The following is a 144179-nucleotide window of genomic DNA, read 5'->3' as shown; positions in this document are numbered from 1 at the left end:
CCTCTTATTTTATCTCGTGGTACCTGTGCTCTTTAATGCCATGAGATAAATTTTAAGTGAATGACTTTGTCTTATCATATTGGGTATCATAATAATTTTTACATTTTCGAAAAGGAATTTAAGGAGAAAAGGTAGAAAATTAAGATCACCCACATTCACCTCACAGGGGTCTTCATCTTTCTTTCTAGATACCCAGACTCCAGCATCCAGTCCTGAGGACTGAACCCAAGGCCTTTGCACTGAGCTACAACCCCAGCTTTTTAAATTTTTTTTTAATTTCAAACAAAGGCCTCACTAAGTTCTAAATTGTCTTCGCTGGTCCTAAACTTCAGATCCTACTACCTCAGCTTTCTAGAATCCTGGGATTACATTCCACTAGATAAGCACCTGGATAAGATACTTATTTTTCTAAGATTTTTATATGTAAAGATATTTTGGTAACTCTATGAAAATTATTTTATTTAACTCATGGGATAAATTTGGTTGATCTCATTAAAAATTTCATCACCATATGACTCAGCAATGCTATTTCTGTACATATATTCAAAGGAGATAAAATCACTACCTCATAAAGGTATCTGCATTCCTCAGTTCACTGCAACGTTATTCACAATAGATAAGATACGGCAACAACTTCAACATCCATTGAGGGATTAGTGGATCAACTGTGCTATATACATCTATAATAGAATATTATTCATTTCTAGAAAAGAACGAGATCTTCAACTTGCCACAGTATGCCTGAGCTAAATGAAATAAGTCAGACACAGAAAGAAAAGTATCACATGGTATAGATATGAAGGAGCTTTTTTAAAAAAGGAAAGACATAAAGAGATAGAAAACACAACAATGGTTTCCAAGATCAGGGGCTGGTAGGAAGGAAATGAGGAGCTATCTATCGATCAAAAGATGCAAAGCAGCGGATATGTAGGATAAACAAGCATTGGAGAATAATTACAACATGAGTGTTACACATAATAAAATTGTACTGAGAGTCATGCTAAATGTGTGGGTGTTAGCTCTTATGGTCACACACACACAAAATAATTATGTAAGGTAGTGAATGCGTTAATTTGCTTAACTACAGTAATGGTTTTATTATCTATATTATCCTTTATAAAATTTATTTTTAATAAAAAATTACTTGATTTGGCTTGCTTAAACCACAGTGTGAAATGTCAACACCCATAATTATTCTCACACATTTTAAAAATGTGTTCTTTGCACAATGTTTCAATTTGCTATTATTGCTTTATGTATATAAGTAGATACTGATCCAATCACTAGTATGCTCATAGTAAATATAATGTGATTAATTCACTGACACCAGATGGGAAGTCAGGAGATGAGAATTCTTGTCCCAGCTCTTTATTTAGTCGTGATTGGAGAATTCACCTCTCACATCATCATTATTATCATTATGCTGAACTTGTTGTTTCATCTGTGATGTAAAAGAGTTAAATTAAATTTCCCCACAGGGTCATTTATCAAGGTCAATTACCACAAGGCTAAGAGACAGAGTGAAGAAAGTCTACTTCCACAGAAAAAATGGCAGAGTTATATTTATCACCAAGAGCTACCTCTTCTAGAAGCAAAGAAGGAAAAATAGTCCTTTTATGTCATATTGTTCTAGCCAAAAGTAAAAACAAACAAGAAGTAAGCAATTAAACAGACATAGTAAAATGTAAAATGAAAAAGCATTATCAAATATAATTTCAGAGAATGAAAAATACTATAAATATAATCAATTAGGATAAAGGAATAAAAAGTGATGGTGTGCTAATTAACACAAATAGAAATGAAAAAGATGAAATCATAATAGATACTGCTAAAATCCAGAAAATTATTAATAACCATTTCATAAACATATATGCCAAACAATTGGAATACACATGAGATGCCAAAACTGAACCAAGAAGAGTTAAAATAGTCCTAAAATTTATATGGTATCAGAAGATACTCAAACTAGCAAAAGCAATCCTGGGTAACAAAAGCAAAGCCAGTAGTATCACAATCTCAGACTTGAAGTTATTGAATGAATCAATGATAATTAAAACAGCATTGTATTGGCATAAAAAAAAACAGGGATGTGGGTCAGTGGAACAAAATAAAAGTAGCAGAAATAACCCTAGGCACATGCAGCTGTTTGATATTTGACAAAAGGGCCAACAACATACACTAGAGGAAAGATAGCCTCTTGAATAAATGATGCTGGGAAAATTGGATTCTATAGTCAGAAGATTGAGTCTAGACTCCTGTGTCTCACCTTGTACTAAATTAAAATTGAAACAGATCAAAGAGTTAACATTTCAATAGAAATACTTAATCTTCTGGAAGATAAATATAACTCTGGAAGATAATATAACTCTATAATCTTCTGGAAGATAAATATAATCCATAGGCATAGGAAAAGACATTCTGAACAAAATGCTAATGACAGAAGAAGCAATACCAACAATCAACAAATGAGATCATGTCAAATTAAAAATCTTCACATAAAAGGAGACAATCAATAGTGAAGAAACAACCTACAGGATGGGAAAAAAAGTTCTTGCCAGCTATTCCACACACAGAGGACTAATATCAAGAAAATATAAAGAATTCAAAAAATTAGGTCACCAAAATAAAAGGCCTAAGTCAAAAAACAGGTAACCAAAAGGAACAGACATGTGTAAGAAGAAATACAAAATGGCCAATAAATACATAAAAATATTATCCCTCATCACTGGCCATTAGAGAAATGAAAATTAAAACTATATTGAGCATAAATTAAAAAATTTTAAATTAAATTAAATTAAAAATAAATAGAAGAGCATAAAAAAATGATGGAGCCCTCTACGCAGCACCCCCAAATACTATGGGACCTCTGAGTCATCACTCTAGTCCTCACTGGGCCCCATCCAGAAACTTCCAGATACTAGGGAACCATCGCTTGTGAACTCAAACCTGCCACAAAGATCCCTACTGACTTGTGCAACTGTGGGACTCTGCCTAGAACCTGGTAGGCTCCTGCCCAGCATCCCAGAGCACTGCAGGACCACTGGGTCATCACTCCAGCCCTAGCTTCTAGGTAGCAGGGAGCCACCACATGTGAGCTGAAGCCTGCTACAGCAATCCCTACCTAGCTGTGCAGCTGTGGGACTCTCCTTGGAATCTGGTAGGCCCCTGCCCAGCATCCGTGAACACTGTGGGAACTTTAGGTCATCACTTGCGTCCTGGTTGGGCCCCACCAAATGTCCCCCAGGGAGCCAAGAGCAATGAGCTGGAGCCTACCACAACGATCCCTACCTAGCTGTGCAGCTGTAGGTCTTTGCTTAGAACCTGGTGGAGCCAGATCTATAGACCTCAAGAAATGGAGGAGCTTTGGTGTGCCATGTGACATGAGCTGAAAGCCTGCTCAGTATACTCCACATACCATTCAGCCTTACGACACTACTCAGAACCTGGTAGGGCCCTGCCCAGTAACCTCAAGCAGCTGAGGTACTTCGGGTACCATGTGGGGAGTGCCAAAGGTCCACCTAGTGTGCACCCCCCATCTGAGGAGTCTCTAAGTGCCACTAGGGAACCAGGGAATACAGGAAAATAACAAAACAAAAGAGAAAAATGCAACCTTAAGCCTCCTGCCCATCCCAAACATGCCTAGGAGACATGGGCACAGAAGAAAATGTAAGCCATACACCTGACACTTCTGAAATGATAGCAACTGAAGTAAAGAAGCAACTCCATAAAGCTATAAAGGAACTCAGACCAGAAATAATCTCCTAGGTAAAAGGATAAATGATAAATATAATAAAAGAAATGCTGAACACATCTAAAGAAGACCTAGTTAAAAACAAATAGAGGAGCACTGCAAAGAGATGGAAGCCTTGCATGAACAACATAAGAAAACAACACAGAATACGTGAAACAGATTCATGGAAACAGCCAGGAAATCAAAAATTCCATTGAAAGCTGGCAAAACCACATGAATGAATGTGAAGATAGACTTTCAGACCTAGAAGGCAAGATTGCAGCTAGTGAACAAGGAAGGAAAGATCTGTTAAGAATAACAAGGAATCAGGAAATAACAAGTCAACAGTTGCAAAATGATGCAAAGAAAAATAATATAATATTAGAGGTATAAATGAAAAATTAGGTGACAACACAAATGATATCAAGAGGCTATTTACAGAAGTAATATACAGATAAGTGAAACATACAGAACTCCAATTAGCCATAACCAAAATAAATCTACATACAGACATATAGTAATCAACATCCTGAAATTCAACATAAGAACAGAATATTAAAAGCTGTTAAGAGAAAAGATCATCTATAAAGGAAAGCCCATCAGAATTACAGCAGATATCTCATCACAAACAATGAAGTCAAGAAGAGCATGGGGTAAAGTATTTCAAATTCTAAAGGAAAATCACTTCTAATCCAGATCAATATACCTTGCAAAACTGTTGTTTAAAATCGATGGAGAAATAAGATACTTCCACAACAAAGAACAGCTGAACAATTTCATGACCACCAAACCAACCTTGCAAAGAATACTGAAAGATACTCTAGATAGACATGAAAACAGTTACATCCCCAAGAACACCAATAGAAAAAAGCCAATAAGCAGGGAAGACAATTAAAGAGAAGGGACAGGTAAAGAACCAACAGCAGACAAAGACTATGACAAAAATGAGCCAGTATATGACAGTTATAACCATTAATGTAAATGGCCTCAATTCACCAATTAAAAGAGACAAACTGGCAGAATGGATCAAAAAACCACTTCCAACCATATGCTGCATACAAGAAACCCATATAACCCAAAAAGGAATTCATAGACTGAAAGTCAAAGGATGGAAAACAATACTTCATGCAACAGGAACCTCCAAAATATCAAAGGTAGCTGTACTATTTGCAGACAATATGACCTTCAAACCAAGAATGATCAGCAAGGATACAGAAGGTCACTACATACTAGTTAGGGGAAAATGTCAAGAGGAAGAGATAACAATCTTAAATATATATGCACCAAATTTGGGAGCACCAAGCTATGTAACACAAATAAGAATAGAAATGTGAAATCAAATAAACAATAACACAATTGTAATGGGAGACTTTAACACCACTTTGACACAGAGACAGATCACCTAGACAGCAAAGAAAGTCAGCAAAGAAAAAATAGAATTGAATCAAACTTGTGAACAAATGGACTCAGTAGACATGTACAGAGTGCTCCACCCAACAACATCAGAATATACATTCTTCCAAGCAGCACATGGGACACTCTCTAAAATAGAACATATATTAGCCCATAGAACATGCTTACATAAATGCAAAAGAACTGAAATTATTCCATGCATATTATCTGATCATAGGGCTATAAAACTGGAAATTAAAAACTGATAAAAGAAACTTCACAAACTCCATAAATACATGCAAATTAAATAATACACTTCTGAACAACCAATGGGTCACAGATGAAATTAAACAATAAAAATACAAATATATCTTACCGGAACCTGTGGGATGCAATAAAAAGAGTAATAGTAAAAATAAAAATATAGTACAAAATAACATAAAACAATGAAAGAAGACATGGGTCATTCATAAATGGTAAGAGAGTTTGATATCCAGCAGCATGTCACTTCAAAACAAATATCCAAATAAATTTCATATTTATTAAAATGGATTGAAATACTTCTAATATAGAATATGTAAATATCAAGCACATAAATGAGAAATTACTTTCCAAATATAAATTCAAATGAATCACAAAAGAAACTATCAACAGACCTACGGACCACAACATTTAAGCTTCTATTTTAAAAACAAATACTTTAAAATTTAAAGGATGAAAAGTTCATTACTAGTCAAGATAAGATAACAAGGACTAGACCGAGCCTTTGATTATAAACTAGAACATGAAGCAAAAGTTTGCAGGTGTTGAACAGTGGGCAGCAGCAGAGTGACCTCTGAGATGACCATATGAAATCTGAAACTACAAGCTTAGTACAACTTCTAAGCTAAAGCATACAAAAAGGGATTCAAACACAGCTGGGCAGTCTTCGTTCAGATGCAGGTCAGATTTCAGGCAAGACAAGGTGGCTAGAAGTTGTTAATTAGAGAAGAATGCGATACACAGAGAGAAACACTGTACCAGACATCAACATAAAAAATCCCTTCAGTCTTTAGCTGAGATTTCTTCAAGCAATAGAAGAAATCACTTGAGCTCATGAATATAACCATCATAAAAATAAGAAAAACACTTCCATAAAACTTCACAGGCTACAGAATAGAGTATATTTCTGCTAATTACACTGGAAAGAGCTTGTAACATAAAAACAACAGACAGAACCCTCTGAAGAGTATAACCTTAATGGTAAAGGTTAATAATCCCTATATTAAAGCTTGTTATAAATCTGTACTAGTGAAACTTAAATCTAATGGATTCAACTGATTACAAGTAATGAAGCTGAAATCCAACACTAATTTAAAATATATCAAAACTCCATTCATCAACAATGTAAAATTCACAATATCTAATGACCAATTAAAAATTATTAGGCATGATATTGAATCAGTCTAGATAGCATTGATGTATAAATGGATAAAGAATTGAAAATTAACCATAGAAACAAGTGAAATTCTGCCATTCACAGCAATGTGGCTAGAAGCAGAAGATATTAAGTCAAACTATTACAACAAATATCTCATGTTCCCATTTGTATATGAAATCCTGAAAGTTAATCTCAAAAAAATGTTGAATAGCACTGTCGTCAATGAAGCCTGGGTAGGGTGTGGGGAAGGTATGGAAGGACAGACACTGGTTAATGAGTACAGATGTGTAGGTGAAAGGAAGAATAATTCCTAATGCTCCATAGCACAGCAAGGCATGAAAAAAACTTTTTGATATTTTAAAATAGCCCCTAGAGAAGATTGTGAGTGTTCCCAACACAAAGAAATCATATATATCAGCTGGGTGTGGTGGTGCATGCCTGTAATTCTAGTGCTTTAGAAGGCTGAGGCAAGAGGATTGCAAGTTACAGCAACGTAATGAGACCCTGTCTCAAAAAACAGAAAAGGCTGGGGATATGGATTAGTGTGCTGTCCTGAACTCAATCTAGTACCACAAAAAAGAAATAGTGAATGTCTGAGATGATAGATATACACACTGTCTATACACAATGCATATAATCATTATGTGTACACATTGTATGCAAGTATTGAAAGTCACACTGCACCCTGTAAATATGTATAATTACTATGTATTAATTAAAAATATAAATAAATTGTCATGGTACACAAAGAAACATCTGAATTATTATGAAAGGAAAACTCAAACACGCAGTAATGACAGAGACGACAAAACTGAGAAACAAGGATGATAATACTATGGTAAATGTTGTCTGTAAGTTTAAAAAGGGAGAAGAAATGTGAGCATGATGAATATACAATGGAAAAAGTAAAAAAAGGTTTAAAATGAACTTCTAAAGAAACAATACATCTGAAACGAATAATGAACCAGACTTGATTAACTGAAAATTAGATGGAGTAGAAGAAAAGATCAGATGAACTTAACAACAAATAGAAAGGGGTTGGGGATTTAGCTCAGCGGCATAAGTGCCTGCCTTGCAAGCAGGCATTCATGAGTTCGATCCCTGGTACCGATAAAAGCAAAAAAGACAAAAAAAAAAAAAAAAAAACCAAAAACCAAATAGAAAGGCTATTCAAACTACAGAACAGATAGACATCACCAAAGTACTGGAAAAAATATCAACCTCAGATTATTTAGTAGATGAATGTATCTTTTAAAAATGAACACCAAATAAAGATTATTTAGAGAAACTACTCTTGAGAGGACATATAACCAATCGCCTTGCACAAAAGGAAACGTAAGATTTGTTGATATTTGAAACTCAGTCAACATCATTCATCATATTAGTAATGAAAGAAAAGTGATAAGATGCAGAAAAACAAAATTCAACACTAATTCAGGATATTAAACAAACAAACTAGTAATTCACCAAGCTTTTCGAAGCACCACTTACCTTAAAAAAAAAAACTGTACGATTATCTTAATGATTTTGTCTACATTGTTTTTCTAATTTATATTTCATTAGTTTTTTCTTTTCTCTTAATTTTTTATTCAGCTTACTTAGAATTTAAATTGATGTCCTCTTTCTAATTTCTTTAGCTGGTAAATGAGTAAAAGCTTGTGTTCCTTTCTAACAAAAATAATGCTACACATTTCCTTCCAAGTATTGCTCTTTGAGTCAGAGGTTATAATACACACAGGACACAGAATTTATATTATTTATGATGGGAACCCATAGTTAAATACAAAAAAGTAGAGGAAATCTGTCCACAAAACTAAAGACCTAGAAAAGTCCAGCTGAGGGCCTGGATCCCACACCAATGTCCCGCATGACATATCCAGCTAAAAATGTAGAGACCATGACAATGCCTTCCACAAGTCCAGCTGGAGGCCTAGAGCCCATGACAATGACTCATGCAAGTCTGTTTTACAGATCTGCGCTGGGAAGACCCAAAGTCAGTGGTAGAAGCTGGAAAGTCTATGCCAGCAGGGTGAAGGGTCTGTGCCAGTAGGTTGAGGGTTCTACATTGGAGCCAAGAAGTAAAGCTCAAAATAAGAATGAGGGCTCCCCTGAACAGTACCACAGCCATCCTCAGTGACAATTTGCCTATGGTTAATTCTTTAATTTTCCAATTATTTTCCTTGTGTGGAGCATTCTATAAATGTTAATCAAGTCAAGATGTTGGAGAACGTTGTTCAAACTTCTTTATTTTTGTTTCTACCAAATATTAAGAGGAAAGTATTTAAATCTCCAATTGTAACTGTGCACCATTGCTCTTTGAAGTCCTAATACTGTTTATTTTCTGTATTTTGAAGATGTTACTAGGTGCACACCCAGCGAGGGTTTTCATTTCCTCTCCTGAACTGACCCCTTGATCATTATGAAGTTACCTTTTCCATCCCTGTTTTTCTGTTTGACTGATAGTAACATAGCTACCTCCGGTTGTTCTTATGTGTTATGATAGTATATATTTTTATCTTCTTCACTTTTAAGTTACAAGCAACATTAAGTTTAAATTAGATTTCTTAAAAATATCATATAATTAAGTCTTATGTTTATCTAATTTGAAAATCTCTGCCTTTTGAGAAATTTCCATCATTCACATTTGCTATTTGTTGGTAACAGTGTACTAGCTATTCTTTGCTTTCTTCTCCAGCATTCATGGATCCCTACTTTCCATTGTCTTGTGCCCATTATTTTGAAAAATAATTCTTTGGCATGTCTATCTAATTTGTCATTGCTTCAGGTAGAAGAAAAAATCCAAATTGTCCAGCAGTAGAAATTTCTGGCATCCCCAATAGCAGCTTTATTATTAGCAAACAAAACATTTTTAACCATTTAAATGTCTATCAACTGATGTCCCATGGTCATATAAAAAAATACTACTCTTCAAACAAGGGATAAACTTCAGAAAAACACAAAAACATGTGTGATTAAATTGTACCATGATAATTCAAAGAAGCCAGGCAAAAGAACTACTTAATACAGGATTCTACTTATGTAAAATTCTAGAAAAGGTAAAACAGAAGTGACTCGAGCCCTGCGGTGATTGTGAGGTTCCAGGGGTAGTGGGAGTAGAATGACTGCAATGAGAAATTAGGATCCCTGAAAATGTTCTGTGTGTTGAGGGCAGTGGTGGCCAGTGACTCAGTTCATTACTCAGAATACATTATCATGCACTTAAAATTAATAAGTATTAAGTTAGGTAAGCCATACATTAATAAAACCAATGTTAAAAAATAACACACTGTGTATATGTATCAAGTCTCAAGCTGAATATAATCACTATATATTGCAAACATTCACTAACACAAATAAATATAAAAAAACAATGGCAGCAGAAATATTTTTCCATAAATATATAAAAACACTAAATCTTTAGTATTTAAAACATCACACAAATTCTTAATAAAAATATTAATCTTCCAAAGAAAGGAAGCCAAAAGGAATAAACAGAAAGTTTATGGGAGAGCAAAAATACAAAATAGTGCTGTTGAAGTGGGAATGAACTCAGCGTAGTCAACTCCTCCTGGTGAAAATAAATATGCATGTGATTTCCTAGAAAGTAATCTGAGTGTGCGGACAAGAGTTGTAAGTTATTTCTACTCTTGGACCAAGTAAGTTCCTACACAGGACCCTAAGGAAATATGCACAGATCTAAGCAGATTCTTAGACATACAAAAGTCCACAAAACGATTAGTTATTAGAGCCAAAAATAACACTAGTTTTAGGAAAGTAGCTTAATACCTTATAATTCATCTTCTAATTCTATATTTTGCAAGCATAAATTATATTTTCAAAGAATCACAATGATGCAGTGTTGGGGACCACAAATTCACAGTGTCTAAATCCTCACACTTCCCGAAGGGATAAAATGGAGGCTTGGGATCATTGGTACCACCCACTGGAGATTTCTCATTGACTCTTTAGGGATGAGCCATCCCCTCCCACCCACTAAGACCAAAATTTAAACCACTAAGTTTAGAAAAAACACTCCAGGGCATAGCATAAGATCATCTCTGCCCTCTTGAGTCACCACAGGATTATATTTTCCCATTGAGTATAATCACAGACCTCTGGGTCTTTCGCCAAATTCAAATCTTTCACTAGCCCTGCCTATCACTGTATCCACTAAATAAATAGTGGCTGCCTGGGAATGTTGCTCTTTTGGCCCATCTGGAGACAGCAGCTTCCCAGTCACTCATTATGTATTACTAAATTTGTCTCCATTTTTTATTTTATTCTCGTACTGTACCCTTAACACAGGCAATCAGGGCTCTTGGCCAAGTCCTCAATATGTGACAATGATTTTTATATAATAGTGAATCAGCAAATTGGATAAAGGTATGAGCTGTTATCAATTGTAAGGAATTTAACTGTATGTGTGTATGCTGGAGAATCTATAAGGAAAGCTTTCACAAGGTTAGCAGTTTTCTTTCTAGATTGTGTAAGGACCACTTCTGAGATCCCTTTCTGAGTTTTTATATCATCTGCAACAAGGCTCCATTTCTCATAAAAGCAAAATGAGTATACACATAAGCGCTATATATCATTAACCTAAAATAAGAAATAGAAAATCAATCTGAGTTTCATTGTAAAAAGTAAGGAAGTGAGAACATGGTCCCTTCCAACTCCCATGAGAATATAATATATTATGTATTTCTAAGTACATTTATTTCTTGGCAAATGATTTTCATCAAATATATGTAAGATCACCGTCACGAAGAAGGCCCCAAGGATCCAGTTGTCATGAAAAATCAAGGGTTTTTATCTGACTGCACTCCGGTGGGAGAGGGGAGCGGGAGAGAGAGTCCTGAGTAGGTAAGTGCAAACTATATAAAGCCGAAAGCCGCGAAGCAAGCGTTGGTTACAGAAGCAGATGGCATTGGTGAATAGGGGTTGTATCGTTTGCTTACTGGTGGGTGAGCTATCTGCTACAGGTGGCTTGATGTTTTTGAAAACTCATATCCTGTCTGGCAGGGTCGATAGTTCATGGTGCTCTTATTTTTGGGGACATCGGATCACAACTTCCCTATCAGGTCAGAACATCTGGTTGTTCTGACTGAGTGATAAGGTAAGAGGGGTTTCCTGAATGTTTTAACTCTTCATATAAACACACATTACAAGGTCCATGCATATTTGGAATTTTCTTTCACATCTTTCATTAGCATTAGCTGATTCACATCAAAGAGAAAGGACAATGTTAATTGTCAGAGTTAAATTTTGAGCTCAAATCATTGCTTTGAAGGAACCCACAGCTTTTGCGTGAGGTCAGTCTACTGAGATCCAACTGCAAGTTTGCAGAAGATATTGATAGCTACTTTTTATGATTACATACCAGGAAAGACTGAATATACCCACTTATTTATTTACTTACTCATTGAACAAATATTTCTTAAGCACCCACTAGATTCAAGCAATGTATAATATTCTTATTATACAGTAATTGATAAAATACACATAGTACCAACCCTGTTGTGACCTACATGATTAGACAGGCAGAGAAGTAAATGTACAACTATGATATATGCTATGGGGCAAACAAATTAATATAAGAATTACTATTCAATAGGGGGGAGAGTATAAGAGGAGAGAACATGGATGAAGATATGGGGAAGGCCTGTTGTGACTATCAGTCTCCATAGTAACTTGATTGGTTTGAGAGCTCCACAGGGAACTAATAAAGCACATTTCTGGGTATATCTGGATGGGTCACGTGAGTGTGACTTTGGGTCTAAATGTGGTCTCTGGTCCTCCTACTGCGCACTTCCCCTGCTTTCGCTTCCTAGCTGCCACAAAGGAAGCAGCTTGGCTCCAAAATGCTCTTCTGCCATGAAGTCCTACCTCATCTCAGACTTACAGCAAAGGAACCATGGACTAGAACGCCTGAAACCATAACCCAAAAATAAACCCATCCTCCTTTTAACTGTAAGTATCAGGTATTTGTCCTCCTTTTAACTGTAAGTATCAGGTATTTGTCCAGGAAGTTGAAAGGTGACCAGTGTGGCCTTTCTGAGCAGCTGGCATTGGCGATAAGGCTGAAGGATGCAAAGGCACCAGCCAGGCAAAAACAGGAAGACCACCAGCTAGACTGAGCTTAAGCTGTTCTTGGGTTGGAAGACTCTTGCCTTGTATATTTTAACTCTCAGACTGAAATCTGAGTCCCATATTCATATTTTTGACATTTTTAGAAAGTTATTTAAGCAAACATAATTTTAACAAAGACTCTTGGAAATAAAAGTACTTAGGTAAAGAGATCCCCAAGATGCTATGGTGAACTTGAACCAATTAAGACACTTAATTTTTCCCTCCATGTTAAACAAGAGTAATACATAATCACAAGACTGCTGCAAAGGAAAGGGAAGGTGAATTATGCCATGTGCATAGCAACAATTAACGTTCTGCAAAAAGTAACAATCAATTGAGACAGTGGAGGGGTTCTTTTCCATTAGAAATATAAATTTATTAGCTCTAGTTGAACGTTATTGAATGCTATCAAAAATAGCTCTTCAGCATTGATTCAGAACTGTAGGGTGCACTATCAGCATAATTAAAATGAAAGAATCTAAGCCATTTCCTCATCTTGCTTCCTTATTATTGTCTAATTGTTCAGAATGTCTGTCTGTGACGAAGACAAAGCAATTAAGCCCAGCAAGTCGCAACAATGAGGATCATAAAGTGGGGGCCTGTTTCATTAGCAACTTGGATATCAGCACAGAAGACATTAAAGAAAGAAACACAATTGTAGTTGGAAATAATTGGATGGCACAGTTCCCCTAGCTGGGGAAGATACACTATCTGCATTTGGAGCTTCCCCCACCCCCCACTTTGTGTGTCTTTTCTACCTGGGCTCTTCAGCTGAGTTCTGTAAACATCTTGGCATCATAGTTGAGATACTAAAGGATCACAGTGGGAGGCAGGGTGTTCTTCAGATCACTGTCACCTGCCCCTTGGGAAACCAAAAGAATTTTGTTTCATGTTAACTGTCAACTACCTTAAAAAGAAGACAAGAAAGATTCCGCTTCACTTAAACACAAGTCAACAGCATCAAACTCCTATATCCTGCCCATTTCTCATGAACACAGAGCTACCTTTCAAAAACCCAGGTCTACTCTTAGAATATGTATTTTTTTCTAAGTAGTGATGATCTTTAACACACTTGGAATTCAAGGAGTAACATTACAAGCAGAAAAATAATCACAGACATTTTTAGATCTGAGATTGGCCATCATTTTAAAAGTCACTACATTTTAAAACAGGCTTAGAGAGGAGAATGACCTCCCTGGGATAAAGGGGGGGGTGGTGGTCAGAAATACAAAATACAGTCGCTCTAATCACAATAATAACATAATAGTAAAAACTATTGTTTACTGTATGAATGCTGGTGGTAGATACATACTATGTTGAACACTTCATGTATATTGTATCAGTGAGTCCTGTGAGTCACAGAATTGAAAATTTTATGGGCAAGGAAACTGGCATTAGCAAGGTTCAAGGATGGAAGTAAAACCAGGATTTGAATCTCGTATCCCATTCCAAAGCTCAGGTCCATAATTACTAAGTGATCCTACCTCCCTGGCCAAGTTCAAAACCCAAAGTAACAATGTGTCTCACTACTTCCTGCCACCGAATCAGAAGAAAGAAAAAACAGGGGAAACCAGTCAAGTGTTTAATCAGCAAACTACAGCTCATCAGCTGCTTTTTTTCCTATAAGCTCATGAGCTGAAAATAGTCCTAATTTTTTAAGTTTAAAATCAATATAGTAGGGGTTGGGGATTTAGCTCAGCGGCATAAGCGCCAGCCTTGCAAGCAGGCAGTCGTGAGTTCGATTCCAGGTACCGATAAAAAGGAAGAAGACAAAAAAAATCAATATAGCATCTTATGACACATAAAAATTATATGAAACTAAGTTGCAGTACCTGTTGATTCTCTTGGAACTTGGGCATGCTTGTTCATTTATGCATTGTCTGTGGTTGGTTTTGCACTTCCTGGAAAGTAGCGCTTCGGAGTTTACAGAGAGTGTATGGTCCACAAAGCCAAAAAATATTAACTATATGCACCTTTTCAGAAAATATTTGCCAACCCTCATCTTCAAACACACATACAACATGACTGACAGAAATAAAAATATGAAGGAAGAGTTATATGATCCACGTTTTATGGTTCTGGAGTAGAAGAATAAGAACTATCTGCAAAGAGGAAAAAAGGGGCAAAAATAATTTCCTTTACCCCAGTAGCTGAAAATCATTTTGCCTTCTTGAGGTGCGCTGTGTACCTTTAAAAGGACAGCACTATGAGGAGAACCACGCAATGAGCCTACTGAACTGCTTAACTCTCCATCTTGTTGAAAGGGACCCTGTCAGTGAAAACACCATCCAAAACCTTCCTGACTTTCAGGAAGTCATTTTCACCTCCTGGGGGCCACCAGTCACCAACAAAGTGAGTTGGGTAGGGTAGCAAAGGCCCCCTTTGTCTTTGCCAAAGTATTTTCTCTAATAACCTTAGTACAGTTTGGTTTCACGCTGTATATTTTTGAATCATCTTTGGAAATTTTAACTTGGTTTCTCTAGGAAAATAATGGTGATCAGCCAACACTATCATTCCAGGGTGTTCCACAGCTGTGTTCCTCTATGTGAAATGACATTTTGGTTCATATGCTTATCAGCATCTACTGACAAGTTTCCTCAATGTTGTTAAAATTCTGAAATCATTATCATTTTAAGGAGGAGAATCAAATTCACAATAACCATTGTCTAATGAATCCCTCAAATGTTTCTGGTCTTTCCTTGGTTAAAAAAAAATCTTCTGTAAAATTGTGAGCAAAACAGGGAGGCATTATAACATAACCTTTTTTAATATATGTGAATTCAAGAATATTTGTTGAGAGAGAAACAACAATTTAAGTAGTGTGGATAATACTATCGGCCGTCTCACTCATCATAGCTCTGGATAGGAAACATGAAAATACTGTCCCCTCGGTCAGTCTTAGTTCCCACCATATCCGGAAGAGTGGCATCTCATCTTCTCAAGTATAATTCTAGTATGTAAAGATACATAACCCTCAAAGTACAGTTCAACCAAGTATTGACCTGGTACTCACCAACAGACACTGACAAGTGCCAGTGATAGAGGTAACACAAACTACACTGGACTTCTTCCATGGTGGCAGGTCAGCATAGAAACACAGAAATATCCTTTAAAAGTTTTTTTTTACATACAAGTTTTTACTCATCTATAATTTGTGTTTTGTGTGCTAACTTTAGCCTCCTATTATCATGTGAGATATAACTATTCCACAGGTGTTCTAACTCTTGGGAAATCTGCATATTCAAAATTCAAGCAGCTAAATTCAATCTCATATGGAAATTGGATTGGAGGACTTTATTCCACTTGTTCCTTCCAGAACCACAATTCCACAGAGATGGGTACTTTCTATACTGGGTTGGGCAAATTTTTCATTGTTAGTAGGGTTTTCCTCAAAACTAGGTTCCATGATTTGAGACGTGTGAATAGTGTCTTAAAAGTCACACTGTGCATTAGCATACTGAGAAAATTCTGCAGAATAAGATAGCAATGTAATTGTATTATAACTAGAAACTTCCACATGCAATGAGCAAAGGGTCTCAGCTGTTTCTGTTTTCCCTCCTCCTCAAAACCTGAGAAGATGACTCTTATCTTTCAAGTTTTGGGCAAAGAATAGTCCCTAATCAGTAGAAGGCAGGACTTCTCTGTGTTAAGGTCACAGTGAAGATACAATCATGAGCAAGTGTGTTGGCTCAGGCCTGTACCCTAGGATGATCCTTCTCAAACATGAGCATGCATACAAATCACAGAGAGATCTTGTTGAAAATCCAGATTCTGACTCAGTCACATTGGAGTGAAGCTCTAGAGTTTGCATTTCTAATAATGTCAGGTGATATGATACTGCTGATATACAGACTGCTATGGTTATATCTAAAACATCCCCCAAATTCTCATGTGTGTGAAAAACAAAACTACACTCACTGGTGGACTCCTCCACTGGTGAGTTCAGTAGAGTTAAATGTGTTGTTGGCAGGAGAGTTACTAGGGCAAGACCTGGGAGGAGGTAACTCCCTCCCCAGTTCTCTGATTCCTGGACGTCATGGCATGAGGAGATATCTCTTCTGCCAGACCCTTTCACCATGCCCCTTCTGTCTTACAGTCATCTGGGACTTGACTATAGACTGAATCCTCTAAGACATGAGCCAAAATAAGCCTCTCCTCTCAGTTGCATGTGTTGGGTATTGTGTCTCAGTGATGGAAAAGTAACAAATACATGAAGCACATTATACAGGACAATATGGTAGAACCAAACCTAATGATTTTGCTCTTTCTTCTATTTTATTCCACACACAGATATGTAAGAAATTTCTGTCTCTACTAGCTATGAGTAAGGTTGGAAATTGTAAGGAAAACCTCCAGCCTGAGTTGACTACTCCAACTCAGTTTGTAGAAGTCAGCATCCTGAGGATTGCCCTCCACCGGCTCACAGCATGGCACTTTTAATTACCATTTTTTTCCTCTAGTGTATAAGGACCCTTAATAATCCCATAGTGAAACTTGTGATAGACAAAGCAAGATTCATGCATCCTTGTATCCCTAAGACATTGTGCATTCTAACGAAACCAAAATATCACCTGCACCTATCATACCGTGTGTGCTAGGTAATGTATAGTGTATAAAGATTTGCATGGGCCATTTTACCCCTAGTGGGTATGATGTAAGAAACAGAGCTTCCAGTCTTTGAAAGTCTGTTTCTATACAAGCATGACATGAATAAGTTGGTTACTTTCCAGCTGACTCGGGATCAGAGGACGGAAACTTCCTCTCTGGTTTCCTCAGCTCCTTCTCTATATATGGCAGCTCTGATCCCATAATACCAAGAAATATACTTTAGAATTTTGGCTCTTGCTTTTTCTCACTGGAAAATAGAACACATGCCAGATCTGCATATTAACAAAAGGTAGCCAAGACCTTCCGTCTAACAGGCTGGCATTGGAAGACATGGAGATCCGGGTGGGATGCTCTACCACTAATGAAAGGAAGAAAGTGACCTCATGGGACGTGTTTACTCAGCTGGAAGAATGGGGCTTTGTTCAGTACCCAAATGCTGAAGCACAACTGTGTATATTTGAGGAATCAATTATCAAAGCAAACAAACAGAAGAGTCTTCCCAACTCAGGCTTAGCAGATTTTAAAAAATGGTCTTTCTTTGTGTCATTTTTTCTTTCACATTATCTTAACTATTAGATGATGAAGAAGCTAATTTCCATGAGGAAGAACACAGGAATATGGACCAGATAACCGTTCACAGTGCCTCGTAATCCCTGAAACAACTGTGTAAAATAATGAGTAGTGGGCATTTCTAATTTGTCATTCAAGAGGTAAACTGTTAAGATCCCAGACTGCTAACTATAAAGGCTCAGCATATCCCCCTAAAAAAAGATGTAACTAATCCTGCATTATTATTTCCATACTAAAATGAAAAATGAAAAATGTGGTTTAGTTTTGTTTTTGAAAAAATTTTAATGTGCCTTATATTATCTGGGCTGTATGAATTCTTGAACTACATAGCAGAAAGAAATTTCAGATGGATGAGGGAGTAGGAGAAATCTGGAATTCTATCATCACCCAGGAGCTCCACTTAACATAAAAGCTAATCCTTGATTCAGTTATCCTCCACTCAAGGATTGTCAACACTCTGGGCTTCCAGAAGGGGAAACTGAAGGGTGTCGATGAAGTTCTTACTCAGCAGGAGTTATAAAAGCCAAAGGCAGAACCCAGAAGTATGCTTTACACTTGGAACTCTCTCTAAGTGGCAGAGCAATTTAAGACAGATTTACTGCACTAATAGGCTTCTCGGTCAAAAAGGTGAGGTGCTTGTTTACAGAGCTTAAAGACATGGGAAGAATTTTTGCATTGCCAATTTGGTAGTTTAAAAAAGTAGATACACTATCATCCCTTTCATATTTACAAGTAGCTTGCAGGAGAATCACAGAACCATACAGGAAATGGGAAGTCTCAATAAAATCAACTCTACAGTTTCTTTTCATTCATATAGAAATAATCATTGGCATTTTTCTACAGTTATACTTTAACACCTATGACATATTCACCTACAAAGCAAGGTATAAGGTAGGCAGGGTAGGTAATAAAATGACTAGTTTTAGAAGCTATGAATAACAATATTTTAAACAAATAAGAAGTTACATTTTATTTCTTCTAGTTATAAAGATAACAGTTTGCTCATTTAAAAATTTCAGGAGCTAACTTTCTCTCCAAAGATAAGAAATTCAAATTGCAGTCCATATCCCTTTTCTGTGATCTTGTATATGTTTAGTGGTGTGTTCCCAATCCTATGTGTGTATGCACATTTGCATAAATTTTTCCACCAAATTAAAATTTTATATGTATTGAGAGAGTTGTTATTTTCTTGCTTTTCTTCCATACAAAAATTTGGGCAGGATTTTTGGGAGGTGGGAAAGAAACATTTTTCTCTATTCCGTCAGAAGTATGACTAAAAACTCACACTGTGTATAAAACATGTTGAAAAGGGGTCTCAAAGGTAGAGAGAAGACTATGTACCAGCTTCTGACCTCAGGAGTCAAGGACCAGCATGATGGTGTCAGTTCCCTGGGGTTTTATTGACGTTACTTAGAACTGAAAAGTCAGCATTCCAGAAACACCAATGGGCATACGCCAGACAAAGCTGGAACAAAATCTGCTTTCTCCAGCCAAAGGCTAGGGAAAGGGCATCCTAGTAAGATGGAAAACTTCCTGACAATAACTGCTCTACTCCAGCCAAACAATATGGGAAAGTCTCTGGCCCTATTTCTGCTCACTTGAGCAAAGAGCAGATACCTCCTCTACCTTTGCCTGGCTGGAAGGACGGTTCCCAACAAGGCCCTCTCTGAATAGTGTCAGAAGAGGCTGTAAGCAAAGCTGAAATGTGTAGCCTGGAAGGGCAGTCCCAAGCACACCATCCTTTCAAAGGTGTCAGTGGAGACCACATGAAGAGCCTGGGCTTCTATTCCCATCCAGCAGTAACAAGATCCTCCTGTCCCCCACTCTGGGGCGGGGAGTGGTATCAGGGGAAAGATGCCACCTCACGGTATCAGTAGGGATCAGTATATGAAGCACACTCCCCACCACCAGACAAAAAGATGTCAGTGGAGATCTATTGGGGAGCCAGAAATAGCATCCCTGCCTACAAGTAATGAGGAACGACTCCTTCAGGTGTCAACACAGGTCCTGTGGGGGATCTGAATTTGTACCCCACCTGACAGTAACTAGGTAGAGTTCCCCCTTCCCTAGAGCAATGTCAGGGAAAATGTCAGGGAAAAGCTGGTTAAAACAGAAAGTTTAAATAATACCCAGAGTCTCACTGTACAATACCAAAGATTCTAGGTTACAGCATAGAAAAGAAAACATACTCATTATATAAAGAACAAAGAAAATGTCAAAATGGCTAAAAATGACAATCAACAGATGCTAACATAAGATAAATGTTGAAATTTTCTCATAGACTTTTTTCAGTTTTTTTAAGAGAATAAACCCCCCCCCCAAAAAAAAAAAAAACAAAGCAGTGAAAGTGGTGCAGAAGTTCAAAGCAGGATAATAGGAAATCAACAATGCCTACCATAATATATCTTGTTATCTTCACAATAATTGTCCAGTGTATTAGACAAAGTAAAATCAAATAAAACAAAACAGAATAAAACCAATCAAAACAGAACATTCAATAAAACAAAACAATAAATCACAACAAAACAAAACAGTGAGAACAATATTGGATTTCAAAAGTAAGACAGAAGGAAATCCCCATATTTGCTATACTGCACACTGTTATCCTCTCAATACATGCCCAGACTACCAGCCTCAGGCCTGCAAAGTCAATCAAACAATGCAAGCACTCAGTTGTTTTTGTACCTCAGTTGCTATCAACTCAGCCTGTCCTGGGAATCAGCTGGTTGCTTGGGGGTGGGGCTTCTTGATTCTCAGTCCACGCCCCAGTCGGTTCACAGGAGGGGCAATCTTGGCTTCTCTCTTCCTGGGCCCCAAGTCTCTCACAAATTTAAAGGCAAGCATCATAAAGATGTTTCAGTAAGCAAAGACAGACAAGCTGAAACAAATGAAAAAACAAAGTTTCAGCAGAGAAATGGGAAACAGCAAAGGAACAGATCAAGAGATGGAAGGAGGGAAAAGGAAGAGGAAGGGGACATGAAAACGATTAGGATGCATTAGGTACACGTGTGAACTCCCCAGGATGAACATAGTCATGATCTACTGCAAAGAAGTAAAAATGAAAATAAAACTTCAAAAAATAGAAGATATCCAGAAAAACCAAATGGAAATTTTACATTTTAAATAGAATTTTTGTGATACAGTTCAGTTACCACGGAACTCACTCATTAAAAGTATACACTTCAACAGTGTTTTGATATATTTACAAATAAGTGAAGTACAACTACTACCAATTTAAGCATATTTTCATCACCTCAAAAGAATCCCAGTTCCCTTCAGCTATCTCCTACCTGCCTCCGTTCTGCATCGACAACCACAAACCTACTCTGTTCATAGGCATTTTCACCTCTCTGGGCAAGGCACAGAAATGTGCAATAGAGGCCACGTGTTGTCAGCAGCAGGAGGCCCAGGGTGGAGCTTCCACCTCGGCTCCATCTCTCAACAAGGTGCTCTGGGAACATAATCCCAGAAACAGGAAACTGAGACAGGAGAAGAAGGGACACTATCTTGCCACATTCAGGACATTATCTCACCAACTGGCAGGTGACAGTAAATGGAATCCTGTGTTCCTTGCTATCCCCATTGGGACTGGAGTTTCTATCTCACTGGGTTGAGAAAGGGGAAAGTGAGCAGATCTGAATTCCTTTACTGCTGAGTCTTCATGTTCTGCTTAAACCTTAATAGATTTCCTTCAATAAGTCAAATGAAAATTTCTGAACTGGAAAAAATTCAGCCTCCGAAATAAAAAACTCAAGGAATGGAGCACAGGTAAGAATTATGGAACTGAGAAATAGGACAACAAAAATGTTTTAAGCCACAAAAAGAAAATAGAACCCTAAAACAAAGTTCCAATGAACAATGGGACTATAACAAAAGAACGTAACATTCACATTACTGTTCCCAATCAAGTGAGGGTTCTTTTGCCTGATTCATGCAGAAATCATAAATTGACAAAGTGCAGCTCTGCTAGTGGCTCAGCACTCACATTGTCAATGGTCTTCAGCCCTTAGTGTCACAGTTCTGGACCCTATGTCACATATTGTTGCTGCCAGAAGTTGCTATTCATCAATGCCCCACCAGTTATCACCACTGCCAATAGCCACCAGCCAATGTCACTTTCATTGCTGCCACTGTAAGATGATGCCACCAACACCACTTAATTTTGAACACTGTTAGTAGCTTGTTTCTGTCACTGACTTTTGTCAGGTTCCAGTCTCCAGGTCTCGTCATGGCTAATAACCTCAAGTGTTCACAGATCCTCTTAAAGTAGGTACTCTAAAGTCTATCTTCCTGTTTCCCACCATCTACCTTTTATTTTGCTCTTTCATTTATTTATACGTTGGATAAATAATGGGTTGATGACAGGGTAGGAAGTAGAAAGGGAAGTAAAAAGGATCAAGATGCAATACGTATGTGTTCCAATTTTTCACAATGAATATATTTATTATAAATCACATATACTAATAAAAATAAATACAATGTTTTAAATAATTAAAGTGACCACTCTTTCCACACTCCTTGGAACACTACCTGAGAAATAAAGAAGATTTACAGGATCACCAACTGGAGGCTTTGTTTGAACAGGGCCTGTGCTGCAGCAGGAGGAAATCAGTAACAACAGAAAGCCCTCCTAGAATAACCCCACAGTATAGTGGCAGCAGTCCTATGATTGGTCCAAATTCAAGCCTGCTGATTACTCTAAACTGGTGTAAAAACAAGTTTTTTATTCCAGCCTACTGATTGGTCTAAATTTAATTCTGTTGTAGTTCAAATTCAAGTCCACTGCAACTAGGGTAAAATACCTAGAGTGGACACAGGGGTTCCAGGAGAGCCTCAGCCATAGCGCACCATCCACAATGTCTCCTTCTGGGAAAAGGGAGCTAGACCATTTCCATGCTGTCTCATTTTCAGAGGCCTAGAAGGAGAGGAAAAAGGCAGCAAGGCTCAAATGTACTCTAAGAATTAATGACTAAAAACTTTCCTATGTGACAAAAGACATAAACCTACATTTAACAATCTGAGAAAACCTCAAAGTTTCAGAACAAAAAAGAAATCCACACCAAAATAAATTCATAGGCAAACTTCTGAAAACTGAAGACAAAAAATTTTGAAAGCAGCAAAAGAGCAATGACACATAACCTACAGGAGAAAACAATGCAAGGAATAACAGATACCGAGTCAGAAACCTCCAGAGGCAGCATCTATGTAAAGTGCTAAAACTCTGTTTCAAAGTTCAATCCTTTGTTCCATAAAAATATTTCTCAGAAATAAAAGAAAAATCAAGATATTTTCAGATGAAGCAAATGTAAGAGAATTCATTGTCAGGAAAGCTACTCTAAAAATCTATAAAGTAGGTTCTCTAGACAAAAAGGAAATTAGAAAGTTCAAGAAGAAAAAAGACAGCAAAAATATGACTCAAACAATAGACTCATTATCTCCTAGAGTTTTCTTATGATGTATTTATATCCATGTCATGTAATACCTAGAGCATCCACTAAAACAGGTATACAAAAACTTACCCTCAAAATCACTGTGCAGAATCAAAATGCAATAATGAAGTACTCAAGTAACAGTGAGAAAGTGGAAAAAAGAGAGTAAACAGAAGTTTTTTAAATGTCAAGCTTAAATCTTAATATATCAATATTTATAGTTAAATTAAATGATCCACACCAATTAAAAGACAGAGATTGATAGAGTAGGCTTCAGAGCATGACCCAATCCTATGATGCCCACAGCAATTTATTTGAAATCTAACAACACAGCAGGCTGAAAGTAAACAGGAAAAGATATAGAATGCAAACAATAATAAAAGAGAATGGGAAACTATACTAACATAAGATAAAGTATACTTCAAAGCAAAGAAAATTACTAGAAAAAGTAATGAAAATTACATAATAATGAAAAGGTCATTGTATCCAAAAAAAAAAAGGGCTTGGTAATCCAGACAGAGGAGCTAATAAACAGAAACCTTTGGAAATTAAAAAAAAAAAAACACATAGCAATTCTAAATCACCAAAAATCAAACTATGTGCAGCAAAAACAGAGGTAATTAAAAGAAAAAAATTTACAACTGTAGGTAGACCTCAAACTCTTCCCTCGATTTGTAGAAAATTAAATAATCAGCACAATAACTCAACAGCACCACCATTCAACAGGATCTAATCAGTGTTTATAAAACTTTCCACTTAACAGTAAAACACTTGAGAACTCAGGGAACAGATACTATTTCTCTCTGACTCTGTCTAATCTGCTATCAAATCTTTCTGTGTACTTCCTTCAATAGCTTATGTGCTGAAGTACGGTATAAATACAGAAAAGTGCACAAATCTTAAATATGTAGACTAACAACTCATGCAATCACCACCCATGTCAAGACATGTATAAATACATATACATTATTGGCACCCCAGAAGTTCCCTATATGCCCCCTCTATCACCACCTCTCATTTCTACTGTCATAAATGACTCTCTGGATTTCAATATTATAGATGAATCCATTTTAAACATGTACTATCAAAAGATATATTCTCTGGGTTCTGATTCTTTATTTTGTATTTGTGAGATTCATTGATGTTGCTGCATTTATTAATAATTCATTTACTTCTCTTATTAAATATTTAATAACATGTTATTAATGTCTTATTACTTTGTTATTGATTTATTAATGTATTTACATGATGTCTGTTACTGTTGAGTGCTTCATTCTATGATACAGCTCCAAGTGTTTATTCACTCACAGATTTGTGCCATTGTATCATATATCATTTATCTTGTATCTTTTATCATTACAAAATGACCTTGGTTGTCTCTTTTTACTCTGACTCATTTACTCTAAGGATAGCTACAGTTGTCTAATTTCTATTTTTAAGGAGTATCTTTTTGTAGTCCATTCATTTTGAGTCTATATGTGTTTTTTTAAGTAAAGTAAGCATCTTTTAGGCAACATGCAGTGGGATTTTATATTTTCTATACATTCAACCATTGCATCTTTCACTTAAGAGAATCATATTCTTATAGTCAAAGTAATTCTCGATAGCTATGGACTTATTACTATTTTATTAATGATTTCCCAGTTGTGCAAGCGCTTGGTTCTTACATTCTTCTTTTATTGTCTTCTTTTGTGATTATGTGATTTTTCTCTAGATGAATGTTTTAATTCCCTGCACTTTTTTTGTATACACAGTATAGGCTTTTGCTTTATGTTTACTGTATTATCCCAAAATATAATAGATTACCTTAAAATTGATAATATCTTCCTTGGAACACGGAAAAGACTATGCTTTCACATGATTTCTTTACCATACATTTCATATTTTTGATGTCACCATCTGCAACTCTTTGTATCTTTTTCATTTTAAAGAGATTAAGACAAAAGAGGACAAAACAAAGCAGATCAGAACAGAACAATGTAGGCACACAGTACTTCACCACAAGACAACCTGATATTAACAGTAGCTACCATAATGTCTTTCTTTGAAATAGCTGAGCATACCTTCACATACAATAGTATCAAACATAACAAAATAGTATAAACCATTCAAGAAAATGAAAGTATCACAAGGCATTCAGAACAAAATAACAAAAAAATGAACAATGGCTACTATTTTATCTCATTTTCCATAAAAATTTGTTTATACTCTCACACATATTAAAATCCAGTAAGACACAACATGATAGAACCAGTGGAAACAGAAGAACAAAAGCATGGTAGGACTTCAAATCAAGATGATATTAAATCAGCAATGGCTGCCATGATGTTTTGTTTTCTTCAAAATAGCTGTTCATACTATCACACATAATAAAATCAAACAAAACAGAATAAAATCATTTCAACTAATGAATGAAAACATTTTCTTCAAAATAGCTGTTCATACTATCAAACATAATAAAATCAAACAAAACGGAATAAAACCATTCCAACTAATGAATGAAAACATTATAAGGCTTCAAAGCGTGGGGAATCATGATTACCATAATGCATCTCTTTGCATCACATCATCATTTAACAGATTGTAGTTATAATAGTTATAATAGTTTTTGTCTTGTAACCTTCATACTAAAGACTTAAGTTATTTACACACCAATAAAAAGTATGAATATTCTGAATACTACTGTGTACTTATTTTTATGAGTGGGTGCTATGTTTTCAGATTTTGTGTGTTGCTCATTAACGCCCTTTAATTCATAAGAAGTACATAAGACAGCTCTGAAGGTGATGAGCTCTCCTTTTGTTTGAGAAAATCAATCTTATCTTCATTTCTGAAGGACAGCTTTCTGGGTATAGTATTTTTGGTAGGTAATAGTGGGAATTTTTATAGTTATTACTGGTTTGCTTGTTTTTTTCCACTGTGCCGTGTATTTTCCTTATAAACCTGATTTATAAAGTTTCTGCTGAGAAAGCTGCTACTATTCATATTCAAACTCTCTTAGATATTATTTGCTTCTTTTCTCTTGCTGATTTCAGAATCTTCTCTTCTTTGACAGTTCAATTATAATATGACTTGGACTAGTCTTGTTTGGACTAGATCTGATGAGAGACTTTTGACCTTGTACTTGAACATTTTTCTAGGTTTGCATAAGTATTTATTGTTATTTCTTTAAATAAGCTTTCTGTCACTTTCTCTTTCTCTTCTCTTGCTTGCACTCCTTGGCCCATACATTTGCTTTTTTTTATGTTGTCCCATAAATTACATAAGCCTTCTTCATTTCTTTTTATTCACTAATGTTTTTCCTCTCTTCTGACTGTACATTTCCAAATAACCTATCTTCAAGTTCACAGTTTCTTCTGCTTGATAAATTCTGCTGTCAAGCTCTCCACTGCATTATTCATTTCATTCATTATATTTTTGAGCTACAGGATTTCTTGGGAAGTTGTTATTATTTCAATCTCTGTTAAATTTCTCATTATGATCAGTTAATATTTTCTCCCATCACACTGAAGTATTTCTTTGTATTTTTCAGGTTCATCGAGTTTCCTTATTTTGAATTCTTTGCCAGGCAGTTCATTCAACTCCATTTCTTGAGGGTCAGTAACTGGCACCTTGTTTTGTCCTTTTGATGTTGTCATATTTCCTTGGTTTTTCTTGGTCCTTGTAGCTATATATCAATGTCTGCACCCTTGCAGAAGTAGCTAATTATTCTAGTCCTCACAAACAAGCTTTGCCTGGGATACCCTGGCTATAGATCCTGGGACAGAATCTAGCACAGTCTCAAAATCAGGGACCAGAGATACGTGCCAGAAACCCTGGGCTACTGGAGCTGGCATGCTTCTGCGGTAGTAAAGGAGAGTTCAGGGCACGATGTCCTGCCTGCTGCTGAGGGGTTTCCACAATCCAAGCTACTGAAATCAGCCTAGCAGTAATGCAGACCACACACGGAATCTACCATACAACCCTGAAAAGTGTTGGCTGGGCAGTCCTATACAGCATGGTACCGGTTTAGAGGTTCATTTTGCAGATATACACTGGATTCTAAGACTATGGGGGTCTTCTTGCTGCTGGTTCTTACAGGATCTGGCATACAGTCAGTGACCAGGGCAAAGCCTTCTCTTTTATCTTTCCCCTAAGTAAATAAACTCTGGGTGTAGGGAAGAGGATGATTTGAGGAATGTAAATCTATCCTTCCTAGCTGCCTGAATGCTACAAGATACTATAGTCTCTCAACTGGTTTTCTTAGCTCTTGTGAAGCCATTTGCATGTGCAGGCAATTGCTCAGATTGTACAATTACAGAACTGTCCTATTCTACCATCATGATCCAGAATTTAAATTCTAAATACGTGTATTTCTTTTTTCTGCTGAAAAGGCCAATATCAATTTATACATCTAGCTCCCATAACTCAGCTCTACTTTCCACTAAAGGGAACTACGAATTCTTGGAGAGATGGCTAGTTCCTAGAAAGGGAAAGGGAAGTATAATGTGGACCTGAAACAATTTTGTGCCTCAAATAAAGCTCTCCAAGAACAAGGGGCTCGTTTGGCATCTCAGATTACCAAAACCTCTGCAGAGGATTTAAGACCACACGGCACATGGATGCAAAAAACAGACAAAGAGAGGAAGTTCTGCAGTTGAGCAGCTCTGAGATGACCCAGTGCTCTCTATGTAACAAAGGGCCATGAGTGTAAAAGTTCATGGCTTTTATTGGTATCAGTTAGGAGGGCTGGTGAGGGTTGCACAAGAATGCTAGGCAAAAGAAACTTTGTAGACATTGACTGCAAGGAGAAACAGAGCAATTTTGTATGAGGTACAGAAGTCCTCCAATTAGCCATACAGTGGATAGCTTGATGTATGCAAGGCTGGCACCTTTACTGTCTGGGAAGATACAATTCTTTCTGAGTCCCAGGGCCTGAGCTGCTATCTCATGTCTTAGCTCTGGAATCTCACTGTCTCTTGCTCCAGCCTCTATTCCAGCCTCTGCAGGGGAAAAGGGATAATTCTTGCCCACGTGTTGCAGTGAGACATGTTGGCATCTTGGCTGGACTCGATTGCATTATTTTGGTCAATTAAGGGAACATTTGCTTCTATATAGCCAGTTCTACATATATCAGTGAATAGGTTTGAAGTAAAGGTCAGGTAAAGATCAAGAAAAGGGGCTTTGTTTCTCAGCAGAACACAGGTTGGCAGTCTCCCACATCAAATTACAAGAATCTCAGTGCTTGGGAGACTGAGACAGAGGATCACAAGTCTGAATCCAGGCTGGTCTACATAGCAAGACCCTGTCTCAAAAAAACGAAAACAAACAAAAGATCAGTGCAGGGGCTGGGGATTTAGCTCAGCGGCGTAAGCGCCTGCCTTGTAAGCAGGCAGTCCTGAGTTCGATCCCTGGTACCAATAAAAACGAAAGAGACAGAAAAAAAAAAAAAAAAAAAGATCAGTGCATAGCAGTCAGTTTGAAGAAGTTCCCATTGGCCAAAATGGGGGAGGGAGGGTGACCATCCAAATAAATAATGACAGAAATCTATAGTCTACCAGACAAAACACAAAGGCAGCATTTACATGGTTCCAAAGTAACTTCTCACAAAATATTTATTTTCTGTTTCTAGCACAATCCATACCTCTGCTTGATATTCTCTCTTTCAGTATCATCTGGATTTCTAGCACTTAAAGATTTGCCTTGGATTTACAAAGAGTATAGTTATGTATTTAACTACATAGTTTAAATCCTGTTATTTTTTTCTCCAGCAATTCTAGAGATCTTATAACAGAATGTTTTTGTATTAATCTACACTGGAAGTCTGTATACATTTTTTTTTACATTTCTTTGCTTTCCTCGTATGACTTAGAAAATCAGTAAGAAAATATGTAAAGTATCTTGTATTGTAGATGATTAATAAAAAGAAGTTAGTATTTTTGTTTTTATCACACTATATTTTTAACCTCTTGCTGGCTGTAGTTGTTTTCTGCTTCTTCCTATTATAGATGGCACTTTCATGTGTATGCATGCGTATAAATCTTTGTTCAGTTATGATTACTTCCTGAAGTCAAATGCCAAAAAGTAAACATTCCAGGGTGAAAGTATAAGTTTGCAGACTGGGGATTTAGCTCACCAGCACAAGCACCTGCCTGGCAAGCGCAAAGATCGGGAGTTGAATCTCCGGTACCACAAAAAAAAAAGTGTAAGTTTGCATTTTTAATATCTTTACAATACATTCTCAAGTTATCTTCCAGAAAGGATTTCCTAAACTTAATTCCCATGAGTAGGCAATGAGAGTATCCATTTTGTTCCATGTCATCACTACACTGGTTAATATGAGTTTCAGAATATTTTCCAAATTGATAAATAAAATGGTACCCTACTCTTAATATTAGTCACCCTCTTATTGCTGCCATAAGGACTAAGCATTAGAAGCATTATTAAGTTTAGATTATAAAATCCCACCAGAGAAAGACATTCTCTGTGATTCAAGAGTATATATAATTACATACGATGGCAACATAAAGAGACTTGGGAAGTGAGGTTTAAAGCATGCAGAATGAGCTCCTGTGATCACAGAAGAAAGAGTTTACAAAATAAAAATAATAACAAGAAGTATCTTGTTGATTTCCTATTGTTTTGAAGCCCTGTGTCACTTACACTGGTTTGTTTTGACTGGCTTTGTTCTATTTTATTTTGCTTGGTTGTATCCTCTTTAAATAAAAAATTTTAAAAAGCAAAACAAATAAAATAAAATGCAAATTTCTGATGTGTGTGCCTATGCTTCACTTTCCAACACCTATCAGGCATGCCTAGTTGATCACAGAACTCCTTCTCACTGAACTTGGAAACAATCTCAGTAGCCTTCTCAAACAATACTCTAAGCAGCAGTTGATTAAAGCTAGCCCAGTTGATTAAAGCCTCTACCCCCTCCTTGATTCAGGAGATTATAAATCTCAGGGCACAACAAAAAGAGATAGTACATAATATTTAACACTGCTTTATATTTGAGCCAATCAAATCCACAGCTAGGTACAAATGCTCTACTTTATAAGGGTTTACTTATCCAACAAAGAGCTAGCATTATTATCATTGTTGAAAAAATCTCCTCTATCAAAGTAGGACAAAACGAAGGATGCAATCAAACCTGAAATCAAGAAGATAACCTAAACAATGGTAACTGAGTTGTTCTGTTAGGGATTGGGATCCCAGTGGAAAGGAGGAAACAACCAGATTATCTCCAAATATCACCTGACCTTTAGCAAAGAATATATATTTCTTTTGTGAAAACAAGGGAAAGGAGATGAAGAATAAACATCTGCTTTTGTTGTCTTCCTGCTTCACCTATGAATTATTTTGTTGTCTTCCTGTTTGGTCACAATCATCAACTTCAGATAGTAATCAACCACATTTCCTTCCTCAGCCTCAAATATTGTTTGAAAAAAAACAAAACAGTTCCCAAGTGACTTCCAGACAGCAAAAACTGTAAATGCACAATGTCTTACCTAGTTTTCTCATTGCTGAGTCAAAGTACCAACACCCACAAGTTAAGGGAGGGAAGGTTTATTCAACTCACAGTTTTTAAAGGTTTCAGTTCATAGTTGGCTGGCTCTGAAGCAGGGTGGCCAGGTAAAGGGACAGCACACAGAAGAAATAGCTCATGGTGGAGCAAGCAAAGCAATGCAGTAGCAAAGGAAGCAAGTGATGATAGTACATACCCCTGTGCCTGTCCCTTAATAGTCTATCCAGGTTACACACTCTTAGGGGACGTAGCACTCACACCCACAATGGCCCTTCCCATTATACATACCCAGACCTGTGCCAAATGAGTCAGGGGACTGACTGAGTAGGCATATGTGCTTGATTCCAGCATCACACACTCGAGATCCAGCCATCTTTAAAAAGCCCCACCTATGACTGCTTGAGGCTTTGGGGGGACATCTAGGCAAACCATATCACAGAGAGACATTTTTTTTCAATCCTGGCATCAATTCCACATGCAGAGGTGATCCTCAGAAGTGTGTCCTAAAACAGAGATTTCAACCCAGGAGTCTAAAAGTGGGTTTCTTTTTGTTCGAGGGCTCTTTACTAAGATGCTGATGTATAAGCAAATGAATCACTGCATAATGAATCAACTTGGTTGTCCTATACAGCCTACTTAGAAGCATTTGAGTTCCCCTTTCCTTCAGTGTTTTTCTGCTTTTAGCATCACACCCTGAGGTGCTACTATAAATGTTGTCTGCTGATGTAGTATTAACACAGAAAATAAAATGAATTATACATTGTAAAATTTAACCATTATCAAGGGAATTTTTCCAATATAAAGAAATATATTTATTCTTTTCCTTCTGCCATAAGCATTTATATAATTATCACAGCCCCAAACTTTCTGGTACTTTAAGCCAATCAGATTGCCTTTCCTAATTAATTTCCTCTGTAAAGGCAAGTATTCTTTTCTCTTACAGGTAAATTCATTTATTCCAGAGTATAATTCTCTAACCACAGAAGCCACACTGTATACAACACTTTTGCAGTCTATGCACACACAGCAAACACACACAGAGACCTTTACCTTGTCCAGGTCCTGATTCTCCAAAAGTCCCATCTCTAATCAAAATAGGATCCATATTACCTCAGGTAGGATGGGGAAGTGTTTTAAATGGTGATGGCAGAGAAAGAGAGAACACAGGGACCATTGGCCTCGGGATGGTCTATTTTAAAGATAATTAAAACTTGGCATGGCCAAGATCAGCATATAAGAGTTTAAACATTCTACTTAGTATATTAAAAGAATTGCTATCTCCTGCTTTATGCTTGAGATTAATTGTAAAAAGCCCCATTCTGTTCTCAGCATCCAATGCTTCCATATACTACTCTCTGGGGATGCTCTGCCCTAAACCAGGATGCCCCATCTTTTTTTCTCTAATGAACACACCCCTTTGTCCTTTTCCCTGCTCAAATCCTCTATGAAATGATGGACTTCCCCTGGAGGACTTAGAGGTTCCTAAGGTATCACTGGCAACTCGGGAGCAGTTCTAACAATGCACACTGCCTTCCTGCTACACTGTGAGCGGCTGGAGGCCCTGGGCCCTTGCTTCCTATCCCTTTCTCTAGCACTTTTGTCCATTATTAGACATGTTGATGACATGTAATAAATTCTGCCAGGTTGTTGGATGGATGAGACCCTGTGATGACAGCCTGTCCTCATACCAGCTACAAATCTTAGTACAGAAAGGATGGAAGGAACCATAAGATTTATAGAGTTCAATGCCCTCTTTTCAAAGATGCAGCTGACAGAGAAGTGACTTAATTAAGGTTACGCAGTGACTGGTCGGCATGGCCGATGTCTAAATTCACAGCCCAGTTCACGGACAAAAGATCTCCCGACTTAGCCAGATCCTTCAGATACCATGGGGAAAAGGTAATGTACAGTGTCAGGGGAGGACAGCTAAGTACTCTGATAAGTGGACAGGGCATAGGCTGAGGCGAGAGCACCAGTCAGGGCTGAAGCTTGTCTTGATGTTTTACGCATCAAGTATTTTTACTATTGAGTTTGATTCTTTTTAAATTCTACATTAGAATATTATTCATCATGATGCCTGAGATTTGTGGACCCTCACCCCTTACATTTTGTTTCTGAGGAAAACGTCTCACTCCCACCTAATTTTTCCAGAGAAATAGCAGAGAACTTACACAAGGCACAGAGCAAATCACCAAAGTTGATAACACATAACAGAACTTTCATAGTTTTCTATGGTTCTTGGTCTATTTCTGAGTGTGAAGAAATTTTCTGTAATACAGCACAGACTTGTTAATTTATTATCTAATTGCTAAGGCCACTTACATAAAGTGATTTTTAAAGACATGCAAATTTATTAGATAATTTTTGTGGTTCTTTACTTATGCAACATCATTTAGTTTTTAAGTTCTACCAGCTTACACGACTAACCCCTACACGTGATTCATGTCACAAGAAGGGTAGCATGGGGTTCATTTAGGTCATGTTCATCAAATAAACTAGGTGTTTTATTCATATATTGCTAATGCCACTCTGTCAGTTACCCAATATTTTATTATTACCAATGATGACATCAATGTTGAAATGAAATTTTAAAATGTAAATTAAAAAAAAGAAACAAAAAACATTGTCACCACCATGAATAGGCAATTACCAAGGCTACTAAAAATATAGTAAATCTTCAGTTCATGCAGCCAATGGCTTAAATACCAACAGTATACAATGCACTTGCCATGCTAAAGCTGCTTGCAGTTACCCCCTGAGTTTAGGGTGACTCTTTGATCCACTGGCTAGAGCTAAGGGCGTGCAGCCAGATTTATAGATCATGCACTGGCATCACCACAAGGCTGCAGAATTACCTCGGGCAAGAAATTTGACCTTTCTATGTGTCAATCATAGAGCTATCTGGATGCTACATTCCCAAGAACTTGTTGGAAGGTGGATGCTTTAATAAAACAAACCTTAAAAAACGACTTTTTCATAAAGAACTAGAAAGTGTCAGGTTTCAGGGATCAAAAAGGATCTATTTTAGAGGGTAGATATAACAAATGTCAGTGAAGCATAATACTAAACAATGACCTCTCCACACAATCGAGATTGAAAAGTTTAAGGCAGCTCTCCTACATTAGCATTAAAATAAATGCAAAGAATGAAGGTAAGAAAATAAAACTTGCTTGTGTTAATGACTGATCTCATTTCAAGTGCTAAACATTATGGAGCATGGGCATTGATTCTTTTATCTACACAATGCATCTGCTGTGGTTAAAATTACCAGTAAGTCATTTATTGGCTAAAATGCTTAGGTGACTTACATAAGTAACTCTATCAGGTTCAGCTTATAACACCACCAATCTTAAACATGGAGTTTTTCTGAGGCCTGAAAGAGATTGTATACATACAAAAACATTTAGCATAATGCCAGGTATCTAGGAAACACATGGTAAATACAAGTGAAGAGAAAGAAGAGGATAGGAAAAAAAGAATAAATGTTTCTGATTCACTTTAGAATCCTTCCCAGCACCTGGTAAAACACCCCAGCACAGTGCAACAGTACGATCTAGCATAAATTTAAGAATGAATAATGAACACTGATACATTCCATGTAACAAGGCAGGATAAAGGCAGATAGCTCTGTATGTGTGTGTGTGTGTGTGTGTGTGTGTGTGTGTGTGTGTGTGTGTGTGTTCTGTTTTGGTTTTGTTTGTTTTGGGTACCAGGGATCAAACTCATGACTTCATACTTGCCAGGCAGGTACTCGTACCACTAAGCTATATCCCCAGAATATGTATGTATGTAGGTATATATATATATATATCTTCGTTTATCCTATCACTGAAATCTCATAAGCTCATAAGTCCATATGCATATGTCCATATATATTTTAATCTCTCGTCGCTTCTCCTTACATCCACAATAGCTAATCATGTGCACTGCTCGGAGTTCTGCCCATTGAAAACACTATTCCTTGTCACTGACTTTCAAGGACAATCTAGCAATTATATTGCAACTGTCATCAGTGTCACCTCTCTCACAACATACCATGTCAACCCATCCATAAGCCATGTTTGGCTTTTTTCCTTACTCCTCGGTTAATCAGAAAAAAAAAAAGTCCATAAAGCAAGAGTAATGAGCTGGGGCACTAGTGCAACAATAATGACTGGCACAAATCTTTTGCTTATAACCCACTATCCTATTCATATCTTATCTCAGATATGCCAAGTCCATTTGCAAACTATGTTCCTGCATATCCTCAACTTTATTAATTGGTGAGCATGACAGCTAAAGTAAGCCTTCCTGAACTCACAGTATGCTAACAACCCGTGATTCCCTAGCACTACTAGGGCCTTGGAAATGTAGCAGTTGTTTCTCAAAAGGTACATCATTCTCAATCATGCTTGATCCAGAAGAGCAAGGAGCCTGTGCTGTACTTCTCCCACTGAAGCATGGCAGAAGCTCCACAGGTCACCTTTCTGTACTGCTAATAACCTCTCCTAGCACAGGGTCTTTCCTCATTGGGCAGCTTACATAGCTAGTTGCTTACATTATGGTCTGGACCTGCTACCGAGCCGCTTTCTGTTCTGGGTCACCAAACTCAGCAATATTTTGCATGACTTGGCATATATACCAGAGCAATATATGTGTCAGGCTGCTTTTAGAACCCAAAGAGGCCCACCAGATATTGTACTTCTCTACTGTTGGGAAGTGCAAGACATGGTAATGTGTCTTTTCCTTTGGAGAGAATGACTCAAACTGCCCTTCCCACTGGAGTCCTAAAAGTCTTATTGATATGAGTGGCCCTGAATCTTCAGAATTTATTGTGCATCCACTGGAGACCATGTGTCTTCTTCAAATCTCGAGGCTACTGTTTCTTGCTTCTTCAGCCTTATTAGCATAAAAAACACAGCACTATATGATGCTCTGCATGATGACTAAATGGTCAAGATCTCCTCAGAGGGCAGGAGAGTTGACAAAGTTATCAGGCAACACCATACGTATTACTATCACTGCATAGGAACCTAACATTCTCTTTTCTTCCTGGGAAACAAGAGTACATTTCTCAAATCAGGGAGTTACATGCCACATTTCTGAGATCACGTGATCTGTTCTAGCCAAAGTACCATGTTGGAACAGCAGCCACAGTGATGGCGTCTGTGTGCATGGATTTGTGAAGATCTTTCACATCATGTTGAGAACATTGTGTTTCCTCAAAGGAACTTTACTGAAGACATGAAGACTGCCATGCCCTGCTTCATGTAGATTCTCAAAAGCATTGGTAATTTTAAAAATCTGTCTTCCCTTAAACACATGACAACTGTCTCTGGTCAGGTACCCTCTGCTGCCACACATTACAACTGCTTCATCCACATGGCTGCTATTGTTTCTAGGCCCTATCATTTTTAGTGCTGTCAGGGGAGTGAGTTCTGTGATAGAAGGGCAAGACCTGGTTATGAAGGGCTGGTGTCTCACCTCTACGCTACGTACGCAGTGCCTAAAGATTTTTCTAGAAATAAAACAGACTGAATAAAGTAGTTTTATTTTTTAAAAAAGGTCATTAAAATTCTCCATAATCACCTAGTTTCTCCAGAAAGGTTGGTATGAGTTTCTCAAAGATCTGGAGGGGAAAGAAATGGACAAATGTCTGCCCAACATCAAAGGAATCTAAAGGCTGAAGGGTGCAGCTATCAATTGGCAATCACAGAGCAGAGAGACCCATCTGTACTCACCCACAAATATCAGCAGTCTAATATGCTTAAAGATCTCTCATGTGCCAGGCATGAGCCACAGGAGAGAGGCAGAGAAGACGTCTGAATTATTGGTTAAACCCTGGCTTGGCTGAGAGCACGGTGTGGAGCCAGGAAAACTATCACGGAGGCAGAGTGAACCATGTATTCCCTGGCTACAGAGAAAGGAATACAAAAGCATAGAAAATGAAAGCATGCCTCTTGCTTTGCTAGAAACACAAGAAAAACATCCTAGTACAATATGGCCTCTCAAGAAGCCATTGCTGGCTCCCATGAAAAGGAGTTAGCTTTAAACAGTTGTCAAAATCAGAAAGAAATGAATACTAGCCTCTTAAATCCTCATAAATCCTCTCTTACCCTTTTTATACTGTTAAGAAACCTTGCCTATACTCCTATATTAAGTGCCTGGGAGCCTTTGAATCAAGCTAACAAAATACAGATTAAAAAGAGAAAAGACAGAATCTTTTAATATATATTTATGTGCAAGTGAATTCACAAAAAAAAGAGGTGAAATTTAAGCAGACTTTGGAGCCGATGTATACCCTTCCAATACAAGAGAAGGTGTGTTGGGTCTCAAGGGACAATAAATTATAGGTGGTAGTTAGGGAACAAAATGAAAGGAACTAACAGAATACAAAGGGTATTTCTGTAAAATCTCTTTATGCAAGCTCATCTTGGTGTTAATGCCCCATCCTCAAGTATGACTGTCTCTCTTATTCCTGGTACAAGAGGCAGTTTCTTCAAGAAGAAATGTGTGCTCTTCCTTCCAGGCAGATGAAAGGAGAATAGTAAACTCTTGGGCATGTACTGATTCTCAGTTTTCTTCAGCTCAAAATAATCCTGCACTAATGTGGCGTGGTTTGGGGATGGCATATTCTGACACGTTTCAGTTGCACCCTCCTATACCCTACTCCAATTCTACTGGAAAGGCTAGCTTAGGAGTCAGATGGGGAATAGAAAACAAGTGAAAGAAGGAGGAATGGGGAAGCCAAAAGTTTCCTTCGAAGTCCTCACACTGCAAACAGAACTGAGATTAGCAAAGAATTAGCAAATCTGGCAGTTTTAATCCAAGGGACAAAAACCAACTGTAAATCCTGTCTAATCATACCCGAGGATCCACAAAGAACTACAGGATGGTGAGAAGCATGTGCAGCGTAAACTCTAACAAAGAGAGGGTGACCAATAACAGAGAGTAGGCAAAATAGAGTGCTTTTAAAGTGTTCTGGTAAGTCCTATGCACCTGACACATTAATTACATAGAGTTTAAAGTTTTTCTTAAAATCAATATTAGATCAAATACATTTTAGCTGCCATGTTGAGCTCACTTGAGCTGTCCCTTCTTATCCTGTGGGAATGGAGCATATTAATTCTTCAGAAGTGTTTATTGATTTCCTCTTCTACGACATAGGATGGATTTTCAACTGTGTGACATTTCTGTTATCTGGATTTTTTCTAGTTGCAGCTGCTTTTGAAAAACAAATTCTATTGAATTGCATAGCTGATACAACTTGGGGCTCTGGGTTTATTATCCATCAAACACCGTGCAACTTGTTTTGAAATATTTCTCATTGCTTTTCCATGGGCTTTCTAGACAGGGAAGGGAAAATTGCATAAAGATCTGGAGTTTTCAATTCCCTATTCAAATGTGTAGGTAAAGAGAGAGGATTGCTTTGATAAAACATGATGACACTTATGTCATAATAAAATGGTTAAGTCTTTACAGAAATCCTCATACTAAGGTCTTTTTCTCCTCTATATAATACAACAGCAGATAAATAAAGCCATTAAGTAAATTTTCTCTTTGTGAATCAAGAAGTAAAAACCCTAAAGTAGAGGGATGTAATCTATACTTCACCAAGACAACTAGGTTTTCCTCCCTCCACTTACCCCTGAGTCAATTAATCAAGAAGTGGACCAATTTAATACCTTTTTGTGCCAGTACACAGTACAATACCCAGCACACAATGAACACTCTACCTATCTATTAAATGAATGGCAGCTGCAATTTTTGACTGTGGGTACCAGGGTACCTCTAAGAGCACCAGAGTGCTTTCCTTTAGTTATGCTAAGAGCTGTGTAGTCACATAGAAACAAAAGGTTCAGATAATTATTCTAAATCATCACATCCCTCTAAAGCATCACAGTGCAGATTTTTAAACACCTACCATTGTATAAAATCTTGTTTATTTTATAATGTTTATTTCTTCTATAAATACAGATTATGTATTTATTTAAAACTAGTTTGAAGATTAACATCTCCAAAAGAAAGAAGGGAAAAGATTATATGTCTAATATATATGTGGGGAGTGGGTGTGTGTATACACACAGGATAACTATACTATTATTCTCTGTCATTTCATCAAAAAGAACAGCTTGGGGCTGGGGATTTAGCTCAGCGGCATAAGCACCTGCCTTGCAAGCAGGCAGTCGTGAGTTCGATCCCTGGTACCGATAAAAAGGAAAAAGACAAAAAAAAAAAAAACAGCTTTTGCTTTCATTGTTCGGTTGTTTAATCATTTTTTCATGCCTATATCTTATAATCTGAACAACTACTTTGAAGATAACAATATATTAACATTGCATACCTTCAATATACTTGAAAATATGCAATGTATTAACCAGTGTTAATCTCCAATTATTTTGTTTTGAAATTCTGTATCACTGTTTAACTCTTTGTTTTTTAAAATAAAAAAAAAGATTAGCATCTCCGTCAAGTATCATTTCCCCTCCTCTTTCTCCCTGAGAAATGACTGCACCTTTGATATAGATCCAGTTTATATCCACTTTTAACTTCTAGAAACACTTTGCCCTGTTGGTATTATCTCCTCGTCCTAAATCAGATTAGCTAAAAACAGAAAGATTCAGATATTTCCAGGGCCTAATGAGGGGCAGAGGCAAATGGAAGTGAGAGAGGAAATTAGGATAGGGCAGGGAAGTTGCCAGGTGGAGTACAGTGTCCAGTAAAGTCCAGTCTTGGTTTAGAGGGTTAGGGTACTGCTCTGAGCATAAATCACACATGTGCAATGCATCAATCCATCCTGGGCTGCTGCTGGATGGAAGTGGGAAGATGAGGAAGGCAAGGGTCCAGGAAAGGTTCCATTAACCACAAAACTCACAGCTTTCAGAGATGGGCTCACAGAAGATAACCACATAGTCCTCTCTGGGGTATAAGGCCCATAGGCTCACAGTGTCCCAGAGAGCGGGCACTGATCCTGATGATAGATTTTCTAACTTGCCACATCTCTCAACACAAGGCCAAGATAGCTGCGATATGCACTCTTCCTCCTACATTCAGGCCACTTGGGAGCCACCTTTAAGACACACTCCAAAGTCTCATAAGAACATTTAAGCTGTCTGGTGGAAATTCAGCAAAGCAAGTCCCTCAGTGTTCATGAAGGCATGCCTGTGGTTCCCAGGCTGACTTCTGTCATCGTCCACCACTGCCATAGCAGAGAGTGAGTCACACTTCAGTGGTTTCAAATAGAAAATCTCAGTGAGCGGCCAACACAGTAGCAGCCACCTTTCCCAACCAGCTGGGAGATATTTGCCCACAATAAACTCCAAACTTCCTGGAAACTTCTGTACTCATAAAATGCCTCACTAGCTCTTCTCCAACACTGCTCACAATAGTATAAATGAATAAAAGCACTGTGCAAAGCAATTCAGTATGCCATAATGCCATAGCTGACACTGACTGAATACTCACTCTGTACCAGAAACTAAACCAAGTGCCTTAATCATTTTATCCTTACAGTCTTATGAACTTTATAGGAGGTAGCGGTGATGGGGCTTGGCTCTTCTTGTTTCCCAAGCCATGTGCTGGATGTCCTATGAACATTGATATTATCATCCTTGTATTTGTATGAAGAATTTTTAAACATTCATGTTCTGTGATCCAGTAACTCAAGTTGAAAAAATTCACCCCCTTAGAATATAGCACTTCATACATGGAGCCTTCACCCACAAAAATGTTTATCAAAGTGACAGGATAGGGCTGGGGGTTTAGCTCAGTGGCATAAGTGCCTACCTGGTAAGCACAAGGTCATAAGTTTGATCTCCAGGACCCAAAAAAAAAGTGATATCATAGCAATGAAAGGGAAATGTTTCAGGCATGCTTAAACAATGGAATTGTTATACTGCCATTAAAAGGATGATTATAAAGATTTGCACTGAAAGTGAAAAAACACTTTAGGTTTCAATGACGTAGCAACTTTCTGCTCAAAATGATCACAACAGTGCAAGTTGAAAACTATGTGCAGGTTTTCTGGCTCAAAATAAAGAAAAGAATATGTATTATTATTTTCACTATAAGGAAAATTCTCAATGGTCTTCAAGACCTCAGATGTAAGTAAGAAATTAAAATAAAGTAGAGCAACATATATTAAATTATAAAATCTCAATACAAGCAGAGAAGCCTATAAACAAATAATTTCTACAAGTCCTACCAGCAATGTGTAAATGATTTTCTTTACTCATTACTCATGAGTAAAGCCCAGATTTTTCAACACTATTATTCACTTAAAGAAGCCAGGACTCCTAACATTGCTCCTCCAAAGGCAGTTTCTTACATCTGGGAATAGGAAAAATAGCCAAAGTTGGTCTGGGAGTCAGCAGACTGTGAGGGCAAAGAACAAGAAGTCAACAAGAAGCAAGCCTCCTCGCAAACCAATGCCATGTGCAGGCCGCTGCCGCCAGGGCACAGCAAGAGCCTAGCCTTTTCCCGTGAGTTAGTCATTTGTGGACTTCAGGGGAACAAAATAAAAAATCAACAAGAAGCAAGACTTCCCTGAAAACCAGCATCATGCATGGGCCACTGCCACTGGGAGGACAGCCAGACTCCAGCCCCATCCAGTAGATGGGCTGGGAAACAAGAGCCAACCCCCATCACCGCCACCTCCGCAAGCAACCAGCTGATCCAGAGCAACACAGACTGAAAAGACAGCTATTGAGGTGAAATGCAATTTGATGCTTGTGGGGTTTGGTATTTCACTGACATTGCAGATCTCAGGCTGGTAGTCTGATGTCTATTCAGTGCAGTGTAGCATCTATGGGGATCTCCTCCTGAAGCTGGTAGCCATTGTTAATCCCCTATTGTCTTGTTTTGAAGTCCTGTATCATTTTCATTGTTTTGTTGGATTTGGTTTTATCCTGTTTTGTTTTATTTAATTTTATTGTATCCGATGGCACGGGCAGCTATTTCAAAAAGGCAAGTTATATTATGGTAGCCATTTTGGATTTACTATTGTTTTGTTTTGAAGCCTTTTATTTCACTCATTGTTTGTTTTTATTGGTTCTATACTGTTCTGTTTTGTTTGATTTTTACTGTGTCTGAAGGTATCTACAGCTATTTTGAAGACAACAAAAAGCCTTACGGTAACCATTGTTGATTTCATATTGTTGTGAAGTCCTGAGTCCCTTATACTGGTTTGTTTTGATTGGCTTTGTTCTGTTTTATTTTGCTTGGTTTTACTCTCTTGAAAATAAAAATAAAATGAAGTAAAAAATAAATGGGTCTGGATCACTATGTTACTACTAGAAAGAAGCTACAGCACAAAGCAAAAGTGGTACCTTAACGGTAGTTTCACTGCCCAATTTGAGGATCAGAAAGGGAATAATTATCACACTTAATTGAAAAACTCCATAAGACCATGACTATATAATAATGCACAAAATACTTTTTATAAAAAGTATAAAAAGATAGTTGTAACACAAAACAAAAATAAATAGGACATAATTTTTATTTAAATAATGTTTGTATAATAATATTATTACATATTTCAGTGTTACTCAGTGCATTTTGGTTGAAAAACATAAATACATATGTATATACAAAACCATGCATGCACACATTTCAGAGTCTATGGACTCCTTAAAAGTAGAAAGAAGGGCGAGGGATATACTTCAGCAGCATAAGTGCCTGCCTGGCAAGTGCAATGTTCTGAGTTCAATTCCCCAATACAAAAAAAAAAAAAAAAAAAAAACGTAGAAGGAAAATACAAGAGACATTTCAGGAGAGCGATAAGTTCCAAGTCACTCATAACAGCCTACTGGAAGGAAACACCTGTTGCTCATTAGCACCAATGATCACAAGAAATTAAAAAGAAGGTCCAGCAGGTGCTCTGAAGGGAGAAATTATCTGTGTGCTAAAGAGTAAGGGGAAGTGGATGTGAGTTCTCAGCTCCTAGAAAGGTGAACCTCAAAGTGAGTCTTACTAATTATGATGAGGTTTTAATAAAGCATACATAAATTTCCAATAATTTTAACCTACCAGGACACTATGTCAGAATGGCAGGACAATGGAATCACTAAGGCCATTCTGGCAGACTTAAAAATACACGTATCTGGGAAAGATGCCAGATGTTTTAAAAATTAAAAATCTATATGAAATGCAGAGAATCATGACATAACAAATAAATCTTGATCCTCAAGAGGGGGTTCGACCTAATAATGAGGTTTGAGTTAGAATCACCTTGGATCTTGTCACCAAGGCCTATATCCTACATACCCTAGATCCTAAAACTTCAACTGAGATGAGATGGTTATTTTTTCCTTTGAATCTAGCAAACATTACTATTCTAGGAAGAGGTAGTATCTTGAATGTAATGGTGGAAGAAATGCTTTGAAATGAGATCTATGATATATTTTAAATGGAATTTTTGTGGTTTTTTTAATTTTAAAAACAAAAAAGGATAAAAATGATACAGAATTTCAAAAGAAATGGGAATTCACCACTAGTTAATATATTGCATACTGTTATCTTGGAAGCAGTTGTTCAGATTACAAGATTTAGTATACTGATCATTAAATTTTTTGTGTATATTTTCTTCTATATTGTGGGTACTTATAGCATTTAAGACATTCTGGTCTATCAAAGTTGTCACTGCAATATACCCAAAGAATTTATTAAATTTTCACAACTAGTATTTAACTATGTAGGGAGATATAATTTATTTAATTAGTAAGTACTGACTTATTATGTAAATAGTGTACAAATATCTAGTGAAGTATTTAATTGAACATTTATGAATGGGTTGATAAGATTAAAAATCAAGCTTTGTATACCACATACGAATTATATTGGAACTTCTTTTCCATGCCCAGGTATTTCTTGGGTACCCACAAATCTGTTAATGGTTACCATTTTACCATCCAGGGAAACAAAAAAAAACTACAAAATTTATTTTAGGGCTGGGGATGAAGCTCGGTAGTAGAGCACTTGCCTAGCATGCAGAAGGCCCTGGGTTTGAGCTCCAGCACTGAAAATAAAAATATAAGTTATAACCCACAATCACGAAAGAGATAGGCTAATCAAAGGGTTACATTTTGACAAACTTCTTGAACACAGAAAGAGTTGAGTGACAAGAGGAGAGGAAGAAGTTGCAGTCCAAACAAAGCTAAGAGAAAGATAAATAAATCAGAGCATGGCTTGGGATTTAGCTCAGCAGCATAAGCGCCTGCCTTACAAGTTTGATCCCTGGTACCAATAAAAAAAAAAAAACTAAATAAATCAGAGCATGGGATTAGGCAAGTAGAGTAAAAACACGCAGGTGGACAGACAATACAACCCTACCCAAAAACCTCCAAAAAGTTGAAGAAAACATCTAAACAGATTTCAGTTGGTTGATCAGAATGTCCAGGTTTAAAGATGAAGCCACAAGAGTCAGGGACATAACATGATTCAAAGAAATCAAGAACCAGAAGTAGAGTTTTTAAGCATTCAGGGAAGAATGTTCTCAGCAAGGTTATTGCCCATACCTCTGAAATTTCCCACCTCAAAGACTCATCAAGTTCTTTTTCCTCTTTTTTACCACTGATTTCAAAAGCGATCAGTGAGCTAGGCATGGGTGGCACATGCCTATAACCCTAGCACTTGGGAGGCTGAGACAAGAGGATCACTGTGAGTTCAATGTCAGCCTGACTGCAGAGCAGGACCTTGTCTCAAAAAAAAATTTTTAAATCAAAAAGTATCAGTGAGCATTGCTCCACATAGACTCAGAACAGTTCTTATACCTAACCTGGCCTACTCTAAGCAAAAAAAGGTGAGGGGGGGGATCAACAGGGCCTCAGCAAGAGAATATTCAACAAATATAAATTTATATGCTCATACATATTATAAGTGCATGTGTGGCAAAAATTCATAGACATGGTAAGCAGGTAACTATAAGCAAACCCAAGACAGAGTAAGTGTTACAGTTAAAGGTACAAGCAAATTGTCAAGGGAACACAGAGGCAGAAGAAACAAAGGGAACTATTATGGCAAGTAAAGAGATAGAGAAAGCAAAGGACAAAGTTCTGGACTGTTTATTTTTGTGGGACCCATGAACCAACCTGAAGTTATTTCAAATTTTCAAAATAAAATCTCTCTAGCATCAGAAATGTTTAAAACAATCATAGATGGCAAAGAAGTCTGAGTGACATGATGATCACAGAATACCAAGACAAACCCAAGTGCTTTCCAGAATGGGAGGATAATTATGCCAAGTGATTAAATTATAAGCTATGTTAGCATGCACTCGTAGCATACATGGGTCCTTGAGAACATGAGGATCAGGATGAAAACTATCCTCCACCCAATAATTTAGTTGATGTTTTTGTTCCCACACTCAGCAGGAGTGGTAGATGATTGATCTCTTTGCAATACTCCAAGTAACAAGTAACTACTAACAATAACTTTCATTTTTTTATAAAGCTTTTTCAGTCTTTAACTTGTATTTACAACTATCTCTCAGTTCACAGATGGGGGAGGTAAAACAGAGAGCAAATACTCATCACACATCCAAGGTCATGTAGCCAGGGGATGGCAAAAGGTTTTAATCTGATGATTGACCACTATGATGCCCAGATGAGTGATGTTTCAGTCCATCTGGGCTACTATAACCAAATACCTTAGACTGGGTATATATAAACAACAGAAATGTACCACTCATGGTTCTAGAGCCTCGGAATTCCAAGATCAAGATGTCATCAGATTCAGGGTCTGGTGAGGGCTCACTTCAGGATTTATAGAAGGCACATCCTTCCTTCATTCTCTCCAGCAGAAAGGAGGGGAAACAGAGTTCATTTGAATCCTTGCTATAAGAGAACAAATCCCATTCCCGGGGATGGAGTTCTCATGACTTAATCTTTGCCCAAAGATCTCCAACTCTCAAAACTATCTCACAGGCTGTTAGTTAGATTCCAGGAGACATCCACATTTAAACCATAGCAAGTGACTAGTGTCTACTGGGACTGGATGGACCAGGTGTTTCCAAAATGAGCTGGAGAGATGGGCATCACACTCACACTTTTCAGCTTGCCTACTACACTCAATGCCTTTCTTGTTAATAACAGATATCTGTGTGTTCTCACTCGTGAACTGCAGACTCAAAATTGTGGTCAAAGGCAAGCACTCATTTTTTATTAAAAAAATATAAATCTGCACATTAACTTTTTCAATTCTTATATGAAGCCCATGATTAGATTGCTCTCCTATTTCCATCTTTACCCTGACTAACAAAGCACAGCAGGATTTTGGAAAACAGCAAAGCCAGTGTTCAAAGCTGGGCTGCCTAGCCGTGGCATCTGCACTTGTATGGACTCAGCCCCTACTGCATTCTCCTTCACAGTTTCATCATGGGCATCAATCAGCTTGACTTGTAGTCCTTGACTAGATGCACAAACAGTGCCTCTTCTCCCCTGTTAGAATAAATCTCAGTGCTGATTCCGTAAGTGGTGACTTTGGGGGTTGGAGGGCTGGTCTGTTAACCCCAACCATAAAACTAAATTCCACTAAGCAGAAGTAAGTGTAGCCAATGCTGAGTGATGAATGGGTGCGATATTGGAAGTGAACAGGGCAGCAATGAGTGACAGTGGCTGCCTTGCTAATCTTTTACCTGTCTCTTCTCCTTGTAATGCACCCAGCCTACTACATTTTAATGAAAAGGCTGATTTGGGTCATGATTTACTGGGTTTGGTAAATATATATCTTCTGGAAACCAGCCTGCAAGACACTGCTTTTGCTGACCTTGAAAGTTCAAAGGCAGAATCAGGTTCATCCCTGAAGCACCGTAGGCAGTTGCCTAGGAGATGAGATTTCAGTGGGTGGGAAAGGCTTCCCTGGGAAACACAAGAGAGGGAAGCCAATTCTTCCTGCTCTAGGAAGCCTGAAACTCCTCTAAAATAGTCTATTCCACAGTGACAGGCAAGGCTTATATGCAAAAACCAATGAGCTAAGGAATACATGCTTTCAATTTACATTAAAGAGGATAAAGCTAGTATTAAAGCATTTCCTAAGTGTCCAAATAAATAGATGGCAATAAACATGGAGGGCGAGGGCTGACACAGAGAGGGAGAAGGGACACAAGTGGATACCAACCATTTCCCAGAACAGATCACACGCCTTCCTTCACCTCATCTCAGAACTCTGTAGCATGCCTCATGCCTTCCTACAAAGCTTCCCTTCTATCTTCACCATACAAATGTTTCATTTTCATGTTCCAAAGCCTGGTAGGAATGTCTGGGTGTCTCCCCATAGCCCTCCACAAAGCTCCTGAATTTCTGCCCTCAAACTGCTTTACACATCTTTTTGTCATCGTTATTCATATTAAATAAAAAGAGGCAGAAAAAAAGGAAAAAGTACCACATACTTATTTTATGTTGGTAATAATGGAAGGTATGCACTATGTTTTTGAAGTTACAGATAAAGAAATAATCCTACAGATGTTAAGCAACTTGCCCAAGTTCAGGCGAAAGTACAAAGCAGAGTTAAGACTGCATTGTGGGCCCTCTAATCTGATCTGGCTCATAAACCCTCATCCTGATGAGAATTCATCATCCACTCTTTTGATGGGAATCATCCCTGGTAGACTATGAAGTAACTACTTGGAACAAAAATCCTTGATTTATTGCAAATCCCATCGCATCCAGCATAGGGTGTGGCAGCAACCAGGCAAAGATTTGTTGAGAGAAAGGAACAGGAAAGGATAAAAGCAGAGAAGAAATAAGAGAATATTTGATGAGCAAGGAGAGGGGAGGAGGCCATAGCACAGGGCTCCAATCTGGTGTATGCAAATTGAGTTAATCAGATGAATCCACACAGGTCTGTGGGCCCTGAAACCTGGCCTGCAGAGACTACACAGGAGATGAAGAATCTAGACTGCAAAGTAGCAGGACTTTATTAACCTGAAATAGGGTCTGGTACAGATTATACCCTCGATCTGCTATGAACACACTGCCTTTCAGGATATTATGTAGTAGTGTAGACAATTTGCTGTGTGAAAAGAGCTTTTTTTGAAGTCACTAAGCTAACCTGTTTACTAGGCTCAGGGAAATGATTTTCAATTGCTTTCAGTTCTGACAGCCTATCAGTCCTGGACCTCAGGACAGCAGACACCCCAACTGAAAACTGTGCAGCAGTAGTTTTTACCACAATCACGTACATCACTGTAAGATTTTAAATGATGCCAAAATACACAACATACAAAAACAAATACTCTTTTTCTCAGTAGAAAAAACTAATGGCATGCATACACACAAACATGCATACTAATATATGTGTACCCTTTTACACAAATGAGTTGGTTACTCTACCATATATAGTCCTACAACCAACTTTCCTCATTTACCAATTTTGGGACTTCTAATGGTGGTTCTTTATGTACCTGCACTACATTCCTCTCTAGAGATGTACCACTGTTTATTTAACCAATCACCTACTGATGAGTATTAAAGCTGACTCTACTTTTTTAATTTAGAAACAAGACTGTGATGACTACATGTCTAATGATTTAGTTGATGGCACAGCTAACATAGATTGAAAATATTGGTATGACTATAGAACCATATCCATATGTGAATACAGATGATACAGATAAATCTTTAAAACTTATGTAAATGTTCTATAATATAGATTTTGGTTTAATAAGCATGGGCATATTTAACAAATGTATCTAGCTGCCCTTAAAAACACTGCACTAATCTACCTTACCATTATGTATTAAACATGATGAAAAAGAACACTTTTGAGAATGTGATCCAAGTGAAGAACTCCTTTCCTAGGAACTTCCATTTCCTCCAGTGTAAAATGAGAACATCTCTGAGATTCTACATCTTTATAGAGATTAGGAAACACTTTCCTTTGAGTTCATAATCTACATGTTCAGGAAGAATTCAGGTGAATGGCAAAGGTCCCCATATATAGAAGAAAAGGAAAAATCCTTTCTAGTCTCACATCTTCCCTCTCCCTAAGCACACGTGGCATTGCCAACAAGGCCTCATCAAACTCTGGAGCCTCAAAACAGAGGCATGAAGGGACCAGAGATGGAGCCAGAAGGAAAGCAGCAAGGGCACTGCAAACTGAGTGATGTCCATGCCTCCATCAACCGGAATCCCAAGTGGTAGGCTGCCCCACAGGCTTCAGTATGTGACTACTATTGTTTTAGGTCCATTGGCTATGATAAGACACAAGACAAAAAGCATCCAGTCGGCATTGCATATCATTCCATGCTGAAGGTAAGACTGAGAAGTCAGGATTCACAGACCTGGCACAGCACAAACTGCCTGGCTGTACCTCTTGTGCTGAAATCCGAGATCATTTCACTTGTGATGTCTCTTGCTTCTCCCCAGCACCTCCATCACTCTCACAAGCTCATTTTTTACTCTGATGCTGAAGATGAGAGAAAGGTTCATTCATGTAGGTAATAAATGAACCCCTGACTTTGGAAGAGGGGTAATTAGTGCACATTATCACTTGGACTAATGAGATCAGAGCAGTGTTCTCGGTGCCCAACATGCCTAATCAGGAATTTAAATTAAGAAGTCCCACTCTCTGTGATTAAGGAGATATTCACTGAAACACTGCACTCCTAATTCCTTTGTATTCTCATTTACCAGCTCAACATCAAATGTTTTATGACAGTGAAAATATGCTTAGTCTAAAAGGAACAGATGCCCAAATCTCCGTGTGCTCATTTAGAGAGACAACCTGATTCTTCTTTATCTGGGGTGTTATCAGCCAGGATTAGAAACAGACACAGAGATGCACAACTGGATTTGGTTGAAGTTGTTTCTTTATGTGCTATAAGCAGAGCATTAACAAAAATTCCATGACCATGAGAAAAATAAAGGGTTAGACATAGGAAGAGTTGAAAAAGGAATATATATATAAATTCTATAGTCGCAAAGTTCCTTGTTTTCTTTGGATAACCCTCCTGACATGTGCAAGGGGAAAAGTGCCCTTCAATTATCTAAAAAATGCAATCTAACAAAATTTCCATTCATTCTTCCTCTGTACCTGACCTTTTGTAGTCAATGTTGCATGGAGCTTGTACCAGCTAACAGAAAGAAATCAGTTTTTGCATTCAGATCCGGATTTAAATCTATCTCAGCCACTTCCTACTAAAAGACCTTACTTACATAAGACACTAATAACTCTAAGCCTCAATTTTCTCTCCTCTTATAAATTTGCTTTAAAATTGAGAAATTCTCATAAGTCTCTAGTATCAATTGAAGGTAAAAGAGAAGCCACAAATGTGGAGACCCTACTTAAAATATAGCAGCAACAATGACAAAAACAAGTGTGCAGAATATATAAAGCTCTCCTACAAATAAACAAGAAAAAAGGCAAACACTTCACAGGAAATTTATCAAAAACTTTGAACATTATACAAAGGCAAAATCCAAATGGCCAATATATATGAAAAGGTGCTAAATTTTTTTGTAAATTAGAGAATGCAAACTTTAATCACAAGATGCTATCTCTCTCTCTCACACACTCTCTCTCTCTCTCTCTGTCACACACACACACACACACACACACACACACACACACACACACACCCCATAATGAGAAGAGTCTAGTAGTTTCAAGTGGTAGCAAAAATATGGAGCAAGGAAACATTTACCCACTTCCAGAGGAAGTAGATTTTATTATTATCACTTTGAAATACTATTTGGCATAATGTAACATATTTAAAGGCAAGCATTCAGCATGATGGAAAATATTCAGGTTTCCATAGGAGGTGCCTGTTTTTAGAAATCTAGCACACGTGCACCAGTGTTGCATACATATTTATAGCAGCACTGTTTATAATAGAAAAAAATCTGAGAAGAACCTAAACATCTATCAAATATAAAACTGATTCTTTGTCACTTACTCATATTGGGTGAGAAAGGAATAAAAGTCACAAAATATAACATGTCTGAGCTTCAGGAACATAGTGTGAAAGACAAAAGAAAGTTGTAAAATAAATCACACAGCATGATTCTGTTTATGTGAAGTTTGAAACATACAAAATTAAATCACATATCAGACTCAACAATCTGACCTCAGAATCCATCATTCATAGCACAAGCTTATCACTTGCAGAGAAGACATGGGACAAGTCGAAAGAGAACAAAGGCATAGCAAAGTGGCCCAGATGAGGACTGTTCATGAGTCACCAAAATCTCATGAAAGGAGGACTGTTCATGAGTCACCAAAATCTCATGAAAGGATGGGACAAATGGAGTAAAATGGGATGGATAAGGAGGCAGGGCGGAAAGGCAGTGGTGACCCACATCTCAGGAAATTATGCACCGTAGGTTAACTGTGAGGGGTTTTGCCAGTTCTGCTATGAGACAATATTGTGAGCTTAGGGCCCGTTGAGCAGAGCCGAACCCTATGTTTTTCTGGGTCTGCCTATAGAGAGCAGTGTAGTTACAAAGAGCAAGCACCTAGAAGGTGTTAGCTCAGGCTCACTCCCTCAGTCCCTGGTTAATACTGGATCACTGTCAGGATTCCCACTCACTCCTGGCGTGAGAGTCCTCCCTTCCATTCTCCATGTAGGAAAAATGGAGAAAAAAAGAACAGACATGAAGTCCCTGCTGTGGTCTTGATATAGTACACAAGACTGCATCCAGTCCTCACAGCAGCCCTACACGCAAGTTAAGATCATCTCTTACCAACAAGGACACCAGTGCACAGAGAGGTTAAGTACAAATGCTCCTTCACTTACGGTGGGGTTATGTTCAGATAAACCCATTTTAGGTTGAAAATAATGTACATTCACACTGCATTTAATGCACTAAATGCCCAAACATCACAGCTTACAGTACACTGTAGATTATCCATTATTTTTCTCATAATCAAGCAGCTGACTAGAAGTCATGGCTCACCGCTGCTGCATAATATCATAGGAGAGTGACATACCATTCCTCCCAAGACCAAGAAAAGATCAAAATTCAAAATTCAGGGCTTGGATGTAGCTCAGTGATAGAGTTTGCCTGACATGTCTGAGACCGTGGGTTTCATCACCAGCACTGCAAAAGCAAAGTAAAAGAAAAACAAAATTCAACATACAGGTTTTATCAAATGCATACAGCTTTTGCAACATTATAAAATGATAAAGTCACAAGTTGAACCATCCTAAATCAGAGTCCTTCTATAACTTGCATGTGGCCTCACAAAAGAAAATGCCAAGACTGGCTACCAAAGTAGAAGTTTCCATTTCAATACCATCTCTAGGTAGAATAAACCACTGAGGGCCAAATTAAATAATATGGAAAAATGACCAGGTTGGTATGGAAGAGAAAATAAAAGGGTAAAAAATGTCACATGTCACTATCTCAACCATGGGAAATAATGGTTTCTGTCTACTGCGAGACCAGTGTCTCTGAGGCATACCAAATTGGAAAAGGACAAGCACACACTTAGGAGATTTTTTAGAAGAAATGTGAAAGAAAAGGAGAATAAACTCAGAACTTCAAAGGAGGAAAACAATAATTTAAAAAATGGGCTGGAGATTTAGCTCAGTGGCATAAGTACCTGCCTGGCAAGTGCAAGGTCGTGAATTCAATCCCTGGTACCAAAAAAAAAAAAAAAAATGAGACTGAGACAGAGAAAAAGAGAGAGATAATAAAAAAAATATAGGCCTCAGGAAGAAAACACTCCAATGCTCTTAAAACAATTTGAAATGCACAAAATTGTAATTTTAATTCTAGACACTGTTGGATATCAGATTCCTACAACTTAGTGCACTTCACAATTTATTAAGAACACAATACATTCATACCACAACTAATTAATGAATTAATCAACATGTCAGGCACAAGGAGACTCTGGTCGGGAAGTGTTAAGTATGTCTGTTACCTTGACTGTGGTGATAGTATTGCTGGTGTATGTGCACGTCCAAACTCATCAGATTGTACACATCAATTATTCCTCAAATAAACCTGCTAGAAAGGAAAACAACACTGTCACCCTAATCCTTGCTAAGACCAGGAGAAATCGTTAATCTATTTAAATCAGGGTGATGAAACCATCAACTCCATGGCTTTCTGTCCCAAAGCCCTCAAAGTAAATCCAAGTAGCTCAGCCTGCTCTCATCTCTTCATCTTGGAGAAGTTAATAAATTGGCTATCAGAAGCTGTTTCAGTCTCCCTGCTCATCCGATTAATGATAATCTACTGGGAATGAGCACAGTGTTCAGACCAATGTCAGGAGACTGCTAAGAGAATTCCAATTAATTCCTCCAAAACTAAGTCTCCTTTGACATATGCCTGTGTAGAAAGCTTGTGCACTTATCTCAGCCAAACAAAGCTGTATGACCTAAAGCCTTCAGAAAAAGCAAATTTCCACACGGGGTAGATCCAAAGGACATCATATTAAGTGAAATAAGACTTGCACAGTAAAACAAATAGCATATGATCTCACTCGTATGTGAAAACTAAAAACACCAATGTCACAGACGTAGAGAAGTAGAATATTGGTCACTAGAGGCTGTGAAGGATGAGGGAAGGGCTTGGAGGTTGGATGGATAACAGGTACCAAAATCAAGTTAGAGAGGAAAAACAAGCTATGGTGCTCCTCAGCACAGTAGGATGACTATCTTACAATTCACTATATATATTTTATAAAGAACAAGAGTAGAGAGGTTCAAAGCCTCTCAGCACAAAGCAATGATAAATATTTAAGAAGCTGGAAATGCTAATTACCTGATTTGATCATTATACATTGTGTACCTGTATCAAATTATCATACTGTACCACATAAATACGTATAATTACAAAAAGCTAATTAAAAAGAAAAGTAAGGGAAACAGAACAGGCTGTCTGAACTCAGCTCAGACCAGGTACCATGGGTTAAAGGAAGTCTTGATAACAAGAGGTCTGGCTGGAATAAGGAGCTAGAGGGGGTCTTCCTGCCTGTCTCATAGGCCAAAACAGAAGCCATCAACACTCTCCCATTCCCTGACCAAACCAGTCTCTCTGTGACACTTATACCCAGACTTTCCTCACTGCTACTATTTCCAGAGTGTTTCTTCTATGCCAGGTACTAGAGGGTGTTGGGTAGAGTTAAGAGCACTGCCCCTGGGCTAAGGCTGCTCTGATTGGAAAACTGACTCTGCTTTTTACCAGCTGCATGATTTGGAAAAGTCACTTCAGAATCTGTTTTCTCATCTAGAAAATAGTTGTAATAATACTTCTGTACACGAAGGATTATAGGACTGAAGTCCTTAGACCAGTGATGGTAAACCTTTTAGAGCTTTCAATGCTACAAACAGCACACTGCCCTGGAACAATACTTGGAACAAATAAAACTTAACAGATATGAACAATTTTGACTATTTGAATGGTCTTGTTAAGGCCAACAAGACAGACACTATTAATTTATCTGAAGAAATGAAGACTCCTAGAAGCAAACTCATTTACTAACCAAGGACATATAGCTCATTACTGGAACAGCAGCATTTCAGGCCTGCTTCGGGGTGAAGGTCCAAACTAGGCCATCTGTTCCTCAGAGGTTGGGTTTCCCACGGGTTTATCTGCAGGTTGTCTATCTGAAACAGAGGCAGGAGTCTCTCTTCTGATATCTTCCAGAGGAAAGTCTCTAGGGGTTCAAAATTCTACAGGACAGGGGAAACTTCCTGTAGAAAATGGACAGCAGGAGCCACCATGTCACCGTAAGACAGATACCCAAGAGCAAGACCACTGCATCACAATAGGCACCAGCTAGCTGCCAGCTGCCAACACCCCAGCTCAGTGATGGCTTAAAGGATCCTGTGGCCCAGACCCCACTGCAGAGGGCTGTGATAAGATCCGGGGCCATCTATATTTACAGAAATCTGATTTAAGCAATGTAGTATTTTTAAGAGGTAAAAAAATAAAGTCTGAAAGCTGACTTTCTGCCTTCAGATGATTTTAAAATGAGACCAAGTTTTCCGTGGGGATATTTGCTTTCAGCACAGGTTGAGGTTCCAGTGCTTCATCAGTGGCCAACTGCAATGCCCATATATTGGCTGTTATGCTTATGGGAACTAGGGCAACTATATTACACTTTTGGAAGGAAATAATTATCCAGTTAACACTGAGCTCAAAGGCTACGAAGAGCTCCTGAAATATCCCAATTTTCTTCAATAATCTTTATGTTCGGAGATATTGTACTTATACTAAGTACGCTATATTAATATCCCTATAGTGTTCAACCTTTGTAAACTCCCTTCACATACATAGAAACTAAGTGCTTTCAAATCTCCTAAGTGACCTTTCTGAATAGTAAAAAGCAACAGCATCATGTCATTAAGTTTATACGAGAGGAAACTAAGTGAATCGTGGTCAGTACAGGGAAAAAATTCTATCTTGTGCACATAATCTCTCCCATTCATCTTTTAAGACCTAAGTTAAGTTCTGTTTTTTCCAAAAAGCCTTTCTTAATAACCACAGGCACAGCCCCAGAAAGGGTAGCCATAAAAACTCTTAGAAATAATCTCAGTCGGCCCCTTACTATCTACTGTCCTATTCTCTGACGTTAATAATTCCATGCTTTATCATCACTGAATACTAACAAATGCCTTTATCATGTTTTAGAATTCAGTTTGACTTTTGCAGCTATTTTTTCTCTTTAAATTGATTGGAAGCTCATTGGGGGAAAGGAGTCTTATCTTCTTCCATCTCGTGCTTTTCCCTGTTGCATCTTGATACCAAACTACAGTTCAGCAAGTACTTGCCAATGGGTCACACAGCACTAATTGTGTTTGTGTCTTGCCAAGCTTGAGGTAGTTTTATTCGCTTTTTCTGGCCTTGTCTTGATCCAAGGAAATGCAACTATTATAGCTAGGCTGGAACTTTTGGTGGAAAGAATGAAAAAGGTTAGTTTTGTTCTCCTAATAAGGCAGCAGTCTTTGCTCCTAAAACATAACTCCTATTTAATGGGATCCAGGCAAAAAGAAATAGAGGATGCTAGGAGTATCAGGAGCTGAGGTAGGTCTTACAGTAACAGGCTTTAAAGGAATCTGGACATTTCTATGTTGACTAGAGCAGCGGACAGGGTGTAGAGTTTTGTGGCTGCTATTGGTTCAATACATTTCTACTATCAACACAGATGTTCCTGTTGTCATTATGTCCCCACCCAAATGATATCCCTAGCTCATCATAGCCTTGTTGGTCACTTCAGAGATAAGGAGCACATGACCTAAGCAGAGCCAATCAAAGTCTTCCTCTAAGTTTTAATACATAGTCATCAAAAAAGGATAAGTTCACCTTCTTTCATAGAGGACGGAATTGGGACCACTAAAGCCTAGACCTGTTAGCAACCATCTTCCTTGGCTCTGTGGAGCAGCCCTGTGTGCATTATGACCAAGTGAACTCACAGGGGAAAGCAAAACCAGGAGGTAGAAGGAGAGAGACCTACTCTCTACCATCACTAAGGACTCTGTCCAAGTATGTCTGAATCCTTTTCTGCCCCTGGATCTCCCAGTTCCTACAGTCTTTCACTGTCTTTTCAGTTAAGTAAGGGTAACTTGAGTTTCTGTCACTTATATGCCAGACTCCTGACAACCATAAGACAGAGGTCCAAGAAAACAGAAACTTCACTCTGTTAGCATATGCACCACATCTGTCTGGCTACTAACTTGATAATTATTTGGTAAATGAATGAATAAGTCTCTTATGAAAGAGATTCTGGAGTATCCCCATTTATTCTCTGAGGAAGAATGCTCTTCCCTTCTCTTTATTCTAACCTATTCTGTGACATTTTCAAGCAGGCACCTGAAAATTTCTGGGTTAAATATTCAAGCATCCTCACCTAACTTCTTCTTGCGATTTACTCCAGTGTTTGACAGTGCATTGTGATTAGAATGCTTTTTGTATTTCTGTGGAATTTGTTTTCCACACCTTTCAGGTTCTTTCCTCGTCTACTCACATTCTTCAACACTGCAGACCTTTATCAAACTGCGAAGAAGTTTTCTGGTAGGATGTTCATTAGATGTTTTAAAATAACTTCCATTCCCCCAAAGTAGAATCCTTCAACCTGGTAACTTAGCAACACGACAAAACACCTCCACAAGCAAAAAGAATCAGGAAAGAATTGGTCTTTTGTCAAACTTATTTCCTTGCAACAAGTGTGTTGCTTGCTGATAAGCAGAATAAGCAGAGACTTTATATCACACATATGTTTCCTCTGTTGGTGTTGACGGGGAATGTTTGTATACAAATCAACCCAATAGAGCCCATGTACAAAAGAGGAGGTGCCAAATTTACAACATATCTAAATTCACTGGTTCGTTTTTCATTTCTATTTCATTTGTATGAAATACTAGAGACTTAATGAGAGACAGTAAATAAATTTTAAAATATTATCTTTTTACTGTGCCTGGGAAGGAAGGTATGGAATACCAAACCAAAAGCATTCACAGTTATTCTAGGCACCAATGTATCTCATGGATACTAAGAAAGTGTTCAGAGTTTAGAAAACCAGGCTGAAGATGCTCCTTGTATTTTAGGTCTGCAGCCGACGTCCCTGAATGATCTCCCCTAGCAGGAATCATGGACCCAGTGCAACAATGTCAAAAAAGGCTTGTGAACTCAAAGGCACCCGACATCACTACTTCAACAGCTGCCTGCCAGGAGTATCTGCTTCACTGTATGAGCCCAAACTCTGCTGTGCTTTTCACTACTGTATTTATAGATGCAGAGCCTCAATGTCTTGCACAAAATCAAAAGCATTATTAACAAAGCAACTCTCAAATGTCAGTCAAGTGTTATTACTTGGGAGCAGGCTGATTCTTATCGGTCCATACTTTAAACTTTTCAAGGAACCCTTACCTGTTCTGCAGGACAGAGACCATGTTGCTTAGCACAGAATACAAAGGCCATTGGTAATCTGGGACATATGAGCTCAGGCCTGTTTGTCAGGTCTACAGAATATCACACTTTCCTTTCAAAAGCATATTTTTATCTCCGAATAATTCTTGTTCCAATGCCTTCACTCATCCTCTTCCCTCTGCGTGGTCAATGGTTAAAGTCATATTCATCTTTTCCAAGTATCCTCCCTAGACTCCTTTTCTGCCCCACACATATACAGGCTGGGGCACATTCCCTTTCTTGGTGTACCCAGAATACCATGTACATGCTGCTTTCATCAAATTTACCACAAGTCATCATATTTTTCTATTTTTAAGTCAAGCTCCTCTACTAGATCAAGACTTCTTTCTAGTTAAGCACCATAGTAGGCATTTCTGAATCATCAATGACTGGAATAGCAACTGACATACAGGGGCAAAAAAAAAAACATTTGATGAATAATGAATAAGTTAACTTATAATCTTTCCCAAACTGAATTCTTCCCCCCACTTATCCTCACCCAAAGGCTTGCATAGGAGCATATGCATACATATCTACACACAGAGACCTTATTGTAACTTTTAAAAAGAGAGGAAACTAATTACAAGATAATTGAACACCAGTATTCAAATATTCTTTGTCAAAGGCTAAGGTATTCCTATGTATGAATATTTTCTGCATCCAACACAGAAAGTCTTGTACATTTCCAATAATGATGGAGAACTTACTACCCTAGAAACAACCTCGTTGTTTTGGGGACAATCTAAGTGTTAACACATTCTTGATTATAGTAAGCTGAACTTTGCCTGCCTATAATTTCTGCCATCTCACTGGCTTTACCTGTGCTTCGTGCAACTACTCGGAACATGTTTGTCCACAATGTGGTTCTTCAAGTAACTGAAGAAGTTCAGTCTTCTGTTGTACAGAGTAAACACTACAAATTCCTGAAACCAATACCCAGACACTTGAGTTCTGAATCCCCCTCACAGGCCTGGTCAGTGTTACCAGATGTGTTCCCATCTGCCTTCCAGATGTTCCCTTGGGATCATCTATTAAAAGCTGTGGAAATGTGTCTTGGTATAAATTCTAACATGCATTTCTTAAACTGTATTGAACATTACCATCACTCAGAGAATGTACTTAAAATGTTCCTTGGAGACCCCAACCCAGAGACAATGGTTCCATGGTAGGCAGTGAGACATGCCTCTCATGGCTCAAAGAGACATCCATGGGAGGCCCACAGACCACTCTTGCAGAGACATTGGTTGAAGATGTCACTAATCAAAATTTTCTCTTCTGTGAATAGGGAAAAGTCTGTCTCTCTCTCAGACCCCATGGTAAATTAGGATCTAACTCTTAGAACAGCTATAAAATACCACCTAAGTATTGAATGCACATTTATAATAATGGAATGGGAATTATACATCCTTTAAGTCTTCACATTTAAGCATAAAGAGAGCTGGCGGATGGTCTCTCTTCATTAGACACTGAGTTTGAAAGGTTGGTCAAAGGGTAAAAGACCAGATTTCACATTTTTCATCCTTCCAAGTGGCAATTTTTAAGCAGCATAAAGATAACTGATCTGTTCTATTTTCTGAATGTGTCATGGGAAGACTTTTCTACTCCATAAATACTTACATTAGTAAATCAAATAAGCTGGAGAAGCATTTAAGTATAATGCAAGAAAAATCATGCCAGCATCGCTTTACTTCATTACCAATTGCCACTACTGACAAGGTCTACCTAAAGAATTTCTGTTTAAGCTATAGAGAGTATAAGACAGCATGGTGAAAATTCCAGGGAAGCAGGCAGGACTCGAAGGATGTTAAATGTTCAGACAGCACTGAATTTGAATCCTTGTCCTTCCACTGACTAATTTATTGCCTTGAGAAAATCATCTAACAGTTCAGAGTTGCCATATTCTTATCTGTATAATGGGATTTCTAATAGTACCAATATCAAGAGATTGCTGAAAAATTAAATAGGAAAGCAACTGAAACAGTGCAAGCCCTAATTATGTTTCATCCCTGTATCTATGTATGTACTATATGTGTTCATTCTGCTATCGTTTTTTCTATCCCCAGAGGAAAATAAGTATCCAAAGTACTATATCCATTTTGCAGATGAGAACACTAAGGCAAAGATTTGGTAAATCATCGTGGAAACAAAGGCTGTGTCATTCAGTCACTGGTCCAAAGCCCCATTTGCAATCAGCCTGCTTCTTATGAGGTCACACTGGATGTCAATAAAGCAAGAGACCACCCTGTCCATCAGAGCATCCTGGCAAAACCCCATCCCCTTACTTCTCTTACTTTCTCCATGCTTTCATATGTTATGTTTTTATTTATTTTGTTCTCCCACCCCCTACACACACCCCAATTCAAGCTCAATGAAAGCAGAGACCTTCTTCAGCTTGTTTATTTTTGTATGCCTAACTCCCAAAACTGTGCTTGGCCTACAGTACAAGCTTTACAAGTGTTTGTTAATATTAGAGTGGACAATCTTGGAGGTGAGCAAGGAGGGAAAGAAGCAAAGAAGTAAATCCCTCTGGAGTCCTTGACAAAAATTCCCCCAGGCTTGCGTGAGGGAATGTCAAGGCAGGGAGAATGAGAGTCAAGGACGCCCAAGGATCAACCCAGCAGGGCCGAGGAGCCTCCTGTGCAGTCTAGAGGGAACTCTACCCTTGCAGGTGACCTTACGCTATCACTGTACAAACTGCAGCTGCATCCAGATTCAGGGAGAGAAATTCTCTTCTGCCAGACCCCTCCTAAGACAGCATCCTGAAGATGATGCTGAGGGCTGAAATTGCATGATAGCCCCAGCTGGGATGTGCTACTTAAACAAAATGCCTTCATAAAACCCCCTACACGCATCACTGAAATTACAACAGAAAGAGGATTTAAGCCTGAGCTTTCAGCTCAGGGAACTGCACAACTCTGCAATAGTTTGGTTATGCTCTAATTAGTTGTTAGTATACAGTGCAGGTGTTAAGTAATCTGCACATACTAGAAAGGAATCTGCAAGATTCAGCCAGCATAAGGGGATTCTGGGGGAAGACATAACCAGCTGGTCTCTAGAAGCTGTCCATCCTCCCCTGTGCTCACTGCAGGTGGGTGTTGATGTCAAATCCCAAAGGCCATGGTGATTAGGCGCTAGGTTGGTTATAAAGATTTAGCGATGAGTTCCTTGTAAGAAACTACAAGGGAAGAGCTGCCTGTCCATTCCCCAAGACGAGTCCCAGGAGAGAAAGAACTCCTCCTAGATATCCCATTTTCTTCAAAACCTAGAACACAGATCAGAGAGAACCATATAAGTGCTGACACTCTCCATAGCACTGTTACCTCCGCTCCTCACTGCCCTGCTGAACATGCCATGCTTGGAGCGCTGGCCACAGTGCCTCAGACACTGGCCATATACACCATCACATCAAAAGTACTGCACGCTAAGGAGGAGCATAAGGATGTGTCCCCAAGCTGACACATCAGCCATGGAGCTCTGGCCCATCTCTTCAACTATGACATTCATGTCATCATCCCCCTTGGGTCTGGTAACCAGCATTATAAAAACCAGAGTAGCAAACATTCAGAAGAGACTGTAATTTTATACAACATAATTCACCTTAAGCCATCAGTACTCTACCTGGAATTCATTAATTAGATGAGCTTGAAAATGACATGAAGCTGAATGAATGGAACCAAGAGCTGGCAAGTTTTAATGAAAAGATGAATCAGAAGAGTAAAATATGGTCCTTTGCTAAGGAAAGCAGTCTGGAGACTTGGGAGCTTGACTGGCCTTCCCTCAACAGTCTGAGATGAGAGAACAATAATGGGAACACAGAGAGAGGCTCAGAGAGGGAGGCAGAAATCAGAAAAAGGATCACCTTCTCCACAGCTTTTTCCCAAAAGCACACTGTGCCCACCATAGCCTCTTTGAGCAGTCATCTTTCTACTCACAAAATGATCATAAAACCACTGACTCCCTAAGGTTGGATAATTTAAGAGGTACCCAAGATTAAGTACAACAGGCTTCTCAAGCACCCAGTAGAGCTTGGTGGATGGTAGGTTCTGAGTAAATGAGAGTGCCCTCCTATTTGCTTTCCATAGGAAAGACTACATAAAAAGATGTGGTAATGGCAGTAAGACCATGACAGAGTAAGCTCACAGAAGTTTGCACCATGAATAATAAAGCCTAACTTTACATACTCAGCCCAAGAGATGTAGTGTAACTACTATAAAATCATTTTTCACTGGCTGTCATAATGCCTGCCTATAATCCCAGCACCTGGGAGACTGAGCCTAGAGGATCATGAGCTTGGGGTAGCCTACAATACACAGACTCAAGAAAACAAAAACAAAAATCATCTCTCTGCAAAAGGAAAACAGCTTAGAGATGGACAGATGGCACTGAGTCCAGGTAACCACAGATCTGACACAGCTCAGGCTTGCTAGAGGTAGACAAATATTCCACTCCATCAGCAGATTTCTTTTTCTAATTTAAATTGATGACTTCCTGTTAAATTCCAAGTGGGGTGGGGGCAGGGGAAGTATGGGATGAGAGAACATCAAAGAATCTACTCCATATTTAAGGAGAAGCCAGCACAACTTAGCAACTTTGCAAGACTCGGTCTCAAAATATAAAATAAAAATGTTGGGGCTATAACTCAGTTCAAAAAGCCTGAGCTCCATCTCCAGTAACACACACACACACACACACACACACACACACACACACTCACACTCACACAGGCCTGGAGCCACTTCCTCAAGGCAGTGAGGCCCGCTGCTTTGCATTGGTGGTACCCAAGCTCTTGTGGTCAGCTTTCCTGTCTCAGAGGCACTCTCCAAGGGATACTACAGCAGGCACCAGGAATGAATATCCCAGCAGTGCTTCCCTTAAGTAACTCCTTTGTGCTTTTCATTGCATGTATTCCTCACAACAATTCTTTTAACAACTTAATAGTATCCATTAATTTGACACTTTTGTTACTCCCATTTCACAGATGAGGAACCTAGAGCAGCAAGAAGGTAGCTTCCTTGGAGGGCAAAGAAGATATTCAAATACTAGAAACCGTGCAGCAATTGCCAACATTGCAGAGCATTGATCAAATGCCAGAAAAAACATTTAGGGGTTGTGGAATTAATCCAGTGGGCTGTAACAAGCAATGTTTCAACAAAAGAGAGAGTGAGAGAGAAGAAATGGAAATAGGAGATGGGAATAGAATGAAAGACATCTGAATGCATGGCATGTGGTAATGGAGAAGTGCTATTTCATCAATTTATTGTAGTATGTGCATTGGTTTTCCTGTGTAGCATATAAAATGAAAGCATTACAAGAAGTTTCTGAGGAAGGTTTACAGCCACTGTACCTGAGGCTATGCAGCCCATGACGTAGACAGGGTTCAAACCCAGATGTTCTGTCTCAAGAGCCCAAGCTCTTAACCTCTGAACTAGTACTTCCAAATAGAAACAAAAGTTATAAACCACATATGCCACTTAGTGTTTGCCAGTAGCCACATTTAACAAGTTTAAAAGCCAGAATAAAATTATAAAAATTAATTTTAACATATCGAATTTCACTAACTATAGCAAAAACACTATTTCAAAATAGAAATACGAATTCTGAAATGAAAGCAATGAAAATTGAAGATTGTTGCTACTGTGTTCTGGGAACCTTCTCACACTTCCGGCACATCTGAGTTCAGACATTCCCACCGGTAAGTGTTCGGTAGCAACAGGTTGCTGGAGACCACCCTGGTGGGCACCAGCTCTGAACCACATCTTCTCCAGCATTCCTTTGGGCCCTGGGCCCCAGATTTATGACAAAGTAAGATGTCTTGTCAAATTTTCATGTTTTATCTGCCCCCTTTACCATCCAGGAGCTTCCCTTATATAGTTTCCTTAATAGTTCAACCCAAATCCAGAGCTCAGTACTATTTTGTTTCTGTTTTCCTGGGTTGCATGTAGACATCACATGCTTACTAGGCTTTGAGGGTGAGAAAAGCAGCGGGAAGGGGCCCCTCCAGCCTAGGCAACTTGCAGCAGAGGAAGGACAAAGCCCCGAATAGGAACTTGGTTGGCTAAGGCCTGGAGCACACTGCAACGCTGCTTGCTCAAGCTCGGCCCAGCACCAGCTTTTAATAGCACCTCTTCTCATTTGGATGCACAGAGGCATACTTGATCCTTCACACTCAGCCCTTTCAGAAATCAGCTGACCCCATTTCCATTTCTTTGCCAATATAAGCAAACTATGGGTTTGCATAAAAAGACTGGTATCTGGAGAGTCATTATAGTTACAGCTATGGAGTGACTTGGGGGAGGCCATTATATAATCAGATAAAAATCACACATAAATATGCTGGCACCATGGTTGTACATCATGAAGCACTGAAAGGCCCAAGTGGGCATTTCCTGCAGCATCCTCCTGGCTCCTGTTGCTACAGACTCATGAAAGGTCACAGATTCTGTGTCTAGCAACAGTCAGGCAAGGAGCCTGAAGCAGGTCTCCTTCTGCCTCTGCTCATCCCAGCATCTCCTGGCCCCCACTGCCTGGAGACTGAGGCAAGGGAGCTTGTCAGTCCATCTGTTTGCTTTTCAAAGAGATCAGCAAACTCACCTGCTGAATGGGGTGAGGATTCACTGTGGCCAACATTGAGAGGAGAAACATCAGTCATTCTTGCCTAGGGAGTGAGGCATGGCTCCCTCAAAGTCAGAAATGTAGACTGTGTGCATTGGTTCCCTGGCAATGGAAAGGATTGCAGTAGGTCTGCACCATTCGCAGGCTTCCCATTTGAATGAGCAACTACAGGTGCCAAACACTTCAGGGGGTCCCATGCACTTAGAGATACACTGCTCATAACTGGGATTTTGCATACCAGCCAGCATTGCATGAGCTGTGACAAAGGTAGAAAAGAAGTAGGGTGGGACCTAGAGAAAGGAATTACTGATGATTCAGAAATAAGCAACCGGTAGCTGAAGATCCTATAGCTCTTTACAGCTTTGGGGAGCATCAGTGAGCCTGCTGCTCAAGCCCTGTAATGTTTACTAGGTCCAGTAGGACACACATCAGATCTCTGAGGAAACTGAAAAGCAGGCAGTCAGGTGCTCATTTATAAAACAGAGCAAGGTCATGATGCTCAAAATGAGCTTTGGAGAAGTCATGGCCACACACATTACAGCGCGCATGGGGGTTTGCTCTGCTTCCCGGAGTTTTTAGTAAAGAAGCTGCCCTGATTCCATGTGCTGGGTCCTCCTCACTCTCTCTGACACTTGGCCATACTATCCCAGTCTCATTCCTTGCATCTTGGAACTCAGACCACACCTGTTTTATTCTGAGAACCACAAAGACTGAGAGATTTCTACAGAGCCACCTAGATGGTGACTTTCCCCATTATGAAGAAGAAAATGTAATGGCCAAACATGGAAGCATTATGAAAGTTTCATGAGATGACCACACAGAGAAAATGTGACACATCCATGCAGTGGAATGCTCTGGAGCTGTGAAAAGGAACAAGGCACTGATATCTGCTACATGGATGAATCCTGAAAACATCTTGCTAAGAGAAAGAAGCCAGATATCAAATGCACATTTTGAGATCCCCTTAACATGAAATGGCCAAAATAGGCAAATACAAAGGGGTCGAAAGCAAGTTACTGGTTCCCAAGGGATAGGGAGAGACCAAAATAGGAACTGATTGCTTAGTGCATGTGGGGTTTTATCTGGGGGCAGTGTAAAAGTCCCCAAACGAGGTAGTGATTGTGCACAGTAATGAAAGTCCTGGAAGGTACTGAATTTTATGCTGAGTAAAATTAATTTTATGTTCTATGAATTTTGCTTCAAAAAGAAATTTAATAGGTTATGACACTCTTGAAAGCACTTTCAGTATGTTTGTAGCCCTCACAACTAAAAATGGTTGACTATGATAGACTGTTAAGTATCTTACCCAGGGTCTACAACTCCTCAAGCCTGGGCCTGGACTTGATCTTGTGTCCTGCTGTCTGCCACTCTAGCACCTTCTCCTTCACACCGTGCCCTTCCCCCTCAAAGGAGAGAAGATGCTTGATTCCTTGAACACAGATCCAGCTGCTTCCTGAAACCTGCAGGAAATGTCCATCCAAGTGCATTTATTTTGGGTCTAGTCAGGGGAAACCAGGCTTTATTAAGAGGACATTAGTGGGCCTCTTTGCTTCCCTGCTTTTGTGAGAATTCTTAATGGCTTCAATGCACATATGTCATTTTTCAGCAAAATGTAATGTGTATGTCATTTCCAGGGAAAGAACATTTGCAGCTCTTGTAATGTATCACTTCTTGCTTCACTCCACAGCACAGGCTGGACAAATCATGCAAGCATTCGTCACTACCTCTCCTGTCACCTGCTGCCAAGGGACAGGGTCTGGCAGGTCACTCACAAAGGCAGAAAGGAGGGTGGGTGCCAGCCCAAAAACACAGAGGTGATGTGGCAGAAATTGCCTGAGGCAGTGTTTCACAGATTCTTGATCAAGAAGCAAAGTTAAGACTTTAAAAGGTACAAAACTTTTGCATTTGAAACTCAAATATTTAATTTAGCTGTAAAGTTTTAATGATGGTATATTTATGTATAGCCAGGGAATCTTTCTGCTCAATAGTAATTCTTTTTTTAAAAAAAAAAACTTGTTTAAAAGAACAAAGTTGGGAATAGGAATGGTGGGTAGGTGTTTATTTCCTGCTTTCAAGTTGCTTACAAGAACATAATGGTGTGTGTATGAGAGAAAGAGAACGAGACAGAGACAGAGAGAGAGAGAGAGAGAGAAAGTATTCAGTGTACATGCTATATGTGTTATCTGTCTCACTGACTGGATTATTATCCTCCTTTTACAGATAGGGAAACTGAGGCTGAAAGGTTTCCATAATCTACACCAGGTTCCAACATCAAGTCAGTGACAAAAGCAGCTCTGACCTCCGAGGCCCTGATCTAAATCACTATGATATAATAGTGTACAAAGTAAATATAGTGGAGTCACATATTCAGCAGAAGATGTGTTTAATAGCAATTTATAATTTTTAGGAGAGTTCACACTCAAAAAGCTCTGTAGTATAGACACTGAATACAATAGCGCTTTTGAGATGAGAGAGAAAATAAGAAGTACAGAAAATGGGCTCCCAAAGCCACATCAGAAAGCAAGCCCAGTCTGGGAACCACAACCATGTGCAGGCCACCACCAGACTGGGAAACAACAGACCCCAGCCCCTCCCCATGAGTAAGGATGGAATGGTCCTTACTTTCCATTTCCCTGGAAATGACATACACATTACATTTTGCTGAAAAATGACATATGTGCATTGAAGCCATTAAGAATTCTCACATTCTTACTGTGAATCAGACTGGGGCGTAGAACTATATATTTTTTTCTAGAAATACTGTATTATTTGTACCCTTTTACTGCATTGTTTTTTTATGTCCTTTCTTTTTTCTTCTTCTTCTCTCTTTAAATAAAAAAAAAAGAAAGAAAGAACAAGGCCACACCAACAAGCAAGCCTAGTCTGAGAAAGAGCGCCATGTGTAGGCCACTGTCAGACTGGGAACAGACAGACTCCAGCCCCTTCCAGCACATGGGCTGGTAAGCAAGAAGTACCAATCCCCCTCCTGCCCCCAACTGTTGCCCCATAAATGACTGGCTTATTTGGAGAAACACAATCTGTGATGATAGCTATTGAGGTGAAATACAATTGGATGTCTGTGGAGCTTTGGTGTTTCACTAATATTGTACGTCTAGGGCCAGTGGTCTGATCACAGGTTCAGAGGATAGCAGTATACAGTGTGACATCTAGAGGGGATCTCCTTCTGAAGGTTATAGCCATTGTTGATTCCCTATGGGCTTGTTTCGAAGTCCTACATCATTTCCATTGTTTTGTTGGGTTTTATTCTCTTTTGTTTTGTTTGATTATGCTAAATCCAATGGCAAGAGAAGCTATTTCAAAGATAGCAAGATATATTACGGTAGCAATTTTGGATTTGCTATTGCCTTGTTTTGAAGTCCTTTATTGCATTCATTGTTTTGATTTTACTGTTTCTATTCTATTCTGTTCTATTTAATTTTTACTATGTCTGAAGTTATCTGCAGCTATTTTGAAGACATCAAGGGACATTATAGAAACTATTGTTGATTTCATAATGTTTTGAAGTCCTGTATATCTTATACTGGTTTGTTATGATTGGTTTTATTGTTTTATCCTCTTTAAAATAAAATTTTAAAAACAAAATGGGTAAAACAAATGTTACCTCCCTAGACTCAAGGAGGAGGTGGAGTGGAAGGACAGGTTCTATTTCAATAAGAAGGAAGAAAAGGAAGGTAACATGGGAGTAGGAACACAACAAAGGAAAAGGCAGGACCACTGATACATAGCTGACTGAGGTGAGTTATGAATTCTGCTTTCTCAGTTCCTGGTATAGAATTCAATCACTATTATGTATCACAGAGATATTTGCTTTGAGGTTCCCTGCTCATGGGCCACTGATGCTGCTGCTGCTGCTGCTGCTGCTGCTGCTGCTGCTGCTGATGATGATGATGATGATGATGATGATGATGAAAATGACAACAGCATCAGCTATGATTCACTGGACATTTATAGCTATGCTACAGCAGTGGTCTGAGCACTTAGGGTGAACATCTGTTATGATTACCTCCTCTGGTCGCTAACCCCAGTTCTCCTTTAGGTGATCATATGCACACATTTTCAGGCCACATACTTCTCCAAAAGCTGAATATATCCCAGCCCCTAGAGTGAATCATGGGCCTGTTCCAAGCCAGCTGGAGCATCACAGGGCCCAATACTGGCCTCTGTACTGATTCAAAGGCAGATTCAATGGCCAGTCGAATCCCATGATATGACTTTTCTCCTGAACAGAAAGAGGTGTTAAAGCTACTGCAGATGCCTTTTTAGAAACAGAACATTCTAGTAACATTATTTAAGTCCTGAATCCAACCATATGTCTGGGCTTTGGGATTTTTCTGAGCAATAAATCCCCCTTTCTGATGTTGGTTTGGGTTTGGGTTTGTTGTCTGGTCATCTGAATCAATATAAGCAATTAAAAGTGCCTCAATTAGTCCTCACAAAAACACCATAAGATGTCACAAATGCACAAGTATTTTATCCACACACACACTCCATCTTTTTAGTTAAAGAACTGAGGGACAGAAAGATAAAGTTACCTGTCTGGCCAATAGGGCCAGCACCTGAATCCAGGTAATGAGGCTCTAGGACCAACACTCCCAAACATTCCCCCAGGTAGCTCGACTCTTCTGAAACAGCACTCTCCACAAACCCAAAATACGTCTTTTTGCTCAAAACAGTTCTGAAACCTTAAAATACTGTAAAGAGTGCAAATTTCCTCCTGTTCCCATAAGTTTACAATGATCCTTTTGGGCTTCAATTCTCTCCCTGAAAAGAATCATTTAAGCAATAAAAATGTCTTTTCCCCAACTCATCCTTCAACTACTGATACTTCAGTTTTCCCAAAATCACAGATAAAAAATAACAATGCAGAGAAGCAAAGACAAGATGGCTGTAAAAGTGGACAGAAGCAAGGGTCTAAGGAGAGCCTGACCACGTATTTCTGCAGTGCTCACAGGAAGTTTTGATCAACACATTATGGTCATCACAGAAATCTGCTTCATAATCTTAGCATTCTTTTGCCTGCCATACAAATTCTTGGGCTGGTGGCATGGTGAGGCACAGCTGCTACATTCTGAATGCTTTGTAAATTAAAAAAATAAAATAAATACTGGCGAGGACAGTTTGACATGCATACCTCATCTGGGCAATCTTCTCTCTTTGTTCAGTTTCCTAGCAATCTGCCAGTGGCTCTGGAACTCCTCAATAAAGGAACAAGCAGCAGCAATCTTGAAATGGAGCAAAAGCAAGGAGACGATGTCAGACTAGGAGAACTAAAAGATCTCCTGGGATTCCCAAGAAGCATGGAAGGCATACTTCAGCCAAAAAGTACTACCTGGCTTTATCAGCTCAATGGAGAGAAAAATGGAACTGGGAGTTCTAGTTCAAACTGCCACTAACTTTGAGTCTCGAGTTGTCTGTGATAAAATGACCTGACAATATTGCATGCCTTTGGCTCAATTCAATTAAATAGTAAAGAAAGTATATAGCATAAAAATTAAAAATATGCTTCTGAACCAGAAAGAAATTTCATACAACTTATTTCTTATTTACTATAGAGGCAAATGTGAACAACTTATTCAGCTCCCCAAACCTCATTTTTTATCAGTAAAATGAAGAAATATTGATTAATTTGGGAGACTTTTGCAAGGGTTAAATGGTATAAAATATACTTGGTGCAGTTCCTTGCCCAACACTAAAAGAAAACCAAAAATGATTAACCATCATTATTTTTATCCATATTATCAATAAAGTTTAAACTTCTATATACATCAAGAACAATTCCCTTCACCAAAAAAGCCTTATCAACAAGTTTCCTAGTAAATCTTGGCTCTATAAAGATTTGGCCAAGAGCAGGAATTGTTTGCCTGTATCTGAAGCCAAATCAAGATGAGAGGGGGGAGGATGTTGGAATTCTCTCTGGCATATGTGGACAGCACCAAGACTCGGCCTGGCCTCTGTTTCTGCAACATGGATGTCTGGTCCTGACAGATGGGCAAGTCAGACTGAACTCCAGTCATGCTGCCCAGCCTTGCCACTTTCTCTCTTCATTAACTGCTATAGAGCCAGCCTTGCAGGAAAAAAACCCACACTTCATTATGCAATCAGTCTTGAGTGTCATCTCTCAGAACACCCACACTATCACACAGACACTGGCCAAATGATTAGGAGAAAGCACACGCTGGAGCCTTACAGGAACCTCAGGAAACCTCAGGACTGAATGGCATCTGCTTGGCCAGAAAGCTTTGCTTTGACCTATCAGCGGGACACTCCCAGGACAGGCAGCAGGGCATGGTTTGAAGCCCTACCAGACAAGCCAGGCAAACTAAATAATTTGAACTGAGGTAACAGTGACTCCTTTCTATCTTGCTATTTTTGCCTTCAGGGTGGCTTAACTTCCAAAGAAGACTGTATCAGGTTGTATCTCTCAAATATCTGATGGAGCAGTGACCTGTGTCTATACTACAAAACTCAACTAAATGTGTTTACATTAAAAAAATATATTACAGCAAAAGACACACTGTCATGAATGCACTTCAAAAAGACTTCTCTTTATTTTCAACATACTCATCCCATTATTCTTGTCTCTTTCTGAAACAGTTCTGGAAAGTCGTCTTTCATGAGTACTTTCAGTCATGCTGTCATGGGTAAATGACAGTCATGATGTCCTGAATCAATTCAAAAAACATCAATTTCCGTCAAATAAAAGCATTATGATTTATCTTCACCTACCTCATTCACTAGATCTCATACCATGAGACTTCTGGCTGGCTCCTCCTCAAAGTCAAAATGACTCCAAAAGGCAAATATTTTGAATCGATGAAGGAAATCAAGGATCCTACAAAAGCACAACTAATGACACTCATGAAAGACAACTTCCATAACAGCTTCAGAAAGAATGATTAGATTAGGTGTGTACAAATGAGGAGGAGGGATTTTAAGGAGAATTAATGGCAATGTATCTTTTACTATAATAAAAGTTTAATTGAAATATTCACTATATTTTTTGTTACACTTACATACCATCTAGCAGTTGGTTTATTGGTGAATTTCAAGGTGGCATGGAAAGAATATGAGACTTAGTTCAGAGTACTGGGTTCCAGCCCTGTTCTGAACTCCTCCCATTCATGATGCTCACATGGCCATGGGTAGAGACAACAACTACAACTGTGCCACACATGGACACCTCTTCTCCAAAAAACTTGACACTCTGCTAGGAGGAGAGCAACTGGCTGGCAGTTTACAAGGGCAGCACCTTCAAGTCCACTTGACCTCTGAACCCAGGCTATGCTTTCTCCCAACCTCTGAACTTAACATGAGTACAGAAACCCAGTCATTCTGCTCAACATGGACTCTTCTGATGGAGTCTCCGCTCTGGCAGTTCAGTCTCTGTGGGTGTCACTGTGTCATGAGGCTGCCAATCACCAAAATGCTGCTCCTTCCTTCTCTTTCTTCTATGGGTGCCCCTGGATTTGACTCTGATTTGACAGCTTTCCCTGATCCAATATACATGAGTTACCAACCACTTTGGATGCTGAGTAACAACATCTGTCTCCTAAAACATAGCAGACACTCTGAACTCTTCCTTATATGCTTAATTTTCAGTTAAAACTGGCTTCATCATCATCATGGTGGGGAGGAAGACAAAAGGAGACCAATAGTTTTGTAAGACAGGATTTTGAGATATAAACAGAGAGTACCCCTCCCACAATCCTTCACACCCTCTGAGAATACTGTTGTCACCATTCTCCACTCCCAGGTGTTCTGCACATCAAGATGGCAGCAGGGCAAGAGAGCAGAGACATGCTCTGAGTTTCTATGGCACACCTTGAATCCTAGGGGCCAAATGTCTAGCCCCTAAAACACTAAGGAAAAAATATATGACCCCCTGCTCAAAAGAAAGCAGAGTTTGGAGAGAAATAGCTGTAACTAGGGATCCTCTAAAGACAGCTGGACTGAGAAAAGATAAATGGGTGTAGGAATCAGGATACAGAATGTCACAAGAGCCTGACACTTTGAAAGATCTGGACCTGGGAAAGTCACCTGAAGGGATCATCAAGTTTCCTGAGAAAACTCTGGGCTTGGAGCCCCTTAGAGCCCGAGGGAGTGAAATCAGCATCCATTGGTTTCCCAGGCTCTATGTAGGTGAGCCCCCCGGAGACCAGTGCCATGGTGATATGTAGAGAAAAGGAACCCATCCTAACTGAAGACAGAGAGCAGAGAGTGACAAGTATTTTTATATTTCTACAGGTAACCCAATGTGAGGCAGTGCTGGGAGTTGTTCTTTCAGTCAGAACCTAGTGATTCCTCACAGTTCCTTGAGCTGAGATGCAATGTCATCTCCATTTTACACACAAAACAACCGAGGTACAAAGAACTTTGGTAATTAGTCCAAACTCACTTTGCTCCAGCTGGAAGGTTGCACTCACATCAGGTCACTTGACATTCTATCTGGTCTTCACATGAAATTCCCTGAGGACAAGACCTCACCTCCTCTGCCTCCTGCTCCTCCATGTAACACTTAGTCTAGTTCTAGAAAAGCCTCTGTAAATATGTTGTGCTTTGACCAACTGATTTAGGTATTTTCACCAACTAACGGATAAAAGATGCTGCTTGAGATGGGTGTCTCCATTTTTTCTCAGCACCAAGAAAGCTCCAACACAGCTGTCTAGAAGGATGTGGGAGGAAACCAGCGATTGTACATCCACAGGAGAGATCATATTTCAGTCTTTGCATTTCATTTGACAGGAGAAATACTGATTAAAATCAGCAGAACATGTCATGAAAGGGTAACTGGGTTGTTCATTTCTCCCTGTGCAGAGGCAGCTACAACTGTACTTCAGGAGATAACTCTTCATGCATAAAATTACTAATAGACACCATCTAGCTGATGAATGTCTGCTCCTTAATAATTTATATCACTTGATCTATTTTCAAAGGTTAGTCTTACATTAAAATTACAATTCTGAATAGGTCAGCCTGTTATTTAAGGATAAATTATCTCACCCCTTCATGTTAGTGTTGTGTTTGGATAATCATGAGGTTTTTATTTCTAGGCCCCAATGAAACCGTGAAAGAAATCGCTTGCTTGACCGCTCTAACACCCCGGATCTTATTCCCTGATTCATCTTGACTCGCTGTTGACTACCAGCCTTCGTATTTGAAAACACCTCACTCTTATTCTTGTCTTCATACTTTTTCACATTTCTTTCACCTCTTTGACCATCTCTCTTCATCCCTCCTCCATGCCACCTTTCCAATCATAGAATATTTTGGAAACATCCCCCTCTGAATATGGCGGACCCCACGCTCTATTCATGTCAGTCTCTTCTGTTGCTCCAGAAGTACAGCTTCAAGAATATCTAATACCTATTCTAGCTTCTCCCAAGCTGTGACTCATTTAACACAAAAGAGTGAGAAAGTAGAAGGAGGGCCAGGGAGACACTAGTCTAAGTTCCCTAAGATCTAGTCACTGCACCACTTCTGGTTCCAATTTTCTTATCGTCCCATGTGATGGAAAGAGCACAGCTCTGAAGTCAGAAGCCCTAGATTCAAACTCAACACTCCTTTATGACTTAGCAGTTCCTTCTTCTATCAAATAAGAGTGATAATACCTTACATAGAGATTTGGGGTAATAACATCTTTAAATAGAAAAACTATCTCACATAATGCAAACATGAGAAATGTTAGCTGAAACTTGGTTAATAAATCATGGATGAGTGGATGGCCAAAATGGAGCCCACAAATGTCACTATCAAGAAAATCATTTTTCATGAAAAACTGGGTTAGTCAAGAAGACAAGAAATGGTAGCCTGAGAGAGCTGATGTTCCAGTCCTGACTAACTCTGATCTTACTAACCAGCTATATGACCTTTGACAAGTTGTTTAATACCTTATCGGTAAATGTGAGAAGTACTGCATACTTCCCCAGCCTTGAGGATGTTCGAATGATAAAACATCTGGAAAAGATCTAACATTGGGCCCCTCACAGGTTGTACTCCTTTTATCAATGGAAGGTACTTTTGCTCGGATGAATAGAGTAAAATAAGTGAATGCTCTCACCAGCACCTACCTCACAGCAAAATTGTAATGGCTCATTGAAAAATAAAGCTTTATAACCAGAAGGTATATAAACATATAAGGGATTGTTATTACCAGTCCCACGAGGAAAAATAGTGAGAAGCTGAAGAAGACTTTTGGAAAAAGCACAAATCTTGTTAGGCTTTTCTCCAATTGATATGTGTAGATGTTCAAAATGCTTGAGAAAAGTATGGGGTTGGTTTGTTTAATTAAAGGATTATTTCTGTTGTTGCCCTGAGTGTACAAGGTCATAAAGTATGGATGTTTTAAAAAGAGGCTGAAGTAATGTGCAGGGAATTTAATTGATACTCTACAGCTCTTGATTGTAAATATGCTCAGGAGGTAGATAAGTTCACACTGTTTTATGGCACAAAAGCCTTTTATTGGTAATTTCATGTAATTGTGAAATTGAAAGAGTCACTGGGCTGGAGGTTTTCTGTGTTTCCAGAAGGAAGTATTGCCTGCTTTCTGACCTTGAAAAGAACCACTGGGAACTGCTGGCCTTGATCTTCCATTTTGGGGGAGCAAAGAATTTTCTCTGAAGGGGCCAAGAGTAGCAACAACTAAGCTCTTGTGAAGAAAACATCTCCCATTCCCACAGTCTTAAGAATATCTGTTACCTATAACCTGTGTTTTTTGAGGTTCTTTGATGACTAGTAGAGAAAAATCCTCTAAAGCAGCATTGGAAAAGAGGTGATCTCCCCGTGGCCAGACCACACTAAGCATGGGAACTGACATGCAGAAAGCTCTAAAGAGCCAAGGCACTGATCTCCCGGTGCTTGTAGATAAGCTATACACTGTGGCTGCTCACTATTTCCCATTGACTGCACCTTCTACCTCATTTTCTTTGTATCTGCACCATTGTTTCTCAATGGCTTCTGTACTCATGTATAGGAACATGACAGAAGACAGTGACACCCAAATTCCCAGACTTCTAGCTCAATCAGTTAGCAGAGTATTAGCCACCCACATGAAGACCACATCATTACATGGCTGCCAGGACCTTGTGAGTAGTCTTCAGAGAAAGTTCACAAGCCAAGTAGATATCCTAGAAGGTATCTCATGCACTAAGGTAGAAAAGATCTGAGGATAAGTTTGTAATTCCTAGAGATGAGACCGAAACATTAACTAACAACATTAACAAATACAGACAGAACGAACCCATAGCTCACTTGCTTCTCAGCCTTCTTGGACCCATGAGATACAGTATGCATCACTCCTAATTCAAAAACAGTCTACAACATGTACTAAGAAAAGATAGGAAGACATGGGATGGAATTCTTCCTTAAATTCTCCTCAATTCATGGCTCAGTTGAGCATCTTCCCAATTCAAATAGAACAAGCAAGCTGAGACCATAGAACACACACTAGAGTAGAGTTGGAAGCACTCATGTGAGGTCAGCTTGTTATTTCTGCTTGGTTCCAAAGATGCAAGAAGAATATGAGACTTCAACATGACTTAAGTTATATCCATAAACACAAAGTAAGTTAGGTTAAATACCAATGGAGGATTTTCATAATGCTTCCTTCCTGCAAGGGCCATTATTCTCATAGTATTCCCTCCTAACTCATTTGACTAACAAACCAGGACCATGTCTTCCCATGTTACAAAAGCTGAGGATCAGAAGAATACAGTGGTTTCCCAAAGTCAACAGACCAAGCTGAGTCAATACTCAAATTCACATCTTCTCACACAGAGTGAAGTTACCTCTTAGCTACATTACTTCGCATCCTCATGAACAACAATTGTGTATTTTTCCGTTCATCCTTGCAGACCTGCTTGCATTTTTCCCCATCTTGCTCTGTGCCGTGAGAGAATGGCTTTATCAAATGAACTAACAGAATCTTTTGTCCTCTACACTCTAGCAAATTGAATCAACAAAAGGCATTAGCAGGAAATCAGAGAGTGAGTTCAGAGTATTTTCTGGACTCCTTTCTGCAGGACTTATCAAAGGCCATAGTTTCTACTCTTCCAGGTTCTGGTAATTCCTTTCTCCCCTTGACCTTCCAGGACTGTGTCTGGTAGCATCTCTGACCTCTTACTAACCCTGACATTCTCACCCATCTCTCGTGGATTTTCTTCACCCTTCCCTCTATTAAATTCACCAGCATTGCTCTGGCAGCACATCCCATCTCTTTCCTGCCAAAATTACAACTGATCAGCAAACTAACAGCATGCCTTAACCCCTAAATTATTATGCAATTGAGACATACATAAATATTATTTTAATAGTCTAAATAATATCCTCTGAGAAGGATATGCACTACTTGGTAATCTACTTGCAAGTCACTACATACAAATATTCTTTTAGTGTTGGTCAAAGGTAAAAGTATTCTTCTGTGTATGTTCTGGCATCTCTATTTATACCACAGGAACCATCCTTTGCTGGTCTGACTGTTAAATGCGTAGGCTGAAGGGATAAAAAGCATTATGATGGTTCTTATCCTTGACATTGGGATTATCTCTACTCCTCCACAGAGGAAGCTCAAAAGAGGACTTGAACATCTCTAGGAACATGTGATGAAAAGAAGACTTGAAGACAGAGAAAGACAACAAGGAAAAAGAGAAGAGAGTTTGATGAATTGTATACAGAACTATAAAACTGCATAACCACAAGAGGCATCTTAGTCCATATTGCTTGTGTCTAGAAGAAATTACACCCACATTTTAGTTAGCTACATGGATTCTGCAACATTTTTATACTAGATAAGACTAAATTCAGAGAGAGTACTGATGTATTTCAAAGTCAAGTCTTTTAAAACAAGAGTAGAAAACAACTTTTAAGTGTGTCTCCACATTCCTCTTCTCTTCACCCAGGTACACATACCTAAGTCAGTATTCACCCTGCCAATTTACCCTGTAATTTGGTGTTTACTGATCCCTGTAAGCCAAGTGTGAGACAAATACTAGCAATTATCAAGCCCCAGATGACAAGTTTACTCAATCAGAATGACTTTCCTATGTCTCCTGAGTGCCCCAGGATCTTGTGCATTGCCTTGCATACGGCAGCCATTCAGGAAATGTTTCCCTATTGAAAGGAAAGCCTGAGGGCCTTTGGAAAGTGCGAGAACATCACAGAGAGAAAAGAGAAAGATGGAGCAGGCTTTTAGAAAAAGAGACAGTGTAGGGTGACGTCATCTATTTGTCCTGTGCTTGGCTTCCTTTCCTATGTCCCAACCTCTCTACAAAGCTGCTACTTTCCCCTAGCAAACAACAAGCATGGTGGATCCCCTAATTCTAGCTATAAATGAGCTCTAATGCAGGCATTTTGACCCAAGTTATGCTTCCCTTCCCAGGAAATATTTGACAAGAGAAGAAAGCCAGTTCCAAATTATTTTCCAAGAAGGATACAGCAAGAAATGCACATTCTCTTTCTTCACATCAACAAGTGACAAACCTGAAGGGATGGAATAAAAGATGCCACCAGACCTTCTTGCCACTCAGCACCTTAGTTTTTGCTAGGCAACTAAAAGACTCAAAAATAGTTCTTCACACACTGTTTCAAGTCCCTACAAGGGATTCAGAATACCACTGATGGTAAAATATTTGGCCTTCCAGAAAGAAAGGAAGAAAGCAAAGTGAATTTTTTTTCTGCTGCAGTAAAATGTCTTATTTTATTCTCTGTGGTACAGGACATCGCAGGCACCATCCTCAGCACTCGCTGTCAGCTCTGTGGAAATTCAGGGTAAATCACACCACAGACTGGTTTTCTAGGCCACATTTTAAACCCTCCAAATCTGAGGATTTCACTTCAAGTAATACTGAGATATATTTTTTGGAGCTCTACAGCTAGGACTTGCAGAAAATAAGATAAAAATTGATCCTTTTAGCCTTAACGAACTTACAATCAATCTAGCACTTAATTTTATTTTCATGGATTTATTTGTTTTCCTACATTAAAAGATTGGAAGTGGGCTATAAAAATGCCAGCGCAATAAGTGAAATAAAATGAAACAGAATAAATTGGTAAAGGAATAAGGCAAGAAACAAAATCAGAACAAACAGAATAAGGTAAGGCTGGGGATGGAGCTAGACCTGAACTGCAGGCTGTAAAATCCTGCGCACTTGCCAGGTATGATGCTCATACCTGACTCTGGGCAGTCCAGAAGTCAGGATATCATCTAGCAGAGGACAGAAGCCAGCTCTCTTAATAATTACAAAGATGAATAATGTGAGCTCTTGAGCCAGATCACCTGGGCTCCAGATCCCAGCTCCCAGTTATATTATGTAAGAGAAATCACTCAGTTATTCTAAATCATCTATTCCTTCCACACAAAATGAAAATAGTGCCTACTCTGTGGGGTAACTTGAGGAATAAAAGCATAGATGCCTTAGGAAGGTAAAGCACCCAGTACACAATAAGTGCTGTGTAAGCACTGTGGACTGCAACACAGAATATTACAAATGTTATAACAGAAGTACATACTACACTGACTTGTGCTGGCTATGGAGAGGGACACAGATCAGAGAATACTTTTCAGAGGAGGCAGTAACAAAAAATGAACTAGACTAGAAATGAATTTTGTCTACTAGGTAGAAGGAGAAAAAAAAGAGGAAAGAGTCTGAGCAGAAGAAACAGTACAAACACTAAAACAGGAAACCATAGCAGGTACTGTTCAAGGAACAGTAAAGATTTGCAAATACAGAATCAAAGCATTATTTGTCATGACTCTATCAGTCAGAAAACTTATAGTTAACACGTGACAGAAACCCAAAGTAGACAAGTCTCAAGAGAAAAGGCTGGCTCTGTCAGCTCACAAAACTAAGACGCTCATGGGTAGCTTCAGGCACAACTGGATCCAGTACTACAAACACCACATTATTAGAATGCAATTTCTGTCCTTCTCTCAGTTATACGTTCCTACCTGCTGGACTCTGTTTAGGCAAGCTCCCCCCCTTGGAATACTACCCACAAGTCTCAGGTTTTCATTTCCCCAACCTCAGGGTAATAAAAAAGTCCATTTAATAATCAATGAAGAGACACTTCAAGAAATTTTAGATGTTTCTGTTCTTTAGGAATGAAGTATGACTTATTGAAGCTATGTAACTAGGCCAAAGAAATGAGTAAAAGTGATTTTTCTGTATTCAGTTGGGATTTTTCAGAGGCTGCTAACCATGTTCTTGTCCCTTGTCATAATGATTTACTAAAACAGATTTCCACTGCTGTGACAAAGTAGCTGAAAAAAATCAGCACAAAAGGAAGAAAGGATTTGGCTTCTGGGTTCACTCCATGGTCACTTGGCTATGCTGCTTTGAGCTTGAGGTGAGGCCAAACATCATGGTGCAGAGTGTGTGGTGAAACAAAGCTGCTCACACCATGGAAGCCAGGAAGCAGAGACAGGAGAGGAAGAGGCTTGGATCAAATTCTCCCCTTCACAGTCATGCTTCCAATGGCCTACTTCCTTTAGGAAGGCCTGCTTCCCCAAGTTTCCATTGCCTCCCAATAGTCCATTAAATTATAAATCTATAGCTGGAGATGTAGTTCAGTGGTAAAGTGCTTGTGCAGCATGCATTAGGTCCTGAGTTCAATCTCCAGTACCACCAAAAAAAAGTTATAAATCCGTAAGTGGATTAATCTGTTCATGAGTTCAAGGCCCTCATAATTCAACCACCTCCCGAAGGGACAAAACCTTCAACACATGAGCTCTGGCGTACATCCAAGACCCAACCAGTAATAATAATCATCCTTCCACTTCAAGACAGGACCCCATCAACCTAGGTCATGGATGAGCAGACCCCCCAAGTTTCTTCTATTTTCTTTTAGATTAGCCTCATGATTTTCTTTACTCTAGAGAAAAAGATATGGTCAATACCACATGTCAACCAAAATATGGGTTTCTATTTGTCCCAAGAAAATACCACAGATTTTCCTGAACTCCCTTAAGCTATGTCTTCCAGAATAAAAGAATCAAGCCTTCTTCAACACCTTCTTCTCTCCCACAGACCAGAATCTTCTGTTTCCCACTGGTCAGACACTAGTAATAGATGGTTTTCACAAGACGCAAAGTAAGAAATGGCTCCTTAAACCCTGTGATCCGATGGATTTGTACAAATCTCTAGGAGCTTATTGTCCCAACCTGGGTTTACCTGAAAATTTTACCTTGAAACTATGAACTATAGGTAAGCTTTGTTTTTCAGTGCTACTCACAAGTAAATGAGTCACTTTTGTGTGAGCCTTTTTGGAATCTATAAAAAAGGTTGATTTTAAGTACTATATAGCTTTACCCAGAACACCGACTCAGGGTTCTTGTAAAAGTGAACTGATATGAACCTGGGTTAAACACATACCTCAATTAGATACAGCTAGGTTGGTAGCATGGGTATTGTCACTTCCTGCCCACCAGAGAGGACCCTTACCAAATTATAAAGTAGGCAGTGTGATTTTTGCTTTCTGAATACCTGAATTCTCTTGAGCTTAGCCAGCACACCCTCCTTCACCTCTGCTGTTCCCTACTGACAATTAAGAAACCTCCCGTATGTCACATTCTTGGCATCCCCCAACCCCACGCTCATCACCTTAGTGTCATGCTCCAGGCAGCGAACAGAAGGATTATAGATTGATGAATTCATTCACACCGTTGCTTTAATTCCTGATATGAGCTTGCTTGTAAACTTTCTAAAAGGCATATGAAAGTTAAAAAGAGCATTCCTTTAGGTATCAGTCCACAACAAATTAAGTTCATGAAATTTTTATGTGCTTTTCATTTCCCTCTGAGCCTTTTTTTTTTTTTTTCTGTTTCTAAACAGAACCCTGGATAGCTTTCCAACATGGCCACACGGGTATAGCTTTGTGATCTTAGACAATAACCACTTGAGAAAACCTGATCCATACCTCTCCTCTTCCACTCAGCCCATGCCCTCCTGCTATGGAATAATGGGATGTCCTCCTACAATGCCATCCTCTTTGCCTACTCTTGAAATATCTAGTGGCAAAAACAAGCCCATGAACAGAGGCATTGCAAGCATTGAGAACACTGCAGAGTAGGTCTGGGAACAGTTCATGTTCCTGAATATTACAGTCTCTCAGAACTCTTGCATGTACTTTAAATGCAAAGGGGTACAATGCAAATTGCTACCCTTTGAAGAAGAGTTGGTCCATCAAGAATCTACGTGTCCATGCTACACAAGTCTAGGAGTAGCTGTGCTCCTGAAGCTGTGTGACAGTGATACTATCAGAAGGATGCAGTGCAATTCAAAATAGGCTCTTTCAATCCTTAACAACCAGTTCCACCTACTATGTTGACTGACAAACCTATTCTGGGAAGTTGACGGAGATCTTTCCAACTCAAAAAATTCTCTACAAATCTTAGGAGTAAAATCTACATCAGGAAAGTACTAACTAAACATGAAGCCTCCACGTATGACCGACTTGAGTAGGGGCAAGAGGATGCCCTCTCTGAGATATCCTGGGTTCTGATACCCTTAAAACTAATTAGGGTCACACTCATCCTAGTGAATTTGCTGTTTTGACGTCAAAGCTTAAAAAATTTAAGCTTTATTCCTCGAGGTTAACAAATAGGCTGTGATAAAGTTTTGGTGAGAAAATTTTTTCTACAGCTGAAGTACTTTGGAAAATGTAAATGGAACTATTCACATGGCTATCACAAATGTAATTTCATCTTTAAATTAACAACAGACCAGATGTAACACTTTCAGCAAATCAATGAAGATGTTCAAACTCAAACAGCACAGGAAGAATCTGGGACTCTATAACCTTCTCCACCAGAGAAATCCAGGTGCCTGGCCTCTCCCAATACACTACAGGACCAGCAACCAGCACAGGAAGAATGTGGGACTCCTGTCACCTGCCCTCTCCCTCAGTTTTCTTTCCTTTTTCTTTTGTTTTCTTCTTTCTCCTCCTCCTCCTCTTCCTTTTCTTCTTCTCTTCTTCTGTTCATTCACCTTTCTTTCTTTCTTTTTTTCCTTTCTTTTTAAATAGCTGAGGAGCACTCCAGGCACAGAAAACAAATTCTATCCCCTAACCTCAGAGACCAAGTTCAGTAATCCCTCAACTATACCTTCATTCTTCCCTTTCTACCCCCTTTTCTAGTTTCCCAAACTTGAATAACCATCCTTTGTCCTCCAGCTTGCTTCTACTTCCTTCCCAGTTATCTTTGTTTTATACACTATCCACCTTAAATTTCCCCACCATAGGGTAGAACCACTCACTCTTCCAAGAGGAAACACTCTGAACACAAACTCCTAATTTATGACCAGCTATCTTTATAACTTTGCTCCTATAGTCACCACAGCTTGACAGTTCCTAAATTGTGCTTGATGCTATTGGCTGCCAATTTTACCACATTAGCTTAGAAGTCATATCTGTTTTAATCAGTTGTTGTCCCTTCTCTAACAATACTGAGATGTTCTGGGGTAATAACCTCACCACAGCCCTACACCAAAAGACCAGGTACTGTGCTAAACAGAAACCAATAATCTGCTCTTATCTAATTAAGAAGGCAGGACCTTGGGACCTTACCACTCTACTGACACAAAGAGATAGATCAACTTAAAAAGTTAGCAATGAAATAACAGAACTAAATCAAATATGTGAACAAATGCACTTAACAGATGTTTACAAAGTGTTCCGCCCAATATCAGCATACATATTCTTCTCAGCTGCACACAGGAGATTCTCTAAAATAGACCATACTCTATTCCATAGAATATGCTTAAGTAAATGCAAAGGAACTGACATTATTCCATGACTATTATCTGATCATAGTGCAATCAAATTGGAAATTAATGGCAAAAGAAACCACAAAAACTCCATAAACACATGTAAATTAAATAACACCCTTCTAAGCAACCAATGGGTCACAGATGAAATTAAAGAAGAAAATAAACAATATCTACAATCAAGTAAAAATGCAAATATATCTTATCAGAACCTGTGGGATGCAGTGAAAGCAGTCCTAAGTGGAAAATTTTTAGCAGTCAGTTCTTACATCAGGAAAACAGAATAAGCACAAAGAAGGCTGTACCTCAAGCTTCTTGGAAAAGAAGAACAAGTCAAACACAAAGCTCACACAAGGGAGGAAATTATACAGATCAAAACAGAAACGAATACAATGGAGACTAAGAAACAGTACAAAGAATTAATGAATTAAAGAGTTGGTTCTCTGAAAGAACAAGTGAAATTGAAAAACCCCTAGCCAACCTTATCAAGAAAAGGAAAGAAACAACTTAAATTCATGCAGTGTGGAATGAAAAGGGTGAAATCACTATACATCCTGTGGAAATTCAGAAGATCATCAATACCTAATTTGAAAGTCTTTGCTTGCATAGGAAGAAAAACACAGAAGAAATTGACCAATTCCTAGAAATGTATAAATTTTTAAAACTAAATCAAGAAGATATAAAAATACTGAGTTATTCATGTCAATTAATGAAACTGAAAACATAATTAAAAACTTACCAACAAAGAAAACCTCAGATCAGGATGATATGGTCAAATTCTACAAGAAATTTAGAACAGACTTAATGTCAATCTCTTCAAACTCTTTAATGACACTGAAAGGAAAGCAATTTTCCTAACTGATTCCTGGAAGCAAGAATGATCCTGATATCAAAACCAGAGAAAGACCCTACCAAAAAAGAGAAATACAGGTAAATCTCCCTAATGAACATAGATGTAAAAATCCTCAACAAGATACTAGCAAACAGAATGTAGCAAATCATTAAGAAGAATATACACCATGACCAAGTGCAATTCATCCCAAGAATGCAGGAATGATTCAATATATACAAGCCAATAAACATAATACACTGTATCAACAGATACAAAATCACAAAAATTGTATGATCATCTCAATAGATACAGAAAAAGGTTTTGATAAAGTTCAAAACTTTTTCATGATAAAAAAAACCCTACAGAAAATCAGAATAGTCTTTACCCCAATCTGATAAAAGCCATCTATGACAAACCAACAGCCAACATCATACCAAATGGACAAAAACTGAAAGTTTTCACTCAAAAGTCAGGAATGAGATAAGGATGGCCACTATCACCACTGCTATTCAATATTGCTCCAGAAACATTAGCCAGAGCAATTAGATGAGAGAGAGAGAGAGAGAGAGAGAGAGAGAGAGAGAGAGAGAGAAAAGGAATAAGGATAGGAAAGGAAAAAATTAAAACATCATTATTTGCAGGTGACATGATACTCTACATAGAAGACCCCAAAAATTCAGTTATTAATTCTAAAATTTTAGAATTTATTAAATTCAGTAGTATAGTTGGATACCAAGTCAACACTAAAAAATCAGTAACATTCCTGTACACAAACAATAAACTCACTGAGAGAGAAATTAGGAAAACCACAATTTTCACAATAGCATCCAAAAAAAATGAAACACTTAGGAATCAATCTAACAAAGAAATATCTTTACACCAAAAACTACAATACTCTGAAAAAAGAGACTGAAAAGTATATCACAAAATGGAAAGATAGCCCTTGCTTGTACATAGGAAGAACCAACATAGTAAAAATGGCCATATTCCCAAAACTGTTACACAGATTTAATGCAATCCTTGCAAAACTAGAGAAAAGATTTCTAAAATTTATTGGGAAACAGCAGAGACCTAGAATAGTAAAGATAATCCTGGGCAACAAAAGCAAGTCAGGAGGTGTCACAGTTTCTGACTTGAAATTATACTACGCTATTGTGATAAAATCAGTATGGTACTGACAAAAACAGACCTGAAGATCAATGGGACAGATTAGAAGATGCAAACACAACTATAAAGACACTCAGCCACCTTATCTTTGATAAAGGGGCCAAATATGTTCACTGGAAGAAAGGTAGCCTCTTTAATAAATAGTACTATAGGGGCAGGGATATAACTCTGTGACACAACACCCACCTACCAAGTGTGAGGTCCTCAGATTGTTTCCAGTCCCAAAAAATAAATTAATTAAATATTTAAAAAATAAATGGTACAAAGAAAATTGGCTTTTCACATATGAAAGACTAAACCTAGACCAATGTCTATCATCACGCACTAAAATAAAATGAATCAAAGCTGTAAATATTAAAACAGAAACACTAAATCTACTAGAAAGAAGAAGTCTTAAAGACATAGGGAAAGGCAGAGAGTTCATGAACAAAACTCAAACTGCATGGGAAGCCCTTCAAAGAATCAACCACAGAGATCTCATCTTACTAAAAAGCTTTTGCACATCAAAAGAAATCACCAACAGAGTGAAAAGAAAACCTACAGAGTGGGAAAATATTAGTCAACTGTCTCTCAGACAAAGGACTTCTATCTAGAACATATAAAAAATTGAAAAAATCAGGCCCCCAAATTCAAAGCCTCAATCCAAAAATGGGCATCTGAACATATACTTCAAGATGAAGAAATACAAATGGCAAATACAAATATGAAAAAAATGTTCAACCTAATTGATCATTTGAGATATACAAATTAAAACAACACTGAGATTTTATCTCACTCCAGAAAGAATGGCCATCATCAAGGAATCAACCAATAACAAATGCTGGCAGGGCCGTGGGGAAAATGAACCCTTCTTCACTGTTGGCAGGAATGTAGACGGGTACAATCACTATGGAAATCAGTGATTTCTCAGAAAACTAAAGTGAGAGGTTCCATTTGACCCTGCTAGTCCCCTTCAGGGTATTTTCCCAGAAGAATTAAAAACATCATACCACAGCAATATATGTGCACCCATGTTTAGAGCAGCACAATTTATAAGAGCTAAATTTTGGATACAATCCAAATGCTTGTCAACAAAGAAAAGGATAAAAAAGATGTGGATTTATTTTTACAACGGAGTACTACTGAACTATAAAAGATAAACTCAAGGCTTTTAAAGGTAAATGGATGCAACTAAAGACCACACTTATAAGTGAAATAAATCAGGTTTGCATGTATAAGCATTGTATTGTCTCACTAGTACAAGAAACTGAAAGAGTAAATATCATGAAAAAGAAAGAAACTGTTCAAAAGGAGAGAATGGGGTAGGGGAAAGCAGAAAAGAAGAAACGTAAAAGAAAAAATATATACATATATACACACAAGATAGCTAAAATAATTTTAATTATTTAATATCTTTTAGTTCATTGAAAAGAACAGTTTGTGCTTTTATCATTTGATTAATTTTCCATGCCTGTATCTTATAATCTGAGCAACTACTTTGATACAACAATACATGATATATTAACCATTGTTAATTTCTTATTATCTTGTTATAAAATCCCGTGTCATTATTTTTATTGGATTTTTTCTCTTTAAAATAAAAACATAAAAAGGTATGCAAACTCAAGTGCTAGTGAGAATCATAGAACCAAAAGAGCTTTTAGCATTTTTCAGGAACTGAAACACTTGCTCTACCACCCGACTCTTTCCTTCCTCTGGCCCCACCTTTCCAGTGGCATGGCCAGTGTCCTTGTCTCTGCCCTTAGTAAAATCCCCAGCTGCCCTTGTCCCATTTTCACACCTCCATTTGCCAAAATGATCGTATGATCCTTCTCTTGCCTCCAAGGCCTTTTCTTCCACAAGGTCCTGATTAATCTCGTATAGCCCTGCTTCATCCTGACCATATTGTACAGCATGGTGGTTGTGACCCCCAACTCCAGAGTAATGAGTTTCCCATTCAACGAGTTTCCCTGCTGCCTTCTAGACAATATCTTGAATATTCATCTATCTGTAACATGAGCAGAAGAGTTAATATACATCTCCTAAGGTTGCTGCAAGGATGAGGTCCTTAGCATAATATCTGGCCTATGCAAGCCTCGGCAGGTGGCGGTCAGCTTGACCACCCTATCTTGAATTGGTACCAGGCAGGAGTGCAGAAGAAGGGCCAGCATTCACCAACCTTTAGTGGTCAGCAGGGTGAGTGGGGGCCTCGAGGTATACTTTCTAAGAGTACTCTGCTCAGTCTTGAGAAAGACGAAAGGGGAAGGCTCAGGTGCCTGCCAAACCATGGCCTGGTAAATTATTAATGTACTTCCATGTGTTCTTTTATTCAGAAACACCTTTGAAGTTTCCCCCGCCCTTGCCACAGGGATGAGGGGGCAGGGAAGTGGAGAGGGAACGAACTGCAGAAGAGGAATAAGCAGTGTGTAATCAAGAAGGTAGAAAAACCAAAGCCATTGCTGGTACCCTTTCACATCTGAAGTCAGTAATTGTAACTTTTCATCAAGCAAGGATTCCTAGGGCTAAGCACCAAAAAAAGGAAGATCAGGAAGAATTCAAAAGCAGTTCTTAGTAACAGCTGTGGGTGCTAGACCGACAGGTCTCTCCTGGGGAGGTGACAGTTGGTGAAAACAGTCTGCAGCAGGCAGGAGTTTACCTGGGCAAGAGCAGCCAGCCAGGCCTCTCAGGGACTAATTATGAAAATATGATTACAATGGATTAGTGATTTTGTCAATCAAAGCCACATGCCAGGTAGCACCTGGCAGTAGGTGGAAATGCCACAGGACAGAAGAATGTGATGCTGTGGGGTTTTTGTACAAAATGTTCTTCCCCATAAGGGAAGAGCTGTGCTGTGGAGGCATTAACGGCCCCTCTGGGGAGGAGAAGACAGGACACTCCTACAGGACAGGCCTGCACATCCAAGCTGGAGCATCTGGCTGGTATCGTCTTATTCTCACCCCTGAGAATTGGCACAGAGCTGGTTTCTACTTTACATAAGCCTGGGAGGACAGGCTCGTATTGTCATCCTACAGAAGCCAAGAAAAGGTAGACTCAGAAGCAATGACAGTGGTAATAATGACTACAGCTACTGCCCCTGAGCACATAGAACATGCAGAGCCTGGTGCCCAGTTGTATCTCTATGGCTACACAAAGGCTCAGAGGTCTGGAGAGCACCAGCATTACACCACAGCGGGGAATCAGCTCAAGTCCAAGCTCATTCTCCTCATTACCAGATTCTCCGGACCCTTCCAAAATGGTACCTCCCATGCCTAAATTCCTCCTCCTCCTTCGACTGCAGTAGCAAAAGCTTGCTCCACATCACAATGACAACAATGAAGGAAGGCCAGTGAAGCCCAGAGGACAAGGTGTTTAATTCAGAGACCTCAGCAGCATAAGCGCCTGCCTTGCAAGCAGGCAGTCATGAGTTCGATTTCTGGTACCAATAAAAAGGAAAAAGACAAAAAAAAGAGAGAGAGAGAGAGAGAGAGAGAGAGAGAGAGAGACACCTCTGTTCCTAATACATCCCTGAAGCCAAGCATGGGGACACACGCCTGTAATCCCAGCACTCTGGGATCCTGAGGAGGGAGGATTGTAAATTTGGGCAAACAAGCAACTTTTTACAAAATCACACTGGGGAGTTAGCCCAGTGTGAAGGTACTGGGTTCAATTCTCAGTACCAGAGGACAGAGGAAAGAAAGGAAGGAGAGAGGGCTGAACAGACAAATGGACACATGAGGGGAGAGTAGGACTATGCCTTGGCAATGCCGTAAATGCATTGTTTATGTCCTGACATTAAATCCTTGAAGGATATATACAAAGCAAGTATTATTAGTCTATTTTATGGCTACGAACATGAAATCTTACAACAGTTGGAAATAAAGCTGGCAATAGCCAGAAAAGAAATCCCAAACCAGGCATTCTGATTCCTGAGTTTGGCTTCTTAGCACCTCTCTCTAGTGAGACTCAGTCCTGTGACAGTTTTACCAAATCCTCATCAAGCCCTACCTGAACAGGCATGTGGAGTGCTCAACTAGCTGCTGACTGCTCTGCAATTTTCTTCCCTTCTCCCAAGCCAGAGAGAAAGCTATGTGGCACCATCATGGAGATAAGCGGCTGGGCGTGGGGGAGATAAAATTCTGCCCAAACTCGAAATTGTTATCAATAAGTAACAAAACCTAATTTTCATCCATGCCTATTAATGCTGAAAGATCAGAGTAAAGAAAACAATCTGTTTTCCAGTGTATAATCATTAGAATGTAGAATATGGAGTGATGCCCAATAAATGATAAAGATGAACAAAAACAATGTTTTGCTAACACTTCGAGCAAACAAAAAGACAATATATTAATGAAACATGAATTCAGCTGCCATCTCTTTCAGAGTCACACCTTTTAAAGCACCTACTGTGTACCACCGTGACTAGCAATGTAGGCAGTTTACAAATCTCTATCACTCCCCTGTGAGCAAGGCTCTTTGTGAATTATGTCCTGGGAACCTCTGTGTCCCCACCTGAGCACAGAGCCTGGTGAAAGGCTGAGCAGATACTTAGCCCAGTTTTGTTTTCTGGGTTCACTCTGATCCTATACAGAAGCAGAGAGATAAACTAAAGGATTTCTTCATTTCTTTTTAAGCCATATCATCCCACAATCCTGAAGAGGAATGGATGTAAGTGATATATAGGAGGCGTTCACTCTGCAGACTTACACTCCCTCTTGCTGACCTGAAAGAAACAAACAAATCTTTAAAACAAAAGCCAGGCACACATTGGCCTTTTTTAGTGATAGATGACACTGTCAAAACATGATGAGTAGCATAAGCCACCCTGAGAAAGAATCCATACATAAAGTACACCGAGGAATAAGCATGTTCCAGCAACAGTGACAGATTCCCCCATTTCAAAGTTTCCATCCCCAGGGGTCCAAGGGCAGTGGAGGCTGAAGGAGAATTCTCACACTCAGGGCTGACAATGCAGCTCAACCCTTCGAGTGATGCCTGTGTGAAATCTTGTTACTGGAGGTTGAGTCTGTTAACTAACTCAGCAGAGGCATGAATATGCCCATGCATAGCTGAAAAACAGCCTCATGCATCAGAGTGTCTTCTCAGGGAATCACGTCTGGTTGGCCTTGAACACATGACTCAATCCTTCTAAGCCTGCAGAGCAAAGCCACGTTGTTTCAGTGAGGAATGGAGACAAAAGAGAGAGAGAGAGATTTGTAGAACAGCTGAATCATTCCTTTGAAATATGCTAGTCATTCCTTACCCAGACAGCAACTTCAAAAAAACAAGGGTATTTTTAAAAGAGAACACTCTTTGAGTTTTCAAGAGTTGAAATGAACACTGTACTGTACTTTTAAATCCAAGGAAACAATTTCTGAGTCTTCTTAGTGGTGTTTAGAGAGGCTGAAGAGCCGATCTGAATGGCTCAATCCACTGAATGGCCTTAAAACCTCCCTATGATGAAGAAACTGCTCAAAAGGGAAGAACAACTGGGATGGGAGAAAGGAGAAAAGAAAGAAGGCAAAAAAATTTATATAGATACATAGAGAGAGATATATATGGCATATATACATATATTATATATATGCTAGATAATTATGCTACTATTCTCTATTAGTTCATCAAAAAGAACTGTGTTTTCATTGTTTGATCATTTTTTCATGCCTACATCTTATAATCTGAATGACTACTTTGAAGATAATATGAACTGTAACCACTGTTAATTTCCTATTATTTTGTTTCAAAGTTCTGTATCATCATTATTCCTATTATTTAAAAAAACATATCCCTAAAATGCAATCTCAACCCATTCCCTAGCTCATGCCTCTCAGAGTCCCGCAGGACGGTGGCCAGTTCACCCTCTCCTCCAAACTCACTAGATGGTCTTGTGTTTCCACCTCCATTCCTGCCCCTGGTATCTCCTGGAGGGCGCTGTGTCCCTCAGAACCACACAGGAGGCTTCTTCTATCAGAAAGCTGTTCCCCAATATCTCAGTGGTATCATCTGTTCTGAGTTATCTTTAAACCCTGAATCTTACATTGAGCTCTTGTAGTAGATTGGTAACTGATGGTCAACTTAAACACCAGCTCAACTGAATCAGCATGGTACTCAGTGTGGATGGCCCACCTGTGGTCTGTTGCCCGCAAAGAAAGGAGGCTAGGAGTAGAACAGTAGCATTATGGGTTCTCCTAAGTGGTGTTGTTATTTGGAACCATTGGTTCTCCTGGAGAAGCTTGTTATGCTTGTTATGAGCTCAGCTGTTATCCTTAGAGGAGCTTGGACCTTATTGCTGAGAATGGCTGCGATTCACTTTGGGGAAGCTTTCATCCTTACTTTGAGCATCACTGGCTGGCTCTGGAGGGGAAGATGTATGCTGTTTAATTGCCAAGAGAACTCTGTCCCACTGGCTTAATGATGTGTATCCGGCTGTTCTCATTGGAGGATCTAGGGACCTCACTGCTGCTGAGGATGGCTGTGGTTTTGGTATTTTTCTAGGAAGCCCTGGTCCTTATTTTGAGTGTCACCTCTAGGCTCCAGCACAGAACCCACTGGGCCTCCTGGCACAGATCCTTAACCCTGCTGACATACACTTTTGAACTTCCACCATTGACCTTTGGGCCTTCCCAGCACAGATCAATGAAATAGACTTGCGTGAGTCATTGTCATAGACTCTAAGTTTTCAGCTGAACTCATGCAGGTTATTGCCATGGGATCCAGGCCCTTGGCTGGATTTTCTAGGTGTCTAGTGTTATGGACAGATTTCCTTCTTTGTATTTGACTCCTTGGGTGGCCATTATAAATAATACTTTAAATTATGTGCCCTATATGTAAATAGTTCTCCTTGTAACCCCTGACTACAACAGCTCTCCTGTGGTTTACTGCCCTCTCCATAGCCATGGAATTGGTCAACTGATTTGGTCAATCCAATGAGATACTAGCAGCAATAGCTGATATTCACTGAGCACTGTTACATTTTGAGGCCTTAAACTAAACCTTTTATAAGCATTATCACATTTCATCCTCACAGCCTACCCATCTGGGGATACTTACTATTGATTACCCCCACGTTTCAGATGAGGGTAACTGAGGCATAAAGAGATTAAACATCTTGCCTACAATCACCCCACCGCGTGAGTGCAGGCCTATCTAACTCCAGATCCTGTGGTCAAAACCATCCCCAAGACCATCATATATTATTCTCCTGGGTCTCCCATAGAACTTGGTCCTCTTATGTACTTGATTCACATTTAGTGAGCAAAACCATAGAATGTTCTAAAGCTCACTCATGACTCCTCAGCGCTCTCTACTTACATGACATTTCTGAGAATTTTGTACATGGCAGACACTGTGTTAGGCCCTGTGAATGAGAGACTGAGCAAACAGAGTTCCTGCCCTCAAGCAGTTTATAGGTATAGAAGAGAGGCTCCATAAGTACTGGAACTGAATTCCCATAAACACAAGACTATTATTGATGTCTGAGTACAGTGGCCACTTAACTCAGAGAGGTGCCCAGCTGTATGGAGACACTGGATTGAAGCACAAGCATACAGATATTTCACTGCACTGCCAGGAACATGCTATGATATCTAGCAAGGCTTATGTCTTCTACTAGCTCCCAGGTAAATTTGAGACATTGGACAACATCAATGAATTCACAAGTGGGTCTATCATCAGAATTGCCTGTGCCTTTTTTCATGGACACCTAAGAATCCTAAGTATTCCTGGAGAAATGGATGAGGGATGGATCATTGACTTGGCTGATCTGTAAGATTTGAAACCATCAAGTGAGAAGAGGGTTCTCCTCAGCTATGGTCCTCTTAGTGAGGTGCAGCTTATTATTCCAGATTCAATATGTGTAAATTTGCCTACTTACTAAAAATTTTTGACTCCCAATACTCAGGATGTTTTTTAACGTTATTCACAACACGTTCAGAATAGTCAAAAAAAAATCCAATCACTTGAAGTGTATGCCCCAGCTAAGGTCACAGAGGAAAATGCTCTGCTTCTTACTTACAGCTCCCATAGTGGGGACAACTTGTGGCAGTTAATGGTAGTATCATCTTGAATAGAAATGCCCAGCTAATTAGTCTAGGCCTATAGCTCTGGGTGGGTGTGACTGGATGGTGAATTTATTGAAGAGGAAAGACCCACCATGGGTGTGGGTGGCACCAACTAATAGGCTTATGGCCTGGATGGAATAGAAACAGAAAAAGGAAGTCCTGCTCCTGGTCCTAGAGGAGCTCTATCTTTACCATTGCCTTTGGATGTCCATTACCAGGCCTCCAGGGCAGACTTTCCAGTCTTGCAGCTCAGACTCATCAGTCTTCCACTTCAGACCCTTTGGCTTCTTGACACAGACTCACATAGGACTCTACAGTGAGCTTAAAGTAGGCCTTAGATCCCTCAGTTCTCCAGTGTGCAAACAGTACTTCTGCATTCTTCCACACCTGACTCTGCCACTGTAAGCCCACCTTGTAAATCTTGATTTATACCATTAATATTAAATCTATTCCTCTACTGAACACTGACTGATACAGATTCTGGTACCTGTAGTAGGGTCACTGCTGTGACTCTGTGAACCACATGCCTTTGGAACTGGCTTGCAGAAAGAATTTGGGTAGGTTTGAAGATGCCAACTAAAGAAGAAGTCTTAGAATGCTGTAAGCCAAGCTGGATGGGAGACAGTCTCAGAAGACCAGAATGTGAAGAGAAATGCAGTTATTAAAGACTTGGATCACCAGGTTTCAACTGAGAACAAGGACTGCATTAGCAATTGGACTCCATGCACATTACACTCTGGCAGAAAATTTATCTACCTGTTTTTACATATCCAGAGATGCTGCAGCTGAAATTAAGAGCAGTCGATGGAGTTTTCCGTTAGAAGAAATTCCAAGGCAGTCTAATGTTGAGGTGGTCATGGCTACTGATGGGGCTTTTAGCTTTCTCTACTTTGAGAAGCAAGAGCAAATGGCTCAGCAGAATGGTTTAAAAGTTTTGAGAGAAAAAGCACTAATAAAGTTGTGGCCTGCAAAGACCACAAAGAGTAAGGACTTGGTTGCTCAAAAATTAGCATTAAAAAGTCAAGTGCTTTAGAACAGAACAACAGAAAACATAGTGTGAGGACATCACAATAACCAGTAGGACTCCAGTCTTTGCAGCCTCAAAATTGTAAACATGAGAGACTTTGCCTTGGGGGAAAGGGGAGCCCCAGAGCACCACAGCAGCAGCCTGGGGAATTTATTCCTCTGAATTGGGTTCATAGTGCTCAGTAAGAGTCAGCCACTTGACTCTTATAGGCTAGAGAGAAGGAAGCCTGGCTACTACTTCAGTTGGTGGCAAACTTCAGCATTATCCACATGGTACTGGTTGCAGAATACAAGAATTTGGGGGTCAGGAAAGGTTCACCCACATTTCAGAAGAAAATGTGGGAGACCTGACAGTGTGCCCCTAAAGGGCACTGTGTGAAGCTCTGAGTGTGAAGCTGGACATGAAGTGACACCACAGAAGGCTGGAGAAGCCAGTAATGTGGGGCATCTGATGAAAGTTGTAAGGAATGAGCAAAGCCAGCCCAAGAGAGAGACCATGAGGGCTACAACCACTGACACTGCCACAGGGCCTAGGTGACCCAAATCCTTTGGAGTTTACATCTTTTCATAGATTACTTGGGTGTTGGTCATGTAATTATGGGACTTCATGTTTTCCTTGCTGGATTTTGGTCTTGCTTTGATCTTATTCCTTTCTATTCCCCTATTTCTCACTTTTCAAATGGAGAATGCTTATCCTTTGCCATTGTGTGTTGGCAGTATTTAACTTTTTTTTTTTCATTTTTATAGAGGCTGAGTTTGCCTTAAATCTTAGAAGAGACCTTAGATTTGGACTTTTCAACAATGCTGATACTGTTAGTACTTTGGCAACTCTTAAGAGATAAACTAAATGCATTTTGGATAAAGAAATATACTTAAGTCTCTTTAGGGCTGGTGCAGAATGTTATGCTTCATATCTAAACTCCCCTGACCCTAAAAACCTCATGTACTCATAAGTCGGGCTTCGGGAAGTGACTGGATTGTGAGTCTGTAATACTCATTACTGGATTATAGCTGGGTGTGATGTGGGGGAGGTGGAACACACGTGAAGAGGTGGGTCATTGTGGGCATGGCCTGGGAGGGTATACACTATGAATTCCTCCTTTTCCCTTGATCCCACTGTGCTTCCCACCTGCCATTCCACAAACTGTTTCTTCTCTGCCGTGCCACCCTGCCTTGGGACCAGCCAACTATGGGCTGAAACTTCCACAAACTTGAGCCAAAATAAACCTCTCCTCCTTTAACTTGTGGGTGTCAGGTATTTTGTTCTGGCAAAGACGATGTAAGCCACAAACATACTTTTTGAGGTCTATTTTTTGCATTTTTGTGTTTTCTAATGGTGATTTTGCTGTTTCAAAATAACCTCTAGCATAGGCTGAAGGGCTGTCTTGTGTTACTAAGTGCAAAAACATTGTGATTGCCTTAAAGAAAAGATATGTTCATTACATAAGCTCTGTTCAGGTACGAGATACAGTTTCTTGGCCATGAGGATTAATGCTAAGGATTCAATACTACACATTAAGAAAAGTGTCTTTAAAAAGGAACACATATAAAACAAGGTTATAGGGGCTGGGGGTTTAGCTCAGCGGCATAAGCGCCTGCCTTGAAAGCAGGCAGTCGTGAGTTCGATCCCCAGTACCGATAAAAAGGAAAAAGACAAAAAAAAAAAAAAAGGTTATGAACTATTCAGTTGACAAAAGAATGTGACCAGAAGCTCACTGTACGTCTCCTAAGGACAATGATTCAATATTCACTAATCTTCTATGCATGGTAATTTTATAGAACTTCAACTACCATGATAAGGAGAATCAATTCTTTCTTGTAATCACACAATAGGTCTTTCAGAGTCCTTCCAGCCACTTGCCAGTGAATTATCTGTGATATTGTAAGTATAATCACCAAAATACCCTAAGAGAAAGAAGTGAAAAATTATTTACAGCTATGTGTAGTAGTACATACCTGCAATCCTACCTTTCTGGGAGGCTAAAGCAGGAAAATTCAAGCCCTACCTGGGCAACTTAATGAGACCTTGTCTTGAAGTAAAAATGAAAAGGTTAGGGATCTAGCTCAGAGCAAAGGCTGTGGGTTCTGTCCCCAGTACTAAAAAAAAAGAAAAAGAAAGTATTTATAATGTACTGTATACGTCTAACAAATATGGTAGTGAGACAAAGTTTTTCCTAAAGATTGAGACTAAGAATTGAGTAGAAAGTATTATTTTTCAATATGAGCCATTATATACCATTGAATTTTTTTTCTCCAGTAGTTAGTTTAATCACGGTGTCCTATAACAAAAAAGGACCAAATTAATCCTTTCTTGACCATCCAGTTCCAAGAAACATAACCATAAATTATTTTCTTTGGGAGCTGGGGATTTAGCTCAGCAGCATAAGCACCTGCCTTGCAAGCAGGCGGTCATGAGTTTGATCCCCGGTACTGATAAAAAAAAATTATTTTCTTCATGATAAAAAGATATTTTTCTTTAATCTGACTCATACTCTGTAAAATAGGAAACATCATGCTACTTCTTTCTCATGGTTGCCATAAGGATTTGGTGAAGTATTGAACAGCTTCAGGGTTAGGACATACTACATAGCTGTAAGGGAAACATATAAGCTGGACTAGCCCTGGGCTGGAGGCTAATTTTTCCTGTGGAAAACTCTTCCTGAGCACAGCCTCTCAGGCCACAGAAGCATATGCCTCATTGACGTCCTTTTCTTCCATCCCACTGCAGTTCCCTGGTCTGGCCCATTGCTTTAGGTTTTCTGGGTTCACATTTAGAATGATGAATTGTCATTCGAAGTTCTTGTTTAATAATCCAAGCTTTGGAGTCACACAGATCTGAGTTTGAGTTCTGCCTCAAACATGTATTAGTGGTATTATCTGGTACAAGTTACCAGCTCAGAATCTCAGCTTTCTCACCTGGAATATAGAGATAATATCTACCTTGAAGATTAAATGGGATCACATTCATCAGAGTTCTCTAAAAACTAAATGCCAAGTTAGAATTAAAGACATTTATTAGGTTGGAGAATCACTATTCAATGTGTAAAGCATTTCCTTGTGGAGTGATTGAAAAATTGGAAGTTGGTAGCAGTGATGGTTGATTGTACAACATTGTGCATAAAGTTCATCCCAAGTTGTACACTTGAAAATGGCTTAAGTGGAAATATTTATGTTAGGTTGCACCATGACTACAAGAAATGCATTTATCAAGGGAAATACCTGTGAGATAAAGGTGGGTAGGGGGCTTGGAGAGCCTTTAGACTCTGATAAAGATCTAACTCCAAGGGAAGAACAAAAAAAGGCAAAAGTTGGAGGTAGAATTTAGACAATGGTACAGTTCCAGGGTTCCCACTATGGCCTAGGAACAGGCCTTCTTCACTTCCCTGCCACACTCTCCTTAGCTGGGAGCAGCCTAGGAGAAGCACATCATTACTGCAATGACCTTCACGGACTTTGACAGCACAGACCCATAAGCAAACAATGTCCTCCATAGCTGGAGATCTGAATAACGCAGTGCCATGAGTGTCAAGGGGATCATGTTATGGTCATGCATGTGATGCATATGATCATGCATGTTAAGGTCCTCAATAACTGACAACATGGCAGGCAATAAAAGTGATATTGATTTCTAGTGAAACTGCCAAAATCACCACAACCACCACCCACCAGTAGCATGATCCTTATTTCAGTAAAAGTTGCTTCCAAGTAACATATGGCCAACTCTAATTAAATCATTTCTATCTGGAAGTAGTTGTAATACGTCTTATCAATTGTGATAGTCATCTAGACAGTTTAAACTGCATTGTCAACATTAAAACAGTTTGTTTCTTATCTCTTACAAGAGCAGGATGGAAATACGGTATGACTCAAAAATAATCTACAAGTCAGGGACTGTGGCTGGAACTTGCATGATACCTTCGAATAGCACAGCCTTCCATCACTTTATGGGGACAGCACTGATCCCTGCTGGACTGAGAATGCCCAAATGACTTACATCCTCTATGTTTATGCTGTTTCATCACCTACAGCCCAAGTAACCAGGAGAAATGGGGTCAGCATGAACCCGTCTTCAACAGAAATGAACCAGAGATCAGTGTCAAAGGAGGTAATCCCATCTCACTACTCACAGCAGCAAGACTATGACTCTGCGATGTCCTATTTAGACACCTGGGGTGATTTCTTTGCCCTGAGGACAATACATGTTTCAATTCTGTATTCCCTTAAGAAAGAAGAGTATGACACTCAATCAAATATAACGGGGGAAAAATCATTTCTCTGTCTTCCAAGAGGGAGAGGTTAGTCAATTTTGTTTCAAACTCAAAGTGAATGACAGAGAGAAAGGTAGACAGAGAAAAGTAGATTTATAGAGCATTTCTAACTTTGAGGCTTTTGTCTTTCCCCAATCATTTAATTAAGTGAATCTTCTGTATTTTACTTTCTTAGGCAAAAAATGAATCTCTGAGGAATCAAGAAAATAATATAGATGCTCATTTCTCTTGCTATTCATTCCACCAAGTGAGAGACAGTGTTTGTTTTCCCACTATGATTCCTACTCACTCCATCTCTTCTTATGAAATGTCTACAACCTGCAAATGGGAGCCAGGCCGGATGTCCTGATTGATCAGACACACGGTCCTATCACTCAAGCAGGCCAATGAGAGTTCTTGCCAGCAGATTTATGTACTAAAAACCGGGGGGGGGCTTCTCTTTTCTCTGTTAACTATCTTTGAATTATCACTTTCTGAATTTCCATGTACTACCTGCAGAAAAACTACACAGTAAGAACCTAACTTACAAAAGAGTTCCCAAGTGGGAGAATGTTCCTAAATTGGACTTGTTTGTAAGTTGGGCAAAATGAGTCTTATAAACCTTTGACATGTTTCCAGATATCTCGGGCCCTGACTGAACACTGTACTACAGCACACTGTCACACTGCACCATAAGCACACAGGAGCACCACCTCTGCGGCTTGTTCACATCTGTGAATGTTTGCAATGCAACACCATTTGTAACTGTGAAAGTTCACAACTTGAATGTTCCTATGTTGAGGACTCACTGTGTATAGAAGAGAATGAAATGATACAACAGAGATGGAAGAAAAAACAAACCAGGAAAAATAAGAAAAGATCTGTTAATCCAAATTACACTTTGAACTCTTGGTCTGGTCACTCTAAGGCAGCTCTTTCCCTCGCTGTAACAGTAATAAATGGCCTATATTCCACATAAGATGTCAAGCACCAACAAGAAAAAGATTTTAGCAGAAAAAGAACACAAATAGTTAGGAGAAAGTCTTACATCTGAAGATATAAGGCCTGGTAACTGCCCCTCTGCTCACAGTCGGACAGGGATTAACTTGGAACAAGGAAGAGACTAAGGTGGTTCAGGTCTGTGAAAAATAACACAATGTGGAGACCCATATAAACTACACAAAATTAATCATTATTCCTCTTAAATGAACTACATACATGAAATCATCCAGTCCTTTTTTACCAGTGAACATAATGAGGACAATTAAGTTTAAGATTCTGCAAACCAGACTGACTCTGAGGAGATCTAAATTATTAAGAAAAGTGAAATTGTATAAAATGATCGATCATGATCACAAAGAGCTATCAAGTCCCAGAATTCTTATAACAAGATTCAAAAGAAGAAGCCCAAATAGGAGACTTGATCCAGGGTGTAATGACAGGAAACTACAGCTCCACCCTTCTGCTGGAAGGAAGTACTTGACAATCACTTCTCTTTTAAATGGTTTGATCTATAAAGCAGGTATAGATTGACTGAAAATATTTTCAGCATGCCAGGTGGGGAGGGAAACAGAGTTTTTGTGGTCAACTGTCTTCCTTCTCATTGCTAAGCATTAATAGGATACGTTTGGCAACCTGGGTGGAAAGAAGGGCAGGATTGGGCAGCTGTACAGGTGTAGCCAAGAGAGGCACATGGCACAAGTCTCCTAAAGAAAATTTTTACCACCTTTCTGTCACACTGTCCCCCACACTGCTTGGCGGCCTGAAGCAAAGTCCTCTGGATGGGACAAAAGTCATACGCTGCTCGCCAGTCACCGGAAGAGACCATCTACTCTAAAGGCAAATCCAAATACAGAGCCAAGACCTTATCTAGAAATTGAGGGTTAGATAGGATACTATCAAAGGATGCAACTCTCAGAACCAAGCCATTTGACCCAATTCTTCGATGAATTCAACTCCAATACTAACTCTGCAGTTTATCCTTCCAGCCAGTGTTGACTACCCCAAGGTGCCCTGTTCATCACAAGAGGAAATTATTGTTTTTCACCATTATCCAAGGATAAAAATATCCTCCTTGAGCAAATCTGAAAAATAACATCCCTTACAGATTAAACAAGCATAAGAAGCTCATGAAGAAAAGATCTGCTCCTTGTTCTCCTCAGTCTGGCTTTTAGGAGCACAATAAAGGAGAAACATAAACGTGCCTGGCTGGACACACAGGGTCAGCTTGGCTGGGTCCGTACTGCCCCTAACAATGCACGGATTTCTGTAATCACCATGAGTCCCTGAAGACAACTTCATTCTGACTCCAAATTTCAGTTCCAGCTGCAATATTCAAAACCACTCATGGCTGTATTCCTTTAATTTGTGCACAATACCCTCTTCCAATACTCCTAAATTCTACTGCATCCACTTTTCACATTTGTTCTCACTTTTCTCTTTCCCTTCCTTACTACCCTATATCTTGGCACACTCATAAGATACTCAATACCTCAGCTTCTTACCTAGACCCGTCTCTAATCTCTCCTTGCTAGTCTATCCTGAATACATCATCCAATGCCTGCAAGGCAATATTATTACAGCACTTGTTATCATTTCACAGATACTCATCTTCACTAATTCACTATATGAAGAATCTCTTCAGGCTGGTTCTCTAGGCTTGGATAGCAATCTATCTTTCTAAAATTGTATACCTCTTTCCCTCTACATACAAGCTTGCTTAAGGCACATCTTATACCTCCTTGCCTCGGCATCATGGCTCAAGATACTTCCACTATCTGGAATGTTCTCTCTTTGCCAGCTATTTCAACACTCCCCTCAAGCTCAGGTCCAGAAGATGTGCCTGATTAAATGAAATCTTTCCTCATACAGTTCATTCCTGAGTGTCTCTAGGGCTCTCTGTAATGTAGTTTCTTTACAAATAAGCAGATAACTACTAAAATGCACCCATGTGCCGGAATCCACATTATGTGCACTAGGGTTGAAGGTGTAATAAAGATGGTATTGAGGTGAGAGGAGAGTAAACAGACACTTTCACAAAGCTTTTGTAAGGAATATGATGGATAAACACATAAACACAAGAGGTTTGGGGATAATCTTACCCAGTCTTCTTGGGTTACGGTAGGGATAATGGCCAAGGTCCCTGGAAGAATAACATACATATATCTAAGCTGAGTCCTCCAGGAGAATGGAGTTATCCAATCAAGAAGTAGAAAAATGGTTCCAGGAGAACATGGCAGACAATAGCAGCAGCTATGGAGGCTCTCTGAAAGACCCAGCTTAGAATTCAGGAATGGTGCAGAGTAAGGAATCATAAGCAAGTGGAGATATGCCCTGCTGACCCAAGAACGAACTGGGCTGAGAGAAACCAACTTGGAATGCAATCCTAACAGGAACAGAAAAGCCTCAGTGTGGAAGCTAGAGCCCGCGGCATTGGAAGCCGCGATTTGGGTTTCCCGCCACGGGGCGGCTGCGTCTACATCAGCTCAGCAGGGAGAGAGAGATGCGTGGAAGCTCTGAGAACGGGAATCGGCGAACAGAGTTGAAAACAGGACAGGCAGGGAGCTGTGCATTGACTTGCGGTGAGGTGAGTGAGAGAAACTGACACTCTTCCACAGTTTAGGAGACTCCAACACAGGACATTCTGGGACTGGGCAGACTTGCAGGAACAGGGCGCTGCAGCGACTTCAGCCACGTATCCCCCTCTCAAGCAGGATTGGTGAGAAGTGCCTAGCCTACGTGACACTGCTGGCTGAGACCCAGTGGGCTAGCACAACCCAGATCCCAGAGCCTGAGGGTGACCTGGAGGGGCGGGTCCCGCATAGGCTGCCTGGTCTGCAACTTCCTGGTGTGCTGCGATGGGCGGGAACACCTAGCCGGCGCAATTCAATCAGACTGTGGCTGACAGGGAAGGAAGCTGGGCCTCCTATATACGCTTGCATATATAAGGAACAAAGAATATGGGAAGAGGCAGCAACAAGAAAGGCCCTTCGGCCCCCAGTCCTGAGAAACAGGCAATAGCGGACGCTGCACCAATAGACATAAAGCGCCATTTAGAGAGCCTCATAGATGAGTTCAGGAATGAAGTTATTAATGACCTGAAGCTAGAAATAAACAGAATAGTTAGAGAAATGCTAAGCACCACCCAAGAAAAAACAGATGGTGGAATGGAAGAACAGAAACAGAGGGGAGAATTGTTTGATGGAGAAAATAGAGAAAGCATAGAATACGTGAAGCAGGTTCAAAGAGACTACCAGGAAACTAAAAACTCTATCGAAAACTGGCATAACAGCTTGAAAGAAACTAAGGACAGACTATCTGAACTGGAGGGCAGATTTGTAATATGGGAGAATGAAATAAAAAACTTCTTAAAAGTAACAAAGAAACAAACAGCAATAATACAAAGACTAGAAGATGATAAGAGGATCCATAACTTAAGAATTAAGAACATATAAGAAGAAGTAGGGACACAAACAAATGAACTACAAAAGCTACTCACAGAAATAATCCAGGAGAATTTTCCTAATTTAGCAAAAGGTAAAGATACTCAGTTGTATGAAGCATACAGGACCCCAGCCACCTACAACCCAAACAGAGCAACACCCAGGCATATAATAATTAAAATTCCAGAAATTCAATACAAGAACAGAATATTAAAAGCTGTCAGAGACAAGAAACAGACCACTTACAAGGGAACACCCATCAGAATTACAGCAGACTTCTCGGCACAAACCATCAAATCATGAAGAGCGTGGGGGGAAATAATTCAAGCTTTAAAAGATAATAATCTCCAGGCAAGATTGATATATCCTGCACAACTATCCCTGGAAATTGATGGAAAAACAAGGTGCTTCCAGGATAAAGAGGAACTAGGGGAATATGCAACCACCAATTCAACTCTACAGAGAATACTGCAGGATATTCTAAAAAAGAAAAATACAAAGAATCCAGAAATAGTGGCAGAGAGGCCACAATGAATGGAGCAGAAAACAAAATGAAGAAGACAAACTGACAATGACAGAAAAAGAGCTCAACAGAAATGAGGCAGAGAAGATTGGATGATAGTAACAGCTATTTTGGAGAAAATGACATCTTAATAGGTAATACTGATTTAGTATGATCTTGTTTTGAAGTCTCATCAAGCTTTTGTTCTGTCTCCACTGGTCTACACAGGTTGTATCTTATTGGATTTTATTATGTATGATAGTATAAGCAAAAACTTTTAAAGACAAGGAGATTATACAGAAACCATTGTTCATTTTCTGTTATTTGATTCTAAATACCCTTTAATGCTGTCATTCTCTTAAATGGTTTTACATTGTTTTGATATATTTGATGCTACAGTATATGAAGTTATACTCAAAGATTTCAAGGCAAGAGACAATATGGTAACTACTTTTATGTCAGGATTATCTTGTGGTGAAACACTATTCTGCTTAAATGGTTATGTTTTGATCTGCACTGTTTTGCTGTTATGCCCTCTTTTATCTCAATCTCCACTTCATTATTTACTTTATTTTTATCCTTTTAATTAAGGGAAAAATAAATAAAAATAGGATATATTATAGTAACCCACTTGGACTTTCCATTATCTTGATTTAAAGCCCTGTATTACTCTCACCATCTTGTTTTTGACTGATGTCCCCCTATTCTGTTTTGCTTGATAGTACCAGGTTCAAAAGTTTAGGCAACAGCTGTGAAGATAGTGGGATTCATTATGACACCCATTCTGGTTGACTGTTATCTACTTTTGAAGATCTATAATGTCTCCAATGTTTTGGTTTTGTCGGTTTTGTTCTTTACTGTTTTGTTCAATTTTATTATAACTGATGATATAGGCAATTCTATTAGAGATAGCGGGAGGCATTATGGTAACCATTGTTGATCACCTTGTATTATGATTTTACATTATCTATTATGCCCACCCTTTTGATTTGACTGACTCTGTTCTGTTATGTCACATTTGGTTCTACTCTCTTCCAAAAAAGTAATAAGAACTGTGGGAGCAACAAAACCCAAAATGTGTAATTGTCACTGTACAAAAGAGAGGGAAAGAAAATGCTCTAAATGATATAACTGCGTGTATACTTAAGTGTATAAGATAGATAATGATATCACTGAGTTTTGTTGGATCGTTGAACAGAACTGTTTGCAGTCTCACTGTTGGAATGTCCACCTTATAAGCTTTAATTTTGTAACTCGAACAATTATTTCTAAGATGGCAATATGTAATCCATTAATTAGTGATTTCCTACTGTTTATTTTTTTCTGTAAATCTGTATAACTTGTACCCTTTATCTGCTTTTTTTTCTCCTTAAATAAAATTTTTTTTAAAAAGTAGAAAAATGGCACATCCATTTAGTCACAGAGAAAATGGCACATTCAAAGAACTCCATGTGGTTGAGTACAGCTGCAACACAGAATTCAAAGAGATGCTGGGATGGTAAGAGTGAGGGCTGGAATGGGAGCAAGATCCTCTCATAAAACACCCATCGTACCACATGAAAAAGCTATGGCATGATTCTGACAATGCTCTGTGCTCCTGACATGTCGTAGGGGAATGCATGGTTCTGTTTCCCTGTGGTAAGCCACTTCTGTGAAGAATGTGAATTAAGAGACCAAGTATTGTAGAAATAGATACAAAAGACAGATGAAGGAGCCCTCCATTATCCAAATTCTATAGATAAATGGTATCAATGCACTGTCCAAGAATAACTCAATCCCGAAAAAATTGGATAGCATGAAGGCAGGAGAGGGCCGCGATAAATGTCAACATTTAATGACATATGAAAGGAACTGGAACTTTCAGGAAGAAGACCAGAAAGAGGAGGACTGAGATATAAAAAGAAATACCCAGAGACAGTGAGGCTGCGAAGAGTATGTCAAGCAGAGACAGTTGAAAGTCAAAACAAGGGCAAGCAATCACCGTTTAGGTTTAGGCACAAAATGATCAGAGACAGCCAGGGAGAAAGTATTTCCCACAGAGCGGAAGCCAGTTTTGCTGCTGTAATGCGTATTTACAAACAGCTCAAAATAAGTTAATGTGTACAACTCCAGCCTCATTTTAAGACCCTTGGCTCTGTCCTAGGTATTGTGGGATCCCCACCCATGCATCTTATTCAGCCCTTCAATGAATACAAGTGAAAATAAGTAAATAAGTGCACACTAATATTCCTGCTTTTCATTATTTCACTTGTGAACATAGGAAAAGTTACTGGGAAGAGATGAGACAGAAAAAGATGCTCAGAGCGGCCTTGCATGACATCTGTCATCTTTCACCCTGCTCCAAATCATTAAGTTAATCACACCCTTTCTTCTCGCCTCCATTCCTAGGTCAACAGACAAGGTCATTCTGATCTAATTCGTCTCCTAAATAAGCTCTGAAGAGCCATGGCAAAGCCTGGGTTGAGCACCCCAAGTTGCTCTCATACCTTCCATGTCCTCCCACTGAGGCAATGCTGCCCCACCTGCCCCCCCAAAATAAACTGAGCTGGCTTTATCTATAATTCAACTTCCTGGGCCCATTTATGACATCTCTCTGAGATGGTGAGCACTTGCCACCCACAGAAGACCGAAGAGACCAACACCAGCAATTCTCCCACGAGTCATGGCTTATTCACTGCCTACTGCATGCAGACATCACAGTGACCTTGCTACAGAGCTTCAGTTGCTTCTGGTTCTGTTCAGAATCCTCACTAACCACAGACAAAAAAAAATTTAATTTGCCTCTTTTGCTGTATTCATTCATTCAAAACAAGACAAAACAAATATGAAGAAGACATAGATAAGTTTAAAAGGCTATTATCAAAATGGAAAAACATCTTTGGATCAAAAGCATCCCATTTTTAGTCCTTTAACAAGACCTTAACACCTAAATAGATGTCTCCTGCAACTAAATGAAACAAACAAAAAAATCCCACAAATTAGCTTAGTGGATGTATTAATTCTGGTACCAATCACTCTTCATCCCACTTGGGACTTATCTTCATGAAGGATTACACAAATATTCTCCCATGCAAACCTGTGAAAAAAGATGCCATTCCTTAGCTTCCCAAGCTTAATCTCCCAGGGCACAGGATGTGTTCTGTATGAAACGCTGAGTATTCACTACCGCAGTTTACTCAGGGGTCTTATACCCCAGAAACAGAAAACTGAGATTCTAAGGTAACAATTTTTTTTTCCTTTACCATTGCTATCAGGTATCAGCTGACTGCTTGAAGACTGATTCCGTTTCCTCTTGCTGGCTGCCACATGGTGATGCCAGTAGAGGGTGTGAAGAAAACACTTCCCTGGGAAGAGGTTTGTTTAATTCCTGGTTCCGGGAGCTCTTCGGGAAGCCTTCTGTAGCATGGGTGTGGATCCAGAGCACAGTTCCTGCCCTTAGGGTGGGTTTTCCTGTATATGGCTCCTCTAGGATGCACGGTTTTTCCAGCATCTGGCTCCTGCAGCGAAACTTCCTGAACACCAAGCTGATACAGTGGAGTGGTCAAAAGCACCTGAGCGAGGTTAGCAGACTCTCCCCTGGGGTTCACCTCTCTGTGACTACTCTGTCCGGTGCTCCTGAGGGTATGCAAGGCCTATGCTGTCCAAAGGACAGATTTCTAGCAAGTTCTGCCAGTGCAGCACGATTATCATTTCTCTGCCCTTTACTGAATCACAACCAGGACCTCTCTTACAAGCTCTGGGGCTAAGCCTGGATGAAGGTAGAGGGGTCCCTTCCTGGGATGCCTGACCTCAGTCCTAAGGGTAGTGGTTGCCCTTCTAGCCGATATCACTCTCTTCCTCAGAGCTCTCTTGATACTAGCAAACCCTTCCTTACTCCCAGCCTCTGTAATAATGAATAATCCTTTATATTAAATTTTCCTTTAATCAAATTACTGAATGACTGCCACCATTCAATTGATCTCTGATTGATACATCACTGCATATGTACATGTGTGTGCACACAGACATATAGACACATACACACACATACAACAGTGTTCTATAAGTGTAAATGGCCATAAACTTTTTAAAATCCAGAACCTGCCAAAAAAATTTTATAATGCTAGAGATGATTATATAGCCTTTTTAAATTTTTCATAACTATCCTACAAGGTACATATTTTATCCCCATTTTACAGGTGGAGAATTGACCTGTTGCATTGTTAAATTAATTATTCAAGGTTCCAATGGCATATGGGATGATTTGTGAAGTTAGTAGTACAAATTATTTATAAAACTAGAAAAGTTATTTATCTAATAATAAGGGTTACTCTGGCTTCACAATATTTTAGCTTCTCTCTTTTAAAAAAAAAAATCAGGATTTAACCCCAGGATGATTCAAAACCTATGAACTTTACACAACCCTCATTCCCTTTCCTAGTTACTTTCTCTTTACTAGAACACAATACATGATAACCACAACTTAAAGAAGGTAAGGTGTATTTTGGCTCACAGATTCTATAAATTTCAGTCCATAGTTGACTAGCTCCAAGCCAGGGCCACATGGCAGAGAAGCATGGGAGAGGAGAAGCAGTTCACGGCATACCAGACAGAAAGCAGAGGGATCAAAGGAAGAGAAGGGATATAAACCCCTGCAGGCCACGCCTACAGTGAGCCACTTTTCCCACCAGGTTTCATCTCTCAACATAACACCTAACTATAAATCCATAAGTGAGCTAATCCAGTGATGAGTATCACACATCTATAATCCAGTCATTCCCTAGAAGGACATCTAGATGTAAACCATAACACATCCCACTATTTCATCTGTTATACGATGGTTCATGTGGAGGTAAAAAATAACTTTCAATAAAAACTTTTAGCATGCTTAACCCACACTTGCAGGAAATATGTTTTTCATAAAATTCTGCTCACAACCTTTGCAAGGGGCTATAGTAAAGGGTGCATAGTCAGAGACCAGTGATAGGAAGAGAAGCTTAGACCAACCAAGCAACTTCTCTGCACTCATGCCAATACCCCATGTCCAAATATAGAGACACACTTTTCCATACAGGAACAATCAGCAACATCAATTAATAGCTGTGTCTCTCCAAAATGAGATAGTTACTTAAGATTACAAATCATTCTGACTTTTTTCCCTAGCCTCTCCCTTAAAAATAAAAAAGCCACCTGCAAAGCATTTGTTGGAGAATTTTTAATGCCTTATTAAATCTCAAATCATTATCAGAAAACAACTTGCATCTGCAAAGGCTTAAATATTGCAATCCACTCTCTTCTCTCTAGAACTCACATTAACCTCCAAAAGAGCAATGCCAACAGATAAACCCAGGGAATGCCAAACAAACGAAGATGTTTTAACACAAAATCCTTCCTTGGAAAAATAGCTATGTCTTTTTTATTTCAGTTAAGTCCTGGCTTAGAATTTTGTTTTGCTTCAATCAAAGACTGAAGTGAGCTGCCAACAATGATTCCCTTGTGCGCACTGGAAAAGTCCAAGGCCAAGGCCAGAACTCAAGGCCTGCAGAGATTGGTTTTCACATTAGCAGCATAACTACATCTTCTCTAAGCCCAGGACTAAGATTCAGGCAGGACTAATTGGGAGAGCAACTCCACTTGTCAATACACTGCAAACAGCCCCGTCCCCACCATCTATCTTCCCTTACCTTCCTATCATCCAGCAATTAATGAGTTAAAAGTTTGGTACAACCAGGAGGAGACCTGTAGAACTACAGGCTCATGACAATTGAAATGTGTGTCAGTGTGGCCTTTGCCAAGTGGAGGAAAGGGAGTGGAGGAAAGGGCACCCCTGGCTCTAGCACCTGTTATAGACTTCACTGTGAGCGAACATCTACCCTTGTAGATGCCAATGCTGTGACCATCTTCCACAAGCCTGCTCTCTCCTGGGGTCAATGTCATGAAGCTGCTGGTGGTAACCACCACCTCTAGGAGACTTTGGCTGCAAGATGTTCAGGATTCAATGGGGGAAAATGGAAAAGCAGGTGAACTGGCAAAAGTAAGGCACACTACAGATGCTGGCCCAGCATCATGAGTCGTCTCAGTATCGTGGGTTCATTCCAGCAAAAGGAGGTAGGCTATAAACAACAGGACCCAAAGGAATGGTTTGAGCTGGGGCCTCCTTGGTCTGGGTCCCCTTGCCCTCTCACGGAATTTCACCTTCATTTACTGGGATGAGTTGTCCTATGTGCTATCATTCATCATGGACATTTAAAATTATCACAATATAAGGCACTAAGCCATGTAAAAGGCCCATTCGTTTACACGTTTCAACACTAATATAATCACCCTATCTTATAAGGAAATGAACTCAACTCATCTTTTTTTGGGTTTCAATTTAACAGTCAAGATCAAAATTTGAATCAGATATGCCATAAATAAAACTGTTTCCTCTCTTGTGGCTTGAGGCCTAATTTTAACCTAATCAGAGATGGTATTGTAATAGACTAGAATGGGCTTGACTATCATCCCCCAGAATTCATGTCTACTTCGAACCCCAAAACATGACCTAGTTTAGAACAGGATCTTTTCATGCATTGGTTTAGGGTAATCCAATGACTGGAACTGTTATAAGAAAAGATAGACACAACAAGAAGTCACTCGAAGTAATAGAAAGAGATTATGGTGCTACAGTTATAAACCAAGGAATGCAAAGGACCATTGGAAAAGACAGAAGCCAGGAAAAAAGCATTGAACCTATTCATTCCCTGGAGACTCCAGAAGTCATCAACCCTGCCAACGTCTTGATTTCAGACTTCCGGTCTCCTGAGATGTGAGAGAATAAATCTCTTGTTCTAAGCTACTCAGTCCATGGTAAGTTCTTACAGCCGCCTAGAAAATCAATACAGTGCCTTTAGCACCCACTTCTACAGTGGTTCCCACATCTTAGCAAGCATTAGGATTTCCTGGAAGGTTTGTTAGAACAGCAGAGAAAGCTCCGCCTGCTCTCTGGAGCATGATGTCTTGAGTGGGCACTGGGAGTTCTGGGATGCTGATGCTGCCATTCTGAAGAACTCTGCTATACACAATCTTTGCATTCAGGGTGGAGGTTCATTACCTCATATCTTACAGAAGGCTTACAGTCCGCTCGTAAACGCAAGGTTGGGCTTCCCAGAGACCTCAACAGCACCCCAAAATCCATCTGCCAATCTACTTCTGCTTATTCATAGGAAAAGAATGGTGCTGGCCTGTGGTGAAGGTGAATAGGCAAGAATGGTTGAGAATACTAGTTTTGAGCTCTGAAATCTCATTTCCCTATGTGTAAAAAGGGGTTAGTGTTATTAAATTGGATTTTTGTGAACATTAAGTGAGATAACATCAGTAAACGTCTATTATAGTACCTGCTTTCTAGAATGCATGTAATAAATATTGAGCACTTATATTTTTAGATTTTTTTAAATTAATGAACAGATTTGGCTACTTTGAGGTAGGATCATCTGAAACAACAGATTTGTCAAAACTGAAACCTACAGATTTATCAGGATTCTGGACACCGTTCCACATACCAAAGGAGGTTGCTACTAGTGGTTTATCCTGCATATAAGCCCATCCCCTCCTCCGTTCCCCCTGAGGACTGGCAAGGCTTTGCCAAAGTGTTTATGTAAGTAGATCTTTATAATTTTATTTATTCATGATATTAAAAAAGAGTTTTGGGGGATAGTGATGGATAGTGATGGAGAATCAGGGAAACCCGGATGTGCTTGATACTGACACAACAAATGCTGTATAATTTCTCCCAGGAGTTCAGCTAGTTTAAGTCAAGGGACAGCAGATAATTAGTAAAAGTCAAAAGCAGCAGACACAATGGAGAGTTTAAAAGTACCAAAGAGACGAGTCACACAGAAGTTCAGCCTACTTTGGTGGACTTTTGTTGAACACTGGCTCAGGGCCCGGCAGTGTGCTAAAGCTGAAGAGTATAGAGATAAAGAACACCACCCCACCTGGAGAATCTTAGAGTGGAACAGGCCGTCAGTAAACATTTGGAGTCACAGAGAAAGCCAGAAACCAAATAAAGTTCAGATAGAGAAATTGCTGGGCTGTTTTACATTGCCCAGAGCTGAGCTGCCAATACCTTTGGCGTACATCCATCTATTATCTCTCACCTCTCTCTTCTCTCCTCTCTCCTCTCTCTCTTCTCTCTGTCTCTGTCTGTCTCTGTCTCTGTCTGTCTGTCGTTGTCTGTCTGTCTGTCTGTCTCTCTCTCTCTCTGTCACTATCCCATCATCCACCTTGCCCCCTAGGCATGGCCCTGCCCAGTTCATCACATTTGGCCAAACCCTTTTATGGAAATGTTTGGGATCTCAGTTCAATAACAAAAGAAATAGCAAAACAAGGAGGCAAAAGAGGATCAGGCTGGGTTGTGAAACCTGTAAGGATGGAGGAGCTCTTCTCAGTTAATGCCACGAGGTGAACTTCTGTCCTGAAAACAGCACCCCATCTTCTAACAATGGGAAGAATGAGAACAGTGAGTGCAGGAACAACAAATGACAGAGAAAAAGGCATAAGATAAAAGATGAGAAAAAGAGATCCCTAGCCAGGAGTGTGACATGTGACTATGGCAACGCCAACCCCAACCTCATAGAGGAACCAAAGTCCAAACTTCCGGCAGGCGTGAATATAAAATATTCTTTGTCAATCACAAAATTGTGTATATTATTCTACCCCAACTCACAAAGATACTGTATTCTTCTGGCTGGCAAATAGCTTGCTGGAGCAAATGGATGCTTTTCTATTGCTTTCCCTCAAGTGCCAAAGACAGCATAGGAAAATTCACGTTGCAAAATTCTTTGTCACACACCCACAGTCAGCGAGACAGATGATAATGAAAGCAGCACAGGCAAAAATCTTAAAGACAGCAGCCCACACAAAATGAGAATGTGGGTAATCCTCTGAATAAAAGTACATATTCACTTTTGGAGCCACTAAACTAGGGAGATGATATTCAAGGAGGCCACATCTGGAAAAGTACATGGTAAGTATGAAGCAGGTAGGGCCAGGAGAATCTCCTTTACTCAGCTTTTCCTTTAAAACCAGTCGTAAAAGGGGGAAAGCTTCAATGCTTGTCCCGGTCCCTCGGTCACCCTCATCTTGTGGCCTTGTCTCCAAGCTCACTGACCACTAAACGAGTGCTACTTTGTGCACCCAGTCTGCCCGGTGGCAGTCTTATGCTGGAGACAGCACTGACCACACACACGCAGCCTCTGCCTCCTCCAAGGCTGGCTGGCAAGATCAGTTGTACTCTTAAAAGGCTAAGGATGTTGCCTAGTGGTACAGCAATTGCCTAGTATGTACAGGGCCCTGGATGCAATCCCCACGATTGCAACAACAAACAAAAATGGCCTTTTAAATGACTTTTTAAGAAGGCTGTTATGTGCTAAGTAGGAGTACATGAAGAAGAATATAAGAGCATGTTCAACACAGCCTGACTAGGGCTAAAGCCAGAGAGAAAATTACATAGACTCTCCTGATCACCTATTGTGCAGATATACACACTGCAGGACATGGGATGTTACTTAGGTCTCCATGAATTTAACTGACCGGTGATTCCCACTGACTCAGTTCATGTGTCAATTTTATAGACTGAGCAATTTTATAGACTGTTATCATCTTCTACAATTTACAGGTAAGATAACTAGATTTTCCTTTCAATAGAATCCTGGGACTTCTCTATGACTCGGGGATTATTTTAGGTACTTCACTGGAGGCATGGAACTTGAAACCAAAACCACACAAGATGAAAACAGTAGAAAGTATATGAAACCCTTGTGCCAATCATAACATGTTTAATCTACAGGAAAATACAGTTCAGCTAAAAAAGTTACAATTTTTTTAAAGTTAGGTGAATAAGCCTCAGATACTCTGTGACCTTTAGTTTTCTCTCTGCCTTGCTTTTCCTTGCTTTGATTTATTAACTTTATTCATATCTACATTGAGAATTATTACTGTTGACTCCACAGTAAAAACAAGTCTTGTTTAGAAATGATTTTTACCTTTAAGAGGGAGATTGCATTAAACCCCTGTGGAAAATCTGACACCACTTGACAGATAGGACCATGGGCACATACTAATTTCCATCCTTGACAACAGGACCTATAAAATGGCCAACCTAAAACAAAGATGCCAATTCCTGCCTAGAAGGCATTTAAATTTATATCAGTCAATGAATCCATAAAATTTAGTAAGCACCCAGTAACACATATTCTATGAGAAAGTTAAAAATGAACAGAAATCTGTTTCTTTTATTCATGAATGGTCTCTAGCTTCTCAGATAGAACTTAGTAGTCCCTAAGTTATAGAAATTAAAACAGTGCAAATGATTTTAAAAGACTGAGGTAGGGTGCATGACAATACACAAAGGTACTCAAGAGAGACATATTGAATGAGATAGAGACATATATACATAAGGGGGGGGGCAGAGACAGAGATACAAATGAGTAACAATAGTCACATGCCCACTAGTGAAAATACAGTGAAGAGAATGTAAAACAAAATTGTGACAATCTCTTCCCATGTCCTCTTTACCTTGCAATGAGCTTTCTGCATATTTTCTTTATCACTACATGTCTGGTATAGTTCGGACCATAAAACTCAGGGAAGGGCTATGCTAAGTGACAGGTTCCAAAACGTTTGTAACCCATCTATAAGGACACAAGAAGTCTAAACATAATGGAGATTGATATACTGCTTGCTTTTTTTTTTGGTCTTTTTGAGACAGGATCTCACTGTGCAGTTCAGACTGGCCTTAGGCTCACTTTGTAGCCAGGCTGGTCTCAAACTTGCAAGGATCCTCTGTCTCAGACATCCAAGTGCTAGGATTACAGGAGTGCACCACCATTCCCAGCTACACTGCTTTCTTCATCAAGAAAATTTGTCTTTCCCTTCCTTCCCTCAAAGATCATCTGGCCTCAACACTGGACGTAAGGCCACAGTTAATTTGCATGCTATCTCAAACTTTAATGTCCTCAATGATGAGTAAAAAAAAAAAAAAAAAAAAAACCTTAGTGATCTCGGAGTGTCCTGAAACAACAATTTGGGTAATAGTCACTTATGCAATAGGAGCTCAAAATCTGGAGTTGGGGGAAGTAGGTTATTATACAACTTTCGGCAAGTAACTCTCCCCGACTCTGTGTACCGATTTGTAAAGTGATTAATAACAACATTCACTTCATTGGATCATTGTGAAAATTAAGTGAGAAACTGTTTAAAGCATTTAATATTTAATGTAAAGCCTGGCATATGATCCAAAACAGGCATGTTATCACCTTTATGTTTTGGACCTTAAGAATCCTCTTAATCATTTTATTATAGAATGTTAAATAAAGGGAGACAGAAACTCAGAAGTAACAGTATAGCACTCAGTACAAAATTCATTATTTCACCATATGATGTCCATATCTTACCACATACAGCAACAAAAAACTAATAAAGCATAGAAAAAGAGTGATTAGACCAAAAGCCAGAACATCTTCATGTTGGTCCTGACATGACAGGTTCTTCTAAGGAAGCCATTCTCTCGGCCACAATTTCATCTTTCCAGTTCAAAATTGTGAAGGGAAGAATGAACACTTCAATGGCATAATGATATTATACTGGCTACATATCAGTCACTGCCTCAAACAAAACCCTGTCTGTGCAAGCGTTGTTAGATGGAGAACGTGGATGTGTGAAGGGAGGATCCCCAGGTAAACAAGGAGCATTCATACACTTTCCAGTCCAGAGAATCACCTGGCCTGATACATCTTTAGCTGGATGACCTCCATAGCAACTTCCCTCTCTGATCTTGAGCCAAAGAGGGAAAGAGCTACAAAAGCAATTCCCAGGCTCTACCTCCATAGATCAGTTCTCCCAGCTGCCTCTGGGAACCCACTCCATGAGTTAATCACCCATTTGAAAAGAAACCATTTGTTCTTTAGTCCCTGAACACAAAGTCTTTCAGGTTGGTGCCTTCTAGTTTTTGAAACCTGTTTCTTCTAATTGATTGTGACATCTACCTTCTTTAGTCACAACCTTGCTTTTTTCTTCCTGGAATTCCATCCTTCCCCTCTGGTATTAATTCTGGATTTTGTCAAATTTTTGTGGTCTTCATACAAAAGAAAAAGAAGAGGCACAGTCAGAATGACAGACTTATCCTCAAAGATACTGATCTGAAGTTGGAAATATTTACTGAGTAAAATGAATGCTTAACAAAGCCATGTACTAAAACAGAATTATGCCCTACAGATAGAATTTGGTATCTGGGAAGCTGGCCATGGTGGCACATACCTGTAATCTCAGTTCTTGGAGAACTGCCACAAGTTCAAGGCCAGCCTGAACTATTTAGGGGGACCCTTTCTCTTTAAAAATGGCATCAGAGGACATTATAAGTGGCCTACATCAAACTTAGGTATGTGGATAATTACCTGGGCAATCTGTCTCATTTCCTTTATTCATTTTTGGATAGAGCTAACTACCAAAGTCTTTTTAAGATGCAAAGTCTAATTCCACAGGTCCAGGGAATAAAGTGTGAGATTCTAAATTTTTAATTAACTTCTAGGCAATACTGATATTGTTGTACCCTAAGCAAGCTATATCAACAAATGTCTAAAAAACTGGAAATCTGTGGAGAACCAACATGAAAAGAGGCAATGTTGAAGCCAGTCAGCTGCACATTACTGCAATAATATAACTGAGATGACTTAGGTTTGCTTTGGCTCATCGTCTTGGAAAATCAAGTCTAAGACTGAGCAACCCCACATATTTGGGCCTCTGGTGAGGCTGGCATATCATGGGTGGAGACTTATTGAGAAAGTCACATCTCAAGACAGGAAACAGAGTAGGAACAGAAACAAGATCCCACATTCCTTATCCTTTTCAAGGTACACTCCCAATGAGCCAAGGACTCCGCTCCTTAAGGTCACAGTACCGCTCAGTGTCACCACCCTGGCAACTAAGCTTTTACATGTCAACTGCAAGGGACACTCATCCAAACCATAACAGGCAGATGGGCACAAAGTAGTCTGGTCCAAAAGTAAGGACCACAAGAAGCATTTATTTACTCATTCAACAAATGCCTACAGAGTCCTGCTTTGTATATGTGCTGAAAATAAAACAATGAACCAGTCAGAACTGCTTCTGTGCACCTCATAAACTATGTAATCTAATACCAGACTCCAGCTTCAACTCACCAAGTGCAATATGTAGCTTCACAAAGAGAAGCACTCTGCCTTGGGCTCCTCCATCAGCAAGTTCTCTCAGCACTGTCTCAAAATCAAACTCGAAGGTATCCACTTATTTTCTCCTCCATCACCATTATTGTTGCTGTGTCTTTAGCAACGCCTTCACCTGGATGACCAGAGCCCCGTCCAGCTGGTCTCCAAGCTTTCTCTCTTCTTCCTTGCTCTCAGATCATTCTCCCTGAACAGCAGTAGCATACTTTTGTAAAGATATTTTGGGATGCTGCTTCTGCCTAACTTGGACAGAGAAAGAGAATGAATTTACCTCCTGCCTGAAAGATACAAAAGTTTGATACAGTTTATCAAACTTCTGGGGGTGTAGGGAGGTATTGGGAATTGAATCCAGGACCTTTACCCTGAACTATATACCACATCTCTTCTTTTAATTTTTTTTTAATTTTGAAATAAGGTCTTGCTAAGTTGCCCATACTGGGCTCAAACTTGCCATCCTCCTGCCTCAACCCCCCACAGTACTAAGATTACAAGTATTCACCATCAACCCTAGCCAACCAATCCTTTTGAAGATACTGAACATCAGGTGCTGGCAACTGTGATCTCTAAGAGATGTAAACAACTTAAATAAGCCCTGTAATTTTCCTAGCTTAGTATTTTGAGATGGTTTCCAGGCAGCAGCTCAAGGAAGGGGAATCCAGGCAGAGTCTGATGGAGTCGTTAAATGAGACAGAGTTTAGGGTCTGGGGAGAATAAGCCAACTGCAGCATATAGTGCCAGAAGAGATGGCTGCAAAGCCAGAAACCTGAGATTTACAAATAAAATCTCTGTTGGGTATTCACGAGAGTGCTGATCAGCAAACACAGATGAAAAAGATGCCTGTGGCCAGAGGTAAAACAGTATTAGATGTCAGTTCCCTATTCAGATCCCCTAGAAATTCACACCCACCCAGGGCTACTGCATCAGAAACTTCAAAACTAGAAACATCAGCAGAGGCCTCCAGGAATAACCTAACACACAAAGTTGAGAACGTCTACACTAAGACTGAGTCTCAGCCCCATCTCAAGAATTTCTTACACAGGGATTGAGCCAAAATCTAGCTTCCTGTATACTTCAGCTATTTACCTTTATTAAGTTCATTTCCAACTCCTCATTTTTCTCTCTTTTGAAAGAATTAAACCCAAACTGCTATCCCAAGTAGCAATGAATTATTTTTAGTAGCTGATGCTTCTTAATTGTTTTGTCAGGTACCTCCTATGCAGAACTTATCAGGACTATAATAGTTCAGTTTCACCTTCCATAACTGTAACAGAAGAACCTGATAAGAATGCACTTTTACACCCCATACCAGAGATTCTGATTAAGTGAATCTGGCACGAACCTCAGGCAGCTGGATTTTTAACAAATACCAGTAACCTTTATGATGTTCTCGACTATCCTTGGAAATCCTACTGTCAAGACTTATATTCAATGAAGCATTATTTTCAGAATAAATCCTTCAATAATGTCTAAGTGAAGACACAGAATCCTAAGCACTACCTTCTGAACACAGAAATGTGCCAAAATCTCCAGGAACAATTAAGCCAGTAAAAGCCCCTGCTATTTCCAAGTGGCCTAGGGTGACAGTTGAGGTTCCTACACACAGAAATAGTTTCATTCCTCCTGCAACATTGCCTAAATAAGTGCCAACAGGTCCATTGGATTTTTGACTGATGAAATTGTACAGATTCACTTTCTCCTAATGTGTTCTTTTTTCTTTTTATTCCCTGACTCACTTTTCTTTATTCACCAATAATGACAACATTTATGGGACATCTATTTCAATAGCCTGACTCCAGGCTAAGGATGTTACATCTTTCATCTCATTTAGTCATCGCAAATTTTACAAATTAGAGAAATGTCCACTTGTGCAGGATCGCATACGTAATTCCTGGCATAACTAGCCCCTCGTCCTCAAAATCTGGCCTTCCTTTGCAATCTAGGTGGAAGACTCTATACTCTCTATAACTCTTAAATTCATAATGTCTGTAAAACCGGTATCATGTAGATAACACAAAGGTCTGCCATCAGCTCAAGCAGAAAATAGGCCCCTGTGAACCATCAATATAGTGGCCTCTGAGTGCACACATGACTGAACCTGGTGATATACTTCCCTGAGTAAGCAGGGTGCCCTGAGACTCTTTTCTCAAAGCAATGTCTCTCAAACTATTTTACACTTCTCAGCCTGTGATGGGTGAGATCTGGCCAATTCCTGAGATGCCCTCACGCCATCTTCCCTTGCAAAGTACTTGGCCTTCTTTTGATGGCTCTAATCTTTTAATGGCTCTAATATTTTCAGCAACCACATTCTCCTTGGTCCCATCTTTACCATGCTTCCTTTCTGGCTAAACTGCAAAATTTCCTAATGTCTCAGCTCTGCTTTTTGCTCCTGGTTCTCACTGTCAAGCTGGCTAAAAAGAAATTGGAAGTACCCATGCCTTAGCCTAGATGTTGGGCTGCCTTCAGGTTTCTTCCATGAGATTAGTTAGTGCACAATTTTAAAATTCCACTTTCCACAACACACAGACAAGTTCTTTAACAGAATGCAACATGCATGACCTCTAGTTCAATTTCCAACAGAGTTCTCATTCCCACCTAAAATATCAGGAAGCTAGCCTTTAGTAATCACTATCAGCATTCTAGTTTTCTAAGCTCCAAACAGAATCACCTACCATGCTCTGCTTACAGAATTCTAGGGATTCTCTAGTCTGCATTTTTAAACCTTTCCAAACTCCTGCAAACCAGTTACAAAGTCTTCTGAATCTGTGGTCAGGTACAGCTGCAAAACTACCACATTCTCTGTATCAATTTCCTGTATTAGTCACTTTCCTTTTCCTAGGACAAAAATACTTGACACCTGCAATTTAAAGGAAGAGAGATTTATTTTGGCTTATGGTTTCAGGGTGTTCAGTTCATGGTTGGATGACTCCAAAGCACAAACATTATGGCAGAGGGGTATTGCAGAGAAAATGTGTTTATCTCATAGCAGCCAAGAAGCAGTGACAGAGGGTGAACCCAGAAACAAGAGTAAACCTTTCCAGGTCATAACCCCAATATCATACTTTCTCTACCTGACTCCCTACCTCCTAAGAATATATTTAGCTAAAAAATCATCAATAGTTTAATCTACTTATAAGTATAGTATCTTCATGATCCAATCATCTTCCAAAAATCCCATTTATGAACACACAACAATGTGGAGGGATTAGATCTAAACCATAGCAGACACTCTACCTGTCTTGCTCACCATTAGCCACTGGGTTCAGTATATTCTAGGTGCCACTTCAATGTTTATCGAGTATATGAATAAATACATGGGTAGAATATAAATGTACCAGGTGTTATGCTACATACTACAGATGAAACAAAAAATTATTTAAGGGTGTCCTTCTCCTAAAGAGAAAGGAAGGTGCAGAAGGAGAGTAAAGAGAAGACTAATAGGTATAGAAGGGCTGGGTTCTTGAAAATGAAGGGGTAGGTGGGAAGGGGAAGAGAAATAGGAGTGAGGAAGGAGAAAGAGGGTGAGGGAAGGGGAACAGAAGTAGGGGAACAGAAATAGAGTAAGAAGAGCAAAACAATAGGAAGATTAAATTAGAAAGGTAAAATGAAGAACCTTAAAGATTTGAGTCATTTATTGTGTTCAATACTATCAATTTACAATCAAGAGAACTAAAGCCTAAAACAACTATATTTGTTGGCACAATTATGAAGCACAGCAGGATAAGGAGTCCAAAGCCATTTGTGATAGCAGGCAGTGACCCTTTTCTGTATGTACTCATCCAGAATTCTGTAATTCCTCTTCCTGAAGGCTTTGGAGCAAAGTTAGAGGGAGGAAGGATATCACCAGGGTAAACCTAGTATATGCATTATCCACACAGCAACCAGTGACTGTGGTATCCAGGTTTTGGAGTATATGTAGCATCAGGGTGTATACTTTGGGCACTTGAATCTCACAGTAGAGATAAGCAAAAACCAGTGATTTCAGATACTCTCTAGTTTTATCAGAAATGAATGCCTACCCTTCTCAAATTGGAGGCCAGTTCCTATCAGGCTAATCTGGAGGCTTATTTCTTGCTGTTGATCTTTGAATATTTGGTAAGTGTCACATCTAAAGATAGCAAGTTTTTTGATATCAAGAGTATAAACTTAGGTAACAAGGGCCAGCTACAAGGAGTCATGGGCTGAATCTTCCCCAAGAGCCTGCCTGGCTCAGATGAGCACAGTATATTCGACAAAAGAGTTTTACATTATTCCTCATGCCAAGAAATGGAGGCCTTGCAAAGCTGAGTATCCATTGGCTTCCAGCTAAAGGTTCAGGCACCCCTAAGTACTGACTAAATATCCAGAGTGCTTAGAACCCAGAGTTAGATAAAGCTAGCTAGAATTACTGCCATCACTGTCCTAAGGATGGTAAAGTCTTGCTAGTTACAACTCAACTCCCAGACATTCCAAAAATTCCTTTTCCTGTGAAACCCTAGGAGATATGGGCCAGGAACATTCATTTTACACACGGAGTACTCAGAATTTTTGGATGCATTCAGTATTTTTCTCCCAAGCAACAAGTCAGTAAATCTCACATTGGAGAGGAAAAGTCTATCAAATGCAAAGATTTCTGTGAACTGAAAGCAGATTTCAAATAGGACTGAGCAGCACATGAAGAACAGGGTTGAAATTGTGGTTAATTTATGACTTTCCCTTGGAAAATAACATGATTTAGTCAGCACTGAGCTTATAAAAACAGCAGCTACTCTTCAAATACTGTTGAACATCCAATCAGTATTGGTATAATACAAGTATGACCTCCTATTCAAGACCCTCTTCTATGATTTTTTCATCTTTAGAAAAGTCACAATGTCCATAATCCATACATTCAAAATTTCTGTGGATTAAGTCCTGCCCCATACACCTTAAAGCTCCTCACTGAAACAGGGGAACAAAACTCCTAACCCACTAGATGTCTGGTACGAGGTCGTGTTCTCTAAAAGCAAAGAATGAACTTTAGGAACAATGGAAGCTAAGAGCAGAACATGTTTATTGAGAGAGACAAAGCTTCTGACAGAGAGAGCTTCTGTTTGAGAAAGAAAGCTTCTGTCGGAGGGGTCCTGAGTGGGTTGCCAAAGACTGTCTCTTTTAGGGACTTTTATAGAGCAAAACACAAAGTGAGGCAAGTCTAAGGTGGGGAAAACATGGGAATTCACAAAGTAGGCATGAGGTAGGACAGAACTAAGATTAATTGCTCAGGTAAAATTGATCAAATCATGGACAAATGGGGAAGTGAGTCATGTAGCAAGCGGCATGCATACAGAGCAGTGACCCTTCCTGCAGGGAGTTGGGATGGTGACTTCTGACTTCCTCAAAGTGATAGAGACCTATCTAGAATATCAATTCCTGAAGTTTATCCTTAGGAAGAAAGTGGGTGCATGTGTTTTATCTTTTGTCTTGAAGTGTGGCCCAGAGCTGAGGTGTCTGTTTCCCCTACAGTTGCATGCATCTCATCTTCTGCACTGGCTCCTTTAATGGCCAATCCCTGTCTGACTGCCTGTAATATTTCTATCTAACTCAGCTGCCTGTAACATTACAACCACCAGGAAACATAAAACCATCTGAGTGCCAAAAATGAATGTCATTTACTTTTTAACATGGGTGTTTCAGTTAATTCCCACAGGAGTAACTTTCCTTTTTAGTTATCGGGCTACTGAAGCCATGGGAATGATCTTTATCTATGACCCCCCCCATCACCATCTCCCAATGTGTTTAGTTGGACCAGGGTGGCATGTATGTCCCAAGGCAACACACTCATAACTTAGGTAAGGTCTTAAATTCTCATGAGATTGGAATCTGCTGGCCAGTCTCAGAAATCTGAAACAAAAAATAAAGGGTGCACCACCAGGCCCTCAGGGGAAAAAAAAGCAATAGAAGTGAAGTAAAGAAAAAGAAGGCTTGGAAGACAGTAATGGGAGGACGTACACTGAAGCAGAGCTGGAGACATTTGAGTTGATAGTAAAGAATCAAAGTTCATGGCCACAAACATCTACTGCTGCCATCCACAAAATATCTTGCATGTAGTTCTGTCTCCAAGAAGCAAGGTCATGCCATGGCTTTTATTATTGCATTCCTGCGAAAATCTGAATTTCTTTTACCTTCACAGGTCTCCTCCTCGGCTAAGTTCCTCAGCCATGTTTATATAGGTTTCTGTCTGTTGCAGCCAAAAGGACTCAACTTGTATGGCTTTAAATTCTGAGTATGTTAGATTCTGGGAAGACATCAATGTGACAGTTATCAGGAGGAGTCGAGCCCACTGAATAGCTGCATGAACGCTTTCAAACTCTAGCCATTTTGCTGTGAGTTCATAACTCTAAGAAACTTTCAGCTTCCTCTCAGGCTGTAGATTGAATTTGTCTGAAGAATTTGGGCATGACTATCTCCAAGAAGGAAGGTACTGTTTTGTATACTGGTTGTACCAGAGAGTCAGTTTATTCCCCTTTCCCCAAAATGTACTGTGCTCTTTAAGAAGAATAATCAAGGGAGAGGGCCTTTAATGATCTTTATTTTCTTCTTAGTATAACGCAGCAAGGGAGATGAGAATTCGTGGACTAAGCAATTTGCCAGAGTAGCTGTTAAAGTGATATGTGGAGGGGACAGCAGAAAAACCTGCTTAATGCTCAGAAACACCTGCTGGGAAATATTTTTTTCTGCATGGGTTGCAAGCAGCATTAAAACAGTTTTCTTGCCTTTCACAAAAGAGGATGGACTGTAGGGAGCAGCAGTGTCTCCACGGGCTACCATTGTGGAACAGAACAAGAGAGAATTGAGAAAGAAGGCAGGGGTTTCTGGTATACTTTGGGCAGAGAGCTCTGACAAACTGACCCTTGTTCTGCAGCTCTCAGGGGAATTGCTGGTTCAGGCCATGAATTCTTGCTTGGTTGCCTCCATTTCAGAGTCTTAGAGGATTTTAGTGCTACGTCAGCCTCAAACCCTCTCTACAGCTCAGTCTAGCAAAGGCACTTTATTGATTGCATGAGTGAAGAAAAGGCATATCCAGCTCCCTGTCCCCAGGGAAGCCAAGAGCTGACTTTCCCTCTGGTCCACCCTCTATAGCCAAGTGCCAATGTACACGTCTTTCAGTAGAATCGTCTCAGGCTGCCTATCTTTCCATCTCCAGTATCCCCCTTGCTCCATCAACCTGCCCCACCAACACCATAAATACCTCAAATGAAATTGATCCTATCTATAGCTTCCTTCTGGTTATGAGATCAAGGCCTGAAGTCTCAGAATTGCCTCCCAGCATCCACACAAACTGATTCCAAGCTATGTGTCAATCTCCAGATCTTGCATTATGCTTACAACATGGGTCTATGCTCAGTAGCTTATGATTCCCTAGATCTCTCTTACGTTTCCCTTCCTCTAAGCTTTTTCTCTTGCTGCTCATTCTCCCGGCAGAGGGAGTGGTATGGGGTACTTTTTCTACTGAATGGACTCTAAATTTCAGACCCTTGGAAATACAGAACAAAGACCTTGTGGGTAGAAGTAGAATGTATGGAAAGGAAAAAACTCAAGTTTACATAATGTTAAGTTTCAGGTATATCCAAGCTTCCAAAAATCTATTCTAGTGACTAGAAATAATTAGCAGATCCAGGAAGAAAAGTCAAACGTACAGATTTAGAAATATTTGTCTCTTTCTTTGTCTCTTGTGTTTCTTGTTTTTCTTATACTTTTTGTTTTGTTTTTCCCTATTTAAGATAATTTTTTAAAAAATGTTTGTCTCAAAGATAACAAATAGCTAAATGATGAATTGCCCTACAAATACTAGGGAAGTGAGCGCTTTTGGAATAATTTATATTTCCCTCAACTGTAAGATTCTTCTTTTTTTTAGTAAAGCTCCTACTACATATATATTTTTTTTCTCTAAGTTCATTAGGCTATTTTGGCCCTCCAAAGAACCTGAAGAACGAATCAGGAACTGATAAAGAAAGTGACAAATGAGCATCCCCAGAGATGAATGATCTCCCAAGTCATGCCAACCTCCATCGTCCAAAATGAACTCCTCCTGTGGAGTTCACTTATTAGGTTATCAGTCCTAGCCACCGATTCAGCTGTAAATTACTTTTTGCTTTGTACCTGTTCCCTAGATGGAACACTGAACTTTTCCTCCTCAAATTGCCATCTTTCTACTGGAAATAAATACTCAGGTTTCTAGAACACTTATTCAACCCAGGCAAGGGTCTTCAAACACAAAATGAGTGTATTAGTCATAACAGGCAAGGTTATGCTAAGGTAAAAATGATCCCACCAAGTTCAATGGTTCACAACAGCAAACATTTCCCATTTGTGTTACATGTTTATCAATGATCAGTGACAGTTTTGTCCTGTGTCATTTTATTTACTGACAGGGCATTCCTCACCGGAGACATTACCATCCATGGCAGAGGAGGAAAGTGTGAGCATTGCTGCTGTGTGTCTTAAAGCTGCTATTCAGAAGTAACACACATCGCTTGTGTTTTCCAGAGACACTTTTCACTCCTACTTACCTGTCATTGACTAAAAGCAAACCACACATGAATGTGATGGGAATACATAATCCTCCCCCAGACAGGGCAGCAAATCCTGTGATCAACAATGCAATCCACTTACAAGGGCAAACATCATACTGTGCCAGAGTCTGCTCTCTTATCTATGCATCATTTAAACACAAGCCACACAATTAAAGCCTGCTAAAGTCAGCATATCACATAAATATAGGAATTCACTAAAATACAAAAGACAATAGAGACAAGTGAGGCCTGAGAAAAACTAGAAAAAAAAATACCATAATCTAAATCAGTGAAAGCAGTTCTTCAAAATATTTGCACCCTATTTTATGACCACCTCCCATTCACTGAAATCAAGAATGGTTCGGAAGGAAGAGTACACATAATTTGATAATGGATTAGAGTATGAACAATTTGATGAAGAATAGTAATTTATTAAATTTCTGTTATATATTAAGCACTGGACTAATCACCTTATAAATACTAAATCTCCATATGATCCAGGGTTGCTTGCCCTTTGATATTTCAACAAAAATGAGCCAAGGCTTCTGCCTCTTGGTATGTAGAGCACCACGACCTCCTCCAGAGTTCCATGAGTCCTGCAGATGCAGTCGTCATGGGCCCTTCTGCCATCAAGCTACCTCCAATGAACTCTCCGTCTCCTCAGCGTCTCACTTGTCATGGTCCCCTCTGCCATCAGCTGTCACAGATAAGGAATTCACTCCCCTTCTTTGTCTTTCCTAACTGCACTTACAGCAAGTTCAGGCTGATGGAGGGGGAGAATTCTATCACAGCAATAGTGACGCCATCCAACCCATGGTTACTCCGTTTCCTGCACCTCTTTCTCTTCTTTCTAAATCTGTGCATTTTTAATACAGAATATTTGCTTTGCTATCTTACTCCACACCAGGAAGACAGCATCTGCCTTCCCTATGCCTAGAGTCAGCTTCCAATCTTTTTCTAAAAATGAGATCCTTCCCTTTCCCAAGGAAACTCTAGAGCCAGTTCCTAGACTTTATCATTCTAATTTTACAAATAAGAACTTGAAATGATTATTACAGGGTAGATTTTTCTTTATGTTAATTATGCACCACATCCCACCCTGGTCAGTCATGAGCCTAGAAAGTATCCTCTAGGAGAGATTCATTCTTCATTTCCATTAAGCACAATAGCAGGTGTGATCATGGGGAACCCATGCTGCAGATGCATTTGAATTTTAGAAAGTTCCTTAAAAGCATTTTTTTCCACTACAGGTCTCTTTGAGGAAGATACTTTCCCCCTCTTTAAAAAGTAACTTGTCTCTCTGAATTAATTTGAAAAGCACTCTTTAACCTGAAGAAACTATGGGGACTTCCATAGGGAAGCCAGCAGTACTGTGGGAAAACACATGCTTTCAAAGTCTGGGAAATGAAATACAGGGCACTGCGTCCACTGGTTGTAGGACACAGGCAGGCTGCACTGGGACTCAGCACTTCTTAATTCAGAGAGTCACATATAGACATTCTGAGCCGCAGGAGCTTTGCACGGTAGCCTTCTGGGCAGCGGCTCTGGCGGGAATCTTGCCCAACCACCATCCTCTCATCCTCGGCTCCAAATTTATTGCCACCTTTCTCCATCGTCAGCGACCGCAAATTGATACCATGAACTTATTCTTACATTCACTTGTTTGTATAATAAATATTTATTGTGCACCCACCATGTGTAAATTTCACTCTAAGCACTTTAGAAACTGAAAATGCAAAGGTTGCCAACCCTGGGAAGTTTACCTTCTGATGAATAGAGACATCATAAAATATAAAGATAGTAGATAAATTTTTGCCATCTCTAGGAGGGTGACAAGTACTACGGAGGAAAAAAATGGGTCAGGAAAGGGTTGCCCTTGTTGTGTCTTACTTTTTAAAAATATTGGGGCATGTAGGTTAACCTGGGGTTTCTCAACCTTAGCGCCTCTTACGTCAGGTGTGGCTCATTCTTGGCTGGGGCCTCGCCTGTGCATTATGGGATGTTTAGTGGTATCTGTGACCACAGCCCACTAGAGACCACTGGTTTACCAGTTTCCCTGAATTGTGGCATTTTCAAACACCTCCTGAAGAGCAAAATCGACTCCATTTGAAGCCCTAGGGTCACAGAGGGCCCAGTACTCAGTGGAAAGAGCTGAACGTCACATCCAGCCTCCTTTAATCACTGAGGGCTGCACCCTGGCCTGACCACCACCTGCTATGTAAGCTCTGCAACCTCGATTCAATTTCTCAGTCTCTCCAAACATCTCCTTCCCCATCTGTACAGTAGAAATGACAGTGCTCACTGCAGAGGTTAGTTTTGAGAATTAAGTAACGTAACATAGGTAAATCACTCGATACGTTCAACGCACAGCGTCAATAAACGCCTTTCCAAGCCAGGTGTGGCAGCACACGCCTCTTATCACAGCGTGCTGGGAAGCTAAAACAGGAAGATCAAAAGTTCAAAGCCATCTGGGAAAATTTAGTGACTTAGTGAGACCCTGACTCTAAAAAGAAAAAAAATTTTTTAAAGGACTGGGAATGTAGCTCATTGCGAAAACCCTGGGTTCAATCTCCAATACCAACTTTTTAAAAATCCATCTGGTAATCTTCAGATCAAGGTAAGCAGGCACAGCTTACCTTGATCTGCTGTCACATTATTAAAGGCTTAGGCCCTTTTGATAGAAGTTACACAGCTAGGACACGGCAGTGAGACAAACCAACCCACTGTGAATCATCTAAGCCTCAACTCTGTTCACCTCCTCCCCAGTGGTACCACCCCCCTAATTTTCACTTGCATGCATCTGTTTAAAAACACCCCTGCCAGGCAGAGCAAAGCACTCTAGTGAAGGAAAACATCTGGATCACAACAGTCGTTCCTTCCTGGAAACTGACCAAACTCAGAGGTGAGCTTGACTGCCACAGTTCACAGCACCTTCCCAGGAACCTCCAGAAGGAGAAACCCCTTCAAAATCTCACATCCAGTGGACTCCAGTGTGGCAGCTCCCAGCACTGTTAGGACAGAAGCCTAGTTCAGAGCCTTCTGTATGTGAACTCTCCCTTCTCCACACTAAAAGTCACTAAGACAGATGTGGTGGTACCATATATTCTAGAACCTCAGCACCTCAGAAACTTGAATGTAAAGGACATTCAAATAGCCAAATGACTTGAGAAGTGGCATAAAGAAGGAAGTCTAGATGAGACCATGGTCCGTGGCTTTGGAAAAGTATATATTTTTCTCTTGTTGCCATTTTAAAAAGACCACAGCCCTCTCCGAGCACTAATTCCTCCCCGGATCACTGCTCCCTACAGCAATAATATAAATCCATCTAACATTTAAGGAAAAGGATATTGAGCTGGGCAGATCATACAGTGTATGTTTGCCTCCTAGAGTGATAAGGTCACCCACTCAAGACCTGCTAGGAAAGGCCAGTGGAAATGCAGAGACACAACACTTGGTGGCCAGGTCTAATACAAAGACTGCAAGTAAACTTCGAAGAAGCAAACAACTAGGGGCACAGGTGGGATCAAAACAGCCCCTTCTAGGAAGCACAAACATCAAGTATCCAGCTATAATTTCCAAATTAAAAAAGGAAAAATAAAACCAGTCCAAGGACATAAAGAAGTATTCCTGCCTGGCATGGAAGCACCTGTCTGTAATTCTAGAACTCTGGGAGGCTGAAGCAGGAGGACAGCAAGTTTGAGTCCAGCCTGGGCAACTTTATGACTTAGCAAGACCCTGTCTCAAAATAAAAAATAAAAATAAGGCTGAAGATATAATGGAAAGGTCCTATTCAATCTCTAGTACAAAGTAAAATTTTTAAAAACGTAATCGTATATCTAGAAAACCCAAAAAGGAAGGGTTTCAGCTAAAACATGCTGACATGTATCTGCTCGGAGCTGATTGGGTGGTTTTGCAGGTCAATTCACAGCCTCTTGAACCTAAACTCCACTCAAAACTTTTCAGACAAAACCTCTGTTTTCATTATTGCAATGTGTCCTGGAAGATATCAAACCACTCACAGAATATATAAAGAAACAGACATCTTTCTTCTTTCTTTCTTTCTTTCTTTCTTTCTTTCTTTCTTTTGTAACACATATCTTTCCATCTTGATAAATCAGTAGCCCAATTTTGGGTGGCATTGGGCAATTTCAAGCAAAATAAAAATACGCCATTTTATTTGAAGATTCCACTTTTAGGAATGTACTCAAGAGGATAAAGTCACACCTGGGCAAAATGTGTATGTATAAGGATTCTCTTTTGCAGTGTTTTTCCAGATAACTAAAGGCCAAGAACATATGAAAATCATATCAAAAGAAATCTAGTTAAAATGTGTCCACAGAACATGAAATGGCCACAGAAAAGGCTTGTGTAGGTGTATAGGTGCTACAACAAAACAGGTAATCATCAAGATGTTTTAGTTAAATGGGGGCAAAAGCAAAGTACAAGACAGTATAATATGCTGTGTTTATGTAAAAGACAACAATAATGGGGTATGTGTTTTTATAAATGGGGCTATCAAAAATACAGTGAGTAACTGAAACATTTACTGTTATAGTAAAGGACATATTATTAATTGCCCTCAAAATACTCCTTCTTACTTCCAAGACAATGATCCCATCATTCCCACCACTTTCTGAAGCAGTTCCAGAAGTCTTCCTTCCTGAGTGTCTTCACAAGTGACCAAAAACCCAGTACTATCCAGTGGAAAGGCAGGCTCAGAATAACCTATCGACGTGTCTTTATCCACTTTATTCATGCCTGCAATATCTGGCTGTCCCCCGAGGTCAAAATGACCATGACAGGTAAATGTTTTGAATCAATTCAGTGACAACGCAACTTATAGACACTCACAAAAATAAAAATAAAAAACTTCCCGAACAGCTTCCGAAAGTGGCAAGAACAATGTGCTGAGTGCATTGGAAGTAAGACGGCGTATTCTGAGGAGTATTAATAACAGTGTCTTTTATTGTACTAAAATTTTTATTTGAATATAATTATTTTCAATCACCTCCTATATACATTTGTTTATTCATATCTACGCACACACTCATGTATAGACATACAGTATCTCTGCAAGAATACATAATATTATACAAAGATAATAAAAGCTGCTTTTCAAGAATGGAAAGAAAAAAATTTTACACTCTTGGAATGTTTCACTCTTTGCAGGTATTAGGACAGATGAGAAAAAATAAGTTTTAAACATAGGTTACTTTACAGATTTCATAAGCAGAATAGCCTATAGAAACCCACCCATACATCTAAGCAACTTCCAACCCAGGTGAAGAGCATATCAAGGATCCATGGGGAGCCCTACAAATGAATATTCTTACCTCGAAATCTTTTGTGTACACAATATGCAGTCTTGCACATTACCTACTGTAATTTGTTTCCATTCCAAGGCTTATTAACCCTGGTATCTCAACATGCTTTTGAACCACTTCAGCACATCACTGGTTTGCAGTGAAAACTAATTTTCAAATCAGCCTAAGAAAATATGATTTCAAAAATTAAATCTACTAACCCAAGAAAAACATTAGCAAGTCAAACACAGATGGCTTCTTGGAGCCGATGGTGTGCCTTGAAAACCAAGAGGTCCAACCCTGAGAACACACTATACTTTCCAGGTGGCAGGGGAATGAAACTTGGATTTTGGGGCAAAGCTTCAGGTCAGAAACCTTCCCTGCTCTCCCAGCCCACACGTTGCCATGCACCCGTTGTACCCTCCGGTGTGTCACTTACCCTGCTGGGTCATAATTGCCTGTTTACCCATCTGTCCCTTGCTCTCCACAGTGAGTTCAGAGGCCTCACCGTGGCTCCCCGAGCCATGCACACAGTATGCGGCCCACAGAAGCTGCTTAATCAACATTGACTAAATTGACTGCAGCCGTTTTCCATCAGCCCACGCGGTGCTCATCAAGCTCATCCTGGGTTATCTGCCACCTGTGTACAGGACTGAATGTTTGCTACCTTTCGCCACTGTGTGTCCGTCTGTGTCTAGTACAGGGGGCCTTCAGTGAGAGAACTCACAGGCCAGAGTTGAGTCATCATAGCTGTGTGACCCAAGCTAAGTTACTTCATCTCCAGGAACTGTTTTGTTACCCAGGAAACACAGATTGTCACCTCCCTTGCCAGACCCAGGTGAGAAGCGAGTGAGATCACATGCCTTCAGGTCACAGCCACGAAATAAACAGTATCCACTACTGCTGCTTCACCTCCCATAACTAAAGGATGAGCCCCTACAGAGTACGCACTGCCTCTTACTCATCTTGCTGTCCTCCATGTGATGAGTGATACTTTCTGAAAACAGAAGGCTCAATATGAGAGAGGAAATGTGAATCTGGGGTGCTGCCAGACACTGCTTGGAATCCAGCTTCAGCAGGTGTGTGTGCCGTGGCAAGTTACCTTACCACTGAGTAAATGTTTCTTGTCTGTAAAGTGAATATGCTACTATTCATCTCATAGAGTCAAAGTAGAGAGTAAATATGTTTAAAGCATCCAAATGGCTGGGGATGTGGCTCAGTGGTAGAGCTCTTGCCTTCCATGCATGAGGCCCTGGGTTTGATCCATAGCACCCCAAAAATAAATAAGTAGCATGCAACACTTAATATAAAGAGTCATTAAGTGATACCACTTGTTCATAATAAAACAGAAAAATCCCTTGCACATTGACTCTTGAGGCATGAACACAGCTCACGTCATTATCACTCTTCGCCCTGGTGGTGGAGAGAGGAGGTGTGCAGAGTAGGGAAAATTACCTATAGATAACATGCAGGCAGCCCAGCCTGAGCATCTATGATCAGCCTCCAGTGTGATGTGACGTCTGAGTAGCCCCATCTCTGTTTGCTAGTCCAGAAGGACAATTCCTGAAGGCTACATGGGAAGGCTACACATAGCCCAGGAACCTGGGTATTACTCGCTTCGTTTCATAGATGCAGGAACTCAGGCTGAGTAACTTGACCAGGAAAACTAAACAGTAGTAGAGTTAGGCTTTCAACCTAAGCCTTTGAGACAAGGAGGCCAGAGAACAGCCCACTACATTATTCACCTTTAAAGAAATGGTAACAGTGACCATGTCATAATAGATGATAGTTCTCAAAGAATAGTTTCAAGATGTTAAAACAACTCCTACACAAATATAGAATGTCCATGACTTGATTCATTAATGAGGAAACTAACAGGTATAACACTGGATGAGTATTTGAGGAAACGATATTTATACATAAGGGAATATATGCCAAAATAACTTTGCTAAGCTTGTTAGGATACAGCCCAAAGGAGTGATAAAACTGTAAACTGTTGATGTAATCTGTAATGGACAGAAATCATTTATATCCCTATCAAGCTAAGGTCTGTGAGTTCCTTGGAGAGACAAGAAGATGGTGGCTTGATAGGTAGCTGTGTAGAGAGCCTCTCTGGGAAAAACAGCTCAGATGCTGGAATTTGACATGGAGAGGGCCGGACGAGGGGAGAGGGATTCTTGTGACCCAGGAGGAAACTGAGGAAATAGAAAAGGGGGAAGAGAAAGGAAAAACGCAGGTGGAGGGCTGGACCCGGATACGCTCATTGAGACTGGTCCCGCACTGTGCTGGGTGCGCCCTGGAGTCGGATGATTTATGGTCGCGCTGAAGCTACAGCCACCAATAACAAGAGTTGGTGAGTTCCAGGCCTTTGGTGGGAGGATACAGCACAGTGTGGAGTGGAGCCAAGGTGGGGGACTGCATTAATTCACAATGAGTGCTGGAAATTTGGTCCCTCGGTGTGTGTGGCCAGCTGGAAGACACATTGGAGGTGGGCAGGACACACCTGAGTTCGGCACTGTGGTGGCATCAGCCAGCCGCCCCTGCCCCAGAGAGGACTGGTGGGATCAGCTTGGGCTGAGTCACGCCCCTGGTCAGGACCCAATACAAAGCCAAGGACAAAACTGTCCCAACCCTGTGATGTCCACCACAGCACAGCCTAAGTTGCTGAAGGCACTCGCTGGTTGACTGGCCCAGCAGAGAGGGGCCAGCCCACCTTGTCCCTGGGTGCACTTCAGATAACAGCAAACTGCAGAAGGCAACAAGCTTCCAGCCAGCACACTTCAGAAAAACCATAAGCAATACGGACAGGGCCTGAGACCATGCACCTGTCTGAAAGAAACCAGAAACATGACAAGAGAAAGAAACAAGAAAAACCCTCCAGCCACTGACCCTGGGAAAAATAAGTCCAGGAGAGGTAAACACAGAAGAGAACCAGTGCAGCAATCATGCAATATTGGCCATAACATCAACAGACATTAAAAACTACTTTCATGACCTCATAGACAAATTTAAAACTGAAATTCTAATCCAAGTGAGGCAAGATATAAAAAGATTAATAAAAGAAATACTAAGCCACTCTCAAGAAGACACAGATGTAAGAATGGAGGAACCCAGAAAAGGAAAAGAAACCTTTGGTGAAGAATATAAACAAAATCTAGAATACATGAAACAGATCCAAAGAGATTACCAGGAAATTAAAAACTCCATTGAAAGCTGGCAAAATGCCTTGACAGAAACTAAAGTTAGCCTTTTAAAACTTGAAGATAGAGTTGCAATGTGTGATCATGAAAGAAAAGACCTCTTAAAAAATAACAAGGAACCAGGAAGTAACAATTCAAAGGCAAGAAGATGACAAGAGGATCTATAACTTAAGAATAAAAAACATGAGCAAGGAAGCAGGAGAAACCACAAATGAACTACAAAGACTATTCACAGAAATAATTAAGGAAAACTTCCCAAGCATAGGAAAAAGAAATGATTTCCAGATAAATGAGGCATACAGAACTCCAACCAACTACAACCAAAACAGATCTACACCCAGACATATAATAATCAAGATCCAAGAAATTCACCACAAGAACAGAATATTAAAAGCAGTCAGAGAAAAGAAGCAGATCATCTATAAAAGAAAATCCATCAAAATAATGACACACTTCTCAACACAAACTATCAAATCAAGAAGAGCCTGGAGTGAAGTAATCCAAACCCTGAAAGAAAACAACCTCCAACCCAGATTGAAAAACTCTCTCTCAAAATTAATAAAGAAACAAGGTGTTTCCAAGACAAGGAGGAACTATGGGAGTTCGTGGCCACCAATCCAACCCTACAAAAAATATTGAAAGACATTCTAGAGAGAGATAGAAAAAAAAATACCAGGATTCCAGCAACAGTGGCAGAGAGGCCTCAATGAGTAGGGCAGACAGTGGAATGAAGGAGGAAAGTGGACAAATAATATCAGAAAAATAAAATAGCAGAGATGAGGCAGAGAAGGTAAGCTATAATCTCTAATATAGATGGCCTTGATACACTAACAAAAAGAAACACAGGCAGAGTAGATTAGGAGGCAGGATTCATCAAGATGCTCTGAATAGGAAATATACTCAACCTGAAAAAGGGTTAATAAACTGAAAGTCAAAGATGGGAAAACAATGCTCTATATGACAGGGAACCAGAGAGAAATAGAGACAACTCATCCAGCAGCTGCAGATAGGTCGGAAAGTCATGACACTTTTGTGCAGTGGAGAACTACTCAGCTATAAGGAAGGAAAACCTTGGGGCCTTAGTAAATAAAGAAATACAGCTCAACTTCAAGCTCAGGGGTAAAAAGGTTCAATACCACTTAGATAGATAATGGGTCCCCCCTCCCCTGCCCAAATCTAAAAACTAGTTAGTGGGACCCAAAATATACAAAGCACCCAGAGAAAGGGAAAGGGTAGGAATTGCCTTAAAAAGGCAGGAAGGGGACATTGTTAATAGTATATCAGTATTTAAAAGCCACATTAGTCTCATCACTCTGTTTAGTTTGATTTTATTTTGTTGCAGTCTGTCTACTCATACTAGATTTGAAGGCACAGTCAGCTATCCCAAAAATAGCAAGATATACTATAGTAAATATCTTTAATTCTCTATTAACTTAACCTGAAGCCCTGTATTACTTACATTGTCTTACTATGACTGATCTTATTTGAAGCTGGTTTGTTAGAATGCTGTTTTGTCTTGACTGATTTTATTCAAATTTGGAATGCTTGATAGTATCAAGTCTAAGAGTAGAGGCAACATACTCTGAAGATGACAACATGTAATAAGATACCCATTCTAGTTTGATTATTAACTGCTTTTGAAGTCCTACAATGTCTCCAATGTTGTATTTTTATTAAAATTGCTATGTAATGCTATGTTCAATTATATTATGTCTGATGGTGTAGACAATTCTATTGAAAATAACAAGAGAGAGCATAGCAACTACCGTAGACCACCTAATATTGTGATTTTATATGTTTTTTTATTTCATGTTTTTCTAGGAATTTGTTTGGTAATCTTGTTTTGATCTGTTTTCCCCTATAATACAGAAAGGATAGATATACATGAGAGATTCACACATGTGGAGAATTTATAAACAGTTTATGGGAACAGATTATATAATGCACAATGTAATGAATAGATACTCTGAAGAAGAAGAGACTAAGAGACCCAGCAGGGCTGTAAGGGAACAGATTTAATACAGGACATGTAATTTATAAGATTATTTTATACTATTCACCCAGAGCCAAATGAAAAGGAGTATGGGAGAGCTGGCCACACACTATAGAACCAAAGAATCTAGCTAAGGTCCTGGACCCCACAGCAATGCCTTGCAAGAGTCCAGCTGAACCCAGGGAAACAGCCTCCACGAGTCCCGCTGGAGGCCTAGAGCCCACAACCACATCTCATGCAAATCTGTATCAAGGATCTGTACTGATAAGGCTCAAAGGTCAGTAGTGGAAGCTAGAAAGCCTGCACCAGCAGGATGAAGGTCTGTGCCAGCAGGCTGAGGAATCTGAACTGGAGCCAGGAAACAATGCTCAAGGTTAGGACCAGAGCTCGCCATCCTCAGTGACAACAAGGACCCAAGCTCCTCTGATGATAAAGACAACTGAGTCTACATCAGGAAAGCCAGTATGACAAGCCTCTCCAGGAGGTGATATCACCAGCACACCCTCTTCCCCTCCAGTTCACCTCTTGTGCTGCTGGCAACAATCCTCCGGTGGGCCTTCCTCACCCAGTACCACGCTGACTCATTCAGCTGGGTGTCACAAGTTGACCATTAATTTATCCACCCCATACAAGTTGTGCAACTTGTTCAAAATCAAAAGAGTAGTGAGTGGTATAGCAGGGATTTAAATCCAGGGTAAAAACAAAGTCATCACCCTTAATGTGCCACTCTGCCTTGCCAGGTATTATGGCAGTCTATCCTAACAGAGGGGCCTGCATTTGATCATTGTCAAACTTCAGCCCTAGCTCAGTGTCAGATAGATGAGCACTCATCAAATATTTGTAGATTTTACTTTTTGAATTTAGAGTGAAGGCTAAATTTATCCCCACAACAATGAATTACTAAGTGCTACCATGTAACAGTGAAAAGGTTCATGAACTTGACAATCCAGGTGAGCTGCACAGAAGTATAGATCTCCCACAGAACTCCATTACAACAGAAAGAACAAAAGTAAGCAAAGGCTAAGAACAAAACATGATTTTTTTTGTTTTGCATTTTTGCTTATTTTGAGTTAGGGCCTTATTAAACTGCCTAGGCTGAGCTCAAACTCGTCCGTGTGATCCTCTGCTTCAGCCTCCTGGAGTACTAGGCTTAAAGGCATGTGCTACATGCCTAGCTAATGTGATAATGTTTTATGATAAGACAATTACAAGGTGGTACACAAGAGCTTACTGTGGCCCAGGAATGAGAGTCCTTAGAAAATGACACTTGGCTATCCATGAGTATTTGTCCCTTAGGAATCATTAGGAGCTCTTGACCACCTACCAATCTCCCTTCCTAAGAAACCCAAGAGAATGATGATACCTTTTCCCACTTTTGGCCAGTGTCAAAGATTTACCTAATACAGACCTAATAAATATAAATACTCCTAAGCACATTGCAGGAATTCAAGTGATGTCCAAGAGATGACCAAGGACTCGTCCACCTGGTGAATCTATCTGTTTCTTGTTATCACTGCACTGTGCCACGGAAGGTTCCAGACAACAGCTGATGACTGCACCCATTCAAATGGGAAAACTAATGACTGCTTTTACAGAGATGACATTAAAGGTGACCAGGAATATCTTCTGATATTGAGTGTAAATGATGTGTGTGAAAACTCCATCCTGAAGAGGAGGGAAGCCTTGCCGACACTGAAGATGTCTGCTGCTCCAGGCACCTGCCCTGCAGCTGCTCCTACCTTTCGGAAGACTACAAAGCCTCTCTCAGCAAAAACAGACTGGTGCTGCCCCAGCAAGAGGGATGGCAGAGTCATGCTTCTAAGAGTCCTGACTCATCCCTCCTCCTGTGAAGGGAGCCTCCTGCCAGCTGTAAAGAAGAGAACAGGACTGATGGAAGTCGCCGAGAAACAGCGAGCCTGGCGGGAAAGAAGCCAACGACATATTTTATTCAATTAAACCCACTCTCTGTTTATACAGGTCTTGATGAGCCTTAGCTAATGTGGCCTGGGCCAGAGAACACGAAGGTGCTGATACCCAGAGTCAGCCTCCTGTTCCAGTGCTGCCGACAGCCAGCTGACACCAAGCACAGCAGTGCACTCCACGCTTCCTGGGAATCTGGACACCGTGGTTCTGTTCCCCCTGCAAGCCAGAGCATTCTGAAGGTGACACAGTGTCCTGGGCAAGGCAGCACACAAGAGGGACCCCCCAAAACTTCTCCTGTCCTGGCGTCCCCCCACACACACACTTGGGCTCCTGCCACTCCGGAGCATCCCATGACTGCCACTGGACAAAAAGAAGCTTAAAGGGGAGAGCTTCGGTTACTTCAGCCTGAGAGCAAATCGATGGGGGCCCATGCAATTTGTGGCACCTGGCTTTATCAAGCAGAGATGGATGGCCAAGGTCAGGTGGTCCCCTGGGTATGGTGACCTCAGTACCCCCAAGCTCTCCCGGGAGTGTAAGTCAGAGAACACATGGGCACTTCAATGCTCTCCTGAGCCCTTTCTGCGGGGAAGTGACTTTCACAGGTTTTCTCTATCTTTAATTGCTGAGTGTGCATCTTTCCACAGCGAGACTTCAAGTCAACTACTAAGAGAAGTTAGAATTTTGAGTCAATTACTCTCCTCTCCACTCTCCGCTTGTCTTTTTCCTTTAAGGCCTTCACACTGGGCTGCGTACTCAACTCTTTATTTTATTTAGAGACAATGTCTCACTAAGGTTCTAAATTGCTCAGGGAGGGCTCAAACCAGCAATCCTCCCATCCCATCTTAGCCTCCTCTAATGCTGAGATTATTGGCATTTGCCATGGTGCTCAGCTAAAATTGGCCAAGTTTTGTTGTTCTTATTTTTTTCATTTTTGTTTTTTGTGTTTGATTTGGTTTTGTTGTTTGTTTTGAGGGGTTGTTTGTCCAGAGACAGGGTTTTGCTATATGGTCTGTGCTGGCCTTAAACTCACTATATAGCCCAGGCTGGCCTCAAACTCATCGTATCCTCGGGCCTCAACCTCTCTAGTCCTAGGATTATAGGCATGAACCACCACACCCAGTTTGAAACTGGGTTTAAAAAAAAAATGGCTTGTCCACCTATGGTGGAAGGGAAAGATGTATCTTTCCAGATTCCAGAATTACATATAAATTAAATAACAGACTGTCCATCTATGCCAGGGGTTCACAAACCAAGCCTAGTTCTGCAACAAAATGTCACTGGTACACAGCCCCACCCACTCAAGCCCCTGTTGTATGTGGCCACTTTTGCACTATGACAGCCAAGCAGACAGTGTGACAGAGAGAGGGGCCACAAAGCCTAAATGGTCCCCACTTGAGCCTTTGCCAAGAACTACGGCAGACCCCTGCTCTCTGCCGACAATGCAGGTTCACCCTTCTGAGGGAAAGAGCAGATTTCCACGGCATGCTACTCAGATACTGGACAGATTTTTCTGTATAGAACACCGTGGCAAGCGGCAGCTGAAACCAAGCGATTCTGCAGTCGTTTCATCAATACATTTTCATTTTCCCCTGGCTCTAAAGTGGGTTTGTGAACAATAATATAGGAATCCAAGCAGCCAAACTGATAAATCTGAAATTTAATTAGCTGAGCTCAGGACCACTCATATACAGACTGCCCTGTTTCAGAGTCTCACTGAGTAGTCCTGAACTGGAAAGTTACATGGTTTTAAAGCAGAAAACCACAAAAAGACATCCTGTTGGGAACAATTTAGCTAGAATCTTACGTTACTTTGTGGCTGACACTTATATCCTGCTTCTTTGTTGATCAAGTTAATTTTTCTCCTGTGGGTACAGCTCATTCTGCTTTTCTCATGGGATTTTGTACTCTGAGTTATTTTCCATTCTCCTGAGTCAAATACAGGGCACTAGTTAAATGTAGGGCTCAAGATGGCGTCAGTTATGCCAAGCTACAACAGCTTGTGTCCTTTGTCGCCTGATAAAGCTTTCTACCCCAGGGCAGGGGAAATCTATGTCAGTTTTCACCAAAACAACATGTTTCAGAACAAGGCTTTAAAAGAGAGATTTAAAATTCTTACCATATCCAGGGTAAGGCTTGCTGCTTCCAAGAAGTAACATGGATCTCCACACCTTTGCCCAGTTACACCCTAAACAAACAAGGTTTTTCTATATGGGAAGGACTTTGTGACCCTGGCTTGAAAGAAACTGCATACAGTCATCCGTGGGAACCCTGAAGGATCGGTTCTGGAGGCTCTAGCGGAAACCCAGCTCCGAGGATAAGCAAGGCCGTGTATAAAATGGCCCAGTACTGAATTTGCACATAACTTCTGCACACATGTCCTCCTGTGGACTTTACATCCTCTCCAATAGTTAACACAATGGAAACACTAAAAAAAGAGCTATTATCCTCTATTGGTTAGGGAACAGTAAGAGCAAGTCTGTATATATCCATATTCGGCACAAGCAGGTTTGCTTTTTATGTTTGTTTTTGTTTTGAGACAGGGTCTTGCTAAGTCACTAAGTTATCCAGACTAGATTCAACCTTGCTATCCTCTTGTCTCAGCTTCACAGGGTCCTAGAATTATAGGCAGGCACCATTTTGTCTTGCTAGTACAGTTTTTACAAAGTGTTTTTCATCAATAGTTAGTTGAATCCTCAGATGGAAAACCTGCACTACCGACAGCCCACTGTTTACTGAAGCCACTGTGCTGATCACTTTTTAGACCATAATTTCTAGTTAATGCTGGCTCCCTCGGCTGTGACTGCATTATTTCCTTTCTCTCGGGCTAAAAGTTGATCTTTCTGCCCTTGCTCAATTTTCCTCATAGCCAGCAGTCACGGTGGATGTTACTACAGAAGGTGAGAGGAAGGTAATATTTTTAAAACATCATCAGAATAAATCCACATAAGAAAATGGAAAAACTACTCATCACCTGATAAACTTGTAGTTGCTTTCTTCTTTCTTTTATTTTCATTTATTTATTTCATAGATAGCTAATGAGCCCCTAAAATATGTCAAGCATTGATCTAAATTCTGGGCACAAAAAAGATAAGTAACAGAATAGTTTTTCAAGCACTTTCTCTTTTCCAGGGCTATATTCTTATATGCAGACAGATAATATACAAATAAATGAACACAAATTGCAAATTGTGATCATTGCTATGAAGAAAACCACCAGGGTGAAGTTATAAAGACTAACAAGAAACCCACTTAGAATTCTCACTGCTTAGCTTAGTACCTGCTCCAGAAAATATGTATCTTTTCTAAAAAGTTATGACTGCATGTAAAAGCAAATGTTTCAAATTCTGTTTGTCGTCACTTCTTTATGACCATATAAGAACAGCTTTGATTTGTAGAACAGAACCAAAAGGCCATGAGGAAAGACTCAAGAGGCATTTCTTCCCTTCAGGGAAATTATGATGGACACGACAACAAATTCTCTTTCATGAGCATTTGCAGTGACAACATGAACAATTTAACAAGCTAACTTGGAAATCAGAAGCCGGCAGTTAAGAGAACAGGAGCTCAAGTGAGGTGTCCTGGGTCCAGGGTGAGATTCCAGAGCTCACTTGCTATGTAATAACTCGCAAGCTCTGAAGGACAAGCCTCAATGCCTCAACTTGAAACTACTTATAATAATAATCCCAAGTTCTTGGTGCTGTAACAGGAGTTCAGGGAATTAACATGATGAAAACCACTTAGCACTGAGCCTTGAGTCTTGTACAGATTCAGTAAATGACAGGGATACTTAGAGTCTCTGTGCTCCTCTTTTCTTGTATGTGTAATAGCAATAACAATGCCAATCTCCCAGGGGTGGTAGATGGATTCCAGTGAATTGATCTACATCAAGTACCTACAACATTATAGTCATGAAGTAAAGACTCAGGGAGTTTTAGCTCTGATTTAGTTCCTATCTTTGTTTATCATATGCACTGATGACCTACCCCAATTCACAGGCAGAAATAGTGAATTTGAATCGTAGATATCTGAGTAAAGGCTGCAAAGGAATCAGATTAGCTGAGAAAGACTCCCTACCCCGTACCATTGTAACCTTTGTAGTAATTCTCCTGTATCATTTCTTTCATTTCAGCAAATGATCTAGGTGATATTCTGCATGCTCCTTTGGATAGAACTCCCTGAAATAGATATTCGTATCATCCCACTTTTAGACAGAAGGAAGCAGTCATGGAGATAATCAAGTAATTTATCCAAGGTCACACAACTAACAAGTGACGGAGCTGGAATTCAAACTCTCTGACATCGGGTTGCTCCACACATGCGTCCCAATGACAGTATGTCTCAAAGCATGGTTTCCAGACTACCTATATTAGATAATTTGGGGTTTTTATTTAAAATTCAGAGTATGTATTTCACCTTCATTCTCTGAACCTGAGACTGCATGTGGCAATTAGTTCAGTGCACCGGTCGGAGGTATCTTTCGCTTCACTGCAGAACAGAACATGGCATATTCTTGTGTATACATCTTCACTAGTCACCAGAAGAGCTCCATCAAATGAATGGCAATGTGATTGCCAGTTCACAATCCTTCACAGTGGAATGAGAGAGAGCCTAGGAATGAAGGATGGGCAGAAGGGGAACAAAATAAAGTAATCCAGAAACCATACCGCTGCACGCCCACTTGGAACCACCGACTTCGTACAAGCAAATCAAGAAGAAATGAGTTTAGCAATTTGGCTTAGGGAATTCTACAAATAATTCTGCCTTTGCCTACCTTCATGGAATGGCTTAGAATGCCCAAAAGGTAAATAGTCTTTATGTAAGTTCTTTATTTTAACCAACAGTTTAAGTCAGATCCTCGGAAAGCATTTTGAGTTCCAGGAAGAATCAAGTTAGATAATGACAAGAGGTTATTAAGTGTAGGTTCAATTTCACCTTTCCCACTTTTTCTCTGAATTGCTTTCCTCTCCCTCATTCTCAAATGACATTTTCATTTTATTCTTACATTTGAGTTTGTTTGGACTCCACCACCTGCAGGAGTAATGCTTTCTTATGGTTTCTTCCCCGACTTGTGTTTTATTTATTGTACTTCACCTCCCATTAAGCTTCTCCTTAGGAAAGTTTTATCTGAATATTGCAGCCTCATGCTCTCCTGACCACCACCAGGCAATGAAGAGCAGCTATCCTCATTATTTTTCCATCATTCTCCACCTGCAAGAACCACACAGCTGCAGAAGGGACAGGAAGAATAACTGAACGCTTGATTGAGTTCAGTACCCAGCTGATATGAACAACAGCAACAAGACACCATGCTCGCGTTTACAATTCTACCCTAAACCCACTCATTCTATTGCAAATAGGCCCAGAATCATTGTTTGCTGTGAGTGTGGCCTCTAAAGCTAACATAGTGAGGCACAGTGGTGCAGCCTGTAATCCAGCACTCGGGACATTCAGGCAGGAGGATCACTGTGAGTTTGAGGCCAGCGTGGGCTACAAAGTGAGTTCAAGGTCAGCCTGAAGGGCATAGTGAAACTCTGTCTCAAAAAGACAAATATATATAAGCAAATAAAGCTAAGAAAGATGGCTGGAGGACAACAACCCTTGAAACTCAACCCCAAGAATTTTAACTGGATACATAGTATCTAGTTAAACAGAGAAACAATTTGATAAATTTTTTTCAGTGCCAACATTGCCACTACCAAGCACCATGACAACACACCCAAGATAGGAGATGACATTTTCTCATGGGTTACATGTTTGGAGTCTTGCTCACTATTTGTTAGTTCATGACTTATATCACCTCTAAATGGGCCTCTGCCAAACCACAATGATTTTTATTTCTACCTACTAGGTATCTGAAACAAATACTTGCAATCTTAAACAAACAAGTTTTATAAATAGTGATATCCTCCAAAATAGCATTCAGATTATAGTAGCAAAAGTATCCCACCAACACTCCATTCCTGTCCAAGGGATTAAACCCATAGGCTTCCCCCTGACACACTTAGCTACATCCCCAGACGTTTTGTTTTGGTATTTTGTTTTGTTTTGTTTTGTTTTGCTTTGCTTTGCTTTGCTTTGTTTTGCTTTGCTTTGTTTTGTTTTGTTTTGTTTTGTTTTGTTTTGTTTTGTTTTGTTTTGTTTTTGAGACAGGCTCTTGCTAAGTCACTGAGTTACCCAGCCTGGCCTCAACCTTCTGATCCTGCTGCTTCACAGTTCTGGGATTAGAGGTGATTGGCAAATACATGGCCCTTCAAGCCTATTGTACCTTGAGGAATGGTGTCAGAGCCTAGGCAAAACATGGTGAGATAAGGGAATGGGAACTGTTTCTTTTTTTCTGTTTTACTCTAGCTCTGTTGGACCATTACATCAACAAAATGGTACCCGTTTGACTCCTCAACACATCTTCCTAAATTAGATGACAACTAAACAAGTTACATTCTGTTGCTTTAGCTAGAAATAATAACCAATGACTAATCACCACTTCCTTCCAACCAACACCATGAGTTCACTTTGCTCAAATGACTGATACCTGATAAGGAAGGGATTTTTCATAGTGATACCATCTGAAATAGCAGCTGTACTTACCCTAGGAACAGGAATATTTCGGGTTGTCTGCCAAGTGACCCAGAGACAATTAACCCTTTCTGAACCCAATAGAAAACTATGTTCTCAGTCACAAAACTAAGTCACATCCTATCCCAGCAGAGGTCTTCCTGTCCATGTTTATCCAATCAGAGACCAACAGGTACTGTTACTTAT

At 39.7% G+C, this 144179-nt stretch overlaps 1 long non-coding RNA gene across 1 annotated transcript; it reads right to left on the bottom strand.

The window, feature by feature from the left end:
- Positions 1 to 54188: 54188 nt before the first annotated feature.
- On the bottom strand, positions 54189 to 130857 carry LOC134471701 (uncharacterized). Its single transcript, XR_010041287.1, has 3 exons — positions 130744 to 130857; positions 69378 to 69468; positions 54189 to 54312 (listed from the first exon to the last, which is right to left on the bottom strand). It is a non-coding gene; the product is annotated as an uncharacterized LOC134471701 (long non-coding RNA).
- Positions 130858 to 144179: the final 13322 nt, after the last annotated feature.

The sequence above is a fragment of the Cavia porcellus genome, unplaced genomic scaffold (assembly GCF_034190915.1).
Source record: "Cavia porcellus strain 051 isolate PalLab524CR breed Dunkin Hartley unplaced genomic scaffold, mCavPor4.1 scaffold_19, whole genome shotgun sequence".
In the NCBI taxonomy this organism is placed as follows: domain Eukaryota; kingdom Metazoa; phylum Chordata; class Mammalia; order Rodentia; family Caviidae; genus Cavia; species Cavia porcellus.
The sequence above is the reverse complement of the archived record's forward strand: the minus strand, read 5'-3'. Positions and strand labels throughout refer to the sequence as shown.